Source organism: Chiroxiphia lanceolata, chromosome 6, assembly GCF_009829145.1.
Source record: "Chiroxiphia lanceolata isolate bChiLan1 chromosome 6, bChiLan1.pri, whole genome shotgun sequence".
In the NCBI taxonomy this organism is placed as follows: domain Eukaryota; kingdom Metazoa; phylum Chordata; class Aves; order Passeriformes; family Pipridae; genus Chiroxiphia; species Chiroxiphia lanceolata.
In genome coordinates, this window is record NC_045642.1 from 39,045,696 (window position 1) to 39,162,023 (window position 116,328).

A 116,328-nucleotide genomic window follows, 5' to 3' on the forward strand; every position below is an offset into this window, starting at 1 on the left:
CCGAGAGGCATCTGCCTGCCCCGCGCTGCTCACGGCGTTCGTGTGGGAGATAGGCTTGGCTGCGCCGGCCCTGCCCCGCTCCACACGTTTGTACCAGCGTGTGTGAAACTGTGCAATGGCACAGCGCGAGAAATTAAGTGGTTTATAATATGGCTTTGATTTATGGGTAGTTACGTGACTAAGATTGACAACTGCCTATTTCGGACTTCGGAATGGAGCCCTTAAATGCCCTTGTGTCTAATGATAGTGGAAAAGGTCAGCATCCACAGACTAAACCAAATGGAAGTGTGGAGGATAGGGAGACCACGCCTGAGCCTGCATTTCTGTGTGAATCAGAGCTAGAACGGCCAAGAGACAGCCTCAGGGTGGGGCTTCATGATCAGCATAATCTCGTCTCGGCGTTGCCCAGGGATGCGGGCAGATGCACATCAGCACTTCCAGGGGCCTGCGGTCAAGACAGTGGAGGGCACTAGTCCACCTGCAAATTAATCCTGCAAAAAATTTGCAATTTCCATCCTAGTTTGTTCCACAGCCAAGCCCATAGTTAATTACACAGGCAGTAGTGGGACAGGACTACCACTTGCCACAGTAGCACTGTGGATTTAGATGGAATTAAGCCAATCGGGAAACTACACCTGGAGAAATGGTGCTCATGTAGCCTCAAAATAAGTGAAGATAAAGCATTCTGAGCTCTGTACTGCTTTCTAAGCAGTGTGCTTTGGAATTCAGAAATTGTCTCTTGGAAATTGTTCTTAGTGCTGTAGAAAGAGGTATTTGAATATGCATTTAGTAAATAATTTTAAAAACTGTTCTTAAAACAATGTTCATGTATGTACTCTGTCTTTATACAGACACATGCAACATCATCCAAAATACTGACTTATTACTGGAGTTGAGAAAAATAAAAATATTTGACAAGGTACTGAGAAAGAGTATGTGACCTGTTTAAACACTGGCCTTGACATTCTGAAGGGGTAAAGACATAGTCACAGAAGAAATTGATTTCTGGGAGTTCGCCTGCATGCGTTAGCATATGCATATGCATAATCTGGGCTCAGTATCCTACTATCATTCCACAAAAATAAAATTTGGTGACAGATTGAGTTTGCTTTTTCAATGTGTATTATTTATTGTCGATGCATTTCAGTAGGACCAAAGAACCCAGGTCAAAGAGTTGAGAAAAGGCTTCATAAGGAATAAAAAGACAATTCTTTCTTCCGGGGAGAGCTAAGTAGGTCAGCTGACTGATCTGAATCCAGCAGAATGACCATCTCAGTTGCATCTACAAAAAAATAAGGTTATATGGCTTTCTAGTGTGGCTCTGGGAGCAGTCTGGTCATGTTTTGGATAGCATAGAGGCTCATGATGGTCCTGGTCTAGTGAAAAGTGTCCCTGTACATGGCAGGGGGGTTCGAATTAGATGATCTTTAAGGTACCTTCCAACTCAGGCCATTCTATGATTCTCTGATTCTATGATATTCCAAAGCATCAGCAGTACCGTGGCTCTAAAAGTTGATACCAAAAGTTGATACCAAAACTGCTAAGCAGCAATACTATCCATGATATTAATCTTTCGTCCTGCCCTGATCAACTTATCACAGCTTCATGCCCTGCCCTACTTTTCTCCCCATGCTCCTCCCTGCTGGCAGAGCAATGCTTGCTGCATGCTGTTTCTGCTTCAGCAGCTGAGACACGGATCATATATGCCATGGGGACACCGAGGCTAGTAGGTAGGAGAAAAGCACTACCTCTTCTCAGTGTTCTTTTGTCAAGACTCAGCTGTCAAAGGCAACTGTGATTCTGCAGCTGCTGAGCAGGTTTTTTAAGCTGAGTTCACCCCACCTAAGGAGTTTCCATCTTGGCTGTTTGCATGTTCTCCTCTATGTCTACATAACAATAATAAACCAAGTCAATGAACTAAATATAACCCAGGAAAAATGAAATTACATGTTGTAACTGAGGCAATCCTTTGGTACCACCACATTCTTACTCTCCTCCACACACCTGGCTGTCTACACCAGCTCTGGTTTTCAGCAGGCCCTGACTCCTGTCAACCTGTCTCACCAGCAGAAAAATTACATAGGATGAAGAAGGGGAAAACTGTTTTAACAGTGAGTTCCATTGACTCTGATAAACTGTATGGATAGCCCAAAGGAGGATGCAGGACTTTGAGGCCAAAAGAAAGGATAGTCTTGGTGCTTTCAAATGACATATTGAGAAATTTTTCCCTTTACTAACAACATCTAACTTTTGCTCCTGGACACATTTTGACTCATTCAGCTACTCATTTTTGGGCTCCTTTTTCCTCTCTTTTTTCCTTATTTTTTCTATTCAGATACTATGTTTTCTTCAGCTGCTAAACTCTTGAAGCAAGGATCAGCATTCTCCTGAGTTTACAGAGCTGTAAGTAGAAAGAGGAACCGATTCTGTGCCAGTTAGGGGAACTCCGCTGCACTATTGTAACCCGCAGGTCTTCCGATTTTTTTAAAAACATCCACTTGCAAAGACCCATAATGTCAGTAGGTGGTGCTATGTACATATTTTTAGGAATTCTTTTCGGCCGAGGATTACCCAGCTAGTAACAGTTCCTTTGTGCTTGAGCGTGATATCCCTGAAAAACTAGAAGCCACACAATTTAAGAAATATTTGGCTTTTATCAGAGAATCACTGCAGAGATCTAAAGGTTTTCCACTCCATGCCATTGTGTCATATAGTACTACCTGTACTTTATGACTCATCATGGAGTGATTCGATGGAGGCGGGCGTTGTACACAAGAGCTGTAGTTCTGATATTTCATTAGCTGGTATGTATTTTCTTAAAGGCTTGAGGAGCTGTTCTTCGTGCACTTTTTTCTTTTTGAGAAGTTTCTCGACTTCCCTCTCTACACTTACTCTCATTTCCTTCAAACAACCTCATGTACTGTTCATGTGAAGCTCAAATACAGCATTTTGCAGACAAACTATGGTCAGTAGGACCAGCTTTTCTGTATGTCACTGATAGATTGATTCCTCCTTTTGTTTCATCTTTGAGATGAAAATACTTTATTTCCTTACATACTTCATTTAAATTTTCTCTACTGCTGCTAACTGAAACAATATTAAGATCATTCAAGCTACCTTTTTTTTTTTTAAAGGCGAATCAACATTTACCTTTTATTTCTATGTAAAGCTAGAACTTTAAAGTGTAATGTTTTCAGAAGATTAAGGCTGAATGAGAAAAAGGCTTCAAAACCATGTTATAAAACCTGTCTAAAAAGCTCAGTTAGCAATAGAGGCCTTTTATCTCTTATGGAGAAAGATCACTTTACAGCAAATGATAACTCTCAAACTGATCATATTTCTTTAGGAATATGAAGAGGATGTGACCTGTAGGATTAAAAGAACAAAGAGGGAAAAATGTATAATATTATAGAGAAGAGAGATAAACATAGCTTAGTACAGTGTGTGCCTAGTAACTTCTAGATACTCTGAAGAACAGTAATTTCCATTAGAAAAGGAAAAAAATACCTGCTTCTCAGTGTGGAATAGACTTCTGTGAATTCCAAAGCATAATGGGGCGATATGCAAATATTAAGGATGTGCAGATTTCTCTTCAGACTGCAGGGATCCTGAAAACGTTCACTCTGTAGTTTTAAAAATCCTGGCCTATTTGCACCAGATGCTGACTATATGTATGCATATATATTATAATGCAGTTCATCACACTTCTTCCCCTTGGAAAGAATCAGATTCTTTCTTTTTAAATTTAATTTACATGGCATTATAGACACTGTCTTTGTTTGCCATGAATGACTAAATGTCCATATGCAGCCACACTGATTCAGAGAGTGGAACTATCTAAAGCCTCATTTTTCACCAGTGCCATGAACTACTGCCAAGAAGCTGTAAGGGAAAGAATATATTATACATGTACATATATGAAAAATTCACTTATTCTGAGCCCTGAACCTTTTGAAAGTTTTCTTCTCCTTTGGATTGTGTACTGTTATTAACCTAATCATCATATTTCTATAACAGAATGTAGGCAATCACTGCTCTACACAAAAGGAGACTGCTTCTCCTACAGTTCCTATAGGATTGTCCAGGAAAGGGCCTCTAAAGAAGTTTTCTCTTTCCCTGGTTCACAGGGATGCATAGAAATGTTTATAAATAAGTCACAGACTAATCAGCATTTCAGGTATCTACTCTGGATTTAAATCAATTGAACTCATCTCTTTTCCTAAACTCCAGTCCTTTCTTTATAAACCAGATGAAACGTGGAGTACTTCAGAGAATATTCTGAGAGAATCCTTTTTTATCATTCTTCCCAATTGTTAATATGTCTTTTTTTAAGAGAAAGACAGAATTTCCTGCTTCACCTTTGCCCCAGACTAAGAGTTTTACTTGCACAAAATACTGGCATGAAATTCTTTATTGTAACAGAATTTATTATTATAACCAAAAGAGAAAAACCTTTTTGGTGACATCAAAGCTGAAAATAGGGGAATTCTTTTCTCATGTTGCTTCTCAAGTTTTTAATTTTAATGCTGCCTGGTTTAATTTGTGGGTTGTGGAGGGCAATAGGAATGCTTTGGGATATCAGCCTCACCGTAGTCTTAACTCTGTCAATCAGTAACTGCAGTGGTAAGAGCATTATGGGAGACTTCTCCAAAACAAATTTATTACTCTTTTCACATCAGATGTTGATGAGTTTGAGATAAAAATACCAGAAGGCCATTTACAGCAGTGATTTCATCAAGACTAGCACTGATGATTCTTGTCAGGGCTAGGGAATAGTAAAATAGAAAAAACCCCTCAGTATAAATAAAGACTTGTTGATGAAAGTGTGACCAAGGATAAAAAGCAGATTTGCTAACACTGACCTCATACACATCATTCCTCAAAGGCCAGCTCTGCCCCAGCAGGGCAGCACCAGGCAGGGAAGACAAAGCAGCTCTTGTCATGTCTTGTCACTGGTACAATAATGGGTATCAGGAAGGACTGCACAGTGCTGCTTATTTTATCAGAACAGACTGAATGACACTTTCTGCCTTATTCAGTAGATACCTTTTGTTGGGGACTATTAGTCATTATTCTTTGTCTTTTGTTCCCCTGCTATCTTATTTCCTTTTTTCCTAGTACCTTTTTTTTTCGATTATTTTCCCCTCTTTTTTTTTAATATTTGGCATTTTTCCTTCCTAATACTCATTCTCCTTCCAATCTTTCTCTTCCTTTTTGCCTTGTTAGACCACCCCATTCCACACCCTGGTTTCCTTTGGTCTTGACTGAGGGCAACTGTCTGTTCTCTCCAGCTCATTACAAAATGACTACTCTCCCCTCACTCCCAAACCTTCAGGTCCTTCCTGTAATTAGTCCCAGCTCATTCCATTTTTGTGTCTTGTTACTCTCAGTCAAAGATTCAGTCTTCTGTTCTCCTATTCCACTCCTCACTGGCTTCTTGGTCACTTGAATTTCACTGTTGCTCTCTTTCATGTCTGGTATGTAGCCACAGTGTTCTGAGTTCTCTGAAAATCTCGGATGTCTCCTAGCACGTCCTATGAATGCCAGTAGTAATAGAGCATCACTTGCACCTTGAGAAAATGTGATTACCACTAACATACTCTGCTGGAGGCAACATTCACAAGCCTGGCCAAACACTAACCAGGTGTTCTTTGTCTTCCTACACATATCAGGTGAGCCATACTGACCAGCATCCTAAAGATTTTCTGACAAAAGTAGTCTCATTCAAAATGATCAAAGTCAAGAAAAAAACCCAAACACATTATTTCTGACATATGTTTATCAGAGAAAAAGCTGAGTTTGATAGATGCCCTCAATGAGCATTAAACCACCAATCAGCTGAGGCATTACTTAATGGCCAGGAGTAGCTCTTCTAATATGATGTCTGACTCAAAACCAAAGCTGCTTCCATCTCCAAGTAAATCTGTTGTGACATTCATATTACAGCACAGTTACATGGGAGCAGCCACCTTAAGAAACATCCTATGTTTCATTTACAGTCTCAAATGCCTGCTTGCTCAGAGGTCGAGCAAAAAAACCAATTCTATGCTGCATGCGAATGTGTTCCTTTCTTTGTAGTATCTTCAGAGCCAGAGGTGTTAGGGCTGGTTTGAGGGGTAGTCAGAAAAAAAAAAATCAGACATTGGCTGGCCAAGCAAATCACCTTCTTGGTTCTTTTTTCCTGTCTTAACAGCTATGGAGATGCAGATGTTTGTTAATTTTAAATTGTGTTGGACAGCCTGTTGCAATAAGTGGCATGAGTTAAAATGGAGCCACACAAAGCACTCACTGTTAGGCTTCACTGCAGTTTTACTTCCAGCTGTCTGCTTTTGAGTTACCATCTCCTGAGACAGCTTGACTTGACTGATGGTGTTCTCTGCAAACAGCCAAGATATGCAGGTCGATGGTAATAGCTGCACGGAATAACTGATTCCCACAGTGTGACCACCAGCACTTGAGCTGCAGCCCATGCTTCCAGACAGGCCAGTTTTGTCTGGTTCACCACACCATCTCTCTGGATCTGGAGATGCTGAACGTGAAACAACCACAGAGTGCAGTTTGGATTAAGCTCATTGTCATCACTGAACTCCAGCTGGCAACTAAGTACCACACAGCCAGTGGGGTGGGGAGGAGAATCAGAAAAAGGTAAAACCACTGGGTTTAGATAAGAGCTGTTTAATAATTGAAATAAAGTAAATTATTATTATTATAATAATTGTAATTAAAAGGGATATAACAAAAAGAGAGAGAGACATAGAACTCAAAGAAAAAAAAACAGTGATACACAATATAATTGCTCATCACCCACTGATCAATGCTCAAGCAGTGCTTGGCACCCTTCCAGGTAACTGACCCAGTTTATATACTGGGCATGACATTCTACGGTATGGAACATTCCTTTGGCCAGTTTGGTCAGCTGCCCTGGCCGTGCTGCCTTCCAGCTTTTTGTATACCTCCTCACTGACAGAGTACGAAACAATGAAAAGTCCTTGACTAAGGGTAAGCACCATTTAGCAACAACATCTGTGTGTTAGCAATATTATTCTCATACTGAATCCAAAACACAGCACTGTACCAGCTACTAGGAAGATTAGCTCCATCCCAGCTGAAACCAGGACACCCATCAAAGGCTATGCTGCTGCTGGAGGGGAACTCATGTCTCTCCCTTACATGTCCCTGCTCTCTCTGCTGTCCCAGTGCTCCCTTGGCACAGCCCAGCAGCAGAGAGATGAGAGAACTGACCCAATTTACCTGCTTTTCTTGCAGGATCAGTTTCCAGGAAGCTCACTTGAGCCAGCATGATAGGGACATAAGGGGAGTATTAAGGGTAGCTCAGTGCTTTTCAGCAGCAGTGCAGTTTTAGGCAGGCTCAAACCAATCAGGAAACCTCTTGTGGCATTACTAATGAATTATTTCAGCCTGTGCTTCAGGTACATTACAATAAGGCACCCTGCTGTGAAAATCCAGTGGGCACACCAGGAAAAATTCACGTGGCTCCTGCTGTGGTGTTTTAGAGTAGTGCAGCAGTTTTCACCGATGGACAGGATGTGCCATCAGGCAAACACACTGAGCCCATCTCAGCACAAATTCATCTGGGATAGCTTGCATCACAAGGGAGGTCTGCACAAAGCATGAATGGCTACAGATAACAAAAGCACTTGTCCATCAACCTCTAGCCAGCATAACCTTATGTTGTTGGCCAGGCCAGGCTATAATCTGGAATGAAGTTAATGAAATAACATATGGGTCTCCATTAGCACTTTATTGAGTTGCAATATCCTGCAGTCAAGGCAAAGATAATACGATACCATAAGAGGTTACATATTTGTAGGCAGAAACCAGAACTGTAATTCTGTATTTGAGCACAAACAAGCTTGTGTTGCAATGCAGGGAACTGAAGTGTTTGGTATTTGAGACATTGACCTGTACTGCATGTGGTCAGAAAGATACTTGTAATGTTCATGAGCAGGTCCAGGATCAGCTCTTCAGAGAAGACCTGACCACTGTAACAGGATCAGATCTTCAGAGAAGAACCAAGCAGTATTACAGATGGTTTTTGTCCCGACTGGTTAATGTGTGGTGGAGGGAAGGAAAGAAAACACTGATGCTTTGACTTTATTTTGTTCTTTTTCGACATTCATGCCTTTTGACTTAGGGATTTTTGCATCTGAGTGGGTGGATCTCACGGTGAACAGGTGAACCAGCCTCATGGAGAATTTTACACGTGGCCAAAGGCAATGCTGGGCCACACAGGTGGCTCTGCAAACAGAAGTTGAACCAGCCTAGGAGATGCTTCCAGTCCTCCCACTGGGATGAAGGTCTGTCTTTCCCAAGCTACAAAAATAAATCCAGAACAGTAGTTTGGGTTTGGGAAGGTCACCTGTCTTACCTAACTGCTATGTTCAGATCTGTCCACAATTATCACAGCAACTGTGACATGTAGGGCCAAATTTCGCTGATACATGGAATAACATGGACACCAAAAATTCTTGTATCAGGGCAATGTTTGACTCCATGCAAAAGGCAGGCAGTTCAGAGTCCTGTTCATTGCTGCTGACGTCTCAGATCCTCCTGTTATCCTTCTGCCTTGTGGTAGTCACTGTACAAGTGCACAAAGCAATATATACCAAGAGTGGAGCAGGGAGCTATGCCTTAGGACTGGTGAGGCATCCTCACCCAGGCCAGGGGAAAAAAGGGAATAAATTCAGATGCTCCTCTGGAATGTGTTCCTTGCACTTTTTGCATTAGGACTGTTAAAGATAGCTTTGGCGCTGCAGAATGGAGCTACAACCTTAAATAACCTCTATTTTTGATAATTATTTCAGGGATATTACCTACATATACCAGACAGTCAGTAATGCCCCTCCGTCCACTCAACTCTTCCACTAGTGCAAATTAATGTTTTGCCATTAAAGTCAATGTAGCTTCGCTGATTACATGAAGTAAAAATCATTATGTACAGTTTATTGGCTCTAGTCATTTGATGATACTCTACAATGGGAAATCTTTTACATCTGCTTCTTTTATAAAACTCAAAGGACCCATATGGTTTCAAGTCATTATATTTTGTTCTAGTCCCACCTTCTCAAAAAAAAAAATCCTTTTGTTATCTCTTACTTGAGGGGACAGCTATGACTAAGTGGCTGAATAAAACCTTCAGATTTACCAAACCTGCAATGTAGCTCATTTCCCAGCATTTAAGGCAATGCTATTCTTGGAATTCACACACTGAAATCTCCCCACTGGGAGAATCAGTGCTTAGGAGAAAGGTAGGCACCAGTGTAAAGCCCAATTGCAAATGCACCTAAAAGTTTTATGTTAAATTTTGCCTTTCACTTCTCATAGAAAAAGTTTCTTTGCTGTATTTCTTATTTTACATCTCTATATGATCACCCAGCTGTAGCACTGAAGACTGAGGAGTTCCAGTAATATGTCTTGGCAGTGGATTCCCCCTCCAGTCTGGGCTGATCTTTCTGAACTCTCGACTTCATGCAATCCTGTGTCCCAGGCATACAGTCACAAAATCAGCTCTGAGCCACCAACAGCTATGACTTTTGCTTAATCATAACTACTTTATCTTAGAGTCTACATTAATTTCTGCTCCATAAAACACCCCGGTGTCCTGTAGTTGTACAATACAGTATCAAATCCTGCAAACACAACAGAACCGAGTTACACCATGTTGGTATGTGTTTGGCAAGTTTATGGGAAAGGACAGCAAAAACTGCCATACTGGTGATACACTAGGTGCAACTCTTCCCTCTGCAATGGCTGTGAACCAATGCTCTAAGGTACATGGGCCTCTGATTTCCACATAAATCATAAAATATTTTGGCTGCTTTTGAGATGTGATTGTGTGTTATGTGTAATCTCTGTGATGAGCTAAATCAAATTACAAGAGCAAGTAAGGTTCAACCAGTTTCAGTAAGGCTCTTTGTTAACTACACATTTTCAGCTTAAGTGCCATCCTAACATTCTACCAATTCTTCTAAGCCCTCCTCTTTAGGTCACCTACAGTTCACATTTGGTTCTGAATCTAAAACACATCAATGCTGAAATTTATTTTAAGGATGTGCAACGTCACAGCTGAGTCTGATTGATTCATATTGGGCAACAAGGCAATCATGTGCAGTCCACAGTGAGATAGCATACTTCATAATGGGAAGTTGGTTAAATAACATTTATAGAACTTGAGAATGCTACCCACAATAACATTTATAGCTGTTTCATTGTTTTCATATGTCCCCTTTTTGTACATTTGTACATTTCTGAAACACTGTTCAATAATTATTAATAGAATATTATAAAATAGTTTATTATGTTTTAATTCTTAGCATTTTAATTTAGAATGAAGTACCAAATATTTGGGGTTTAATTTATTAACAGTAAAAGCGAGATACCAGCCTCTTATTAATTTTTAGATATAATCAAGAAAAGGAATAAATGAACTAGGCAGCTGCCAAAGCATGTATCTCTGAGCTGAATAATGATCAGGATTTTATGACACATTTGGAAGGGAAACATAATAAAAGATAAAGTGGGATTGGAAGAAGGATAAAAGTACGCACTTATCATGGATAAGTTGTTCTAGACTTGTTTGATATATTTATTTGATAAAATTATTGCAGGTTCTTTACAGAGATAGACACTAATCTTGCTGGGGTCCTGAATGTATTTTGTATAACAGTAATTAACATGAAAATCAAGACTACCATATGAACTGTAAAGCATATAAGAAACTGACTGAAGAGGAGTCATCTGTCAAGAGAAAGGGTTTTTATTAATGGAGTTTCCTAGATTCACTCTGGGAACAATTTTATTTAATCTTCTCATTAATGACCTTGGCACAAAAAATATGAAGAAAATGAGAGAGTGAAAACTGCAGACAACACAAAACTGGAAGGTACTACTGATACAGACGAGGACTGGAGTATCACACAGGAAGACTTTCATGACCTTGAGGACTGCAGTAACAGAAATATGATGGAATTTTGTAGTGAATAATCCAAAGTGACAATGTTAGGGGCCAAAAGAAATTTCTATAAGAGCAGAGGAGAAGAAAGAATTATATGTACCAGTCACATGATATAATCAGACTTCTGTGGAAAAAGGCATAGGATCCTGCAATGCGGAGAAAGCAATGCATTAATACCTTCATAACCTGTAGTGATGAGGCCTGGTCAAATATGTTCAGAAAAGATAGATTCAAACTGGACCAGGGACCAAGAGGTGCTGCTAGGACAATTAAGGCTATCTTACTGGCAACATCTTGGTGTAAGCATATAAAAGAAGGGAATATAACATCAGGGAATTAAAAAAAAAACGAAAAGGGAAGGTTATTTAAAGTAAAGAACAATACAGTACAAAACAAAATGCCCACCAATAATTAAAATAAGGCTTCAAAACATCAAAGCAGGATTCTGGAACATCTTCTCCATCATAGTAGCAGAAAGAAAAAAAAACAACAACTAGTTTTAAGTTGCACTTTTTAAATTTGGCGACAGAAAGAGGAACAGGGCTATATGGCTTTATAACAGACAGTGGTTGGAATGAAAGCCCCATTGGGTGGCATCATTCCCTGTCAGCCAGATTTGGATAGAAAAATTATGTGGTGCAAACTTTCACATGCACAGCATGGAGTCCTGACCTGTACCACACCTGCTTACTGCAGGTTTGGAGCTCTGAATCAGACTTGCAGTCATTTTGGGTGCTGTAGAACATCATATGGACAGAATATGGGTACCTTTGTGTACCTGTGTACCTTTGGCTATGGCAGCCCTATGCTTCAGCAGTGCACAAGCCCAGACAATTCCCATGTGAGAAGTGAACAAAGTAGCTTTGACCTGTTCAGAGAGTCCACTCTGCAAGCCCTGGCAACATGGTGAGCACTGTATTTGCAGCAGGAATTGATTTTTATAGAAGTAGCCTCTCTTGCTTCCCAATCTGTGAGTATGTGGAAATATTTCTTGGCATCTCATCACTAGGTCTTAGGCTGAGAAAAACACGTTCATTTCTGATCAAAGACAGTGATTGAGGGATGGTTTCTGAAGGAAGTAAATTAATCTCATGGAGATGTTAAGACATCAAAATAAATAAAGGATTATTCTGACAACTGAATCTGATTCTCCATAAAACCTCCACCAGGCTTATTAAAGAGAAGCACTAAACAAACAACAGAAGTAAGGCATGTGCGAGATGTGGAGATGTTCATGTTATGATCTCTAAGAGCTGAATCTACAAAGTGCAGAGTGAGCTGGATATGATGATGTATCATCACCACAATGGTACAGACATTACTGTGTCTGATTTCTAGATGTCTGCTCCCTAATCACTAAGTAGTGAGTGATGAACTGTACAAAACATTTGTACAGTTCTGGAGGCAGAAACCAGGAAAACAAGATCCTGACCAGCAACCAGTGTCCTTCTGCTGCATTCAATATGAGGGTGACTGTGTATTAAAGCACTGATTTGTACCTTGGTAGCATCAAAGGATGAGTCTTGGCCATCAGACCAGGCTGTCACATAGAAACACGAGCGAAACTCCTAACCTATGGTCCAAACAGAGACTGGAGTGAGTCTGGTTAGGGCATTAACAGGTGAATTAGAACCATAACTAGTCACAAGAGAGATGAAGTCAGGCTTCTTCCACAATGAGTGGATTTTCTAATTTTTTTTTCACGGTTTTGTATAGAAAAATGGAGGGAACTCACCCAATTATTAACTACTGTGGCAATAAGACTGGGCTGTGGAATGTTTGTCCTGAATCCAGTGCTGTCAGTGTATGCTAGTCACATTTAAAGTACCCTTACTACACTGGGCCACTAGGGAGACTCAGTCAGGAGAGCCCAGTTTCTGCCTTATAAATGGGCCTTGATGTCAATGCTGTTTTCTGAACTTAAATTCACAAAAATGAGGTGTGCTTCAGTGTGCATACGGAACACAAAGAGACAGTACATAGGTGCTGATCCAAAAAAGGCCATAATAGATATAAATGGACACATGATAAAACAACAGCGTTTATAATTGCATTTGGTGCATTTAAAAAGAAAGCACTATTAGGTTAAAGTAATAATGCATATTTAAAATAACCTTTTGATTAAAAGAACCATGCCTGCATTTCTTGGACTATACTCAGTCTGGACTATATTATCTTTGTTGTCTAAAGCTGCTAATCTGTGTTGCTCTGAAATATGCATAATGCTAGTAAAATATTTGGCTTTATCTACTGTTCACCCAGAGAATTCCCCTGCTGCCATTAACATCACACCCTACTGTTCTAATGATTCCAGACACTAATGAACTTGTACTATGCATTTCTAACTTCTGCTGATTTAATGTATCTACCCTTAATTATGCCTGGATTACATCAATCCTGACAAAAAAAACCCACAACTTCATATATACTTAGCATATACGTGCACTGGTGGAATTTCAGATACACATCAGGTGAGCTATTTTGCCTACTACTTTTGTTTTCTATCTAGCCTACAGTAAACTCATAATTTACTTTTATGCTTAAAACACCACTAGATACAGTTCACTTGGAATGCTAACAGAAAGCTGAAGCTGAGCAAACCAAGTTTTTCTCACTAATTAAATGAACAAAGCAAAATCCAAATTCCCTAGAAGTGCTGGCCCTTAGATATTCAAAGTTCAGTGACTGTGCTATACATGAAGCATGTTTGCCTACACCCTTCAGAATACTATGGCATGGCAGGATTCCCAGTCTCTGAAAGCTTGTAGTCAGGCCTTCAGAATCTGAGGAATTCAGTTAATTCATATTGTGGATCTTCATGGGGGAAGGGTGGTGAGAAAGCTGTTAAAAGGGGTGAAGGGAGGAAGCAAGAGCTGGAGTCAGGCATGCACATGTCTGATGTGTAACTCCAAATTTCACCTTAAGTTAAACACTAAAATGCCTTTACATGTCTCGTGTGATATAATCAGCAGCTGAGATTAGAGGGACCAAATTTCACCACTGCTGTACGGGAGTCAGAGTACTGAAAAATACACAGTTTAAAGTATGTGTGTAACAACAAGCTGAGATGCAAGTGATCATTGGCCTTTCCAGATTTTTGCCTGAGGTGTGCCAGCAAAGACACATATGACTATGTCAGAATCAATCACTACATACCAGAGACTCAAATATCCTATGCTTCTGATCTTTGTTAAATACATCGTGAGTGGAGATATCTGCTGTGTAATATATGGACAGACACCGTCCAATTCTTCTCAGAAGAGCTGGACTTACTGTACCAGATGTATGTAATACAATAGCTCGGAGTGACCTGGAAATGCACTGAGCAACATGCAGGGGCATGTTGGGTGTCATGAATCATAAAATTGTTTAGGTTGGAATAGACCTTTAAAAACCATTAACCCAGCACTACCAAGTCCCTACCTACCTACCACTAAACCATGTCCCTAAGTGCCACATCTACACATCTTTCAAATACCTCCAGGGATGGTGACTCTACCACTTACCTGGGCACTGTGTGCCTTTCGGTGAAGAAATTTTTCCTAATATTCAATCTGAATCTGTCCAGGTGCAGCTTAAGGCCATTTCCTCTTGTTCTGTCAGTTGTTACCTGGGAGAAGAGACCAATCCCCACCTCACTACAACCTTCTTTCAGATAGTTGTAGAGAGCAGTAAGGTCCCCCCTCTCAGCCTTCTTTTCTCCAGGCTAAAGAACCCCAGCTCCCTCAGCCACTCCTCATAAGACTTGTGCTCCTGACCCTTCACCAGCTTCATTGCCCTTCTCTGGACCTGCTCCAGCACCTCAATGAACGCTAAGTTTAGCTTCTCCACAGATATCCCACATACCAGATGCTGACCAACGCAATTCTCAGAAACATCTGAAATATTTCAGGCATTGTGCCTCCCTAAACAAGCAAAAAAATTTTTTTCAAAGTAAGTGAGAAGTGTGGTTTCCTAAATTCACTGTCTGGTCAGGCAGATATAAGCACCAGTGGAGAAGAGGGGGGAGAAGCCCAGCTTCTGCAGGAATCCCCCTCTCATCCCACGTGTCATTAGATTGCCTTCACTATGTTGTCAAACAGCACCCTCAGATGGCCCTATTTCATATATCATCAGACATTGGGTTTTTTTTATTATTAAGATCAGGAAAAAGAAATAAATCCTCACTGCATTCCTGTCAGTTTCTAGTGCTTGTGACTGTAGAGAAAAGCCCAAGGAGATGAAGAAGCATAATGCAAGGTTTCAGAAAAGGAAGCAGATGAAAACTCTTAAAAGTTATTATATTAATATAATTTCTGATTATACAAAAAGTTACTTCAAAATTTATTGAACCTTTTCTTATTTTTGAACATGTGAGGTTGCAATATGGCTTTAATCCTTGTAGCAGTCTTCTATACATTTGATAATGAGTTTTTCTTGATTTTACTATGAAGCGGTGCATTTGATGATGAATGAGCCATACAATTAATTTTCAGGCTTCTATGTTGATACACACTTTATTTCACACTATTCCTACAGCTTTATTTTTCAATATACCATAAATTCATCCATCCGTAGCATCTTCCCATTCTCTAAGTATTTAACCACTTTTGTAGAAGTTAACAGCTGAAATCAGATGCTTCAATGATTGCAAAAAACAGCAGTCCGAGCTTCTGGAACCGAGGAGAGCATAAAAGAACCCATTATGGCAATTTCCCATCTAAATTGTGGAGTCTGTATTTCTGAGTTAAACCCCGTGGACAGAATGGAACTGTTCAAACATCTCAAGAGATTATTTCAAACTGTTTGCCACTTTGGTAAACTGTAGCCAAGTTTAACTCCTTGTATAATTTCTTTATAAGGTTTCATATTTTTAACAAGAGAAACCAATAAATGGATCAAAAGTGGGGTTTGGGTTTTTTTCTTGTTTGCCTTATGTTTACAATAAAGACTAAAGGCAAAGGTAGAGGAAAGGCTTGGGTTTGTCATTTACCTCTTTAAGGAAACAAAGACACAGCAGGACAATTATAGCTGTTCGAAGACAACTAAATGTTACTGTTTATGAAAATGAGAAATTCTGATCTGAGAATATTTTTTATTCCATTTGCACACAGTATGACTTGTAACTTCACTACCATTAAATGCATTTTACGTCAGTGACAACAGATACTATGTCACCACAACACCCTTTTTGAGCACTCTTCCACACTGCACCCAACAGATGGAAAAGCAAGCCTGATAACATTACAGGAATTGCCCCAAAAAGATTATGTGAAATGATTGCTTCCATAACCTTTACTTTAATTTTCAGCCTCATAAAAGATGTATTTCTTCAGAAATGCATTTCCGCTACTTGGGAATCACACACAACGTATGTGAGAACATTGAAACATTGATCACAGGTAGAAATATTTTGTATTTATCTGGAGAGCTCCAAGTTTATAACAATAGAAAATGATCTCAGACTAATATCACAAAGTAGCCAGAATATTTAACTCTGTCAAATGCTGGTGCAATGTTGATGAGATGGTCTATGATTATTTCAGGATTAAGCACTACAATAATAATCTCATTCCCATTGAGTGCTCCTAAATACTCTCAGCAAACCCATTTGTCCCTTTTCCTTGACTGTGATCCCATCTCTGTAGAAAGAAATAGCTCCATAAAACTGGGTCAAGCAAACAGTTTACTCTTTCCTACAGAAACTGTATATGTTATATACCTCCTTCCTTTGATAACAATTTAATCCAGTCCAAATTAGACTGAAACACGATGCAGTGTGGGGAAAGTGAGAATACCAAAAGCAAGTAACTCACAAAAAAGGAAAAACATCTTAATAGGCAACTTTAAGAATAAAAAATAAAGTGTTAGCAGAGAAAAATATAAGCTTTGAAAAGTTATTAATTTTTTCCCCCAAAATATGCCCTTTGGCAATTAGTAGTTTTGATCTCATAGCTCAAAAATATGTGCATGTTCATATTAATACTGTAAAACATGACTTACAAAAATCCTATGCTCTTGTCCGTTAACCACTGAACGTGATCCAACCACTATTTTAAGAAGAAACTGAGAGGATTTGTATTTGCACACAACCTAAGATGCTGATGAAAAGAGAAATAACTCTTCTCATCTTCCCACAGTTTGGTATTGCAACAGAAAGACTGGTTATTAACACCATTGCTAGGAAAAAAAAAAGAAAAAGAGGTAAAATATTACCCTTACTATTTTCCACAGAAAACAGCTGTTAAATTAATGTAAGATTCTGAGTTACTATCAGTGTCAAAGATATTTTTATGTGTCATTATTACTTTTTACACAGGATAACTGCAGATAATAATAGAGCCACATGCTTCTTGAAACTGGTGTGCATAAAGCTATTACTGGAAGTATCTCAACTTTATATTTTGGTATTACAGCAACCATAGTCCTAGTGTTTCCAAAGCTGTCTTGAGCTGTCAGACATTCTGACTTCTGAAGCAGGGTAGAGCAGGAATAAAAGAGAAATTCTAGAGTAGACATAGCCTCATGATGTTATGGAGGTGTTGCAGGGACAGAGCCGGAGTGCCAGATACTCAGACTTTTGGTTTACCACAGCTCTTTTCTGGAGTTTTCCAAGACAAATGCACAACTCATTTGACAAGATTATGTTCTGTACCTGCTAAAACAGGTAGAATAGCTGAAAACAATCATGATACCTGCATGTAATTGGAGCGCTGTATTTTGGCCTTATGCTGCACAGTGGGATGAGAAGCATTCTTTTCTCCCTTCTGGTAATGAGGAAAAAAATAAAATTAGTAGCTGAGATGTTTGACTGTATTACCCTAAGAAAAAGCTGTAATTGCAATCTGTCCATTCTATTCAGAATGAACTAGAAAGTGAAATACTTAAAACATTGATACCACAGTGACCTCAACATCTTCCAGGAGAGAAAATTTATCTAGCTATGCAAGAAAGCAAAACAAACTGCTCTGATGTGAATGCTCCAACACTCCTTCAACCCTATCACAAAGATCTGTGGCAGGTGTTCAGTCAGGAGCTCCCTGGAAGATCACTTGACTTTTAAGAGAGTTGTCATCCTCTTTACAAAACTGAGACCAGGCTATAGAAATAAAATTGATTTATATTATTAATAATTTTGATGATGATGACTTTTAAAGGTTGCCCATGCTGTGTTGTGAGAATTACACTGGCAATGCTGAACTCCAGGCAGTTGAAATTGTAATGGATTTGAAGTGACTGAATTAAAATAATAATGAGATCAAATCAACTGCCAGATTTATCAAAAGGTTATATATCTAAATATAGCTTGTCCTGAAGATACGTCCAACCATTGCACCTGTCAAACTAAACAGATAAAACCAGCTAGAATCAAAGCCAGGTGTTTTGTCAGAACAGGTAAAAAAAAATAACTAAAAAACCATTAAAAAGTGGTTACCACAGTCAGCTTGTAAAGTCTTTATCTGAGCAAAATTAAGACATTTTTTCTGTTTCCACAGATTTTCTGTGTTGGGCTGTTGCACACAAACCTCAATGATCTGACCTTCTCATCAGAATAACCCAACAGTCAGAGATGGCATGCAGGGCCAAACATGCTCAGTGGCCAGGCAGACTAATGCCATGCATTTGTTTCCTATGGGTGTTCTACAAGATGCCTTTCTACTTTAGTCACACAGAATAAATATTGTTTAGGAATTCTGGTTACTTGGAAGGAGAGTTCTGGGAACTGATTCTGAAGTGTAGATGCAGAGAAATAATGCAGCACTACAAAAGGAATTCATCAACACAGACAAATAAAAGCCCTCGGGTGACAGATTCTGCATCAGTATGTTTGGTGAAGAGCTAAAATTATGCTACTGCTTCCTAAAAGAATGTATGCAGGGAATGAATTCTGTGGACCAGGAAGTGTATCATCTTTTAAGTCACACTTCAATAACAGGGCTAAGATTCAAAAATATGACCATGACTTATATTTGTCACTCGCAGTCACCTAATTAAGAACTACACCCATTCATTCTCACCTCCCATGTAATAGCTTAATTACTGTATTTGGTGTAACCAAAACCCACACATTTTTAAAGGATTGTTCAAATGCAGCTGAGGTGTATATCTCCATATGATATTGCTAACCAAGAGCCCTACTGTAGCAGGGCTTTTGTAGGAGTAAACCACATTTCATTGACACAGAGCTGTGTTTTCACATTTCATTGCATGAAAGCATTGAGACAGTTGTGACTGTGGAATCAGTATGTTCAGGCAGAGCAAAAGATAACATAAGCTCAGCCTTTACAGCTGCAAGCTCCTGCTGAAATTAAAAGGAAACAAATCCTCTGCTGTAACCCCTTCCCCCCCACCAGATGTACAGGTCTCTATGGAAAACAGCTGCTTCTAAACCTTCCTCTGCCTTTCTGCACCTTGGTTGCTACATGCACATTCCATTTTCTGTTGAAACAGCCAAAATGGACGAAAAGCTTAGCTCTCACATTAGCCTTAATAGAAGGTCACAGATGAAAGCAGTGCTGCCACTAAGAGGAAGCAGACACAAATAAGGCTCTCTAAACTGGTTCTCAAAATCACATCTCTTTTTTTCAAGCCAATGTATACCCTGCAGCTGTGCTCACCAGAGACTAACTGATGCTTTTAACTTTCTGCATAATAGAAAAGCTTTTGAGGAGCTTTTATTACAGCGGTTAGTTTTTCTATATCAAACCCCTACAATCACAAACAAGAGGGGGGAAAAATAGACACTAAAAGGTACAAGTGGAGACTGTCTGTAAAGCTTTACAGAAGATGGCGGGCAGATGGTAGGGATTTGCAGTGACACAGCTGTTTTTAAAAATAAAGAGGTGGAAGAGGAGAGGCATGATTACAGCTACACATACATTCCTAAGCTTGTTCACACAAGAATAAAAATTAAGCTAGCAGCAGGAAATTGAAGTTCGTGTATTATTTTGAATTGACATTTAGAAACTTTTAAAAATAATCAGCAGCACCTTCAAGTTTCTTTCCCAATCATTAGTTTTCTATGTAACTATGACGCAAAGGTGACAATAGAAACATCAACCTACAATGAGATATTAAAAAGACAATCACAGAATTCTAGGACTGTCAAAATTACTGTGCCTCCAAATTAGCACATATTTTTTTCTGTAAGCTTTACAATATAAAGACAATTCTATTAAATCATCAAACAACATAGATTATGCTACCTGTTTGACTTTCCTATGAAAAGATTTAATTTTTACTGTAGTATTTATTTTTCAGATGTCATTAGTAGAATGCACAGATAAACAATTAAAGGAAGAGTAAGATGTATGGGGGTTATTGCAGATTTAACAGCATGGGAGGTGGGGCAGGGAAATGTCCAAATTCAATAGGGTATCAAGCAGTGGATATTGATTTTGAAAGAATATTTTTTTAACTAAGCAGTAATTTGTATTAAAAACCTTCACTTCAAAATGACACCCTGCATTCTGTTTTAATGCATATTCTCATATATGTCCCCTATAGTCACACAGAAAGTTTATGTTAGGTAAACACTAAAGAGATTGTTAATGTACAGTGTAAAAGTCTGCCTTCTCCAGAGCATCCAATGAAGCTGTTTCTAGACAGCTTTGTTTACAAAATTAATTATCTTCCAGATGATCAATTCCTAGATCTCAGAAATTTTACTTTTAACAAGAGAGATACCACTGATACCAAAAGGATAATCTTTTTATCATTTTTCGAGTCACCTTTTCAGACTGCATCAGTTCACTTTCTTCCCAGTATTAAAAAATGACTTGTCAGCGTAAACATACTTTTTTGCTACTTTTTTTTTAAAAAGCCATCTAATTTTGTGAACATGTGTGCCAGGATCCAACAAAAGAAAAAAGTTATCCAGCACCAACACACCGAAAACTTCTTTATAGCCATCTCCAGAGCCACTGGTGCTGGCTTTTGCTAGAGCTGGGTATTGAACTGAATGTGTGGCAGGTGAAACCTGTTATGAAAATCCAGCTATTCCACCACTTCTCCTTTCAGTGTCTAGGCTGCTCCCAATCCAAAGACAATAGCAAAGAGATTAGTGTAGGTGCTGCCCAGCACACAAACAAACTCAACAACTGAAGACATTTAAATTAACTTTATTTATACCAGGTTTTCAAAATCAGAAATATTTCAAAGAAATTCAATACTCATAGACAGGTGCTACATTGATGATCTTTGATCCACCATTAGTGCCATGTTTTCACTCTACAATCATTAACTCGCCACCACAAACTAAGAGGAACTTACAGAAGTTTATAAAAAATAGGCAGACAATGAAAATTTGGTTTATACTGGAATTGGCATAAAAGAGTAAAGCTTATTATCAAATTGTGGCAACTGCTGTATTCCATCACTCAAGGGAATGCTACAGCAGGAAAACACTATTCTACTTCGAGAAACACTTTGGGTTTTAACTGAACATACTCAAAATCCACGATGTGACTAGGAGCAATTCTTACACTCAAGTCCGTGTAAATTCATGCTTTCCATTTCAAAAATCGCCACAAGCATAAACTTCACCTACACACTCTAGTCTTGGACTGATTTCCCTTTTTGGAGAAATCAAACCCATATGCTTATACCTCTTCCAGGATTTACCAAATCAAACAGAATAACTGCTGGCTTTGAAATACTTTTTTTAGAAGAAAAATGCCATTTCTGCACAAGCTACTCTCATGAAAATTTTATTTAACATTTCTTTATCAATAAAATAACTGAAGCCAAGATACCGAAAGTCACGTCTACATGGAGATACACAGAAGATATTCAACTTGAGAGGATTTTCCTCCACTTCTCGATCACAATGAGGCCCTCACCATTTTGCATAATGACAGAAAACAACAGCTGACAAACCATTTTGGAACAGATGCCAGCTGTCTCTCATTTGCTTTATGTAATTCAAACAGTAACAGTTCTGTAGCACTTTATTGGTTTTTGTTTGGTTTGTGTTCATTTTTGTTTGTTTCTTTTAAAGCCAAGCCATCTGAATTGGACCCCTCATCAGTCAGTCAGTAAGTCATTTCAAGAACAAACTGAAGGCAGGCTGATCCTTTTGGATCCAAAACTTTAATTTGGTAGGAATCTTACAGAAATACAATTTGTGCTTCAATTTCATAGCTACTTGGACTGAGTGAATATACACCTAAACTACTTTAAATAAAAAAAAAAGTAACCTTTAATATTCAACTGAGAAGCCACAGACGTTTTTCCAGACTGTTTGCAGCAGAGACAAACAATAAATTTAAACACAGTACTGCTTAAAAAAAGTTTACTGTCTAAAGTGAAAATTCGAATGGTTTATTAAAATGTAACATCTTCCATTTTGGCTTTTTCTAAAGAAGCAATTTATCCGTTGTGAAAAATCAGTTAAAAGATAATTGCATTTTACTGTACTGAACTCAAGTCAAACATAAAGCACAAAGATCTTTACATTAAACTGGGCTTTGCACACAACATGAATGATCAGAAATAGACTATTTTGAGAAATAAAAAGTTAGGGGTTTTTTATCTAGACAACATGCATACCATCAGTTACTTCTCACCCTTAAAAGGTACCTGAAAGGAGAGTTTTGTAGAACAAAACCAAGACTCATTAATACACTTAGTAAGTCAGTGGTCATCATGCCTTTTTAGTTAAATTCTAGTAAAGTTTCGTCTACATAGAACAGCTAACACAATGAGGTGTGCAAGTCATAGGGATAGCCAGAAGCCTGAAACAAAGTCTTAAAGTTCTACAGGACAAGACAGCCTAAACACAGCACCACTAGGTTATTTAAACTATATTAAAAAAAAAATTTTGGATTATCATCTACTTCCTTGTTGAAAAAGGGTTATGGACTGAACATAAAGGGCCCATATTTAAAAGCTCCACAGTTCTACTCTACCAACTTTTTAAAATAAGGTAATGATAAAGAGCATTCCTTCTAGCAGCATGCACAGTTCAGCTGCCAGTGGCTGCCTAACAGCACTCCTTTACGCATACCAGGAGAATCATGTCCAGTTTTGCCATTTGTGGATAACGATGACAAGATACAAAAGCATGTGTTTGCCATAAATAGCTCTGGCTAACGGAGGATTGCTCACACAGAGCAGATCAAATTCTCTATAAGGAGAGCATTATTTGGCTCCCAGCCAAAACACGTCCCCAGTGCAAGCCTCAGTAGTGGCAAACACTTTCCAGTTCTATTTACATAGAAGCTAACAAGTAGAACGGTTCATTTAGGCTATTTCTTGTACCAAGTCAGTCTTAACTGCAACACTTGAGAAACAAAAATTCCTTCCTGGCCTCATACTCTGCACATAACTGTCATTACACATCATCTTACCGAAAAAGGCGTCGAGCTCGTGCAAGGTTTTACTCTGGCATGTAGAACTTTAAGAGCATTCAGGTATGAAACACACTGCATGGTTAATTACTTCGTATTTTTACATTTCTGACACAAGTGTTTCATGGAAATAATGGTCTCCAGTAGTGGTAGCTTCTTTACTTGAACGGTAAACTAGGAGCAGGTCCTTTATCGAACGGTCAGAACAGAGACACAAAGATTTGTAAAGCAGTGCCTAAATCAGTATTAAAAACTTGCATTATTTAAGATGAGATTAATGATTGTTTACCTTTACAATACTTTCCACAGAAGTTATTTGAAATATGCTTAAACACTTAAAAACTATATTTTCCAATGAAAACAAGGCAACGTTCTGTAATAAGCCACAAGTTTTATTGCAACGTGGCCAATTTTTGATCTCAAAAAACAATGTTCCATTTAAGGCTCTTTTTAATACAGAAATTGCCACCATGACTGATGTTTTACAAAACTTTAGTGTTTCAAGACTCACATGGTAAACAGATAACTTCTACTCCTGTTCAGTAGTGTACATTCAATGGAAAACAAAAGGCATCGTAACAGCTACTTCATTTATAAAGATATGCATGTAACAGGAATGAAACTGAGGTACTACAATAATCTGATGACACAGTTACAGCAACTTAATTGGCATTCCTTTGGGAGGGGGCAGGTCAAACATATTACAAAAAAGTGCTTTAAATGCATAGTGTTGTGTGCTGCCATGTCACAAAAATAGGCTTGTCAAGGCAGGTGAGGTGTATGAATGCACAAGAGCCTCATGGAACTGCAATCAAGTGCAACTGTAAGTAATACTGTATAGAGTCTACCATCCGACCAGTGGACAATACTTTCAAGGCATTCAATTAGCTTACCCTTTGCTGTCTGCTAGACTATTTACATTAACTATCACATTCATTGTACATGTTGCAAGGAATGCCTGCAACGTCAGTTTTGGCTAAGAGTATGACGTGAAAGCATTCCTTGGATCCTACATAAAACTACCAGGATTAAACAGTCTAATGGCAATCACTGGTAGACTGCTTAACAATGACATCTCCTTCAGGGCAGTAGGGAAGGGACTTATTTTTTGAGGAGGGGAGGGGATGGGGAGACTAATACTATTCCAATTGAACGAGCTGCAGAAATGGAAGCTCCTTAGATCCAGATGGCACTTGTCTGTCTTTTTATAAGGGTTTTCCTTCAAGTGAAACTACCACGTTGCCTCCCAATTTCTCTCCAAGTGTTGAACGGTCCTTAATATCATCCAAACCATTTACTTGCCACTCATGTTTAATACCTGAAAGACAGACGGACAACAATGTACTTGTGAGAACCTCTACATGTAAATGCCATTATAATTAATGAGCAAAACATTTTTAGGTCAGTACCTGTAAATTTCTTTTTAATGGCATCTTTAGAGCTTGCGTAGATCATCTTGCTTTTTAAAGGTGCACTTTCAGGAGCCCTTTAAAAAAAGAAGAAAACCACAACAAAACAGTTATTCGGTCATCCGGTGGTAGCTCCATGATATTCAATTTTAACAGCAAGCTTTGCTTTTACACACCAGAATATAAATACCAGGTCTTCTTTCTTAGATTCCTTTGTCTCATATGTGGCATCATACAAAGCATATCGGCAATCATTCAAAGGTAGCAACTTCACAAAGGCTGTATAGGGGTCCTCCACAGTATCTCCAATGTCACCAACCAATATCTGCTTTGATTCCTCTACAATTATTTGTTTTTTGTCATCACTTAAGCAGAAGAGAACAGCTTTCTTTCTTTTTTTAATCTCTTCTGGGGTTGAAGATTTCCTTACTTTCATGTCATTAAAAACCTTTATGACTTCATCATTCACTGTTACTCCAGAAGCCTGTAAAATGAGATCAAAGGAATAATTCAAACAGCAAAATTAACACTTGCTAGAAGAGGTGATAGCCCACAGTGCTGATAAAGTCTGTCTGCCCCCATAAGAATGAAAATACTATACTCAACCTGAACACACTACAAATTTAGGAGTATTTGCAGGATTGGAGCAGAAAATATAAAGGAGGTATATATTTGGTAGTTTCTTGTTGCAGATCTCAGCATGTTCAGCCGCAATTATGGATAGCAATATCATACAACTAGGCACACAACTGTACTACTCAAGCAGTTTTCCTTTACCTTATCATGCATTTGGCTTATCTGGGGGGGAGGGGATGAATAGGGATGGGGGTAAGAACTGAACATATGAGAGGAGTTTATAATTTTGGGTTGGATGAGAGGGGGGATCATTCATTTGCAGGTTTGTTTTCTTGGGTTTTTAGTAGAACAAACGCTACAGCAGCAGCTCACATCCAGCACTATCATGACTCTCATTTTGTTGGGTGAGGTAAGGCCCTGCAAGCAACAGAAATGTTTTCTGCATTGTGTCAGCTTCAATACCACGCCTTAAGAACTCCCGAATTTTACTTCATACTGCTGCGAGATTATTGTTTGACTGCTCTTCCTTCATATAAAAAAAACTGTTCGAATTTTACAATCGTAACAATTGTACAGCTCCCCATAAGGCTCGGAAGCCGTTCAAAACACGAGCCTAGAGCAGGAAGGAAACAAAAAACCGGCAGGGCAAACGAGGAGCTCAAGGCAAAAGGCAAGTAATTTAGCAAACCCCACTGCGAGTGAGCGAGCGAGCGAGCGAGCTCAGCCCATCTGCAGCGCCCTTGCTCTCGGTCCAACAATTACATCTGCCGAGGCGGGCGCTGCCAGCGCAGGCTGCCCAGGGAGGGAAGGCAGGTGCGCGGCTCGCGGGGAGCCGCCGGCTTTGTCCCCGGGGGCGCCGCCTGCCCCTCTTCCCGCTTTGTTCGCGGGGCTGGCCCCCGCCTGCGGGCACGGACGGGCGTCCCGCCACCCCGCGCGCCAACACCCCCCCCCCCCCCCCGGCCCCAGCGCTCCCGCCCGACCGCCCCTCGGGCCTGGGCACCGGGCGGCCGCGGCACCGCGGGAGGGGTGCGGGACCCCCACCGGGGGCCCGCCACCCCGCCCGGCCCGCACCGCGGGGCACTCGCACACCCGGGCGGTGCCGCAGGGAGCGCTGCGCCGCCCGGCCGGCCCGCCAGCCGCTCCCCGGCCCCGCCGCGGCCCGCCCGCTGCCCGCCACTGCCCCGCGGCCGCTCCCGCCGCCCCTTCCCCCCGCACCCGGCTAAAATTAGACTAAAATGGCCGCCGGAGGCCGCGCCGGGCCCAGCCTGCTCCGCTCAGCCCCGCTGGGCCCCCACTCGGCCCCGCCGGGCCGCCCCCGCCGCCCTCCCCGCCCGCTGGGCCAGGCCGCGCCGCGCCGCCCTTACCATGGCGCCGGGTCCCGGGGCGGCGGCGGCTACTGCCTGCGGTGCGGGGCTGCTGCACGCAGAGAGCGCTGCGCTGCGCTGGGGGCGAGGCGGGCGGGGACTCGGCCGGGCGGGGGATGAGCCGCGGCGGCCGGGGAGGGCCGGTCACATGGGCCGCGCCGCCACCACGTGCCGCCGCCGGGCCGCGCTGGGCCGGGCCGGGCTGGGCCAGCCCCCGCGCGGCAGGGCAGGGCCGGGCCAGCCGGGCAGGGCCCGCCGGCGGTGCGGTGTCGCTCGGTCGTCCGCGCGGCGCGGGCGGTGCTGGTGCTGCACCGTGGGTGCTCCGGCCTGTGCCCCCAGCCCTGGGCGTCCCCCTGGCCGGCCGCGGGCCTGCCCCGGCCGTGCGGGCTGGATGCTGGGAGGGCAGTGCGGCCCCTCCGCCGGCTGCGGAGCTCGAGCGGCCGGTGGGCGCGTCAGTCCGGGGCTCGATGGCGGCGCGGCCGCTTTGAGCCGCCGCTGCCCGCCCTGCCCCGCACCGCCCGCCCGGCGCTGCTCCCCGGGCCGAGGCGCTTTCTGCTGCTCTAAAGGCACGGGCTTGGCGCGGCCCCCTGTTCACCGCCGGGGGCTGTCAGGCTGCCCGCACACGCCCCAGAGCCGGCACGGACGGCGTTGTGTCCCCACCCGGAAAGGAGCGGTCCTGCTGCCGCGGTGCCTCCGCGCTCTGCAGGGAAAGGCCAGCCGACTTGGCTCTGGGACTGCCCTTTCTGCGGTCTGGGAAGCGCTGCTCAAGCTGTGGGGCGGGACACGGCACGCAGGGCGGAAGGTGCAGCATTAAAAGATGGGAAGATGACTTACGGGAAAACAAGGACAACACTCCTGACAGTGTTTCTGTTGTCCATATTGAGCCGGACAGGACAACAAACACGGAACATTTTAGCTCATCCAAGTAGACAAGAGGATTGTCAGTCCAATGCAGTTCTCGGCTCCCTGAACTGGTGTGTCTGAAAACTAGGAGATCTAAAGATGCAGGACCTCAAACATATGTACCTGGGAGCCCCCATCTTGCATTGTGGCCAGTCAGCTATCTCTCCCTAAAACACTTGAATTGCTACTAGTACTGTGGTGGAAACCAGCAAGCTAGCGTTTCTCAGCATGCATGTATTGATACATATACACATATATACATTCATACTGCATTGTGTGAGTGATGTGTGATTTTTCCCTCCCTTTCTCCACTATTATACACTGCCATGTTGACCAGATGAGCCTCTATGTTTCCAATATCCTTTTTGAGTTACATCTTGCCTTCTCTGAATGCAGATTTCAAGACTGAATTGCATTCCTCAATTTTCAAAATTTGCTCCATCAGCCTTGAAATCACTAATCTGGAACTATATTTATCCCTCAGCTCCTTCCAGCCACACATTCAGGACTCCTTGCTGCCACTGAGCTGAAAATGTCCAGTCTGTTAGACTCAAGTCTTGACGGCCCCATTCCTGGTCATCTGATGCTCTTGAGCAATGTCATGGGCTGGGGTGGTCTTAGGTGGTTTCAAATCCTCATCATCAGGATGGCTTAATGTCTGCTAAACCAGCCTTCATGGCACTGCAGCGTCATAGCAGGCTGTGTGTGACACATGCCCTTCTAGTGTCCCAGACGGAGGTCCTTGCAGCCATACACAATGTCGGGAGGCAAGCAGCAGCTTGGAGTTCCTTAGCAAGCAGTTAGCTGTAGCTGTGAATGTGTGCCATACATGCCCCAGTGCCAGTGACCACAGTCACTGCCATGGCCTCAGCAAACTTCTAATGTGTGCACAAGGCCATGAAACTGCTGTGTGTGAGTGCCATAATCTCGTGCCCTTGCAGTGCACCCTCAGCCACCCACATGGTGGGGTCTCTGCACTGCACATCCCAGGCTCATAAAACGGAAGGGGAAGTGGGGAGTTACCAGCTCCACAGCTGTACATCTGGGGAGGTGCTCCAAGGACAAAAAATCCAAAACTGTACATGACTCAACCTCTGTCTTTAATACCATGGAAACTGAATAATGAGTCAGAAGTGCTTGCTACTCTCTTTACCTCACCAGGTATATACCTGAGGCACCCAGGCACTAAAGGCTGCTGCTGCTGCACATCACTGACTGTACTTGGCAGTCATCAGAGTATAGAAGCAGCACAGGCTGAAGAAGGACTATTTTATGGCTTTACAGAAATCTCTGAGAAAGAAACAAGTTTATCAGAATTGGAGAGCATTTCTCAGGAGTGAAAAACAGGTCACAGGTAAACAGAAAGCTTTGCTTTTCATTTCCAAGGAGATTAACTTTGAACTCCAGGTGACTGCAGCGATCAGAGAAGGAACTTGTGATAGAGCCCAGTGGTGACTTTGGAGGCTAGAGAAATGGCCAGTATCCAGCCAAAAGCAATAATGACCAAGCAAATCTTATTGCTGGAGCACACTCAGACAAAGCTAGTTCCCCACTTTGGCATCTCACTGCACTCAGGAAGCACCGCATTTCACTACCCTTGTGCCACACAACCTGCATCCTACCAGGCACCACTGAAATAGCCCAATGATTCAGAGAGCCTAGCAGCAGCAGCAGCACTAAAAGCTTTGTGAATGATACCCTCTGCGGAGCGCATGCCTCTAAGGAAGACCTCCAAGCCTCCCCTCACCCTCTGTGGATGGAAGAAATGACTCACCATGAAGCAGAAGGCACTGTTTGTTTAGATTCCACTCCTGGATGCTCATTGGTGAGAAATTATAATGGACTAAGTTGCCACATTGAAGTTCTCTGATATCACAGTCCTTTCCTTCAGTATGCTGTGCATTCTCTTTGCTTCTCTGTCAGCCTTACTGAACTCAACATTACCATTTCAGACTCATTTCCCATGGAAGTAAGGCCTCTGCTTGGCCTCTCTCAGTTGGGATAGTCCTTGTCTCTGTGACTTTTTAACTTGTTAGCTTATTTGAGTTAAATCTGACAGAAGAACAGAAGTCACAAAAGTAATTAAGATCCTTAATTAAGTAATTAAGTTTTATAAAACAATTCATTTGAGATAGAAGAAAGTGGGGCTGTATGTCTTTCAGTTCAACTCAGGAACCTGTTGGTAGGTAGGAGACCTCAGGGCTGTTATGGTGTAGTCAGATTATCTTCAGGAAGGGGACTGCAAAGAGAAAGGAGAGAAACTTGCATAGGTGTACACTGAAATAAAAGAAAATCTTTTAACCATTCAGTTAAAAAATCAACCTGTTGAGAGAGAATTCCATAGGGAAACTGCATTTGATGAGATGTGTTGCTCAGAGCATTTCCTTTTCCCCTTCACTCTCCTGTGTACTCCTGGAAAATGTCTAGTTTCCCTCCAACAATTCTGTATTTTTAGTGGAAGTGCAAAGAATGCAAGATAAAATCTGTTTGCAACTTAAGAGAGTATTAGAGAAAACCTCAGTAAAAGGCAAACACTGAGTTTTTCTGTTTTTCCTTACACTGCAGATACATTCCTTTTAAAAAATTACACAGTAAACATATTTGACTCCTAAGTGGTGGATCCTGGCACGATTTTGCTGCAAGTTAGCAACATTTGCAGTGCTTCCCTGTGAGCAAACTCAGAAGCCTGCAGCAAGGGGCAGGATGCATGTGCTGGTGTGAGGCACGGATCTCCGGCAAGTCCTGCTGTCGGACCAGGAGGCAGATTCCCCCTAAGGGACGCTCCATGTTCCACTGTCCCTCCTCCACGGGTCACTTCTGCTGGCTCAAGCAGCCTCATCCACCTCCGTGGTACCAAAATCCCTCTGGGGCTCCAAGCTATCATTCAACTTCTTAATGGCTTGGGCAGGGCTGAGGACGAGCGAGGTGCTGGCGGCTGCTCCCCGAGGAGTCGAGCCGTGCCCGCTGGCCCGGCGGGGATGCGAGCGGGCCGTGCCCGTTGCGTCACCCTCCGGGGCGCCCCGGCTGCCCGTGCCAGGAATTCCTGCGGCTGAGTCACGGTCCCGCCACGCTCACAGCCCCAGCGCTCCAGCTGTCGCCCCGCTGTGGGCGGGCTGCCTGCCTTCCCCACCGCCTTCCAGCCACCGCTCAGGGCTCCGGGAGGCTTCCCGGGGGAAGCAGCACGGGGATAAGGTGGGAGAGCTGGGCTGCGCTTCCTCAAGCCGCGATGGCGGCTGAGTGCTGGGATAGTTCAGCTGGGTTAAGCAGCACCTTTCCCTGCCAAGTGGAGCTGCTTTTCAGCCTGTGCAGGGATGTGGCTGAAGAAAAGCTTTTTTTTTTTTCTTCTCCCCACTCCCTTGGAAAGCTCGTCAGCCGTTCGCGTTCCCTGGACGAGCTGTCTATGGCTGTACGCCAGAAGACCAAGCGGAAGGAGGCGGTAGGAAGCAGCAGCAGCGTAAGCCCAGTAGGGGCAGCGTGGATGCTCGAGGAGCAGCAGCCATGTGTTTTTCGGGGCAGGGTGGAATTCCCCCTCTCCCGCCGTGACTCTCAGTGCTGGTCACTCACGCGTACCAGTGAATCATAACGCCGGGCAGTCACGGGCTTGTCTTTGGTCAAGGGACAATAAAAGAGAGATTTAACTAAAATGTTATGTCTTGTAATGACATCATTCTAGGGATAGTATTTAAACATAGCAAAAAAAGAAAATAAAGTTCCTCCTGTGAGAGAAACATGGAAACTAACGGCAGAAAAGTGGCCAAACAGAACAAAAAATTCCCCTGAAGTCTAAAATACAGGGAAACTTATTAATAAAAACAGAACATAAAAATTGGCTGTACATAATTAGCACATATTCAACTTTCACAAACATTTGCAGATTTGTAGCACTAGAAAAAGTAACTACTATTTACTCTGCTTGCCTTTGTAATTTTTTTATGCCCTGCAAAACTTGTTTTCCCCATAAGCAGTTTCTTCCCAAGTCTCCTTTCTTGCTGCCTGTTGTTCACAGCTGAGATAAATTTACAGCATAACACCAGGTAAGGAAGGATTTGTAAGATCATCCAGTGACTGTATCAATTCAATTTAATCACCTTTTTTTTCAGACAACTTTCTCTTCCATGGTAAAGACAGTTTTGGGGTTGTTTGGGTTTTTTCTTTCACTTCTACTTGTAGCATTTTTACTCCAAAGTCCCAAAGCTCATTATTACAATTATTAATGAAGTATCCCTGCCTGATGATGAGTATTATTTGTCCTGTTTGATGGGTTGCCTGGGGTCACCCAGAAAGGCTGTGGTGAGTCCAGGCACAGGACATGCAGGTTTGTATCCCCATTCCTTCCTTAAACCCTAGACCGTCCCTCCTCCTAAGGAAGGAAAAGTAGGTCAGGCAGAACAATTATTTTCTAGAAACGTCTATTTCAAGCAAACAGCAAGGTCAGGCTTTCCTTCTCAATAAGCATCCTCTGACAACACTAGGTTCAAGGAGTTTGATGCTGGCTGTTATCTCCAGCTCTCAGGGAGAGATCCATACCTGTACATACGGTTAGGTAGAACCCTGGCTATGTGGCAGACGTGGATGCAATATGGTAGATCCTGTCTAAAGAGAGGAAATGTAAAAAGCAGCATCATTTTCTGGGAGCACAGTAATTGCTGTATGTCCCAGAATAATGCTTATTACAGTGAAATGGCAAGAAGGGAGCCAAAGTGACTTTTGTAAAAAGAAAACCAGGTGTATGTAGCTGACCTCTAAGCTGTGTAATAGGTTTAGGGGAAGAGCTGCCAGAGGGCTTTGTAAGAATAGGCTGTAACAAGAAACAAGATACAGATTTTATTATTTAAATATTCTAATAAGATAAAAGTCCATAAATGTTTTCAAGCAGCTAAAAAGCAAGGGTGTAATTTGCTAGATGTATCAGTCACCTGGAAAAACCTGGATAATCCCTTTATGTTCTTGTTTCATACATGTAACTCTTTCCTATGAAAGGAGCCAATGGCAGAGTCCCCTAGAAGTGAAAATCTCTTTCTTATACTAAGAGCATGCCAGCTGTGAAACCAGTATGAAAAAAACTGAAACGTACTGCCAGCTTGTTTTGGGCTGAAGCACATTGCATTTAATTTGAAATATGTTATTTTATCCTCACTGTCTGTGAGTGCAGCAGAGGAGCTGCTGCCCAGAGGAGGATAACCCATGGGAAGTCATACCTGGGAGCTCCTATTTAAGTGCCTTTCCCCCAGCCCACAGCATCTGTTCACAGCTGCAGACAAATCCAACAGCCTCCAAACTCCTTCCCGGCACTATTCAAGAACATGCATGAGTAACATAGAGGAGGTGCTGCTAATGGTTTTGCTGATTTCTGTCGGGAATTTCTAGCAGAGCTATAAAACTGGGATGCCTAAGGTTAGCGGGGACATTAATTAATGCAATGGTCCCAGGAGGTGCCTCTCCTATAGCAATTTCATCCCTTGCTAACCTTTTCAAGTTTATGGCAAAAATTCACTGCCTTTCTCACCAGAAGAAAGTTGTCTGTTACTACAGTGGGTGTTCAGCACTGTCATACTCCTCACTCAAGCCATGTGTCTCTAACTGCTGTAGTGTTCTTTTGCTATGCACATGTAGCAGCAGCACTCAGCAGTTTTTACACTTTCTCCCATGTCTTCGTGATAGTCCCTATGCAGAGAGTGTACAAGTTTGCCCTTCCCCAAGCTTTGGAATTCAAATTCTGCTGCTTCTTATGCTAGAATTTCAATAGACTTGCCATGGCACAGAAGGAGATATTTTTCTTTCTTTTTAAAATCAGAATGGAGATAAAAATATGGCCTGTTTCCTTACTCTGTGCTGTAGCTCAACAGGTGGATCTTCATTTGCTTGCAATATTATATTTAGTATCTAAATATAACAGATCTTACACAAAGAAGGGGTAAGGACAACAGTAGTCTTACCCAAGTCAAGTCCACACCTACAACTCTCCTAGCAGTATTTTCATCTTACTTAGGTTTCTGAAAACTTGTTGAGCCACAGAACAGTGACTCCTCTCAGCAGAGGAGCAGGACAGCTGGAAAGGGTCATTTCTTGAACTGCTTCATCCTGGTTTGAAGGAGGACAACTGCCAAAAGTTAGGATGCGGTCAGACATCTCAGCAGATGATACAATTTAAATTGGCACACCTCCAGGAAAAGGTGGCAATGATTTCCAAAAGCTCTTTCCTTTCAGGATAGATGCTTACAGACCTTGAAGATGCTGGGGTTGGCTGGCACATGAGGAGTATAATGATTCAACTTTGTTATGTTATTTTTTACAGAAAAGACCCCCAAGAATGGGCCTCCTGAGTCAGCCAAGGTTCCTGGTGGGACAAGTAATCCTTGTTTTTCTGTGCCTGGACAAGTGCAGAGCAGCACTGTACACAGATTTCGGGCACTAATCCCAAATCTTGCAGCCTTGGCCTGATTCTGCTACTAACCTTCATCACTCCGTGCTTCTCTTCCTGCTGGGGTTATGTCATCGCATTGGAATGAACTCCTTGGAAAATGGACTGTTTCTAATCATGATCAACACTTCTATGACATTGCAGGTCTGATTTAAGGAGACATCTTTGCAATACAAAAAATAATCACCAGCAAATGATCAAATCCTCTCCAGGAGAGGGAGGAAGCCATGACAAAAGTGCCAAGACTGGGGAGATTAATTCATATGGCCTGTTTAGATTGGAAGTTGCAAAGGCCAGACAAAAAAGGAGGACACTTTTGGCTCTGGAGTTTTAGTACTCTTAAAATTGCTCTAGACGGACCTCAGAGTCAGTTTGCAGCATTCCATCTGAATTGAAGGAAATTGTGTTTGATGAAGGTTGAATCCAAGGACTGGTTCTAAGAAATCTCTTAGAAGCAACAACTATGGAAACAAAAAACGCACAGACTAAACGTATTCAAGCATGGCAAAGGCCCCTCACAAAGTGTGGTGCTTAAAAAGTTTATAGTGCTTTTTAAAACTGTTAAGTTTTTCTTTTTCAGATAGCAGTCTAAAAATAAAACATTAGCTAAGCCTAACATGCTAAATACACGAGTTGAGATCACTTTCTGGTGCTTGAGGATGGGCTTTAGGATGACTGAGGCACAGGAATATTTATAATCATCGCTGGATTGTGGGACCTGGCGGTCAGTGCAGAAGTGTCTTCTGGTGACAGCAGCTCACAAGTGGTGCCAGGACTGCAGAGCCCAGCATGTGACTGATGGTGGGATCTACACAGGAATGCTCACGAAAGGCAGCTATGAAGCCCTGATCCCACAGGCAAATCCCCACACTGCCTAGTGTCAAATGCAGAACTGCCATCCAAAACCCAAACATTTTAGCATCCTGGCTCCCATTTCTGCCATTTCGAACACAGGATTCACAGCAGCCACAGCACTGCCTGTCTCTTCAAAATCCTTTCCTCTCCGGGTTAATTTAATCTGTAAGGTGCTTGAAGGAGAAAAATTGGAAAGCACATAGATTATAAGACAGGTTTTTATAGGATTGTTATCTAGGAACTACCTATATAAAGCCTAAATAAATTGGTAAGCTAAGACTAGCAAATTGCTAAAGCTCAGGTTGGACTACATGTTATCCTAGCAGAGCAGGGTAATCCTTGTAGACGATTCCTTCTAACTTTGTTACAAGGGAAATTATGGCACAAGCATGCCATTTGCAGTCCCTTCACATGGCATAGTTAAACCAGGCAGTACACAGCACCAGAATAGCTCTAGAACACGATGCTAACGCAGCAGCATCCATTAGTCAAATAAAGACCCTTTCTTTCGTGGTTCTTTGAAACCAATCTAAGAAAAGAAAGGCGAACAACAGCAGAGAAGAAAGAAGGGAAAGCTGATCTTCCGTGGCCACTGGCCAGCACTTTGGAGAGCATGCTGTCATGTAGCATCCTTGTAGGAAACTTGGCCCAATCAAACATTTCTATCATCAAAAGCAAGTGACCTGAACAGCTGGATAAACTCTGTGAGCAAGCAGGGGGGTGCAGGCGGAGTGCTGGAGATTGCTGCCTTCTACCTCCTCTGGCAAAGGCTGTGGGACCTCACATGGGCCGAGCACCTCCAGCCTGGCCAGCTGCTGGCTGTACCCAGAGTCTCTTGCAGGGCAGCAGCTGATACAGCCCTGTCTTTGGGGACCCAGGAAGCACTTTTTTCCCTTCCTTCATACCTAAAAAGAATTTAAAGATGGAGTTGCACCTAAAAAAGTAATTTAAAATAATATCAGCAATATTCCAGAAAAGAAGCACTACAAACCCAGGAAATTATTATTATATGGTAGAGAAACAAACCTAAAGTTGGCCTCAGTGCACTTTTTGGGAAACATATGCAGCCTGTGGCTTTCTGCCCCTGAAAACATTTCAGGTGGAGCTCGTATTGATGCCCATTTTAATGCATTCCAAAATGCCTTCCAGTACTGGAGAGCCTGCAAGAAAGATGGAGAGGGACTTTTTACAAGGGCATGTAGTGACAGGACTAGGGGGCATGGCTTCAAACCGAAAGAGGGTAGGTTTAGATTAGATGAGAGAAAGCAATGCTTTACTGTGAGGTTGGGGAGGCACTGGAACAGGTTGCCCAGAGAAGTGGTGGATGCCACATCCCTGGAAGTGTTCAAGGCCAGGTTGGATGGGACTCTGAGCAATCTGGTCTAGTGGACGGTGTCACTGTCCATGGCAGACAGGTTGGAACAAGATGATCTTTAAGGTCCCTTCCAACCCAAACTTATGGTTCTATGATTCATGAATGATAACCATTGTTTTAATAGTCAGTGGCTTAGAGCATTAAAAATTCAAAACTTTGCATACTTATGTACTCATACATCCACAAATACACACACATTTAGGGATGGTGCTACATCCACATCCCTATTAAGAAACAGATGGGAAACAAGGTGATCATTTGACTTATCTGTCTTTATAATTGTTTTGATTTGCAGCACAAGTCATTTCACCTTTTGCATCAGATTTAATCCAAACATTGTCTTCAAACCTGAGTGCCCCAAAAATGGGAAGCTTTCTTATTGGTGGTAACTGGAGGTTCTCCAAGGGGTTTTTTTATGCAGGCCTGATACTGGACATATACACAATTGAGCACCTCAAGGCAAAGTTTTAATAGAGCACTGTCTGAGGAAGCAACAAATTAGGGGAAGTAGGTTGCTGATGAAGGGCAGGAGGAAGAATACATTACTTTGTAGCAGGCTGAGAAATCTCAGAGTATCTCCTTGCAGCAGGCTGGGTAAAGCACCAGGAGCCCCTCTGCAGAACTAGACCAAGAAGTCACTGTTGTGAAGATCAAGGTGGCATTTTAGCAGTGCAGGGGAAAAGATCTCCTGGAGTTACAGCCAAATGTCATATGGAAAAGTACCTGCAATCATCTGGACACTGCAATTTTTTTAGAGTGAGAAGGCCTTTGCAGGGTAGAAACAGTCCTTGGTAGCCTCAAGAAGTGTTAGCTGGAATTGCTGCGATCAGTTATGACAGTGATCAACAGTAGGTAACATGACCAGTGTTAGATATTACTTATTTGAATACAGATAAAACTTGGAAGAGACAAGATCGCTGCACAGTAAGGGTTAATTCAGTGGTTACATCAATGATTCAAAAATCATAAACGAGAAGTGTAATCTCCTAAATCATAAAGTACTAGATTATCAGTGCAGCAGCATGTTGGGCAGGACTGCAGTGTGGTCTGATGTCCCCAGAGACCTCTTCCCTGCACATATCCATAGAAAAATCTTCACTTCTGGACTGTGAGAGTTGCAGGGATGGCCAGTTGTGGAGCACCTGGTGACTGCAGCAAGCGGAGTGGGGTTGTTTGGGGTCTAACAATCTCTGCCTCCCTATAACTATACATGTAAGTTCAGGCTGGTTTTCAGCTGCTTCTTATGGTTCTTGTCTTTATGGTTTCTAATGCCCGTATTTGCTAAGATTGCTCTAAGGTTGTCTTTCTTTATTGTTAATACTAACATTAAAGTGCTCTCTCCTACAGTACTTTAAATCTCAGCCTCTACAAAAGAGTCATCCAGCACTGGGTGCAGGGGCAGTGGCCCCAGCCCAAATCCCTCACAAAGAAGATTGCTGGCTCACGTCTGTCACGTGGGCTGCCAGACCAAAGCAACACAAGCTTTCCAGCATTGTTAAAGGCTTCCAGAAGTTAAACTTCCAGCAGGTGAACCTGACACTGCATATGCCAGTCAAGGTGATCACCTCCCTCCTAATACAGGTGAAGGGACTTGGCACAACAACATCACTGCACTGGTGTTGCTAGCTGACACCTTAAACCAAACAGCCAGTATCAGCTGGACTGCAACCACCACAGAAGGCTACAGCCAGCATTTGAAGAGGCCTTCTCCTTTTGACCTCATCCTCCTTGGGCAGGAAGGGCTGCTTCCAATAACAGCAGTCACTGTAAGGATTGGTTTTCTGCATTTTTGACAGTCTGGGTGACCAGGAGGTGAGCAAGTTGCCTTGAGGAAATGCTAAGATTTCGTGGAAGAAAGTCCCTTGGGTTGGAGTCCAAAGGAACTGACTCCACGGTTATTAAAGAGTTACGTTCAAAAAGCATCAGAAGAAATTGCCTAGGGTAGTTACTCAGCAATTCCTAGCCCTGACAGAAATGAAAGGGGCAGAATTCGCACAGCAGGAAAATCAGCTGGTAGAGCAGTATCTGGATCCATGCCAGGGCTAATATCTATTGGAGCTACCAAGAAGGAAAAGACTTTCACTGTTGCATCTTGTTAAAATGCTGCTCGGAGGACAGATGCTGACCTTGGAGCTTGAGGAAGCCTACTTCATATTTTCCTGAAGGGCCTGGTACAGCCTGATTAGTTTGAATCCAAGGTGAAGCTGTTGGCCCTATCCATTTCAACACCTTTGTGAAAAACTCCTGCTTGGAGCCCCTGGACAGATACTGTACTGCCCTTACCCTGGTTGTAACAGGGTGATCATGGTAAGACACGGGTTTGTTGGGGGAAAAAGGTGGATGAGGAGCATGAATGTTTCAGCCCCTAAGACAAAGAGGAAGATGGGAAGCAATTCCCCTTTTTCCAAAGGCCAGCAAAAAAACCCATCTTGACATAGCTCAGAAAAAGCATCCCTGAAGTTTTAAAAAGCTTCAGTCAAAGTACCAACTCAAGCAGCCTGCTGCCAAGAACAGAGGGCTTAGTTCATGCCCTGTGAGCACCACTAAAGCCAAGGACAGTCAGATGAGCACTGCACATATAGCAGACATGAGTATTTTAAGCACAGCTGCTCAAAGGAGAAGTGGGTACTTTCCCTCACTGTGTGTAAGTGAGGCCTTCAGCCTGCAAAACTTAATGGCAAATTGATAACTTTGCTCATTGCACAAACACCACTGTCACAAGCAGAGATTTGGGTTAAACTGTTCCCACTTGCTCTACCCAAAATCTCTACTCAAAATTATAGTTGTGTTGCTGAGGGGAAGCCATTTAATGAACTAACCTTGGAGAAAGAGCAATAGGAATGAACAGCTGGGAGTAGGTTTGGGACAGAAATTATTTAAATTGCATCTGCCACAACTGGACTTGTTCAGCTCACCATGCCCCCTCCCCAAAAGGTACTCACATTTAAGTCAATGGGGACTATTCATATGAACAAGAACTAGCACAACTGTTTATGCAACCTGCTAGTCAGGACATTCACAACCCCTCAGGACAGAACAGATGCAGGGATATCAGGTACCACTTACGCCCTGCAAGGAAGTCTTCTGCTGCTCACATTCCTTATGCAAGTTAGCATTCTTTGCTGTGGGAACAAGAGAGGTGTCGGCTCTGAACAGGAAAAGCTTCCACAGAAACTGTGAAGTATTAGCACACGTTTCTGAACAACATCCCCCACCATTCTCATTCTTAATTTTTTTTTTTAATTTTAAAAAACTGCAACCCACAAATGCAACACTTCAAACCGATCAGTCTCCTGTCTATTGCCATCTCTTTCCTAGGCTCAAGGAAACGTCCATTCTTGCCACCTTTATGGCAACATAAGCACTACAGCAGCCAAAGAAAACTCACAGCTACATAACAAGTAATTGTTAGGTCTGGAGCATATTCAGGTGTTAAAGCTCTGACATAACCTAGCACAAACACAGGGAGAAAAATTGCTGCAGCAGGAAGCCTCGTGTTTCAGCTTTTGCTACCCTCACTCCTACCCCTAAACTTCTCCTCCATACTTTTTCTCAGTGTGGCATATCTCCAGGTGGGCAGGACTGGTCTAAAGCTATTGACTCAAACTGAGTTTAATAAATTTAAATAAATAAATATTGAAAGTAAAACAAGTAAGGATAGTTTGAAGAAGCTGCTGGTCAACGAAACAAATATGTGAGGTTTTACACTGTTAAAGATGCAAATTAAAGACCCAAACAACTTATACTACTTACATTACTCCTTACATACTGATGGACATTTGCATCTCTCAGAAACCAGGTATTGCAGTGGCTGCAGCTGCCAAAAATGCTGGCTGGGGTACTCACATCGGAACTAGATTCTGCTGTGTGGTCTCCAGCAACTCATCCTTGTAAGGTAATGGGGAAGGTGGTGTAGCAGTACAACTCAAAACGAAGTGCAAGCTCAAAATACTTTGAAAAAATGTCTCATTTTATTTGTACACTTGCAAAGTTGTATGTAGAAACTTAGAGTACAGTCCTGTAAATTTACTCATTGCTAGAAGAACTGTCAGGGACACAAGAAAGGTATTTATTGATTGATCATCAAGTTAGAGGGGAATAAACAAACAAAAAAGAACCCCGGAAAAAATTTAAAAAGTTATGGAACTCTTTCTTTGTTTTTGTTGTTTTTAATCCCCGAGTACAAATTTTATAAATACAAAACAAATTCACAAATTACTTTGAATACTAAATAAATATCTACTTAATAAACTCAGACTGAATACCTCCAGCCAGCACTGGTACAGTACTTAAAAAGATATGCAGTTGTACTCATTCATGTGTAGTGTTGAGAAGATATGCTCACACAAGTTTTAAAAACACACAGTTTCTTCAACTGTGCTACAGCAGAAGATTTTCTCTGAGTTGATAAAGCCCTCAATACCACAGCTCCTACAAAATCTAGAGGATGAAACAAGGTTATTTTGTGCAGGAAAAAACAAAGTACTTCTGGAAGATATCTGGACACATGAATGTATTAAAAATGTACAAAACCTCTGTAAACCAGTACATCTATCAAAATTATTAGACACTGAATAAAACTGTAGCAAAGGTAATCTTTCCTACGTTCTCCTGAGTGCTTAATATTACAATGAGAATATAGTGCAGGCCACACTTCAAGGTGGTTAAAAACAGTTGTTATTGCTTTAAACAGACATGACGACTGCGTAATTTAACAATTCATTTTAATGAACATTATAAATTCCCTCAAAAAATCCTTTGGAAGGCAGAGGTTAGATTCGTGACTTCTTTGCCGCAGGAGCGGTGTGGTCCACATTACCAGATGTGATTGGAAGTCCAAGCTTTTGAGCCTGAATGTGGAAGAAAGCTTGAAGTCTAGTTCCAGCTTTTGCTTCACTTGTGTTACGAGGGTTATATTCAAAGCAGTTTGAAAACATCAGCTCAATGTCTTCAATGAATTCAGCTAGTAAATAGAAGGAAATAAATTAATTTAGCATGTCTTAAGTCATCAGAGAACAGTATGCTAAAGCAGTATGACACCACTGAATTAATACAGTGATCCTACACAGAATTGCAACACAAAAATGTTACATGTGTGTCCAGTTCCTATCATTGTATCGGTGCAGTGCCATGTAAATGTTCTTAAATTTCACTGATTATCAATACAGGAAATACAAATCAAACAGGAACATTTTCTAACTATTTCATCAGTGACACTCACTGACATCAAAGGCTTGAGAAATTACCAGTTGTTTCACAGCTGCTCATTTCCTATTTATCTTTACATCATGTATTTTGGTAGTAAAAGAACTATGTTCAACGGATCTTATTTAAAAAAATATTGGTAACTGCTCTTTAAAAAAACCCAAAACAAAACACACCACAAACCCCTAAACCAAGTACAATTTCAAGTTTCTAATCATCTGACACACTCTATTTTAGGACAAGAATTTAAAATGAGAGAATATGGTTCAGTATTCCTTTCAATAAATAATTGAATAAACTTACATGCTAACTTATATTCACATTTATTCACTTTTTCACGGATTATATTTAAGGCAATAGGTTTTTTGATGATATCATAGTAGTCTGGTACCTAAAAAAAACAAACAAAAGGATTCATAGACAAAGAAATGGAAGCTTAAAATTCTACCTATGTTAATCAAATCATGTATTAGCAGAAAGCATGTTTTGTTTTTAAATAAACAGAGGAGTCCTAGGCAACCACCTTCATTTCCTGAATTGAATACTAGTTTTCAGGTATTGCTTTTTCATTTTTTTGCTTCATTAAAATAGCAGACCACAACAACCATTAGCCAGCAATTCAATGAATAAATCTAATCCTAAATACCCTGTGAACAACTGTAAGAAAATTGCATGATAAGCATTATGGTGTTCCAGTTATTCCCATCTGTCAAGCACAAAAATTACTTCCAAGATTTTAAAATTTTTCATTTTCTTGTAACATATTACAATATTAAAAGCTCTTTAATCATGAATAATGACAAATTTGACTCCACTGCTATTCATTGTTTTGAAGAAATGGAATTGAGAAATTCTATTCACTTGTGGTAAAGACAAGGTAGTGAACCCTTCTACAGCAAGCAGGACACTGTACACAAGTATCAGAGATAAAGAGCCACTAAGAACAATGTTTATGGAGGAAAAGGACTGTCTAACTTTTAAGTGCACTGGTCACTTGAATCACAAATTTTGAATTCCAGTAAGCATGAAGCTTAGGGTGATTGTCACACTCACAAAGCAGGGCAGGGGAGTAAAAGAAAAAGGTATCTGATCCAAATGTGACTTCCCCCGCCCCCCCAAGGAAAGATATCCACAAGCACCATCATGTATGTTTTAAAACCAAGTTTTTGGTTATGGCCTGTAACTTTACTATCTATCAAGTGCAATCTGCAAATAAACCTAGAGAAAGAACTAGTAGAGAAACAGAATTAAATTGGCACATTTTTCATTCCTTTCCCTTTAGGAGTGCTGTTTATGTGACTACTAAAAAGAAAGGTAATTTCCTCTTTCTGGCATGCACTGTGCCATGCCATGCTGTGCACTAGACCATTCAATGTATTCTTTACAGTCTTCAAAGCAAAATGAAAATTTCTATCATGATGAAGAAAATTTGGTTCACTCAGGTATAGATTTTTCCTTCCAAACTATACAGACTATCCCTTAGTGATTGACTCAGGGAAACTGGAACACACTGAAATCTAGCAGTTTCTTTTCAGGATCAAAATTGAGTTGAATTCTCCATCTTTTCTTGCATTCACTAGATTCCTGCCCTTTCCAGCATAATTCCAGTACTCTGTTAGGCACACACTAATCTCCATTTCACTGAAAATTTCTCTCCTCCTCTGCTGCGCTTACATCTTTCATTCATGTTTTTACATCATTCTCTTTGTCCTGACAGATCAATCCTTCCAACTATTTAGAGACTTGATGATCCTTGTGGGTCCCTTCCAACTCAGAATATTCTGTGATTCTGAATTCAGAATTTCAAGTCTTCACTTAACAGCTATCACTATTAATTTTAATAGAGCATTTAAGCACCAACCACTAGGTCCTGCAAGAATGTCTGTGCAGAGTTGCCCCACAGGGCTTGGAGAGGACAGGCACTTTGGAGGATCAGATAGTCCCAGTTGCCTTTCAACTGACAAGCCAGTGCAGCCTGCAGAAAAGCAGCTTGGGGAACTTCTATTTTATTATAAACCTCTCAAGCAGCACTTACTTTGGGTACCCACTTTACCATTCAGTACTTTAAAATTTAAACAAGAGGGAAATTAAGAACAAAGCTACAAAATCATCTTCTTACTGCATTATAGTTAACATCAGAGTGAAATTGTTTCTACCTTGTTATTTCATTGGAGGTTTCTTCTCAGAATATCTTGCATAAATTGAAGATTAATTCAACTAAATTATTAATTAATAACCACAAGCTTACCTTTAGCAGTTCTGCGCCCTACTTGATTGGTTGGGTTTTTTTTCAAAGCAAAGCATTTCACATTTTTAAACGCCCGATGGAATGCATATTTAAAATTTTGCCAATAGCATGTCAATCATAGAAGTTATTTCTGGCACCAAATATCTGAGCTGAAATGCAAGAGTTCTCCTGAATCCCATTCCTTAGCTTTATCCCCCTGTTTGGGCAATGGCTGTAAAATCACAAGTTTTACTGGCAGCAAACAGGACTCTCAGCCATTACTATTCCCTCTACAGTTCTTTCAGTTACCTGGATTTTGGAAACCAGTTTCATGAAAGGCCAGCTGTCATCATGTCGTACCAGTTCCACTATGAGTTGTTCAAAAGCTGAGAGTTCATGAACTCCCCCTTGACGTCCTGAACTTCTCCTGTTCAATATCTGAGGAGATGATTCTGGAAAAAAAAAAATGACACCCCACCAGATAAAAATAAAAGCCTGACAAGTAAAATTAAAAAAAAAAAAAAAGAAAGAAAAAAAAAGAGTGAAACACCATTATTCTTGGGTATTAAAACTGTTGTTTAAGAGCCCAAGGCATGTAGTTTGGCTTCAAGTATTACCTATACTACAGCCTTGTTATTTACTACTAAAATGTCTCTCTTGCCATACAAAATGCTAAGTACCAGGACTTAGCTGGACTGTATTAATTTTGGAAATTATTTTTTTTTCACTGATTTCCATCTTAAAACAATTTGTTAAACACTTAAAAAAAGCTCTATTAGAAAAAAACAGAATAAGCTGCCTACTCATAACTTTTACTTTCACAAAACCTCTATGCAGAGTGGTTTTATCTGCTTTCAAGAATAGTCAACAGGGTGGTTAAGGATAAGCTCAGAAATTTCCAATGGTGAAGGACAGAAACCATGCAGAATGCAAGGCTACCATACTAGAGTGCAAGTCTTTTACACTCTTCAGTCTCTCACACTGGGTCCTCTTTGTTTTTAAAAGGTTATTGTATCTTTCCAAGTATTTCCCTACTATCCAAGTATTAGCTTAACAATCAAAGACACTGCTAGCCCTGTAACAGAGAAACAACATTTTTCTTCTGGTAGTAGTTTCTTGTGTGTGTATATTCCCAATTTCACTACCTTGCCTCTATCTGTGTTCTTCACTGTTTAACTTTTAATAAAACAAAAGCATAAAAGCTGTAACTAAACACTTGATTTATGTGGGTTAAGGCATAAAATTACTTTCACATTTTCTATCCACTTATTAGCAGTTTCTCCATACTCTGTGCTAATATGGAATTTCAAATATGGACATGATAAATCTCCTTGGCAAATTAAATATTTGTTCTTTAGATGACTGGAAACTTTTTCACTTTCACTGCAAAAGAAAGAAACTGTCTCAGAAGGCAAAACTGCCTTCACCACTTCTCATCTCCTTGCTCTACCACACAAATATTTTAGCAAGGAACAGAAAGTGGTTTTCGTTGTGATAAAAACATTTCTCTAACCTGTGGATTGTCGTTTCCTGCCTCTTCTCTTGGGTTCAGAAACAGGAAGAGAAAGTTTTGAAGCAGAAACTGGATACTTCTTAAGCCGTTCACTGGGGTCTGCAGTATCAACAATTCTAAATCCAAGAGAGTTGGAAGGGCTGTTTTCCAGTGTGTTATCAGCACTCTTTCTTCCTCTTCGTCTTCTTCGAGGACCGAGTAACTCCACAAATACATCTGCTTGTAATGAACTTTGGCTCTGACGAGTGGTCCGGCTATTAAGTCTTAAAGTAGGCCTTGTCACTGCTGAAGAGGCTGATTTTATGTTTCTTAAACCCCTTCTGGTAATTTTTGGTGAAGATTCAGTTTGCTGACTTCGAGAAGCATATCTTGCCTGACGCTGGCTGTTCTGACTTGAGAATGGATTGTTGAGTTTGGCTGCTCTCATTTTTAATGGAAACTTGACCTGGGATCTTCCTTGCTTTGATGGGCTACAAAAAGTGAACAGTTACATTTATTTGTCCCCAAATTACATTCCTCCCTTTTCTGTCATTTTTCTAATTCAGCATTTACAAAACCCAACCCTTACCAGTCCAGGTTGGACTGGTAAGCAGCTGGCTTTCAACGTGATGCAGTCAGTCATTCAATTACCATTATCTTAAATATTGCCCTGGAGTCTCTTAATTAAATACTATGTGGAGCACATACTTCAAGGAAATGCTCAGAATACCGATCCCATTTGCAGCTTGTGCAATAGGAATGCATTAATTAGAGCACCAGCTATCAATTTCTTTAAATCGCTTATTTCTCACTGTAACTACTGTAGCAACTGTAACTACCAGGATTTCTGAACATTATTATCAGCCACATAAATGAACTGCAGTTGTAAAACACTAAGTATAAGAGTTATGCTCTAGTCAGGGTTTATAACTAATACTCAAGACTCTCCTTCCTTTGCAGGAGAGAAAGAAGATCCCAGAGACAAATTTATTTCTCAAGGAGATACACATTCTCTCCAGCTACTGAATCTCAGCTGTCAGAGCCACAATCAACCTTGCTTCAGTCCATTTAAAAGACTGTACCGAAAAGAAGAAAAATACTCTGAGATCAAAAAATTGTCCATCAACTTTTATGTTGCTGGTGTGTGTATCAAATCAAATTTTTATTGAAATTATCACTGGATTATTTAGTTTATTGTGTGGGGTTTTTTGGTTGGTTGGTTTTGAAGGGGGTTTTCTTGACTTGGGTTTGTTGGTCTTTTTGGGGGAGGTTGTTTGTTTGTTTTTGTTGGGTTTGGTTTGGTTTGTTTGTTGGTCTTTTTTAAACAGCTACAGCATTAGTCCTCAAGCCCTCCCAATATCATATGACCTCCGACAGATGGCCTTGTCTTCCCTAATGTTCTAATACTTACTGAATACATCTAGTATATATACATACTGTATGCATCTAGTCCTCTAGAATTCAAAACTGTACAAAAACAACTCCAAGTTTTCTCCAGAAGATCTTTACTGTTTGAAACTCTCCCTACTTCACATTCAAACAGTAGCTATACAGAACTGCAACTCTGATGGCCATCTCTCACCCACACATCCAAAGTTGGCATTTTTATCCTGAAAAGTGAGCCTAAGTCCAATGGACTAACTTTTGTTCATATTAAATCTTTCAGTAAGAGCCAAATTCATAACAAGCTGCCATTAAAAAAAAACAAACCACAAACATCTTTGTCAGACTGGACTTTCAAAATACATGCTTATGTGAACAGTTACTCCACATAATAATCAAGATATTTTCATTTAACAGACATCTATTTACCTTATCTCTTCCTCCTCTTGAGATTCATCCTCCTCATCTTGCTCTTCTTCGTAATGCTCTTCCTCACTTTGTCCCATCTCATCATAGTTTGCTTCTTCTTCCCCTTCTAGATGTTCAGCAGTCTCTTCATCACTCTCCACAGAAGGTCTCTGTCTGGAGGAGAGGCGTCTAGAGCGCTGTTTTGGACGGCACTCTGGGCAAAACCAATCTCCTTCAGGAATGACCTAGAAACAGAAGAGGAAAAAAAATAAATTAGCATTAGCAATATGTAATTAAGTTATAAAAACTACTCAAGTTCTGTGTGAAAAGGAAGCACTTCTTTTTCCTGAGATACCTTCAGCTTGGGCCTGATGCAGTAAGTGTGGTAGCCTCGATCGCAGCCATCGCACAGCACCATGCTTTCCGCATCGCCTTTCTTTCGACACACCTTACAGCGAGCATTGAGGATGGACTTGGACCAGATGACACTTCGATCCAACGTGGACAGATGAAGGAAGACTTGGGACAAGCTGGTAGAAGAAAGAAGCGACTCTCTCCAGCGATCCAGAACTGTTTTATAGGACCGTCCACCATCACTGGCATCTTCCATTAAAGAAGGGGATTTAAAAAAGAAAGAAAAACAACAAAAAACCCCAGAATTATCAAACTGCTTTTTCAAAGATCCAGGTTATTCTAGACAGTCAAAGTAAAACTCTGACTGTCAAACAGACAGCAGTAGTAAACTGGGATAGTATTACAACCTATATCTTATCTCTTCAAGACCTGAATATTTTCTCCTTAGCTTTCAAGCTGCTGAAGCCTTTAAGATTTTACTCTTCCATACCTATTCAACTTAGAACTTGCACATACATAGGTCATGATTAAAACGTTAGAGTCTTACTCAAATGTCAACCTGGAAACCTAACAATTTGATTTATAACATATAAACAAAGCTTACTTAAGATTACAAAAAAATAATCACATGTCCAATTTACTTTTCCTTGTATGTAAATTTTGAAATCCCAAAATATTTACATTTAACGGAAGTACCTGAAACTTCACTGGCAAAAAACAGCTTAAAGAGCACTTCTCATCCACACATGCTCCAGTATAGTCTAGCAGAGAGCCTTTCAGCCCTCTGCCCATGCCTCAGTGCCTTCATTCCTGCCCTGCACTCTGCCTTCAAAGAACCTGTGCATCTGTGTGATTAACCAGGTTGGGTGACTTGGACTGGTTGAAATATAACTGTTTCCTCAATACTTTATAAGCAACGTAGCACACAGGAATCCATGGTACACATTGAGTGTCAAACCAAGTAAGACCTGGGATCCTAATTAAATTAGAAATAAATGGAGGGGACACAGGGGCAAGAAATTAGATTGTATTTTCAAACAGGTTTGGTTAGCAATCCAGGCCATGGAAGCAGCCAGACAAACACACACACAGAATAGCATGGGGGGCAGCACCAAAAAGGAATGAGCAGCTGGGAACCACAGAAACAAATGGGCTGTTCAACGACCTAAGAGAAACAAAAAGGTGTAAATGATACCCTGCACTGCTGCTGCTGAGCAGAAAGTGAATTTCTTTATTAATGCCGAAAGCTATTTTTTGCATTTTAAAGTAAGAAGGTTTAGGACAGGAAGAGACAATACAACAGTGCTTTTGATAATGGAAATGTCTGCAGACTTCCCTTCTGAAAGTGATAGTCCAGTTACCACTGCGTGATCTCCAGTGGATTAATGACGCACTCCAGTATATAATGCCTCCCTGCCTGCTGCACTAGTCACAGTGGGCACAGGAATGGCCTCTGATGCACCTGTCTGCCAAATGATTTATTGTCAAGAATTGGAAGACAAAATATCTAATAACAAATAAAATGAAAGAACAAAAATGAGACTAATTACTCTCCTGGCAAGGCCCTTCTGCCTTCTCATCAACTGGCTGCCAGGATTTGTCTAATCTTGCATACATTTGCATTAGCAGCAGCACAAGAGAAATGATGGGAGAAGGCAGAGGATAAACAGGCAATAAAGCTTCATAAATAAAATACAGCCACTCGTGAACTGCAAATATAAAGCTGTATTTCCTAACATTTCCTATTATTTCGTCCTTAGGTTTCCTGTATCAAGTTCAGTTTTCAGAGGACAGTGCTTTTCACAGCACTGCAGCATACCTCAGTGTATTTCTTTAAAATTCAGTTAAGAAAATTAAACCTGCTTAAAACAGATTTCTACTATAACTCTGGGAAAGACACTATCTTAAGCATACACATAGTTTGATGAGTATTTCTTTTGCTGATAATGGCAGCTTCACCATTATTACTTTTATTTGGAGGTTACTTTTAGCCTGGATTGGTTCACTGATATAATTCATCACACAACACAACAAATATACTGCAACTGCAGATTTGCAGGGCAAGTAGAGATAGAAATTAGTGACCACGACCTGCTTCAGTATGTCCTGCTACTGAAAGAAACACACCAAATAACACCCACTGTTTTCAGAACCCAATTTGTAAAATAAGAATAACACCTCTCTCTTCCATCCATCATCTTTCTCATTTATATTGTTAACATGGAGGGAAAAACGGCCTCTTCCTTTGTGTCTTAGCAGCTCTACACTGCGCAGTGGGATACCCCTCCGTCACCTAAGTCCCCCAAGCCTTGCTACAATGCAAATGAAGTTGTTTGACAGATCTGTGCACTCATCTATCAATAGCTAATTGAGTTGAGGGAAGGGGTTTCCATTTTAGTATTTCTAGAAAGGATATGCAGTTGTACAATGCTGTGAAGTTTCAAAAAAATGAGGACATTAAAAGGAAGGGGGGAAAAAAATGGGATTATATGAACATGCAAATTTCTGTCCCAAAGTGATTAAAAAAATACAGTTCTTTTTTTCTGGTTGCAGAAACCTTTTTTTTTTTTTTTTTTAAATCTTTGAGCTGTATTTGTTTCAGTACCCATGCTTAAACCTTTGGCTTCAATACCACAATTCCTTCAATGTAAGGAACTGGTTACAAAATTAATTAAGAAAAAAAAAAAAAAACAAAAAAGAAGACCTGATAAAATATTCAATGCTTTCTAATTTTTAGCAATACAAGTAACATTTAAAATTTACCATCTCTCTGACTAGTCTTGTCTTTCACTCTCTTCCTCCTTTCATACCCCCAGTGGTTCCTTTCATCATCTTCTGCATTACCTAACATTAAATTCATAGAGTTATTTCAAATACCTTTTTGAAGCATGGCAAATTATTTTTTAATTAATTTTTATATTCCATACTTGCATAGTCTAAAAACATAACTAAAACAGTAGTTACGAACATGTGCACGCAGAAAAGTAAAGGGTAAGAGAGTAATGTGCACAGAGGAATTCCATATTCCAGGATTTATTTTGACTTCCACTACAAACAGAAGGCTTGAACTGAAAGCTCTGAAGCCTACCCTGCCTTACCTTTCTGTCCATCTCCGGTACAAATGGCTACAGAAGCAGACACTGACCACAGGTTTCTTTCTCAGCAAACAGCTTATGTGGTCTGTGCTACCATGAACCTCCTCAATTCTCAAAAAATGTAGCCAGTTTATGGGCACACTTCTCAAGGGCCAAGAGAACAAGCTCATCTGTCCATGTGAAACAACATGCTTTGGATATTGTTCTGCAGGAGTGTTCTTGAGTGCTAAAATGATTAAATTAACCTCCCAGGAAGGAAGAGCCATAGTAAACCTCATCTGTTTCAATTACAAGGTATACCTTCTTTGACTGCCTTCTCTGAAGAGTAAACAAAAATTCTTCATCATAAAAAAGCTCACTTCCACCTTTGCTGCCTCTGCTCATGAAACTCCGCAGGGAAGTAATGAAAGCATGAGAACAAAGTATGCAGATATACTAATCCCATCCCTGTTCAAAGGAAACAACTTTGACAGTAGAGAAAACAAAGATAATCAAAATCTAGAAGGAAAGGAATGGAATAAAGACAAGCAAAAAGAAGCAAAAAAGTTGTTTTGGGGTTTTTTTGTCCTGCAAGAAGTAGGTGGCACAAGTTAAAAAGCAGGTAAATGATTCCCTGTATCAGTCACAAAGGTCCTCCCATGAATTAGAATCCAGCCTTTTGTATGAAAATCTGAAGGATGTTTAATGACTGAAGTCCTGCACTAGTGCAGAAGGCAGGTTTTTTTGGGAGGGCTGCCTCACTGAACTCCAGGGAAACCAAAGCACTTCATCATTTCATACCTCAACTTTAACATCTCTGTAATAGGAATGAGGAGACCCTACTGCTGCACTGCAGAGTATTTTGAAATGTAAGGTAAGGAAAAGTAAACTTGCATCAAAAAAGAAGTAAAATCTGTAGTAAAAACTGTTTGTATTTCTACCTTCTCGAATGTAATTTTTATCTGAGAAGCAGCACTTCAGAGTTTCCTTCAAACAGCTATTTAAAATAAAAAAAAGGCTTTTTTACATCTTAACTCATAAGTTTTTGCAGAAAAACAATGTACTGCAACTGCTCCCCCTCCTTTTCGTGCTTCTCCCCATACATTACCTCAGTTTGTACTGAAGGAAGAAAAACCAAATTTTCATAGGTAATGTTTAATGAAAAGACTTCTAAAAGACAGTTCATAATTAAGATATGCATACAATTCAAATCATGTTACATTTAATCATCAGACAACAGAAGATCAGCGACCATATAGCAGCTCTGTGAGGCCAAGGGGGCCATTTCTGGGGTTTCCAGATCTCCTTTTGCATCACTGTCTTCTGTGTCAGTCTTTTCTTGCTCTTCCACTTGAACATTTGGTATGCACCTCAACTCTAAACTTATCAGAATCTCCAGTGAGGCTCTTTGGCAGCCTGATAGAGCCTCAAACAAAAACGGAGGAGAGAGGAACAGCTGGTCCTTTTATTGCTGTGCCGGGTCCCTTTGTCTGCTCTGCACCCTGGAGGCCACCAAGATAAACCTGCTAGTGACTGCAGGGAATTTCACTGTGCTGGCTTTAGGACTAGAAGCCATAAATGAAAACTAAAAATTGTTAAGTATGGCTCCAGTCCCTAATAGGAACAGAGCAGAATGAAGGGGGGGCAGAGAGGGCAAAGAAACTTCACAGTGAAAGCAACAACTGGAATAATGACAAAGACAAAGCACATTCAGTTTGGTTTAAAGCAGAAAAGCAGGGACATTCTTTTTTACCACAAGTATTCCCCTGTACTCCCTACAGAACTCCTAGCACTTGCTTGACTTCCAGTGTTTTTACTTCAGTGGTAACTAAATCAGCCTAAAAAGTTGAGATTATCGAGTTTAACATTAGAAACAGATATGCAAGGCATTTCGTCTAGGGCAGTTCCCTTAAATAGTTAGAACAAACTATTTAAAAAGAAACTCCTGTTAGAGAAAGAAAAAAAAGAATGTACAGACACCATGATCTATATAAAAACAGTGACACAAAACCAAAATTCCACAAACCAAAACCCAGTGGTTACAAACTTAGACCTAATTTCTATTATCAGAATACTGTTGAACACTTTCTAAAGGGGTCAGAGAAAAAGTGCATCACAGCTCTGAGCACAAGACAGTCCAAAACAAGAAGCAGTGTCCACTTTTCCCTAAGAGGTTTAGTAGTACTACAAACACTTCCTGGTCAAGCTAAGTAGAGAACTTTTCTTTGCCTGTTACACATATGCAATCTTGCTTTCATTCAGACTTGACTCCTGCTAAAAGTGGCCCATTACGCAACTGAAAACATGAGACATTTGGCACCAAAGGTAAAGCAAGAAAAGGGAACCTGACACTGTTGCTTAACGGTTCAGGCAGTCAGTCAGAGCAGAGGACACCTGGGATCCTTCCTGCTCCTCGGTGATGTAGATTATTCTATACATTACAGTAATCTTAGAGCATTAGCATTTTTCAGAGCAGAAGAGATGCATGGGCACGCTATGGAAAACAAACATCAGGGATTTTAAGACATGCAAATCACATACAATTGCTTTCCCTATACAGTTTCTTTGTTGCACCATATAAAGCACCTAAAAGAGAAAAAGATTCCCAAGTTAAAAAAGAAATCCCACCATCATTGAAAAGATCAGGCAAAAAAATGAACCATCATAAGATTACAGCAGTTGGAACCGCTGAAAAAAAAGACACAGGAGGACTGTTAAAAAACTTTCCCTCCAATACTTCAGGGACATTTTTCTTCTTTTAGTTCTTTTCCTCTATTTCAGGCTGTATGATCAATGGCCATAACTTGCTAATAACCATGTTTTTCCCCTTCAGGGAATGGTAAACTTAGAATTGTCAGCAAGATGCTGTTGGCAAGTTTGTAAGACAGTTTAGAAATGGAGGCATATAATTCACAACGTATTTACAACTTGTATATGAAGAGTAAGTAGGACAAATGATAGATGTACTGTCAATTACTGTTGTGCAAGTTGCAAATAGAGTCATATAGTAGGAAATAAGCCACATCATGCCTGGCTTGGAAGAGCAGACATATTTGAGTTGACCAAACACTAAGCCAAGTAAAGCTTTCTAACAGCTGCGATTCAAACTACTCTCATGCTCTTCCCTTTCATCTTAATCATTTGTTGCACTTCCCTCTTCTAGAGGTTATCACACCGATAATAAAAGCGTGTGGAAGGGAACCCATATCTGCACATCAGTCTCTGGCACAAATCTAGCTCAAACTCATCTTCAGTGGCAACTGATACCTAGACAGTTAACTCTATGTAGGAGCAGCCAAGATGCAGAAACAGCTTCAGATCAACTGTGCCATAGGGCATTAACATCTAATGTTAACACACCAAAACCTGCATTTTCATCTTAAACTACTACAGCAACGTCTGCCAGAGCATAAGAGTTTTGCACACTTGGTTATCAGAGGAAAGTATCGTCTAATAGGGTGTGTGGCAGTTGTTGCTCTGGAAGACCCTGGTATGTGCTGTGCTGGTAACCCATAGTGCACTCTCACAGGTGAAAAGCAAAGCAGTCCTGCAAGCACAGAGCATGGCTCATCCCCAGTGTGCCATCCAGACAGGATGGCCTTGGGAAGGATGAAGCACCTTTACACACTTCTCCAAGACAAAACTCCAGCTCTGAATTGCAAAAGGATCCTAAGGAATCCAGACCTGAGGTATCACTGGAAAACAAAATGACTTTATGCACTTTGGATCTTCTCTCTCACCCCTAGAGCACCAGAGGCAGTCAAGGAAGGAATGTGTATCCAGGTCAAGCTAAAATCCTGTTTTGGTTTTAATTTTTCTTGCAACCTTTTATTTCCAAGTTTTACAGCACAAATGCAAAACCTGAGAATCTGGAAGTCTGCAATGTAAATGTTTCCCACATTTTACAGTCAGTATTCTGATCAAGGTGATCCAGACAAACAAGGCTTATATTGCTTTCACAGAAATAGTATAAAAAGCAGCATATATTTTTACAACCTAAATAACACTCAGAAGAAGCTCACTGTAGAGCAACATGATATATTGGCCTCAACAGTAATTCTGATTTAGAGTATTCCCCCAGAAAGATTACTCATTTCTGCCTAAGGGTACAATTTGTCTCCCAGTGCATCAGTATAATTGTAGGGCCACACAAACAAGGTCACTGAAACGATCCATGTTAAATAAGCATGAATTTAAGGGTAAAATTTGCTGTTAATTAATACATATAATTCAGGACAAGTAGAATAGAAAGAAAAATAGTAATATTTCCTCATGATCGATTGCCTTGTAAACTAACAATCTAACTTTTTTTCAGTTTTACAGTGTTACACAGCAATAGGTTAATTATTTGGTTTTTTCCCCCAGCATGCCACTCTAAAGCATCCAGTCTTTCAGAAGAAGCAAGTGGGTTTGGCGTGGGGGTCTTTCTGTGGTGTTGGGGCTGGTGGGGTTTGTTCGTTTGTTACAAAATCTTACACAACATCAGAGACATACAGTTTAAATTCCGAGACCTACCAAGAGGTGCTTTGAGAAACCTGCGCTCAATTCCTTGTTCTATCTGAAGCAGTGCAGATGCCAAACAGTGGACCACATTATTGACTGGCTGAGGAGTACTTGTGCTTGTTGATGCAGCACTTGGAGCTTCAGTTTTTAATCCAATAAGTCTAGAACAGAAACACATAAATTCAAAATATTCAAAGATAATTTAATACCAGAGATATTCGTATATGTCTGTATCCACAGCAGATTCTTTTATTTTAACTTTATTTACATGCATGGACTGTGGACATGAACAGATACTACACAGGTGTGATTAGTTATCCTAGTTCTGATGTTTGCTTAATTAGCTTAGTTAATCTAGATAAATCATCTTTAGGTAAGTTATTTAAATTTCAAGAAATGCAGATGACAAATTTCAATACAATTATTAAGATTTCAAAAACATTTGATGCAACATCTATCAGCTGGTTTATGAGATATTTCTGTGAAGAGTATAGTCCCAATAATTTTTCAGTGAAAACACTTCCAGTGGTGAGGTGTAGCCTTTTAGAGTATTTCCATCTGCACAAGTTCAACTACGCAGATCCTTACAATTCATAAGATTTTTGAAAAGAAAATAAATTAAATAAAAACAGAATGTAACTTTAGAATGTAAATCAAGAATTGTTAACTTGTTCTCATCCTTGGAGGATCTTTCTAAAACACAAGCTCTTCGTATAAGGGTGATAAAAAAAAGAAATAAGAAAAAAGAACAACAATACAAAATCCAACCAAACAAAAAACCAAAACCAAACAAACCACCAAAAAAGTAGTTTTCCAATAAAATGGGACTAAAAGACTAAGCAATCATTTCAAAGTGTAGTTAATCTTTCTGAACCACAAACATTAAATATAGTGCAGGAGAGCAACTCGCACTAATGAAAATAAAATTCAATTTATATTTGGGGTTTACAGAGAAACGACTAATTAAGATTCTCTGGATTCTGCTTTATTCTGATGCATAAGGAATGCTATTGGTTGTCCCTGTTCTTTTTTCACACTTAAAAGCTGTTCATTATATTTTGCAGTCACACACATTTTGAGAGCCTGAAAGCAAACAGAAAGAAAGCTGCATAGTTATTTACATTTCACTAGTCAAACTCCAAGGTCTTAATGAGATGTCACTCGCTCTGAGGTGGATAAAAAGCCCAGCATCAAAAGCAATCTGTCACATGATTTCAGAATCCCATAGTGTGTTTTAATATGCAAGTCTTTATTAGAGTAGACTTTATTCAGAAACTCTGATTGAGTCGGTAGTTGGTATCAAATGGAAAAAAAATGAAGCAACAAGCTTCTGTAGAATTGAGAGCTGGCAGTGGAGCAAGTGCCCAAAGTAAGTGAAGACAGATAAATTTTAGCTGCTTAATTAAAACAGTGTAATATTTCTGTATTGTGGTTTTCAGGAACCAAACATCTGTAAACTGTGTCATTAATATAAAGGATGACTCTATCCATTTTGCATGTAACTAGAGAATTCTGATTTGAAAGGCAGTCTTATATGAAAATACTAATTCAGAAAGCTGAAACAGAAAGGAAAAAAAACTTAGAGAACTTTAAATTCCTAACATCCAACACAACATTCAAGAGTCCACTCAGAAATTCAATTTTTATTGAAGTCCAACAACAGATAACCTCCAGAATACCTAAGCAAACAGTATGTTGGCACAATGATTGTCTCCAATAAATCTTTTTTCCTGAAGTATTTCAACATTTATATCCTGTCAAGACATTTAATTTTATATGTATTAAGTCAATTAAGGTAGATCTTTATTTCCAAGAAGTATGTTACTTCTGATAACTAAAAATTTAGAAATCTTCACCATTTCTGTAGTTTCTGAAATTTGATTTACAACAGAAACTTATATCAGAGTCCCATACGTATTTCAAATCTTTGTTTACAAACCAAACGAAGCCCCTCAAAACACTTCTACAGCTGCAACACTATATGATTTGAGGTTTCCTCTCTCTTACTGTGTTGCAGCTTGCTCTACTGAAGTATTATAATCTTACAACTTCATGAATGATATCTCCTTTTTGCTGCAGTGCTAAAAACTAATCCAGACCATGGCCTGTTGCCTTGATGGGTCTTCCTGGGACTCATGAAGAGGTACACTGGCCAGTTCAACCAGCAATTTGTTACTATTACTGTTTTTCCTTTTTAACACTCTTACTCTTTCCACAAATTTAAGTAATTTTTTGGTTTGTTTTTTTTTTCCTTCTGGAATAGAAAACATCAATTACCAGATTAATTTTTCTCTGCATTTAAAATTATTTTAAAATTAATCCACGTGTTACTTCTTTCATAATTAATGTTTACTTTGAGTAGCGTAATATCTGAATTCCTAAAGTTGTAAAAATTGGTGCCTTAATCTTATATGGTAATAGAACAGCATCATATAGAGACTATAAACCAATGCAAAAATCTCACGTTTTACAACTCAAATCTTACTTGAAGATCCAAGTCCTCTCCCAAAAACCCAAACCAGAACACTGCTATAAAACTCATAGCGAAGAGTCATTATTTAAACTATAGCTCTTACCTGTCTTTCACAATAAACTTATCTTGATCATCAGTTTCCATTACTTCAGATTCTTCATTCACAGTTTTAATAATACCATTTTCTTTGTTTTCATCACTCAGAAACTCATATCGCCCATGTTCTAAGGCTGCTCTCCAAGCCTGTCTGTCTGTAACCTGAAGCAAACATACAACTTTGAGGTTTCTAAAGAATCAAAGGCCACAAACTTTTAGTGCCAATTACTCCCTACATTTAATTTAATGATGCCTTTAGTAAAACCATAGCATTCAAGAGTTCCCATTTAAGTTACAGACTCGATGGCATCACTGTGTTCCTAGGCATTCTACAAGTCACAAATACCTTAATAGCCCCCAATGTTCCTTGGTAGATCCTGTCTTCAATGTCCAAAAGAAAGTCTCTAAGTCTCAGTTCGAGCTGCTTCTCTGCAGATAGGTGAGAGCCATCGTGAGCATTCTGCATCCTTCCCCGTCCTGAAGGAGGTCTGATGTCACTTTGAGGTTTGTCTGCAAGAACAGCAAGTAATTTGGTGTTAGTGGACCTTATTCCTTAAAGCAGCTATTGGTGAAGGGAACAAAAGTAGTACAGGGCAGAACCAAGTAAACATGGGTTCAAAATTCCCTTCCTGTAGCAAGATGTTGCCAACACCAACATCTCCATGCCAGCTAAGGCATCTGAACCAACCAAGTAGAGTATTCTTTAGAGGGATGACCTCTAGATTGGCATCCACCCATTCCAACACATAGAATGGGAAATCCTTGTAATTTAAAAGTAGTTCTTCTGCCTTAAAATGCTTTCTAAAGTAGTAGATAAGCAAACAACAACTCTGCTATAAGTGCAAGGAGAAAAAAGATAATAAAGTTACATTTCTAGTATTTGATGGCTCTTACTTTACAAGAGAACCCTTCAGTTTTCTTTCCTGCAAGGATCTTTATCACAGAAACACTTAAAACAAGCATGTGTTGAGAATCACAAAACCTATCAAAACAAATATAAGCCCTTTTAAAAACTTAACTTTTAAACAAAACAAACAGACCAGACTTATTGTGTCCTCTAATTAAAGGCAGGGAAAAAAAGAACAAGACAGCACGATAATTTATGAAAACTAGGAAAGAGCTGATGATGGGCTGTCAAGTAAAACCTCTTATAAGAGAACTCAAAAGTTCATGCAAAAGCTCTAAAGCCACAGGAAAGTTTGCCCAAATCCTAAAGTAGTGCTCCCAAATCTGCATAAGTGGCGAACACTTCTGTTCACAGGATTTACCTTAAAACCTTCGAGTGCAGTGATGAGAAGTTACATGCAAGAACTTTGAGGTATTTAATAAAAAAAAATACAATAAAGCTGTTGTTAAGAAAGCACAAGGTGAATTTCTAAAGTGCTCTCAACTGCTGAAACAATTCCCTGTAACTGAAAATATTCTGAAAATGCAGACTAGCAACTCTGATGCCTGGATGCGGGAAATGTCCTTTTTCATTTAAAAGCAAAGAAGAAATGAAATGAGCAGAACTGAAAAAGCAGCAACTGCTTTGCAAATAAGTGATGAGGAGAAGTTAATGGATACTGGAATTAAATCAAGTAATAGCACATATCAATTTTATTTCCATGCTCTGTTGAGTGGGAACTGGAAAAGGCAGAAGGGCAGTCTACAGTGCAAGAGAATTACGAAGTTGGTCTCACTTGTCTTGCAAGTCATTTGAGTGAAGGCAATAGGGCAGCAGCTGGAGTGCACAGCAGAAAAGCTCCCAACAAAGCTACACATGGCCACTTATCCCTGCCTATCACACAGTGGCAGCAGCATTGGCATTGGACCACTGCATTTGAATTTTCTTCATCTCTATTAAAGTGAAGTTCAAAGCTGCCTTGGCTGTGAAAATCAGGTTGCTTCAGGGCAGAAAGTAACACACAAAATACAGATAAAGGCGCAGCAATTAGGAAAATATGCATGAACTCAAACGTATCAGAAGACAATAGAGATTTTCTAGCCAAAAACCTACGAATATAGACATAAGCCCTCCAAATAAAGCTTAATTACTACACAGAAACTCTGTCCTGTGCTAGTTTCCACCAAAAGAAATGGTAGATCAGTTATAAATTCAGCAGTACCTGATGTGCTCACAGCACGTCCTAGCATACACACTCCAGGAAAACAGAATTTGTCTCTGCTGTGAATAATTCTCCCTTGTCCCAATATAGATAACTCAAAATCCTCACAGTGATTTTCATAATTGAAAACAAAATGCAATTTATTAAACATTACCCTTGGGAGTTTCATTTGGGAAACATCCTTTACCTGCCAACATGCCATAAGCAATCCAGCTGCAAGCTTTTATATAAAGAATTTTAGTGGTGTTTGGAGCTAGTAGAAAAGGGAAAAAACCCCTAAATACTAGGTCTAGGATGGTTTTTCAGTACACTCCTACATTTAGAAACCCATAAAAATATCTGCTATACTGTTGTTTCCTCCTCTATTGAGCGCCTGCCAAAGGAAGAAAAAAGGAAAAAAAAAAATAGAAGAGTAATATCACAGAATCCCAATGCACCGATGTTAATCCACATACCAACCAACATAGCTACACTATTTTTTAGTGCATATTAATCTTCACTCCTCAGTTAATCTTTTCCCAAAGGTCAAATTACTTCCTAAGGATGTTGGCTTAAAAGCCAATCCCAGTTTTCTAAGCAGTAAGATAACAGAAAAATTATTGCTTTTTTTTTTAGCATGAAACACCAGAAATACCACAAAGGTATATAAAAGGGGAAATAATAAAAAAGGAAGGAAAGAAAAAACCAGTGTGTTTTCCATCAAATGAAACAAAGCTTCAGAATAATTCTTATTTTTCAGAAATTACAATTAAATGAAAATTAGAGGTTTCTAGAATATTATATAGAAATTGTATCTGTGGAAGCAAATTAACACCAAAAATCTTTCATTTACCTGGAATATGGAATTTTTCCACAGGAAAACTGCTTAGTTGTTCATATATTCTAGTTTTCTCTTGTAAAAGAGTTTCTTTTAAGGCACTCTCCCTATGTCCTCGGGAATTGAGAGCCTCTAGGAGTTGGTCCAGTTGTTCCCGAGAACTGTAAAAGCACCAACGGTTTGGTTTATATACTGGCCTTGGCACCTCTACAACAACACTGGTGTGTGAATCTTGGTCATTATTGGAGGTAGATTCAGAGGATTTCAAAGACTCTCCAGTTTTACTGAATACCTGAGGTTCATTTGTGCAAGACTGTCCACTATTCTGAAAGGAAGAGGTTCGAGGCAACAACATGTCTTCTGTGAGACCAGAATAGTCCTCCTCTATAAACAATCCAGGAAGAGAAGGGAAAATCCAGTAGCGTCGGTACAGACGGTCACGACCTAACGGGGTGATATTTGTGCAGGCTGTTGCATTCTGAATCTTTTCTAACAGTTCCTTCTCTTTCTTTTGTTGCTCCTGTTTTAAAGCTTCTTCATCTTCAGCAGCAAGAGGTTCACTCTTTTCACAAGTGGTCTCTTCTCGTCTTGTAAATTCTTTATATCCATTTTGCCCTCTCCTTCCTAAAGTTAAAGGAAAAAGTTTGGTAGAAATTCACTTATAATTTTTTTTTTTTAACCAAAAGCTCTAGTAAAGAGTTTGGTTTAGTTCTATCACTTTCCAATTATCTAAACTTACACTGTCAAAGACCATCAAGCTCAGTCAAGAGACAATACCAGTTTTAGTAAAAAAAAACTCAAGTGATTAACTGTGCTTCCCTTGATGAAGGGGCAGCCATTTTGAATACACTTTCACTCCGCAGAAACTAGACCAAGTCTCACTTACTGACACTTATTTTTAATACCATAAAAAGGAACCAAAATTTTAAGACCTCAAAAGCATGTTACAGAAGAATCTTGTAATGTAAAATTCTAGCAATTTCATTACTGAATACAAACTATAATTTGGACTTAAATTATCATCCTCAAAATGATCAATTTAACTTCCCAAAGGTCTCAAGCAAGACTAGAATCCCTATACATGAGCTTCTTTGGTGAAGTCAGGTACCTTACTTTATAACTTTTCTTTTTAAATATATATATACTACTGTTTTCTCCCCGTCAACTTGTACCAGATGAAAATATTTCAGTTCAGGTCTTAGTTTACCGAAGTACATGGTTCTGGTAGTCATCTAGAAAAGTATGTCTCCTAACTGATGCATGCAACCTTAGAGATGCTGTCAACACTCAATTTCTACTGGTTTCCAGTTAGACCTTCAGTCCCCCAGTTGCAGGAATGAAATAATACTTGTTCATCATCCATTCACTATGTCTCAAACACGGGTATTTGAGAAACCTGAAATTCTGTTTAGGATCTCATTGTTTCGCCATCATAAAGCTGTAGTAAACATGCAAATTTGCATTACTGAATGACTCAATTTCCATCTCAGGTACTGTTAGGAACTGTACAAGTTTGCAATTTAAGTTCACAATGATCCAGGACTTTCACTGGCACAGACACTAGCACAAAGCCTTCCCAGCAGAAAGGCACAGATGAGCTAGATGGCCAAAGCCATCAACAATTCATCCCTCCTGTGGTGACACCTCTGTTTAGTTATGAATAGCAGGCTGCACCATTTACTGCACTGCAGCTCCTACTGGTACACTGCTGAGAAAATGAAATCTGGCAGTAAGACTGGTTGTATTCTCATACAGAAGGCATGCTGCTTCATTAACAAAGGCAAACTAAACCCAAATGCTCAATCTAACTTTTTAAAAAAAAATACTTGTTGTTTTTGTAGCTTACTAAAAAAACAATCAAAACCACACCATCCTCTATTAGATGGGACTCCTACAACTCTCTCTCTAAGAGCACTACTCACAACAGTATGGTTTGTTAGGCAACAGCCTGAGACTTTTCAGACAAAAGAGGAATCCAGACAGTTGACCACAAGAACTACATCAGGCTGGCTCAATGTACTTAGAAGCCCATTATCATCATGTTTGGGTGTGGGTTTTTAACTTTTCCTTTAAAATATTACATGAAAGACTGATACTTTTATATCAAACACAAGAACTTCCCAGGGGCATGCATGCATGTATACAAGTACACAAACAAATACATTATAGCACTACCTCTTCGTCGTTTTTTGTTTGGTCCCAGCTCTTCTTCATCCTCTGTCACTGTGTCCATGTCTTGCTCTTTACGTTCAATCTCTTTGCTCTCTGTACTAGTATCTAGGTCTTCTCGTTCCTCTTCCCTGACACAGTAAAAAAACCCAAAAGGTGACTAACCAACAAACCACACATAAGCTGAATGATAAAAAATATACAATAAAATATGCCATCTTTGACACAAAAAATATTTTTCTCTTGCAAGTACTTAAGCTAGTAAAATATCTATAATGCTTTTAAAAAATAAACTTAATATATTAAAACCTAGAAAAAAACCATTGAACTGTAAATGGAAGTTCCATATTAAAGACTAAAGTATGCTCTTTGGTATCCACACTTTCATTTGAAGAGTATTATTATAATCAGATCCTTTTTGGCGACATCCTAGCATAGTTCTATTGACATGGATTTTCTTCGTGTCTTAAAAATGTTTCCTCCTCAAAATATGCTTATTTCACATTTTTGCCTCATCTAACAATTATAATTAAAAACCTACAGAACCACATGCAATTATTACATTTATTTTATTATTTTCTCTCAATTATAATTTCCAAAACATAGCACAAATCTGTCTTTGGCCCATGCTCACCTTTTACAAGCCGATTTATTTAACTAACTACCTTCCTCAAGCAGGTAAAGACATAGTATTGTATGCACACTTTGGGGTTTTTTCCTCTAATCATATACAGCTGCATGTGCCTGAATCTTACCACCTGAAAACATGCAGTTTTATTAACAGAACAAAAAAATTTTGGTTTTATGGAAATCACCTGGCATAACACAGCATTTAAAAAAAAAATGCTATGAAATTTGATTAATGAATTGTTATGTGAGGTCAGTATTTTCTAGCTCAGATCAATTTCTCAAAAGATAATGAACTACAATGGTCTGTATGAAGATACTCATAGAGATTAAATCAGTGCAAGACAAAGCAATGCAAAAGACAAATTAGAATTTGCAAGTTTCTCTTGACAAGCTTTCAAAATAATTATGAGTATAGTAAAAATCACTTGCATAAACCAATTATAGAACCCTAGGAAGAAAATAAAATCATACTTAAAATATACTTTTGCATACGATCAAGTCAACAAAAACCATATAGGTTAGATCTGGCCATGTAATTGAGAAGTGCTATATCATATATACCACAGTAATACTATGTATCATACCCAACAGATATTTCTACAGCAGGAATTCTTTGCTCCTCCTCCTTCAGCTTTTCTTGTTTTTCTTTCATTTTTAACTCTTGTTCTTTCAACCTTTCTTCTCTTTTCTTACGTATCCTAGTAGTAGGAAGGATATAGAAAACCAGTTGCAATTAATCTACTATCTGATCTGTCCACATCTTTTTCCTTTTATACTAAAACACAATCCAAAAATAGCACTAGTGTGAGAAAGCACAACATTTAGCACAACAAAGTTTCATTCCTGTCTACGGTCTCAAGAAACCAGCATAAAACAGAAACATTACTATTGTTTCTCGTATGCCTTCTGCAACCAAGGAATTAATCTCATTTGTAGCAACAAAATTTAGTTTTCCATATCCTAGTTTTACCTTGCTGCTGCTGCCTCTCGTTCTTTGCGATGCTGTTCTGCCTTTAATTCTCGGAACTCCTGTTTCGCTTGTCGTAGCACATCAACAGAGTCCTCAATGAAATCTCGAGTGGAGACGAGAGTCAGAAGTTTCCCACAGAGGGCATGAAGGATCTTCATCTTTTCTCCTAACAAAATTCAGACCAATGTTTATATTTCATTATATAATTGATAATAAGCCTTACTCTTACACACTCCAGAGTGGATTTGTTCTCACTCAAGAACAAGTGAACAGTCAAACATTTGCAGTCTACCAGCTGTACTTGCAAAGAGACATTTCCTGAAATATCTGTCTTTATTTTTAATTTATTAACTTTTATCACCAAAAGAAGTAGTAAAATGCAATATTATCTTCAAAACAGAGATAAAGGAACAGTAGATGGTATTTGTTTTCTCCATTTCCAAATAATGAATGAAAGACCCAAACCAGAACAGTATAAAAAACAGGGGCTATATCAAACATTTTGATGCTTCTCCCAGAGAGATCCCCTCCTGCATGTAAAACTAACATTTTTAAAATGAGATTAAAAAAAGGCAACTCAGAAGTAATGAGACTGCCTAGCTCTGCAATCTCTGATGTGGTGGGACCTGTTTGTGGGGGCTGAAGCATAGGAGTGGGTTTTGGTCTAGGTGACCTCTACAGGTCCTTTCCAACCTAAATTATTCTATGATACAGTAAATTCTGACCATTACTGGTCTGAAGCCAGTTCTAAAACTGATCACTTAATAAGCAGTCTAATAATTTCTAACATGTATTGTCATTTATTACCTGGCAACAAATCATATACTGAGGTACTTGAAAGTTTCTTCAAGAGACCAGGATTACTTAATCTCAGCTCCATGCAAGCATCATCAGTAGCATCAAACCCTCCTCGTTTCTGGTAACGGTATTTTGCATTGGCTGATGTTACATCAGCACCTGATGCTAGAATGTGAAGTCTGAGAATCTCAGAAAGAGTGCAGCTATCAAGATCCAAGTTTTTCAAATTGCAGCCTACAGTTGAGAAGAATGTATAGTTATTTTGTATAGACATTTAAATGTATATAAATATAAAAAAGTTATTTAAAATACACAGCAAATTAAGAACAGTAACAAAACAAGAAGTGAAACCCACACATACCCTGATGTAACTGGGGCCATGCAGCTGCCAAAGTTGCAACTGCAGACAGTGCAGATTTTGTGGGGTCTGCATCTTCATCCAAAGCCTCTGTTAAATCTTTAAGGAAATAAACACTTTATTCTAGTGCAAATTAAAACTTGTACTGTGGAGGGGAGGAAAGGAAGCTGTGTTTTAAAAGTTGCAGACAAAGCAAAAAGAGGGCCGATATTTACAAAAGCATCAATGTATTCAAAACTCAATTCAACGTCCAAATGAAAATTTACATATCTTTAAATGCAACTAAAAAAATCCAGCTAAAAGCTAAAGACATGCACCACATGCTACATAAAGGGAGAACAGCATATAAGCTGTTAAAGCAACCACAACACAAAACATGCACAATGGCAACACAAAAGGCAGCAAAAACAAATCCATAAACACATTTGAAAGCACAAACAAGTAACAATGCAAGAAACACCTGTATTTCCTTTCCTCAAATGAACTATTATTTCCCATCATAAGTTTGTTTTTAGGAAACAACCCAAACCATTCACATATTTTGATACTGGCTATCACCATTCACCATATACTTTCTATCTAACTTAGATACAGCCTGTTCTGCACAAACACAATGACTAAGTCATTACTAATAAACCCTATTTCACCAAAACAAGTACCTGCACTTAATGAACATCACACATAAGCAAACTGACCAGGAAAGCAGGGAATTGAAAGGGAGAAACAGCAAATTCCTGTTTCTTAAACAGAAGTTTCCTCAGCACTTACAGGTATTTCTCCAGAGGGTTGGCAGAATTCTTTCAGCATTGTATGCTGTTTCAACAATTTCATGTCATTCAAATCCAAATCAATAAGCAGTTAAAGTCATCAAGTCAATATAGAGCCACAAATCCATACTAAGACTACATAAAATGCAAATCCACAACCGTATTGTATGATGACTGATGGTGTTTGAAAACTGTCACCCAGACATTGCAAAATTAACCTCTGCACCTCCTCTCTCACTGTATCTATGTAACACAGTTTGAGAAAGTACTCTACATCCCAAAACCCTACACCCATGGTGTTCTCTGTTGCAGAATCACTGCCTGTACAGAATTTAACTGAGAAAACATGCTGACTACTATGAGTTTGATTAACCAGATACAAAGCCAGGAACATGTAATTCTTTTACGCTAAAGATGTCTAAACAAGAGTGACAAGAAATGGAAGTTCCAAGGCATGTAAAACATAGTAGATGAAGTGCCTTACCCATAGCTCTGCTAAACTAGAAACAAAACAGCAGATTTTTGCAATTGCCAGCCCCATGAAGTCAAATTAAAATATGAAAGTTACATTACATTTTCTCTGATTTGTCCTATGAATAATAAAGAATCAAATCAACTATTCTATGATACCCGATAAAGGAATCTTTCCTTGTATTGCCAAAGCAATGCTCAGTAGTTAAAAAAATACAGGTTAATTGCTAAATTCAACAGTAATTAAAACGCAGTTTGAATTTTTTAACACCATATCAAATCTGTAACTTTATTCAATTACAAAGAGCAGCCTCTATTGCTGAAGATAGTGCTCATGCTTTATATAATTTATAGACTGGACATAAATCTTAAGCATGAAAATACAGAGTCTTCAAGGGAGGAATTAAAAGAACTTTCCTGTACCTCACACATCTGTCTTATGGAGGCACCACAAAATTCACTTGACCTCAAATGGAGAGTGCTCTTATGTTCCTACCTATCTCTAATGAAATAAAGACTAGCAGGAAGGGCCAAAGCTTCTCCTTTAAGCAGCCAGCAAATTTGGCAGTCCATAAACACCAGACCATGTAAATTTGTAACAAAGTCTGCACTTCTGATCAGGGGTTTAGTGATACTGAATACCTCTGAAAATGGGGGCAACTTCAGCCTTAGAGCAAAGACCAAAGGCAGAGTGACTGTGAGGCCCTTTACTGAAAGAGAGAGACATGGTAGTATCTAGGAGCTGTGGATGCATACTTCCCAGTCTTGAAGGACGATGAATATTGAATTCTCCATTATAGTTGTGCTGGGGAGTTTTAGATTTTCAATGTAGTTAGGTCCAGATTTTTTTTAATAGATACACATAAAGACCTTTGAGGAGACTTAGGAAAAGTACTTGTTTCCGGACCCTCAGGAGAAACATCTAACAGTGCTGGAGGAAGAGGAGGAAGGTGAAGACACTTCCTGCACCTCCAAAACATAAGCAGTGCTGTTAAAAGCTTATTATGCTTTGCTGGATACAATTGTAGTAACAGTGAGCTTCCTTTTTCTCTATTCCCCTCAGCCCTTGCACTCCATGCCCAGTTTAAAGCTTTAATTTCAGACAAAAGAGAAAAACCAAGCCCATTTACATACAATATCCATGCATAATAAGATAAGGTTAAACAAAGGAATGCCATAAATCATGCAGCTTGAAGTTAATTCCAGTACCATTTCAGCTTTTCAGCAGTAAAATTAAGGATCTGACCTTTGGTCTCAGCATCAGCTATTTGATCTTTGGCCACTTCCTCTTCCTCTTCGGCCATTGCCTGAAAGATGGCAGTCAGGAAGAAAAACAGCAATTCACATAGTGGGCCTTCAGTGTCATTTCCTACAAGAGCTTCCTCTAAAACCTCTGTGAATAAAGTTTAAGAAGCGTCACTTTTGCCACAAAGTTGGAAAACGATTATGTACTGAAGAATGAAAACATTATTTTTCCTTTAGGTATGATAATCAAGTTACTTTTCCATAATTTACTGTGTATATTCCTGAGGACATGGTGTCAGAAAGAGTGCTGACAAAATAGCATTATTTTAATATATAACTGTCAGAATAAAGTACAAATAGATATTTTAGTAAGTAGAATAACAACTTGTACATTGAAATTAACTTTGATTTTACAAACACTGCAGAGTTGACTGTGAAGAGAAAACTGGATTGATATGCAACTGTAAGCACTAATATATTAAAGCCACACAGAAAATTTTGTAGCAGTGGTACTTGGGTGCACTTAAGATGTTTGGTTGTTCGGTAGAAGATGAGACACCACAAAACTGGGGCTCCTTGCCACATAAACGACAACTTGCCTAAAGTTACTCCTTCGGGAAATTCATCTTGAAGATCAAAAAGTTCCCCAAAAGCATGTAAAAACTCCAAAACCATCAGAGCATCACCAAAGATCTCGGGAGGAAGTCTTGTCTTCACTGGCATTGGAATGGGAAGTTCCTGCAATCCAAATGGGAAAACTTAATATCCTACTTGATTTCTGCAGAGTACACAAGTGATTAAAACCAAACAGTTTATTATTCTAAAGGGTGTATCTGTAGGGTTTCTTTACATTTTACCAAAAAGGGTCCTGCAAGGCAAAGTAACATCTATGGCAGTACTAACTTTAGAAACTGAAAAAGTGTGCAACTCGAATGTAAAACTTTTGAGAAAAAAGTTTATTTGCATTCATGAAGTTTGTATCTTTAACAAAGGAAGTCAAACTCACTACAAGTTACAACCATTTGCTATTAAGATTTTTCCTGTAAACCTGCATTATTTCACAAGAGTTTTGAACTTCAGTATGCTGTCTAGACAAGCAAAAATAAACATACTCTTAAAAGTTACTCATGATTGCTTGTGAAGACAAGCAAACAAAAACCCAACACATTCACATAAAACACGCCCTTCTAATACTAGGATATGCAAGATCATGTCTGATGACTGCACGTTCTGGTATTGGGCTTTTTGCATTGGTAAGGCACTTACAGCAGTTGAAGACATTTTAAAGGGAGCTCATGTAACCATGTAACAAGACCACTTAACAGAGACACCACCTCCGCATCACAGATGACACTAACATTGTTTGACTTTCAAACTACTATCTTGATGTAACTCCTAAAGATTTGTCTTTTCAATGTTTCTTAGCAGACAGAGTTGTACAATTTCCAGAATGACAGCTCCTTTCCACAACTGTGGTAGTTCACAAACATTAACAAGAAGAATGCCAAATGCAATGCTTCATAGAAACATAGTAAGGTATTTCACCAGTTTCCATAGAAGAGAATTTTTTAAAAAGCAGTCTCCACCTAAACTCATCTTTATTTATATTCTTGTCCTGAAAAATGCTCATTAAACAAGTATATTGCTAGAGTTCAAATCAAAAGAATGCCACAGGAAGGAAGAAGCCAATGTCCTTTATACCTTTTGCAGCCAAAAATTTGGTTTCTTCATTACTTAAATCTTTTAAGTAACTCAGGTTTGTTCTAGGTGAGCTCATCTTGTATATTTAACAGAAAAATCAGGCATACTCAATACCCTCCACTCTAATGTCAGCACTTTAAACATACATTTGCTCCATGTGTAGACTGAGTACAGGCTGCAAAACTTTTCTGGAGGTTGAAAATGCAGACACAGACAATCCTATTAGCACTGCCACTGGGAAGGATTTACTACATGACTGCAGGTGATTCACAGCCCCTAGCATCCCAACCAGAACTAGATTTGCCTCTGCATTAGGAAATCTAGCCTGGGGTCCTTGCAAAGTATGAGCTTGAGTTATTCCAAATTCAATCATACCTTAAGATCATCACACTCCATATCTTCTCTAGGCTTACTCCACTGTTTCAGGTATTCCACATATTTTCTCTTTTCCTCACGCAGCTTCTCTCTTTCCTGAAAAAAACGCCACAACTGTGTATAAAATATTGTCAGATGGCCCTACTGCAGTTTCTAAAACTGCACCATTTACTATGCAATCACACTGAAAAGTAAAGCATCACATTTAATTAGAATGAAGTAATGTATTAATTTTTATTTTGTATAAAATTATACTTGCAAAAATGTTTAAATGTCATGATACTTTGTTGCATTAGTTGTTGCCTTTGTTTGGGGGTGTTTTGGTTTTTCTTTTGTTTTTAATAGAAGTGGCTGAAGAAAAAATCTAAAAATTAGAATATTTATGAAAGCTGCCTCAAAAAAGACCATCAAAATATAGTGGATGTGGCTGTGGTGAAATATTGTGGAATATATAATTTCTTCATATTCAAAGTGACAAAAAGTTATTTAGCAAGCAAAGAGAATCCACAAGGAAACCCACAACCATTTGATATGCTGTGAATCTGATGCAGTACAGCATCTTTAACACTCAAACAGAAGATAACCATCAAATCAAATAATTGTATGCATTACTAACGAGAAGAAAACCCAATCCACCACACAGAAATTGAACTTAGTTTTGACGTAAAGTGAACTTTGGTGAAGTAAAATTATAGTCAATGTTAACCAGAAATACAAACCCATAATCAAATCTTATGACTGTCTATTCTTCTGAAGTGCTTTACTAGGAACTGAAAACAGTTAATGGAAAATAACTTGAAACAGATAATGACTAAGAAACAAGAAAACTAGAAACCTGTTATACTGTTTCTATATGAAACACATATACTTCAAATGCATTACTTTTTCCTTTTCTATTTTGAGTCTCTCTTTCTCTTCTTTCTTTTTCATCCTTTCTTCTTCCACAATTTTCTTTAATTCTTCTCTCTTTTTTTCCTTATCTTCTTTCTCCTTTTTCCTAGCTTCTATAGCATTTGCCTTCTCTTGTTTTAATTTAGCTTTTTCAAAAGCTACAAAAGGAAAAAACCAAAGTTATTTTTTCTTTTGTAAAATGTTAGTTTTAACTGCTAAATAGGCTGAACTTTTTATAATTACCATATGAAAAAGATATTGTTATGAAGACTGAATTGTTTCTATGCCAACCACAAATTCAAACACTTGAAAGTTCTTCAGACAATCAGAGTTTTAAGCCTAAGTATTAGACATGTTCTACAGGTTCTCATCACTGTAATAAAGCTAAATTTATCTGGTTTTATGAGTATACAGAAGTTTATTGCTTGTTTATTGGTTTCCCTCAAGTGACATATAAAGATGAGAACTGATTCCAACCATGTATAATTACAGCAAGATATTTAGTAATGACTGATTAATAAAAGCATGTCACAACCACGTGTGGCATATAACCATGAAATATCTGGGACAGTAAAAACCTTGAAATAGGTGATTTTTAAGTATTTAGTTATTACTGAATTACTGAAAAGTCAATACACTTGAAACCTACATAGTATTTCAGTACATTTTGTTCAAGTTTTACTTCAGTTACACAGTCAGTCAATCCAAACTAAAAATCTCTTAAGTGATTTGTGATCTTTTAATCAGAAAAAATCAGAATGTATTGCAGTTCTTTTAAATTTTGAGATAGTTTTTCCATTTATGCATTTTCCTCATACAACATACTGATTGGTGTTACGTGTTCATGTTTTGATACACCTTCAGATGGTAAAATTTTGCATGATTTCATCACTCAGACTTCTGCAAAAATTTTTTAGCTCTTTATTTATCTGAGATAGAAATCAACACAAGTTGGACCACAAGCTTCCTACATTTCCCCAGTTCAGTAAACTAAAACGAAAAAAAGGAAAAAAGATGAGGAAACAACCCTTCTAACCACTGAAAGGAGCACTTTGCAATAGTGCTGTGGCAGTAGCGTCTTTTTAAGTTTTCCATTTGAAAGGTACAACCCCCAAAATACTGTAATTATAGCCTGCTCTCAAACTTGCAAAAACTGGTTCTACTGGTCACAGGACTAAACCTCAACTTACCCATGGCCGGCGTATCCTCTTTTTGCTTCTGGAACCTTGTCCTTTCCCTTGATACTTTACTTTTGCTTCCTGGGGTGTTTCGTTTAGCACTAATATTGTCCTCCTGGTTGAGAATTTGGAGGGGCAGAGGAAAAAAAGAAAATAATAATTACAGTGAAATGACCAGCAAAAGATATTCCCAATTTTTCAACTGTTCTCTAGAACAAGATAAAGTAGATTAGAGCACTAAGATTCTCCATATTTAAATACAGGCAAGTGATATATCTGTATCTGAGGGCAAGTGACATAATTGTATCTCAGAGTTCAAATTAAAGCTTTTTAACAAATTATTTATCAATTCCAGAAGGGACAAGTACTCTATGCATCTTCACAACACACTGAAAAGCTAGTTTCTTGATGAGATCACAGAAATAAAGATAAAAATAAGAAGATAACATAACAAATATTGTCCCTTTTACCAGTTTAACTATAAAGCAATTACTTTAATAGCAATTATGTAATATATCTCAATTCATCCTCAAAGTAAAGAAGCAAGATGTCAACCTTGCATTTCAACTGTTCTAAAAATTCAGGAAATGGAAGAACTTAGAAGACTATGTTGATGTGTCTTCATCTGGGATTAAAAATGTTATTACTTACAAGACTAGTAGATGCCCTCTTTGGAGGTCGCCCTCGCCGTCTGCTTGCAGGACTGAAGATAAATGTGGGTGGGTCATCAGGAAAGAAGTAGGAGAAATTTTGTTTTGCTAGGTTGTATTTTTCAATTGATGTTGCCTTAGTAAGAAAGATGAAAACAGATATTCATTGTGAAATTCCTACCTTTTCATAAATATAAGCTAATTATTGAATCATGAATTAACAGAAAACAGTAAAAGTAACCAGACTGACAACTGGTTAACTTTGGATAAGAAATAAAGTTCTGAAATAGTCTAAGTGTAAAGTTAATCTACAAAGTGGATAATAATATATACAGCACACATCTGAAAACAGAATTTTGCTTCACTTGGTAGGATGCTATTTCTTTAGATGCCTTTTAGCAAATACAGCTGGGCACAGTCATCCTAGCAAGTTATTGAAAAGTGTCAAGAATGCCTTTTGACTGATAAAGTCAGAAAATTAACTTATCGAATAATTCCATAATTCTCTATGATACTCATTTCAGGAGGAGGATCATTCCAAATTGTCAAAGTTTCTTTTCAAGTCTACTTTCTCAACCTGATGCCTTCAGGAAGTCTGCCCTTGTCATGCAATACAAGAGGAGACATTCCAAATACGACATGTTCACATAACTGAAATGCAAGGCAATCAGCAAGGGGCCAAGACACTCCACAGACAGCCCAAACAAAGACAAGATGACAAATGCACACATATACAGAATATAACAAGTTTCCTGAGGCTCCAGAAAGCATCACTAATAGATCACCAGTCCTTAATGCCTTACAGTGAGCTAGGTCAACATGATCATTAAGAAGCCCAAGGAAGGGAGTGGTTTATCTCTTTCAGCTCTATTTTCTCTTATTTCCATTTCTTTAAAAGAGATAGACTCTAAAGTTACAAATTTATTCAGAAATTGATTGCCATTGTTATTTTCTACAACTTTTAGAGGCAAGACTCTCACTGATGCTCTCATCTCTTCAACCCTTCCTGTCCAGAATGAGCAGTTACATGGCTGTACGACAAAGTACCAGACAAATAAAAAAACATGTTACTTTCTAAAAACAAAAAGATAACGTGGATTTCAGGGTCAAGTCTGTAATATATAGTGAAAGAGTCCAGGATCTCCTGTGGCACAACAGGCAAGGCAAGGGGAATTGCTGCCTACTTGGTAAGTGTGGGAAAAGCTGCTCAATTCCTTGAGCACAAGGAAATAAATTCTCAGTCATGCTGCACTAAGATGTGAACTTAAGTCCGAACTTGTACTGAATATCATATCTCATCTCATAAGATGTCTCACTGAAGACTGAATTCAACCTACCATAAAACATTTTCCAGTCAAAAGCATTACAACAGAATAGTATTGGCATACTGTACCAAAACAAAACCAGTTTGTTTTTATTTGCCTTAGAAATATCAGGCATATCTTGAAGAATGAAAACAACTCATGTATTAGACTAAGCAAAAGTATATTATGCTTTAATAAATAAAATTTTTCTAGGTAAATGTTCCCTTTTTTATTTTGGGGACTTTTCTAAACTGGTATCTAAAAAAGAAATTAGAGAATTCTACTTCATGCACAGAAAAATTACCATCTTATTTACAAACAGAAGTTAACAAAAACCTGTTTTTACGCAGAATGTTCAAGTACCATCATCTTTTATTCTGGAAAAGTCAAATACTAACTTGGTATATTATAATTACAAAAAGCTAAATTTGAGGTAGTTTAAAAAAGAAGCTTGAGCAGCTTGTAGAGAAGAGCAAAAAAAATACTAAATAAGGTCAATATTCTATCCCATAAATTATTCCTTCTTACTTACCTTAGTTTTAATTACTCCATCATGTGGTTCACAGTGTTGTTTCAGAAAAAGTTTAAGTCTATCTCGAGAAAAGAGATGTTTCCTCCGGCTGTAGTAGGAAAGAAAGGTAGTATTATCAACTAACATCTTTAATTATTGTTTAAGTACAGCTGAAAATATGTGCAAGATTCATGTAACAGACCATACCATTTACCTTTTTCTTATTTTCTTCATTATAAATAACATCCTTAATATTGTAACTAACAGCCATTCTTTGCAACCCCAGTTGAATTAAAAAGTTCCTTATGAATAAAATAAAACCCAAGTAATACTTAAACAGTTGGTTTATGCATCTGCAATTTTTATTTTGAAGATCCTGACATGTCCTCTTTTATAAACATATACAAACTCCACAGCCTATTCATTCATGGTAGATCCTCCAAATATTTCTTAAAATTCCCAAATAAAACTGAAGTCTGATTCATAGAATCACGGAATTAACTGGGTTGGAAAGGACCTCCAAGATCATTAAGTCCAACCCCTGATCCACTACCACTGCGGTTACTAGACCATGGCACTAAGTGCCACATCCAGTCTCATCTTAAAAACCTCCAGGGACGGTGAATCCACTACATCTCTGGGCAGCCCATTCCAATGTCTGATTACTCTCTCTGTAAAAAAATTTCTTCCTAATATCCAACCTAAACCTCCCCTGGCACACCTTAAGACCGTGCCCTCTTGTCCTACTGCTGGTTGCCTGGGAGAAGAGACCAACCCCCACCTGGCTACAACCTCCTTTCAGGGAGTTGTAGAGAGTGACGAGGTCTCTCCTGAGCCTCCTCCAGGCTAAACAACCCCAGCTCCCTCAGCCTCTCCTCAAAGGGCCTGTGCTTGAGTTCCTTCACCAGCCTTGTTGCTCTTCCCTGGACCTGCTCCAGCATCTCAATATCCTTCCTGAACCGATGGGCCCAGAACTGGACACAGTACTCCAGGTGTGGCCTCACCAGTGCTGAGTACAGGGGAAGAATCACTTCCCTGGTCCTGCTGGCCACACTGTTCCTGATCCAGGCCAGGATGCCATTGGCCTTCTTGGACACCTGGGCACACTGCTGGCTTGTGTTCAGCTTCCTGTCAATCCAAACTCCCAGGTCCCTCTCTGCCTGGCTGCTCTCCAGCCACTCTGTCCCCAGCCTGTAGTGCTGCAGAGGGTTGTTGTGGTCAAAGTGGCACTTGGCCTGGCACTTGGCCTTGTTGAACCTCATCTCATTGGAATCAGACCATCTCTCCAGCCTGTCCAGGTCCCTCTGAAGAGCCCTCCTGCCTTCCAGCAGATCAACATGCCCCCCCCCCCAGCTTGGTGTCATCTGCAGATTTGCTAATGGTACACTCAATCCCCTCATCTAAATCATCCATAAAGATATTAAACAGGACTGGGCCCAACACTGATCCCTGGGGGACACCACTAGTGACCAGCCACCAACTGGATGCAGCACCTTTCACCATCACTCTCTGGGCCCAGCCCTCCAGCCAGTTCCTAACCCAGCACAGAGTGCCCCTGTCCAAGCCGTGGCCTGCCAGCTTTTTCAGGAGTATGCTGTGGGAGATGGTGTCAAAGGCTTTGCTGAAGTCCAGGTAGACCACATCCACAGCCTTCCTCTCATCCACCAGGCGGGTCACCTGATCATAAAAGGAGATCAGGTTGGTCAGACAGGACCTGCCCTTCCTAAACCCGTGCTGGCTGGGTTTGATCCCTTGTCCATCCTATAGCTGTTGTGTGATTGCACTTAGGATGATCTGCTCCATAACCTTGCCAGGCACTGAGGTCAGGCTGATGGGCCTGTAGTTTCCCGGTTCCTCCTTGCAGCCCTTGTTGTGGATGGGCGTGACATTCGCCAACTTCCAATCATCTGGGTCCTCCCCAGTGAGCCAGGACTGTTGGTAAATGATGGACAGTGGCTTGGCGAGCTCTTCTACCAGTTCCCTCATCACCCTAGGATGCATCCCATCTGGTCCCATAGACTTTTGAGTATCCAAGTGGCTCAGCAGGTCGCTAACTGTTCCCTCCTGGGTTACAGGGGGGCTATTCGGCTTCCTCTCTCTACCTACCAATTACGGAAGCCAGTTGTCCTGAGGACAACCTGTCTTACTGTTGAAAACCAAGGCAAAGAAGGTGTTAAGTACCTCAGCCTTTTCCTCATCTTTGGTGACTATGTTTCCCCCCATCTCCAACAAAGAATGGAGGTTTTCCTTGCCCCTCCTTTGCTATTGATGTATTTGCAGAAGCACTTGCTGTTATCCCTAACAGAAGTGGTTAAACTGAGTTCAAATTGCGCCTTTGTCTCTCTAATTTTCTTTCCACATGACCTAACTATATTCCTAAAGTCTTCATGAGTTGCCAGCCCTTTTTTCCATAGCTGGTAAGATCTCTTTTCCCCCTGATTTCCTTCAAAATCTCCCTGTTCAGCCAGGTTGGCCATCTTCCTCGCTGGCTCGCCTTTTGGCACACTGGGACAGCCTGCTCCTGTGCGTTCAAGATTTGCTCCTTGAAGCATGTCCATCCCTCCTGGACCCCTTTGTTTTCAAGGGCTGTTTTCCAAGATACCCTCTGAACCAGTCTTCTGAGTAGGCCAAAATCTACTCTGAAGAAGTCCAGCGTAGAGGTTTTATTGAGGGCCCTCTTTGAGTCCATGAGTGTTGAAAACTCTATTATTTCATGGCCACCAACCACCACATCTCCCACCAGCTCCTCTCTGTTTGAGAACAGGAGGTCTAATGGGGCCCCACCCCTGGTAGGCTCATTCACCAGCTGGAGCAGGAAATTATCCTCCATACTCTCTAGGAATCTCCTAGACTGCCTCTCCTCTGCTGTGTTGAGTTTCCAGCAGACATCCGGCAGGTTAAAGTCATCCACAAGAACAAGGGCTGGTGATTTTGAGACATCTGCCAGCTGCTTGTAGAATAATTCATCACCCTCATCATCCTGATTGGGTGGTCCATAACAGACTTCCACCAGGATGTCAGCCTTGTTGGCCTTCCCTTGATTCTAATCCACAGGCACTCAACCTTATTGCCACTGACCTCAAGTTCTACAGTGTCAAGAGACTCTCTAACATACAGAGCCACTCCTCCACCTCTCCTACCTTGCCCAACCCTTCTGAAGAGCTTGTAGCCATCCATGGCAGCACTCCAGCCATGTGAGTCATCTCACCACATTTCTGTGATGGAGACTACATCACAGCTTTCCTGCTGCATGATGGCTTCCAGCTCCTCTTGTTTGTTACCCATGCTGCATACATTGGTGTATGTGCACTTCAGCTGGGCTGCTGATTTCACTTCTAACTCAGGCTTTCCACCCTTAGGCTCATCTCTGGAGAGCCTGGTTTTAACCCCTTCCCCCTTCAAACCTAGTTTAAAGCCCTCTTGATCAGCCCCAACAACTAATAGGCTAGAGATCTTTTGCCCTTGCTAGATAAATGAAGCCCATCTGACTCTAGCAGGCTAGGTACCATAGAATTTGCCCCATGGTTGAAAAAACCAAAATTCTGCTGGCAGCACCAATGCTTTAGCCACCTATTGATGAGTTTTCCTACTCCTCTCCTCATTTATCCCTGCTACTGCAGGAACTGAGGCGAACACCACCTGTGCTCCTATCCCAAGGACAGGATTGTTTCAGGAGAGAGGGAAAACAAACAAGAAAACAAGGACAGCACAAAAGCAGCATCACATCTCTCAAATGGGGAGACAAGCCAACAAGGGGGAGGTGAATTCATACATTGCTTAGTCACACTGGGGCACTCCTTACAGAGGAGAGTGGGCACTCTAATGGTTCCTGGCATTCCAGGGAACCCACACTACTTCATCAGAATGAAAAAACTAACTATACAGGAGTGTAGTTAATGAAAAAATCAAATCCTGATTCCTGCTGGAACTAAATGACTTGCAATCACCTAAGTTTTTTTACAGGATCCAGTTTATAAAGTTTTGATGCACAATCTATTCTAAACACATATTTTAACTTAATTCAAGACAAAATTGTTATTTAAGAAGCAAAAACTCTGCAGCTTTCTATTTTAATCAGTCTGATTGCCAGCGTCTGCTCCAACATTTCAAACCAGCAACGCTACCATAGAAAGCACTCACAATGCCAATAGTTTATTAATATTACAGAACAGGATTCCCAAACTTTTTTCCACCTACTCCATCAATCACAACAGTAGCCACAGGTATCAGAAGTCATAGCATGTCTCATCTGTGCGTCAATGAAAGCAGAGATTTGCAAGGAGTTGGTAACTGTGTTAATGCTAGTAAAGTTTCAAACCCTTGTTAAAGAAAGCCTGTAGCACAGTATTTTGTTCCAGTGCTTTTAATTAATAGCTCTAACATTGTTTTAAAATGCCATTTTATATCAAAAACAGCTTACACAACTCACAGGTATAAAGTACAATTTTAACTTTAACATACTAATTTTTACCTTAGTTGAGATGCTTTAACGATAACAGGTTCATACAAGTGTTTTTTAATAGGCTGGACTTTGTATTTGAACAAAGAAGGTTCAATTATGGCTTTCTTCTGCCTAAAAAAAATAAATTAAAAAAAAAAGTAAAAAGTTTATATTCACACAATATCAGCCTTTTATTGCACACATTTAATATATTCATATGCCTACACAATGGATCTCTTGAAAATACCAATCTATATTTAATACAGGCTGTAACTTCCAGTGGTACCAAAGAGGACCTATTAACTTGTGCCAACTTTTCTGCTACAATATTTACATATGCATCAAAACCAGTTCCTGGAAGAAATAGGAAAAGCGATCAGGGATGTTAGTTTTCTTAGCAGGGAAATGGGAGATAAGAAGGGAAGGAAGAACAAAGAAATAAAGACAAGTAATGATACATCCTTATCCCTCAGAAAATCGTCTCCTTAATATTCTCAATACTCATGATGGCAACGGGAAGGAAGAAAAAAGAAGAAAAAGATGATGAGGAAGGAGTCCAAAAGACAGAATTAAATAAAATGAATAAAAATACTAGCCCTAGAGCTACCAATCACATTGCAAAACATATAAAGCATCTAAAATATTTTTCAAAAATACCAATTTAGAAAAAACTTCACCAACAACATTCTGAAAATAACAGAGATCATAAGACAAAGCATCAACACTTCAAAATAAATGCTTATCAGGTTATGTATTTTATTGTGCATTTCCTTTTTCCAACTAGCATTACGGAGAACTTGGTTTTTTCCTCTGCATGCAATATATTTCTTCAGTTTTAATGTAAGAGTAAAGTGTTTTTACACCTCTTCCTAGGAGAATAACACCCAGGTCCGGTGTGCTACCAAAATAAGATTCATTCCTTTAAAAGATGAAGAGAGGTGGTTTGCCATAGACAATATACTTTAAAAGTGTGGTACATTTATGGACAGACTTCATGAACAGAGCTAAACTAATGAGACTTTCTTTAAATAATGCTGCATTTTGCTATTAAACAACAGAACTAACTTCTCCTAGGTGGCAATTTGTAATCAAGTTGTACTGTTTTATCAGAAATTCAATCATCTTATTTCATCAGTAAGGAAAGTTGAAGTAGTTGTTACGTGGATGAACTAGGAGATTTGAAACTATGCATTTCATCATAGTCAGTCCCAAATGCTTTAAGGTGGAGTCTGTACCAAAATTAACCAATATACCACTTGCTATTCTTTAGCCCTGTGAACAACATACACAAGATGTAGAGAAAGGTACTTGGCAAGGTTGTTGACTGTGAAACTTGCTCCAATTCTTATTCTTCCCCACTAACTGTGAAACAGAGTACAAAGAAATGTACCATTCCAATGCCTAATAATAAATACATTCATACAAATTAAATGTAAAAGAAAACAGTACTTATTCACCATCAGTGTCGTTTCAGATGAGAAGAATTTGCAAATTTCTCATGAAAAATAGTTTATGATGATTAAATTATCAACATAGTTAAGAATAAATGGCTTGACCAAAAAGGAGATTTATACTTGGACACAGCAACACATGTCCTAGACCTACAGATAGGCGCTGTGATATGCACTGTCTTGCATGATGCTATTCAAGTCAAAATCTCAAGTTGAATCACTCAGACCAACTCAAATTTAAGAAATATAATAGAAAAAACCCACCCAGCTAGTCATATTAGCAAAACAGAGATAAACTGTATATATAAAGTAGTACAGCATATCCACCGGCAAGATTTTAATGTCTCTACATAAGCTTGTTGAAAGAGTCTTCGTATTTTGGTCATACCATGACTTGGTCTTCCATGATTAGCTTTCCTATCTTGAGACTGAAGATGAAGTTATGAAGGCTGTTACTAGGGATTTCTGGATAGTATAAAATAAAAAATTGCTCTTTACCATACATCCCTGTGTTTCCAGCCCTTTCGTCTAATAAGCTGAAGAATGACACAAATAGATAATGTTCAGATAAAAAATAAAAGGCAGAGTACCAATCTTAAACCAAAAGTAAATTAGCTTATTTATACATTTTTAATAGATTCTAAGCTCTGATACTGTCTGCAGTCAAATGCAGGGCCCAAAGTATAATCAAATGTTCCACTCTTATATCATTAATCTTTACTTTTTAGTTTGAGTAAATCCTTCTCTCAACTTCAGTGAATCATACACAATAGCCCAAAACTAATTTCCAAGACACTACATTTCTTCTGCTTAGTTTCTGAGTTTCCAATTATTATCCCAAGAAGTGAACATATTCCTGATATCCTCCTCCATAAATCCAAATTTAAAGTCAAAATTTTACTTAGTGCAGAAGAGGAAGAAAAAGATTATTCAGTACACATAGAAAGTTTTAAAAATTATACAGATTATCTAGCCGCTTTGGCATAAAAGTAATATTATGTTTGGTTATATTTTACTTTATAAAGTATTATAGAAAACACACAAGAGTTACCAAGGGTTAGACCCATTTCACAGCACAGAGCCCTCACGGCAAATCTTCACAGCACAGCTCTGACAGACAACCACATCCAGAGGAAAAAAATAGAGTATTTTGTAATTTAGTAGGTAAAAACTGGAACTGACTCACTCATATTACACTAGTTTCTAATGCACTCAAGTAAATGTGGTTAGCACCTGTGGCAATGTCCTGCATTTTTGGATGGGTTTATACTGAACCACTGACAGGTAAGAATCTCATCAGGCCTTCAATTACTTTGGCATGGTGACCACATGATCTGGACACAGATTTCTTCTTACAATACTGCTATGCTATATTCTGACAGCGTGGTATTACTTTACCAAGAAACTTCTGAGACCTTAGAATCACAGAATTGTTAAGGCTGGAAAAGACCTCTCAGATTGAGCCCAACTATTACCCTGGTACCACCATGTTCACCACTAAACCATATCCCCAACTGCCACATCCACATGCCTTCTGAACATTTCCAGAGATGGCAATTTCACCACTGCCCTGGGCAGTGTGTTCCAAAGTTTGACAACCCTTGGTGAAGAAATTTTTCCTAATATCCAACCTAAACCTCCCCTGGTGTAACTTGAGGCCATTTCCTCTCATCCTGTCACTTATTAATTGGAGGAAGACATTAACACTCGCCTTGGAACAACCTCATTTCAGGTAGCTGTAGAGAGAGGTAAAGTCCCCCTTGAGCCTCCTTTTCTCCAAGCTAAACAACCCCAGCTCCTTCAACCTTGTCCTTCTCAAGTACCTTGCCCAGGGCACAACTGCCTATACTATGTGGTCTGAGTCTTGCTGGAGCTACCTATACCTTATGGTATTAAGAGAAGTAGAAAAATTGCACAGTAGAAAAATAGAAAAATACTTAGAAGATCAGGAAGGCATCTAAAATGAATGCTGTCCCACTTTTCCAAAAAGAGTCAGTGACTTTTTCTCTCTGACTAAGTCTGGGAACAGAAAAAGCTCCTTTGAACAATGCTAGCTAAATAACACAATCATTTTATGGTCTCCTTATGCTCCAGGGCAAGCCTTACACAGAGGTAACCTGTCAGCATATTGATCCCGATAGTAAAGCTGACCTCAGCACACCTTTGAAGGTTGCCACTGATAAGCAACTCCTACTGACCAGTAACAACTGCCCATTTGGAATTGCAAATATTTTCTGTAATCTGACTAAAACTTCGACAACAAAACAGAGCAATCTGAAGACCGTTAACAACACACTAGTTATACTGCTCTAGGTACAAGACTACAGCACTTTGCAACAAAATCTTGACTTTGAACCTCTGATGAAGATTTTAAGTTGCCTTTAATCCAGTACTTTGGTCTTTCCTTCCAATATAAAGTGGACTAAAACCTACCATCATTATTATTTGATTCAAGGGATGGAGGGATGAGAGAGGAAGAATGGAAAGACAAAGAAAGATTTTTTGTACTGAAGATATTGTATAGCTTTAGTGACAAGCTATGCCCACACTTTTTGACATATCCAGTACATAATTTCTTCTCCAAATAAAGTCAGAAAACTAGGCTGAAGATGGTAAGAAGCCTGGATAGTAAGGTTCCACTGACATAATTTTCAAAAACTTTGTTACCTCTTATATCTCAAAATTTGCAGAAACCATTAACCCTTCCCCAAAATTGTTCTTCATTTCAAATTGAACAAACACCCAAATTTACTCCTATGAACCAGCAAACCAGAAGATTTTTTTCCGTAGTATTTCTGATGATTGTTGATGATTCACCTTACTCAGAGGCCCTGGCAGAAGGAATCCCATGAATTATTAAGTTGCAGCTGAATTGTACACCTTTGTCAGTAAAAGCCCCTCTACCTCCAGTCTGCTGCCAAGTGCTAAAAGCAAACACAAGAGTTCAACCTTACCCCTAGAAGTCTAGCAGTTCAAGGTATGAACACTGCTATTCTATGTGACCACTATCCTATGGTACCAGAAGGTCCCAGGGCATGGTATAAGCGGTTTAAGAACTCAGAAGACTGCTACCTTTTGCTTCATAATCCAGGCCTTAGAAGGCAGCCTATTTTTCTGCAGGACTGAAGGAGTGAGCACATCCTGGCCTCTTTTTCCCTGTACCATCCCAACTTTTACTGCAGAATACAATAAAAATGGTCAGCAGGAACACTTGTACAGACTGCATTGCTATTTCTGCTTCACACAGACAGGAGTAGGGTCACAGAAAGGCTGGGATCTCTAATGACATCTATTTTCAGTTAAGATTCTCTAGCCTTACAGATTCTTTGGGAAAAATATTTGCAGATGGCCCATCAATCTGTGCTGTGCTCCCCTCCCCCTTTTTCACAAACACCCCAAGCATCTGCTGTACCATTGTTTGCCTGCACACAAGTCTTTGGGTTTTGAGACTCAGTCTTTGTGCAAAGCTGCAGTGCTGTTAAAGGTAGAACTATCATTCTGCACATATCAACTGTGGTTGATATTTACTGTTGGTTGGATATATACTATTGGTATATATACTATTGGTCTCAACGTGACTAACATCCATACTCTCCCAAAGAAAAGTTTCTCCATAAACAGCAAAATATAGTCCCTGAAAGATTAGGGTTGCAAAATGATGTCATGCAGTTCAGTAGGATTTCTTATTTTTATGAGTAATGGTATAAAGAATCTTAAATGCCATACAAAAATTGACAACGCTTTACTTTCAGATGGGTTTTGCAGGTACAGCAAACAATACTTTTCAAGTCTGCATATACCCAGAATATATCTAGAGAACAACTGATGTGTTATTACACTCTCTCATTTGTTATAAACACTCACTTAAAACTTCAAGTAAGCATTTTAAAGCCATAAGAGGGCTGCAATTTAAACTTGTAGCACAAATGTTAGTTAGGTATGTCACAGAACAGTGCTTCAAAAGTTAGTATATTCTCACAAGATTTCCTTTTCTCTCCCATCTCTGCACTGTCAAAATAACTAATCAGCTGGGGAGAACCACAGACTGCCTGGGAGTGCAAGACTTAGTCTTACTGCCAGCTCTGCATGCATGGAAGTGACAGCACTATAACGGGATCAATCCTACAGTCACCACTGTGCACACTTGCATAATTCAAAGAATAACCTCCTTTCAAATGCCATATGCCTTTTGGAACACTGAAAATGCATTTATTTTCTAAAATATGTAGGACATCTTCATGCACAACTTGGACCCTGCCTTCAAGAGACAGTAGAAAAATTTCAAAATTATTTACCCCATGTTATTTTCTTAGCCAACTGAGGAGCTCCATCCTAGTTATTCAAGGCATGTCAGGACATGACTTCATCATGCAGCAATCAATGAGATTAATTTCTGTATCAATGTGACATCAAAGTCAATAACAGTTCATGCAAAGCCTGTTGTTGCTAGATGCTAGATACTAGATTGGGGCCCAATTCAAACCCTCTTCTTTCATCATCGTGTCTGTGAAGCACAAAAATCTTCTCATAATGCTAAGATAAGATGCACAGAGAGGCTCAACTGCTGGTCAGTAAAGGGATACTCCAAACTAAACACCACAGTTACAGCCAAGAAGCTCTCATATTCAATGTTATTAAGTGATTCCAGCCTATAGAAAATTCCTGAAGACAAGACACACACTGTTTCACTGCACCTAAAATCATAATCAAATCCATTAAATACAATGGTATATATTTATATGGACACATGCACAATGAAGAAAGCTTTGTATGTTTTTGGTTTCTTGGACACAAACACGTGAAGTCTCCGGGAAGACTTTTCAGAGAGTTTTAGTCCTTCTCTTATGAGGCAATCTCAACTCTGAGCCCCATAATGGAAGTGAAATAATACCCAACTGCAGAAATGCAGAACGTGACTCCATTTTCCAAGCTAGAGCAGCACAGGTTCTGCATCACAAAGAACTACTGACAGGCACACACAGCTCTTCCACTATCTCTCAGCAAAAACACTGCCATCGCAAACAGTTCTGTAGGTACTCCATTTCACACAATGCAAAGTTTTCTGGTGGATTAGCATAACTGGCACCTATGAACGTTCAGCTTGTCACCTTCAGCTGTCTGAACACTCGCAACCCATACAGATCAAGTAATTTGTTTCAGTCAGACTCTGCCACATCTGCTTTAGTCTCATTTCCACCCAATCAGAACAATTTATACTGTAAAAGAGTCACGTACCCATTTTGTGCAGAGCTATTGTGCGTTTCTGAGTCATCACTGTCGCTGATGACAATTGTGTCTCCATCAGCACTGCTGGTGTGGCCATTTGCCATTCCATTGTGATGGGCTGGAGGTATGACTTCCAAAATCTTACACTGCAACCTGAAATAGAATACAGATATTTATTAATGTCAAAGTCTTTAACTAGGGCAAGGAGTCTAAAGTTGTAGATGTTATTTTAAGAATACATATATACCTGAACATTGCATTGTCTACTAAATAACTAAGAGCCTTGCACTGAAAAACTAGGTAAAATATTAATTTGATTAGTACCATCTAATAAATGAACAAACTCATCTGCTTACACAGCTATCAGCTTTGCTACTCAGGACAACAAATCAGGTTACTTGTGGTTGTAATTGTTTTTTTTTTCAGTTCTCATTTAAGTAAACTAGAAAGTTAACTCAATGTGTTACTTAAAAACTAGACAACAAAAGTTCTACATCTATTTCGACAGCAGTCTAAGAAAAAGATTTTCAGATCCCAAAGTATTTTTTCTTGTAAGACATCATCTTCTACTGCTGTCGATGACCTAAATAAACAAGGCTGAAATGATCATTATGCATCTAATCTTAATAATGGCCCATTTATCTGCTGACACATATTAAGGCTCCATCTGGCATGCACACAATTGACAAAACAAGTCTATTCCTTTGCCATCCTGAATGCTAGTCATAAAAGGCAGAATTAACTACATATCAAAAAGTATAATTAATCAACACTTCACACTGGGTAACTGTATTATAGCTGGTACTTAAACGCTAACCTTTCTAGAATTCACCCCTTTCTAGAATTCCATGGTTTATATTTTTTAGCTTAAAATCCAAAAGCTTTGTCTGATTCATGAAAATTAACTATTGTTCAAAGCAGGGGAAGAAAGAACACATAATAATTCTCTTCTCTGGGCACCAAACACTCCCACTTGAAATTAATAAAATGTAGAATACATGAAGTACTGGGCTTGAATTAGTGTGGTGTCACACTTAAGTTAAAACCAAACAAACCCCAACAAATCCATTACAGACAAATTCTAAGTGTTCTTCTATATGAACTCAACATTGGCAAAAAGGAAGCAATGTCAAAATATTTCTTGAACATGTCTTTCTGCAAGCAGACAGTACTATCCAAAACCTGTACACAGAGGGAGAAAAGTTGAAAACATTAAAGTATCCTAAGTAGTATTCACTTGTGAATTTATCAAGGATCAGTAATGTAGTTAGAGTCTGTAGCTGCTCTCTCTAACAAGACGAGAGCTCCAGGATGCTCCAGCAGGTTATTTAAAAAAATATGATAATAATTTAAAAAAACCCAAACCAACAAAAATATTAACATCCTTGTCTACTCCTAAAGATAACAATATGACCAATGCTTAAATTATCCATAGGGACACCAGAGTTGCTTGCACAGAGCAGAGAGGCAGCTTGAGCCCACTTGGACTCGCTGGCCACAGGCATGCTGCCATTCCAATGCATCCTGCCTCGTTTCCAAAGCTGGCTGGTCTGGGGCTGGAAGACATGTTTTGCCAGCCAGTGGAGCCCAACCTAATTAACTGTGAAAATCTAAATAGGCTCTGTGTAAGGAACCAAGAGCACCTAAATATAATGGAGACAGAACCTGGAGGCTGTTCATAAAGTAAGTCCAAATCCAGCAAGGCTTATTAAGGTCTGGCCCAGCACCAGACTCAGTCTGAGTCCTACTAGAAAAGTAGTAACTTGGTTTTCCACTATTTGGAACATCACAGCTTCCCCTTCGTACTAAGTAATATGGAGCTGACTGCATAGCAGAATGTATATTATTGGGCTGGTTTTTTAAAATCCGACAAAGATCACCTGCTAAAATAAAGACTTCTTAGTAGAACTACTTCTGTTTCAGATTATAGAATATATTTCCTGGGGAGCCCAATTCAAATTAAAACGCACACTTAATCCCTAACGGGAAAGCAAAGGCACCGCGGCCCGCACGCCGCTCACCCCCCGCACGCCGCTGGAGGGCGCGCGCACTCGCCGCAGCCGCCGCGCGCCCTGCGCTACCCAGGGCCGCCCAGGGACAAAGGGGCTTCAGCGAACACACCCCCAGTCCATCCTCCCGGACAAAAAGACTTGAATATTGGAGTCACCGAGTAGGTCTCCAACACTTAATTTACCTGCTTATCCATCAGGCTGCCCTGTAATTTACAGGGTATCACATCTCCTTCTCTAAGGATGGAAATTATATATTCTATACGCTTGATTCGGTAACCAGCAAAAGCCCCAATACAGCTTACAGATGCCTTTTTTTTCCCCTCTCTTTATTTTTAAACAGGGAGAATGACTAACAGATTAAGCTATCCCAGAAAGGAAGTGATACTCAGTCTTCTATGCCATTCAAATCATTGCCAGAAACCTCTGGGGAACGAATCAAATTAATGACACACATTACCTGGCTCAATAAAAGCACAATCCAATGCAATTTAATGCTTACTGATAGACAGGAGATGAAAGAAACTGATGCAACCGTTCCTTCTGGCATTAAAGAAATAATCTACAAATGATTTTCTAAGACTTGCTACAGTCAAGTCATGGCTAGTAACACCCAATTCTGGAGACTAAGAGAGGTAAAGACACTGCTTCTAGTGCAAATGGTCTGCTCTTTTCAATAATCTAATAATTCCCTGAGTTCACTAATTACAACTCTTATTAAAAAAGATACTTTAAAATCATTACAGAACTTAGGTCAAAGACAAACCATGCTCACTCACTATTTCCCATAAAATAAGAATTGGGGGCAACTCCATCTAAAAAACCAGCAACATTAAAGTACATAAACATGTACCCCAAATATCCCCCTCAGTCAGGAACCACTTTCTTCAAATTACAGTAAAGATTGTGAAAAAGCTTACAGCCACACTAAGTGAATCCCAGAAGTGTTCAGAGAAAGATCCAATATAGAGCCATCACCACCACAGCCCCAGCAACTCTAGCTCAGACACTGACACCTATACTCAAAATATTTTGCTTACCTCTTTCTGCACTACAGGCTGTTATCAACAGCAGGGCACAGGTCCTCTGGTCTGTCCCCAGGATGGCCTTTAAGCTTACAGCTCTATTCTTTGTTAAGCTCAGTAACTAAGCTCTTTGAGGTCTCTTACATTACAGGAAGGGCTCCAATAAGTGCTTGGCCTTATGATTAAATCTGTGGGGTTTTGTTGTTTGTTTGGTTTTGTTTGTTTGTTTGTTTTTTAAAGAAAGAAAAGAACAACATAGGAGCCAAAATTTTTTTCAACACAAAGCCAGAGGTGGTATCACTGATGTAATTTTTTTTTTAATATCAGTTTATCTTCTCTCTCAAATGAAAAAGAAACCTGAGAACTCCCATCAATTTCCATGAATTTTGTGTAGGGCCGGTCAGCTGCACAGATGAAAAAACATAAGTCACTCCAGCAGTCTAAGGGCAAGAGACAAGAGACTGTGGCAGCTTAGCACAATTAGCAGAAAACTTGAAGGTCTGACCAAACCTTATCACTCCCAGTATGGTCAGGAAGAGGCAGGCTGAAGGTGTACAAAAACAAACTGCACCTGTCACCTCAGGCTGCTGCTCTACAAGATGTAGAAATCACTTAACAGTTCCCACCAAAGGGGGAAATCTTCCCTTGACATTCCTTCTTCCAACCACATAGCTGGCATGGTGCTTGCTTTTTGTAGCTCTGGCACTCAGTATAATTTACTGATTGCCATTAAATTGAATTCAACTACCTGACAAAAAAAACCTAAACAAAAGAAGATATAAAAAACCCCAAAACAACCAAACAAAAATCCATAACCCAATGTGAAGAGCTGATAAGCTTGTGTCATATCAGTTACTTCAAGCAGCTCACTACTTGAACGAGGATCTGATGAAACTAGAGCATGTGCAAGAGGCAAATACTGACCATGGAAAAAAGAGGAGGAGGAAGGAGAGCTGTCCATCCACTTGAGAAGTGTGGGAAGAGAGGTTGCCACAGAAGACTGAGGCAGAAAATTTTGAGTACCTCAGCGTTCTCATCCATTTTTACCAGTTTTTCGGGGGGGGGTATGAGGGGTTTACACCTTCTTTGACCTTCCTTTTCTGGTTAACACACCTGTAGAAGCCCTTCTTGTTATTCTTTGCATCCCTTGCCAGGTTCCATTCCAGCTTTGCCTTGCCCTTCCCTCACCCCATCCCTACACAACCAAATTTCATCTTTATACTCTTCCCAGGTCACCTCTCCTAGCTTCAACTGTCTACGCATTTGCTTCTTTCCCTTTAGTTTGACGAGCAGTCCCTACTCAGCCATGCCAGTCTCTTGCCTTCCTTGCCTGATTTCTTCTTCCTGCGGATGGCTAGCTCTTGTGCTCGATGGAAGAATTCCTTCAAGATCTGCCAGCTCTGTTCCACTCTCTTGTCTTGGAGGGTAGTCTCCCAGGGGATACCACTGACTAACCCCCTGAAGAGCTGGTAGTTTGCTTTCCTAAAGTTCAGGGGCCTAATTTTACTCCTTACCTCACTCACATTCCTCAGGTCTACGAACTCCACCAATGCACGCTCACTGCAGCCCAGGCTGCCTCCAATCTTGATGTCCTCAATTAGCTCTCTTATGTTGATGACTGTCAGATCCAGTATTGCATTGCCTCAGTTAGGGCTGTCTACTACCTGAAGTTAAGAAGCTATCCTCCATGCATTCCAGGAGTCTCCTGGATTGCCTACAGCTCGCTGTACTACTTTTCCACCACAAGTTGGGGTGGTTGAAGACCCCCGGTAGGACAAGATCCTGCAAGTGCAATGCCTCCCGTAGCTGGAACAAGAAGGCTTCATCAGTAGGCTCCCCTTCATCAGGGGCCTGTAGTAGACACCAACCACTCACTTCCCTTTGTTGCCCCGGTCTCTGATTCTTACCCACTGGCTTTTGATCTGCTCAGGGCTGTTCTTCAAAGATAGCTTTTCACACTCAATCCACCACTTGATGTAGACGGCAACTCCAGCCTCTCCTTCCTCCCCATCTCTTCTGAACGGCCTGTAGCCACCAAAAGCCGCATTCCAGTCACGGGATTTGTCCCACTAAGTTTCAGTAATGGCAACAAGGTTGTAGCTTTCCCGCAGTACAGTGCCTTCCAACTCCTCCTCTTTGCTGTCCATGCTGCATACTTTGGCATAAAGGCACATCAGCAGGGCTGTCAGCCATGTCACCTTCCTGGAGGATCACCCTTAATTCCTTTGAGATAATTCTCTGGTGTTTCCCTGTTGGCTTCTAATACCTTAGCAGTCCCTGGCTTGTGTTTGGTAAGACTGTGTTCCAGTGTGGCTCACACATTCCAGAGTCAGGAGAGTGTAGATGCACTTCAGCTGGGCTATTGATTTCACTCCCAACACCAGCATGTAGCCCACAAGCTCATCTCTAGACAGCCTGGTCTTATTCCCCCCCCCTTAAAACCTAGTTTAAAGCCTTCTCAATCAGCCCCACCAAGTCATGGGCTAGAATCCTCTTTCCCCTTTTGGACAGGCAAACCCCATCTGTCTCCAGCAGGTCTGATGCTGCATAAACCACCCCACGATCAAAAATGCCAAAATTCCCCCGATGGCACCAGCCTGTAAGCCACAAGTTGATCAGGTGCATTGTTCTGTTCCTTTCAGCATTATTCCCTGTTACCAAAAGGACTGAGGAAAACACCACCTGTCCTCCTGTCTCTTCAACCAGTCAACCCCAGTGCTCTGAAGTCCCTTTTGATTGCCCTAGGACTTCTCATCAACCTCATCACTGCCAACCTGGACAACAAGAAGTGGTAATAATCCAGGGAGTCTCCTGATGACATCTGTTACCCAGGCCCCAGGGAGGTAGCAGACTTCCCTGTGGGATGCGTCTGGTAGGCATATGAGACCCTCAGTTCCCCTCAGAAGAGATTCACCTACACCTTCCTTCTTTCTTAAGACTCAAAGTTGGGATCTGTCTGGTTGACTAACTTTTTCCAGGCAAGCCTCTTCATCTCCGTAATCTGCCTGCTCCTTGAGAGCCTCATACCTACTCTGTAAGGGCACTTGGGAAGGCAAGGGAGGCTGGGAGGGGATTCTCCTATCTCCCCAAACAGGGACTTATTTCCATTCACCCTTATCTTTGATGTCCCCTCCTTCTGTGTAATGGTGAGAGGGCTGGGGTTCCTTGACACTTGCTGAGCTTCCACCCACTGTGTTTCTCTCAGAAATGGACTGGTGTAACCCCACCAGTCTATTTCTGTCTCATACTCCCTGATACTCCTCAGCCTCTCCACTTCCTCTGAAAGAGGAGAGTAATCCAAGAAAAGGGTAAGTACAACTTACTTGCCAAATTCTCTTTCATTCAGCTCAGCAACTCAAAGACACGTACACAAGCTATTACTATGAGCTGCAGGAAAAGCAGGTATCTCCATCTACCACTACTGGAGCAGCAGAAGAACACAATTTAAAGAGGAGGAAGACAAGCTACACTCCTCTACATAACAGACCAAAACCAGCCATCACTTGCTATCGCTGGATATCAAGTGAAAACTTCAGCCCTGCAATTACTGGTGCACTTTCACTTCTCAGAGAAGTTCTTCCCAAATGCCGAGGAGGCCTTTACATCCAACCAACGCTCGCATTAGAAGCTGTGAGAAGTGGTCTCTTCTCACAGCTCATCAAGTGTTCTGCACACCAGCTTTTGATATAGCTAGTGTTAATTACCCTGACAGAAGTAATAGTCTGGCACTCTGTTATGTCCCCATATCAAGTCAAAAAAACAAGATACCCTAAAGGCCCAGATAAGTTATAAATGTGCCTCTGTATGCTTTACAATAAGCAGACAAGAAACATCTCTTGGATGCAGACAGCTGTGGGTAGTGGGGGAATATTGCAATGCTTTGAGGCCAAGTTTTAAAATAAAAAACACAATGATCAGTGAGTCAGAAGCAAAAGAAAATTCACTTATTAAGACACACAAATGAAAGTGAAGTTTTTCAAATGCCAAAATTAAAAAAGTACATCTTTTCTAATAGTATGTAAAGTTAGTTGAATACAGACAAGCCCAATAGAGTAATACAAAGAAGCTATAGTAACAAGTACCAAAAAGTACCAAAAAGCTATAGCCTCATTCTGTTTTGTCAGTTTTTAGTTGGTTTTTAAGAAGTAAATGTCAGATAAGTGCACTAACTCATATCCTTGTCCTAACAGTTCTCATATGCTTGCAAGTAATTAGAGAGATAAAAGTGAGACAAGATCTGAGGGAATAAGTGATATCTTTTTTACTAAGCTAAATGGTACAGTTTAATGCACACATTAAACAAAAGCACAACAAAGAGACAGGTTTTACGTACAGTGGTTTCCTCAGCTGTTGCTTTCGAGTTTTAGTAACTTAATTTGTCTGCCAAGTTATAGGTAAGACTGTATGCTTCAAAGAAACTAATAGGAAGCATGGTTTTGCTTAGGACAAGAGAGTTCTATGTACAGACTAGCTGCATCAGCTGTCTCCTGTGGAATTAGGACAGTACTGCACCAGTATATGCATCATTTTGACTGCCCAGACTTTAGTTCTTATCATTGTACAGATTAAAACCAAATAAATTGTTAAAAGAAACAAACCAAAACCTGTACCTTTAAATCTATAGTTATAAAAGTAGAGAGTGTGCACAGAAATGACAGCTAACAGAGACTGGCAGTGCCAATCGTTGTAACAGTTGTTCAACAATCTATAAGAAAGGAGTTGCAGGTTCTTTTGCACATATTATCATCTCATAGCTTCCACTAGTCAAATACAAATATATTTATTAGTCAACAAAACAAATATATTTCTATCATAAAGGACTTAAGGGCAGTGGAAAGTGAATTCCTTAAGCATGATTTTGCAGGCTAAGAGTTCACTGATCCTTAAACAGCTGTGCTGGGAGAACACAAACTGTACTCACTCTATGAATAGGTAAGCTGCTCTCCAGAACTGTCAGAGATGCTGTTTCACAGGCACCACACTGTTTCTGCTACTGGAATTCAAATTCACCTCTCAAATAAAGTAGGAAACTTTCTTTTTATGCAGGAACTTACGCTTAAGCCTTACCACTAGAAAAACATACTACAATTAATAACTTAAGTTTACTGTAACTCATTAGAGTCTAAACATAGAAGACGCTTTGTCACTTACTACCTAGTGATCTTATATTAACTGATCTTAATGCTCAAAAAACAACTACATATATATGAGAGTAATACCTTGTTGCCAGTTTGAATAAAAAAGTCGGAAAATTATCTATAACCTTATCTCTTACAAGGATTATCTTCTACCATCTTAACTCCCTATCAGCTATATATACATATATATATAAATATATATGTATCAGTCATGACCAGCAATGTGCTTCGTGTGCCCCAGTTAAGACTTACAGAGATTAAAACAGTATGCAAATCTTTTAATTGGTCTAATGCAGTCGTTAATCCACTATGAACAGTCCTAAAGCACTGGGATACCAGCCAAACAATTGATGAGTTAAAAAAAGAGGTTTAACTTGCAGGCAAGGTTCTCTGTGATTATCTGTTTCCTGCAGCTTGGCAATGGTCAACATCAGATCAGTCAAAGCAGAGAAAGGATGTTAACCTATAATAAGTGTACAATCAGATGCAGCAATCTTCCTAACAGGGAGCTTTGTCTACTACTTCTGCAAGTAGGTTCATTTTTAAAAGCATTCTGGTGTTGCTTGCTCACAGACACTAGGCAAGTATTCTTCTGCAGTGGTGTCATCTAGTGGTCAAATTCAATGAAAAAAATATTTCTTTTTGTATCTGACATGTTCTGTATGAAATCTGTATGATTTCTTCCTTCTCATACACTGACCTTTAAGCAACCTATTTCAGTCTCTAAGTGGTTGACTTTTTAGTTAAGTGCCATACTGACTGATGGGCAACAATTGGTTGTACCCCAGCCTCTAGGGGGAAGGGAAGACATCATCACATAAATTATTTTTAAGAGTGGGAAAGGGGGAACTGAAGAGCTAGCAGAGTTGTCCAACATAAAACCTCAGATATCCTCACTGCTCAAGTCAGACCGAAAGTTTGTAGTTTAATTAACTAATTATCACACTGCTCACTTTTATATCCTAATAAAGATGGTCATTATTTCTTGTGATAGCACCCAGACTCAGAACACTGATGTTAAATCACAACTGGTTGTTCATACATGCTTTAAATCTAGTTTTTCCTCCAAGAAATTAAAATAATTATAAAAATCAAAAAGCACGCTGCTGACCTCGAGAAGAAAAGAACAGGTCCTACTGCTGAGTGAGTTAGCCTGTTGAAGATTTTGTTTGGTGTGTCTGAGGCATTAGCTGAGGTTATTACTCCAGGTGGGCCTTCCATACCACCTAGTTCCAGCTTTCAGGTAACTGACTTCAGATGTCAAGATGTTGAAAATCAACTTAACAAGTTTTATGTACCAATAACAAACATAGTACTAAGTCAGCAACAAATGGACAGTTTACTGCAAGAGATGCCATTCCTTGTGGAAAATCAAAAGACCAACACGTACATGGGTCTTAAACTTTCAGTTCTGAAGCACAAATATAGGAAGCAATTCCAATATGATCAACATTTTTCAACTCTGCTTTGATAAAGTATGAACTAAAATGTTAGCTGCTTATTTTAGATATTAATTATTAAATATTGCTCTAAATTATGAAATATTGCTCTAAGTTTCCACTCCAACAAAATCTTAAATAATTTCCATGCCTTTTTCAATAAGTTACTTTCCATAAACCGCAATTTGACATTCTAAATAACAATATTTACAGTGTCAACTGCTTTCAATTATTTAGCAACTCAAACTTAATTTGAGACTAATTTTTCTACATATATTCTATGATGTTTCTGATCGATGTTTCAAATAGTAATTTTGTCTGTTGTGAACTTAGAACTAGGAAAACATTGTTACACAACTCCTGCAGTTCTTTAACTGGAAATCCAAGCACTTCATATTTTAAAGCATAACACAGCTGACACTTTGAAGAAAAGTCAGAGCCAGTTTGGCCAGAAAGGCTGGACACATACAGAGAAAGCAACCCGGCCATTTTAATCAATATATCACCTGAAAAGGTTAAAGAGCAAGCAGAATTATCTCCTTGCTGCTTCTAACAGGTTACCAAATTGCACGCATCATTTCCAGAGACTGCCTGAACAAGCCACATCCTAGGACCGGGGGGCTTTCTCTGCAATTTATTTCTGGTTGATAAGGGCTGTTGAAGATACCACATGTAGCAAAACAACAGGAAGTAAGAGTATCTCCCAAACTCTCCTGAGTTCCTCCTAACCAGACCTCAGTAACAAGGCAGAAGCAGCCAAATTCAAAACTAAGCAGCACAACAAAACACTAGAAACCAGAAGAGCTGAAAGACCGGACAGTGTAATGGGGCATGAGACAGGGCCACAACCAGAACGCAGGGGTTTGATACAACTGAATAAAACAACCTCCACCTACACTTTGAACAAAACACTTGCCCTCTCCTCTTTCTTTTTCCAGATCACCTGTTTTTGCTCACAGTACTCTAGACTACTTCATATACCCAACATAAAAACATTTACATTAAGCCAAAATGCTAACCCTTCTAGTGTTTGGGTTCCCTCCCATTTCTTTCTTCAAAAGCTAGGAAGCTGCATCAAAGCAATCTATCCTACAAGAATATGACGCATGCAAAGTTAAGAGTTAAAAAATATCAATACTTAAATTGCTTGAACAGCCGCTGGTTACACATGCGTTACGTTGTAGGCTTTGCATTAAATGACGCACAGAGCTCAGGAAGCAAATGATCCTGACATGAGGCACGCAGAAAACTTCATACATAAAAGCAGTGGAAGAGTTTACACCACCACAAAACAATTGGGTTTTCATGATCTGCCAAATTCTGTTGGTCTCATAGGATGCTATGACACTATACATGGACTGTGATAATTTTTGCTAGAGGGAAAAAAAAAAAAAATCACAAAAACATAGCTGCACATGACAAAACACATGCAAACAGGTCTGCTGAAAAGCCATGTTATGTACAAGTAACATGAGCTGGTACACTTAATCCCCAACATAGTACCTCAAAGTACAGGTCAAAGTCAACTGTTAATTGAGGAGATGAAAAACTATGCCTCACCTCCTCCCACTTTATAACCTTTAATTATGTATCTCTAAGCATAAAAATACCTCCCCTCCACATTATCATGCTATCTGCAGTGTTTCCTAGATTTAGTATTAAAGGTCTGAAATAGGTCTTTGCTACACATTTATCTAGAATATCAGTGGCATACAATCAGCTAAGGCAAGTTTTTCATTCTTCATTTTATCAGGCACCAATTTATACTTATGTAGTTAAAAATATACAATCTCTAGCAGGCTAATTTTTTATTGAAATAAATTTTATTTGAAACTTGTATCTTTTGCATGTTGTCCAGCGCACTCCAAAGGCTTAAGAAATTTAGCTTATATACTATTAATATATTGATAAATGAAAGTGGAACATAAACACAAAATTGTTAGATATGTATCTCAACACAACTTTGAGTAACCAAGAAGATTGAATTGAACAGTGGTAAAAAAAAATGATAGCACTGTCTTAATGAGAGAATCGTATCACAACTTTATCTGAACAGCTTTAAAAAGCTACAATGCATATATGCAAATATTTCAGCAAATAGTTTAGAATAGAGATAGAAGAGCTATTCTTGGGGGGGGGAAAGTTCTGGAAGAAGAAACAATTTTTTGCTATTAGTTTGGAAACTAACAGTATCTTTAAAGATAGAAAACTAAAGCATTTCATGGAGCAAATGAAAACCAACACCTGAACACCTGATAGTTCATAATATTCATGTTTCTACATTAAAAACAAACAAACAAACAAAAAACCCAAACCTAAACTAAAAAACAACCAACACCTTATTCTCTAAGCAAAATGACTGTAATACTTGTGGTAACCTCAGTCTAGTCATTTGACAGGTATAAAGATGAGAAAGATAGAAAGAAACTTTGGATGTAGGTTTTCCATACAGAAAGCAGCAACTCTACTGAAGTTGTTCTTGTCCTGGCTTTGCAGACTGGGACTTCACTGGTTGAAAGGAATAGAGCAGGGAAGAGATGGGAAGCTTTCCTACTAAGCAATGACCTTACGTACATACCTATACAAATTTCCTTACAACTTGCCTTCTGCAGTGCATCAACACATTTTTCTTCCTGGTGTAGTACAAAATTTGCCATAAATAATATCTGGATCAGCCACTACAAAAACTCACATAGAATAATTGTTCTCCAGTGACCATTTTGAACCAGCTCACTCCTATCAGCCAATAAACACCAGATTATATGCTAAACATCAGGCTATCCACAGAAGTCTCTTCTACTCTGAAATGTAAGCTGTCACCTTCCTCCTGAAAAAATCAAAATGACCCTAACAAACCATTAAACCCACCAGCAACAGCTGAACACATAAAGGCTTTAGCGCCCATTCTGCAGCTATTTCCAGGTTGAACATGTTTAAGTTTTTCCCATTTTAAACCTCAGTTAGGTGAAACTGTAAACTCACTTAGACAAAACATGGACCTTTTCTAGACCTCTCTCAGAAACTGCTTTAAAGAAAAACTCCAGCTTATTTACTACAGAGCACATGCACCAATGATATGAGAAAGAAAGCATCTGAAGGTCAAAATTGTTCTAAGTTTTTAATCAGTCTAAGATAACAGTAAGAACACTTGCAATATATATACACCAGTATAACAGTAAGCATTTTTGCTATTCTCTGAAAAGTAAAAATCCAACTTTTATCCATTATTTTAAGCTTTCAATAGTTTGGCCATTCATTCCAAATGATTCATCAAAACTTTCACGTAATTTTTAATTCCTACCTTCCCTTAGTTTCTCATTAAATGTCATTCTACAAACAGTCCACCTTTCTCGCACCAAAGAACTGACATTCCTTTGCAAATCCACCACACAGACCAAAAAACATGCAGTGTCAAGATCTGCGAGCGCTGCCCTCTCTCCACAACTGCTTCAAAGCTAAGGACAGACATATCAAGCACAGCAACAGAATACTGCTCTTAATCAACCTAGGGAAGAGTAGTAACAGTATCACTCACCTAAGTATCACACCTCACTCTTGGTATATTTAATGGAGTTTATTACCCTTGTTTTTGGTTTAAAAAAGCACACACAAAACCCACCCACACTGAGCAGAAAGAAATAAGTACTTATTTTTCAATATACTTACCTTGCGCCATTATTTCTAACAACTTCCACTGTTTCATCAACAAAATAGCGATCCTTGACGTAAGCAAAGATTTCATCACAGATCTCATGAAGTCGGGTGCGATGGGTAAGGGTGGCCAAATACAGAACTGGAATGACAAGTGCCTCTGGAAAACTTTGAAGGTTATGTCTGGCTTTCCTCTCTGATTCCAGTGCTTCCTGATATGTGAGTCCTGGTTTACCTGTGACAGCACAGCTCCACACAAGGCTGTTGCAGAGAATAGTGCGTTCAAAAAAATCACTGAAAAGAAAGAAAGGCAGGAGGGGGAAGAAAGAAAGAAAACAGTTGAGTTCTGAGTAACATTTTCAACTTGCTAACTGTTAATACAGCAACAAATTGCAAGCATCTTTTAAAAGTCTGAAATGCAAAACCATTTGGACAAGTTGTAGATAATTAAGGGTTATCTGCCACTTTTCAGCCATGGCAAATTGCTATTATAAAACCAAAGTCTCCTCTCACTACAGACTGTAGTAACAGCATCAAGATGTAGAAATGCTGCAAACAAATATTCATGTATAAGAAGCCTTATGCATAATTATAATAATAATCACACTGAGTTTAATAGGTGTCATATCATACTCACATCCCCCTCCATTTCCATAAATATTTGCAAGAGGAGCGTCTAAAACTGTACAAACATGAAATAACTTTAAGATCACAGAAACATGTTGCAACTTGAGTAAGTTTCAGATCTGAGTGCCTTAACTCACAAATGGAAAGATGGGAAAGGTAAAAAATTAATGTCAAGTAGTTCTCTAAATAGTTTTTATTCCTTCAGTGTTTGTATAGCTCTTAGAAAAAGTACTGAACTATTTTTTTCCTACAGATTCTTCTCCTCCCTTGTTCCATTAGTAAACATTGATTCTCATCCTTCCATATATTTCCAACTGATGCTAAAATTACATTGTTATTATGGCTTGCTTGCTAGCTGTTATATTGGAATCAAGAAAGAAGAGCTTTCACTAGTTAATATTTGTCCTTTTTTGATAGGTATCAGAAAAACAGCAGTTTGTTAAAACACTTTCTAGATGAAGACGATGAGGTAGCTATTCACAAAACCACGTTAAAACATATGATATACTACTGATCAGTGACTGGACAGCAGAGCAGTCTTTCAATATGCCCCACTTCAGACAATGCTTCTATTTGCCTTACTTTACAAATCTTAATGGACTAGTACTGATAAGTACGCAACACACAAGACAACAAACTCAGGTTTTCAAATAATTTTTAATAATGGATTTAGAGAGTTGGACAGTTCACACTGAGTTTTTTTCCTGCAAACTCAAGCTGGCAAATGTTCAGCAGTGAAACTGATGCAGATGACAGTGTTCACTGCAGATGGACAGATGAACCATAACATTTTGTAAATGAAAATGGAAATTCCAAATTGAGGACAATGAAGGGTCTTGGCTCACATAATCCTTTCTGTATGAGCACAGGATTCCTCCGAGTGAGATATGCTTTAGGAATAACATCAGCTGCGAGGAGGGGAAAAGGACAGAAGAGGAAGAGATATATTATCTGAATAATACTTAATAGCTACAAAAATTCAGATTTTTATATCACCTGCATCTACTTAATATATCTGACAGTAATGGATAATCTGGGATTGCTTACTCTAAACAAGAAAAGGAGAAGAACAAAGCAGGGAGAAAAAGATAAATTATTCTTCAGTATATGAAGAACAGATGGCTGTCAGTCATTCATTGTGCATCTTTATTGTGTATTATCTTATAGTTACTGAAACATTTTAAAGAACGGGTTAGACAAAAATCTGTTTTGTGGGTTTGCTTTGGGGTTCTTTGTGAGGTGATCTAATGCATAAAACATGATCTCTTCAGGTCTCTTCCTGCCCTACATTTCAATACTTCTGTATTAACCTGAAAATAATTTTTACGGATGGATATTCAATGGATAAAGTATCAGTCACACAAATCATCACGCAGTTGTATGTATCTACATATATTTTTGTGTCTCACTTACCAAAGAGGTTCTTGATTATTATCTTTAGCCAGGAAAGAGAAAAACGCCCTAAAGAGAAACTATAAAATGTGCCAGAATATAATTTTCAAAAATTATGAAAGTAAAGGTTAAAAAAAAAGGCAGAAAGAGAGATCAAAGAAGGACGGAGAGACAGAGGTTGACACTGACAGTGCCCCTTTAAGAGCTGCTGTTATTCTTTGTGAGGGGACATCAGGCAGTCATGCTATTTAAAGCAACAGCACTGAACTTATGGGAGAGAAAAACCTAAAAAAACCCCAAACAAACTAAACAAAACAACTCCCCAACACCAAACCCCTCTCTAAAAATTTTTAATTCATGATTAGTACAAGCAAAATGCTAAGATTACTTTAACTGAAACATATTTGAAGAAAACACGTTCCATTTGCATACAAGAGTAATTTGTGCATCTAGTTTCATTCTCCTTCATTTCCTCTTTTGTTCTGTGTGGATATTTCCCCTGTGAATTTACAGGGAAGAAAAGAAATAGTGTGAGAAGAAATTATATTTGATTTTGAAAGTATTATTTATCTTTAGCTATCATTACCTATAGCACATCAAAATTAACTTGGTTTGAGAGAGAGAAGAAAACAAAATCCCAATAGTATAGATGTTACTGGTAGTACCCTTTCTGTCCCTGTCTCTCTCTAGTGCATGTCAGTTATCACAAAATGATTGACAAAGAGCAGACACAACAGCTACCAAACCAAGAGAATGCCAGCAGCAGCAGTGATACCTTTTCTCTTTACTTCAAGAGTAGTAATGCTGTTGATCATATTCTACATTCAACTTAAATTCACAACAGCAAGAGAATCTGCTGCTACATCACATCTGAAGCCTTACTTACATCTTCGTCTAGGGTATTATGGTCTTTGGGGCTTCCTTGCTGGTTCAAGATCTCTGTGACTCTTGACAACATGGAGCAAGAAGTTCATAAAAAACAAATCCACAAAGTTCACTTGCATCTGCCTGCAAGGAGTCAAATGTGACTGTGACCACCTTGGTGATATCCACATGAGCTCAACTACTCAAGGAGCACGGACTAAAAGCTAAGTTGTCTTTCTAGTAGTAATTAATGCTGACTTCTCAGACGGATGTCTCTTTTCACTTACATTAGTTAGTCTGTCCTGCAAGGTAAGGCAAACTGTAAAATTATCAGCAAATCATTGAGTAGTAGTTTAACACTGCTACTCAGTAGGTATTTGATTGGAGGCAGTTAATTAACAGAAGCTAGAAATAAATTACTTGCAATGTCTGTGCTGACTGTACTTGCAATGGATACAAGAATCCAGCCTAGAAATTACAGATATCTTTTGCTTGAACTAACCAAGTATTCCCATTAGGTCCAAGATTTACTGTACTTTTAGTGTGCTTCAAGAACGCTTGTTTCAAACCACTTACTTTCATTCATTTTCTTAGCATATATTAAGAACAACTCATTTAGGGTATCATAGGAGGGTAATAACAGAAGACCAACTTTGCCATTCTGGACCACGGTGTTTTCTTATACTCTTCATCTCCAGAAGTAGTCAAGAATATATATTACAAACAACGCACAAAACAAGCAAAAAACTATGATAAATACATTTATTCCTTAATATTTACAGGTTAATTATGCATTAAGGAATATATTTAAAGTTATGAGTTTCTCCTCAAGAAAACAAAAAATCCACCTAATTTAACTAATGACTTTAGCCTTTTAAACAGATCTCTTTTGACTGTAACCAAGAACTCCACAGGCCAATCTGTAAAGAAGTTTCAGTAAGTTTTGAAGATGCAAAACTGCTCTTCCTCTCCCTCCCGTGTTCTAGAATGAGGAACATTCCTACCACTGTATCTATACTACTCATCATTTTCTTTTTCAAACTGTCTTACAAGCAAGACTTCCTACGCATCTATATCCACACATCTATATCAGCTATTAACTTTCACAGACAACGTGTCAAAGGCTGGTGGTAACATCCCACTGGTTTAATGTGTTTCTCATGCATCCCATATATCTCATGCAGCGCCGTACTTGCTTTTCCTATTATGGCTCCAGACACTCATTGCTGGTCTGTCCCTCTGACCAGGAATACAACATCAGTTGCCTCAGTTCCCGTTACTCATTGTGGTGGTTTCACTCTAGGCCTTCCTGGAGACCAACTTGTAGCCAGGAAGGAACTAGAAAAGTGATCACGGAAGTATTCCATGCTATTCCTTTACGTAACTTGAGGTATAAATAAAGCCAGCGGGAGGGATCTCGCTCTCTTCCTCTCCGGCGAGGTTCGAGAACGGTGGGTCCCTGTTTCGGTCGGGTTTATCTGGAGCCGAGGCCTACAGTGACTGCCGTTATCTGCCCGTGTGAGGGGAGAGCCGAGGACCGTGTCTGGTCATCCTGCCTGTTCGAAGGGAAGTGGTGAGATTTTGCTAGTTTGCCTTCGGCTGGCCGTTTGACTTGTTCGGTCCTTGCCCTTTTTGTCCTTCTCCCTTTCCCCCCCCCCCCCCCCCCTTCCCCCCCCGGTGTGTGGTATTCTCCTTTTGTGTATCTGTCTCATATGTAAAGTATATACATATATATATATATATATATTTTGCTATAGCTTTGGCTGCTTGGTTTTTTTTTTTCCCCTTTTTCCCTCTCTGGGAGGCGGGTCCTTGTTGTCGAGTTTCGGGGGACTTGGCGGGAAGCCAGCTCGAAACTTGTACAACATTTTTGGTAGCAGAGGATGGTTGTTTTGGTTAAGTTTGGCTTGTTTTGATAAACATTTTCCGGGAAGACAGCCAAGTTCGGTGTTGTTTTGCAAACCAATCTATTGTTTTGGGAACAGGTCTGGGAACACTGCCAGAGTCTGGGAAAGCAGCCAAGGAAACTTTGTTTATATAAACAAAAGTTTGTTTTGGGATCAGGAAGAAATAATAACAAAAAACAATGGCTATTTCATTAATTTGTCTTATAATTCTAGCCATCTTTACACCTGTGTTAGGCTACTCCATAGGGAGACGTCCAGACCTTGAGGATGGATGGAACGAATTGCTTCCATCCTTTAATTTTGACATCGAAGGTTTGGTAAAGGAGATCCCCATGGTTAAAATTGGCTCTAATTACTATATAAATCTTATTGCAACAGTACTGTCATTGATAAAGGTACTGGAAGTGCTCCTTAAACTTGGAAGAATGGGGTTCCGTTGCTTTCCCTCTTGTAGGAAAGATCACACCTCAAAGGGACTCGCTGGAACTTTGGAAAGGGCTGCAGACAGGCCAGTCTCCGGGTGGCATGGAGCTTGGGAAGATTTCGGTAGATTAGTAGGACATGTGTCACCCCCCATTAATTGGGAGTTTACACCAGAACAAATGTTTGATTCTGGTGAAATGGCCCACTGTTTGGCAGAAGGGTGTTTTTCCTACAAAGATCCGAATATGCAATTCTCCGCTTTGTGCTGGGGCCTGGCTAATGCTTATCGAGCTGCCATAGACCACCTTCAGAGGGTTAAGGTTGACACAGAGACCCAAACCACGCCACTTGAAACCAGTGATGTCCCTATTAGGTCCACAGAAGTTGGAGTCCAAGCACAACTTGAAGTCAATACCATCTCTACTAAGTCCACTAGGACCGGGACTCAAGCTAAGAACCGGAAGGTCATCATTGCCCCTGTGAAGAAGAAGAAGACGTGGGTAAGGGAGATCAAGGAACTTACGGACCCATCTCCGCAACCAGAATGCACAGAAGAAAGAGAAGAAGAAGAAGAAGAAGAAGGAACAGAGGATGTAGTGAACGAAGGAGCGGCAGCAATTGGAGAAGGAGCAACAGCAAGTGATGAAGGCGCGACTGCGAGAGAGGAAGAAGTGGTTGTGACTGAGGAAGGAGCGATTAGAAGAGAAGAAGCAGTTACCAGAGAGGAAGAAATGGCTACACGGGAAGGAGCACGTCCAAAAGAACTAGGGGCACGCCCAAAGGAATACAGAATAGCATCAAGAGAAAAGAAAGCAACAGTACAAACGGTCGGTGGTATATTGTCGCTTGATGATTTATATCCTGACTACACATTCAGTATTACAAAAGACGCAAAGAAGGAGCCAAAGCATCCCCCTCAATTGGAGGGGGAATTATCCCTACCCCTCCAGACCCAACCTTCTCTTGGAGGTATGAATGATTGGAGGAGAAGGCCCTTATCTCAGCACGCGGAAGATTACTCACTACCTCCACCCGCGGGGTATCGCGAACGACACAGGAGTCCATCCCCATGGCGTGAATGGCATAGAAGTCCATCTCCACGGCGTGAACGACGCAGAAGTCCATCTCCGCGGCGCGAGCGGCATAGGAGTCCATCCCCACGGTATGAACGACATAGAAGTCCATCTCCGCGGCGTGAACGGCGTAGGAGTCCATCCCCACAGTATGAACGGCGTAGAAATCCATCTCCGCGGCGTGAACAATATAGAAGCTTATCCCCACAGTACGCCCAGTCTCCACCTCCACATGAGAGATATAGGGAGGAAGTGGGAGCAGTCCCACGTAGGAGTGGAAGAGTAAAGAGAGAGGTGGAAAAGATTCTACGTGGGAGAGATGGACAAGAAATAATGCGAGAAAGCGAAATTACACAATCACTGACCACAAGAGAGCTTCGAGATTTACGGAGAGATTATATGCGCTTGCCTGGTGAAGAAGTCCTCACCTGGCTGGTGCGATGCTGGGACAAAGGAGCTGATAGTCATGTAATTGAAGGTGATGAAGCACGACAATTGGGATCCATTGCTCGAGACCCTGTGATAGAGCAAGAAATGGGGAGGGAGAAAATGGCGTCCAGCCTTTGGCTCCGAATCCTCCACGCGGTGAGAGTGAAATACCCATTTAAGGAGTCCCTGAAGAGTTCTTCAAGAAGGTGGAGGACTGCAGAAGAAGGCATCCAATACCTACGGGAATTGGCCATGCTGGAGATCATCTATTCTGATCCAGATTATTATGACATCCAAGTTCCTGAGAATGTTCCATGCACGCAACCAATGTGGAAAAAGGTAATTCAAGGTGCCCCCAAACCATATATTTCCTGCTTGATATCCGTATATAATCCAAAGATGGAGGAACCAAGCGTGGACGCTATGTGTGCTTGGATAAGAACCATAGAGGAAAATATGGAAGACTCCTTCAATCCCCTCTACCGACGCACCTACGATAGGGAAAGAATGGAGAGAGATTATGAATGTTCCAGATATGAGGACGACCTTAGAGACAGAGAGGACAGAAGGTATAGAGATTACCAAGAAAGGCCAATGGGAAGATCACGGTGGAACCGACAAAGACGACCTCGGCCTAGACCTCGATCCTGGTCTCGATCTCGCTCACGGTCCCTGTCATTCACACGTCGAAGGAAAGAGAACTCTAAGCGTTGGTCACGTAACCAACTATGGGCATACCTTCGTAGTAAAGGAGAAAACATGAAGAAGTGGGATGGTGAACCCACTTCTAAGCTTGAAGCTAGAGTGAGGGAGTTGAAGCGAAAGAAGACTGACAAGAAAGTTGTCTATGTAGTAGACGGAGATTTCTTAAAAGAGAAACTGCGATCACCGAAACACGAGAAGATGGAGGTCCACTTCGACAACGGCAAAAAGTCTAAGAAGTCAAAGTCAAGCTCTGACGACGAATGCTCTGATCAAGACCAGTAGAGGGGCCCTGCCTTCTGCCAGGAGAAGGAGAGGGACCAAGAAGATAACCGAGTTTACTGGGCTGTGTGGGTTCGATGGCCTGGCACATCGGATCCTCAGAGATACCAGGCCTTGATAGATACTGGAGCCCAGTGTACTGTAATGCCTTCAGAGTGTAAGAGTACCGAGACTGTTACTATTTCTGGAGTGACCGGAGGGTCTCAAGAATTGTCAGTAGTAGAGGCAGACATGAGCTTGACGGGAGACCAATGGGAAAAGCGTCCCATTGTGACGGGGCCAGAAGCCCCTTGCATCCTTGGTATGGACTACCTTAGAAGAGGATACTTCAAGGACCCGAAAGGGTACCGGTGGGCTTTTGGTATAGCCTCGGTGATTGAAGAGGAGTCCAAGCAGTTGTCTGCCCTTCCTGGCCTCTCAGAAGACCCTTCCATTGTAGGATTACTGCGAGTTAAAGATCAAGAAGTGCCAATAGCCACAACAACTGTACACAGACGACAGTATCGGACAAACCGAGATGCTGTGATCCCTATCCACAAAATGATCCGAAAGTTGGAGAGCCAAGGGGTGGTCAGCAGAACCCATTCACCCTTCAACAGCCCCATCTGGCCTGTGCGTAAATCCGATGGAGAGTGGAGACTGACTGTGGACTATCGTGGCTTAAATGAAGTTACGCCACCGTTGAGTGCTGCCGTGCCAGATATGTTGGAGCTCCAATACGAGTTGGAGTCCAAGACAGCAAAGTGGTACGCCACCATCGACATAGCCAACGCGTTTTTCTCCATTCCTTTAGCGGCAGAGTGCAGGCCACAGTTTGCTTTCACCTGGAGGGGCGTTCAATACACCTGGAATCGACTGCCCCAGGGGTGGAAACACAGTCCAACCATCTGTCATGGACTGATCCAGGTCACGCTAGAGAAGGGTAAGGCTCCCGAACACATCCAGTACATCGATGACATCATTGTATGGGGGGATACAGCAGAAGAAGTTTTCAAAAAAGGACAGACGATCATCCAGATTCTCCTCAAGGCCGGTTTCGCTATAAAGAAGAGCAAAGTCAAGGGACCTGCCCGAGAGATCCAATTCCTAGGGGTGAAATGGCAAGATGGACGACGTCAGATACCAACAGACATAATCAACAAGATTGTAGCAATGGCTCCCCCCACAAACAAGAAAGAAACCCAAGCTTTTCTGGGAGCAATAGGTTTCTGGAGGATGCATATCCCAGAATACAGTCAGATTGTGAGCCCTCTTTACTTTGTGACCCGTAAAAAGAACAATTTCCAGTGGGGTCCTGAGCAACAACAAGCTTTCAGGCAGATCAAGCAAGAAATTGCACATGCCGTGGCTCTTGGACCAGTTAGAACGGGACCAGATGTAAAGAACGTACTCTATTCTGCAGCTGGAGATAAAGGTCCCTCCTGGAGCCTCTGGCAAAAGGTGCCTGGCGAGACGCGAGGGCGACCACTGGGTTTCTGGAGCCGAAGCTACAGAGGTTCTGAGGCCAATTACACCCCTGTGGAAAAAGAAATCTTAGCGGCATATGAAGGTATACGAGCAGCTTCAGAAGTAATTGGTACTGAAGCACAGCTCTTCCTGGCACCTCGATTACCAGTCTTGAGCTGGATGTTCAAAGGGAAGGTGCCCCCTACGCATCATGCCACCGATGCTACGTGGAGCAAGTGGATAGCCTTGATTACGCAGCGTGTACGATTGGGAAGCTCAAATCGCCCTGGAATTCTGGAGGTTATCACAAATTGGCCTGAAGGTGGGAACTTCAGTCTGGCAGAAGAAGAAGAAGAGCCAGTGAGCCGAGCTGAAGAAGCTCCGCCATTTAATCAGCTGCCAGATGAAGAAAGGTGTTATGCCCTTTTCACTGATGGTTCTTGCCGTATTGTAGGAAGGAACCGGAAGTGGAAAGCAGCCGTTTGGAGTCCCACCCGACGAGTGGCAGAAGCTGCCGAGGGTCAAGGCGAGTCGAGTCAATTTGCAGAGCTCAAAGCCGTCCAATTGGCCCTGGACATCGCCGAACGAGAAGGATGGCCGAGACTCTACCTCTACACAGACTCGTGGATGATAGCCAATGCTCTGTGGGGATGGTTAGACCGATGGAAAAAGATGAACTGGAGGCGTGGAGGAAAACCCATCTGGGCTGCTGACTTGTGGCAGGACATCGCTGCCAGAGCGAAGAGTCTGAATGTGAGAGTCCACCATGTAGATGCCCATGTGTCCAAGAAGCGAGCTAATGAAGAACATAATAACAACAGAGAAGCTGACCGAGCTGCACAGATAGGGGTGTCACAAGTAGACCTAGACTGGCAGCAGAAGGGAGAGCTGTTTCTGGCTCGATGGGCCCATGATGCTTCCGGTCATCAGGGCCGAGATGCCACCCACAGATGGGCACGAGACCGAGGGGTGGATTTAACCATGGATATCATTTCTGAAGTTATCCATGATTGTGAGACCTGTGCCGCTATTAAGCAGGCAAAAAGACTGAAGCCCCTATGGTATGGTGGACGATGGGATAAGTATAAGTATGGAGAGGCATGGCAAGTTGATTATATCAAACTGCCACAGACTCGCCAAGGTAAGTGCTATGTACTTACCATGGTGGAAGCAACAACGGGATGGTTAGAGACTTTTTCGGTGCCCCACGCAACGGCCCGGAATACCATTCTGGGCCTTGAAAAGCAGGTCCTGTGGAGACACGGGACCCCAGAACGTATTGAGTCAGACAACGGGACTCATTTCAAAAATCAATTAGTCACCACTTGGGCGAGGGAACATGGTATCGAATGGGTGTACCACATTCCTTATCATGCACCAGCTGCTGGGAAGGTTGAGAGATATAATGGACTATTGAAGACCACTCTAAAGTCATTAGGAGAAGGAACTTATAAAAACTGGGACAAAAACTTAGCCAAGGCTACCTGGCTAGTTAACACCAGGGGTTCTGTCAATCGAGCTGGCCCTGCACAGGCAGAATCCCTTCACATTGTTGATGGAGATAAAGTTCCAGCGATCCATTTGAGGGGAATGCTAGGGAAAGCTGTTTGGGTTACCCCTGCCTCAGGCCAAGACAAACCCATTCGTGGGATTGTCTTTGCTCAAGGGCCAGGACATACGTGGTGGTTAATGAGGAAGGATGGAGTCATCCAGTGTGTGCCTCAAGGAAATTTAGCCTTGGGGAAAAACTAATTGTAGGTCCTAAGTTGTGTTTTTACAGGAAACCAGTCACCAGATGAGAGAGAGACCTGAACTAAGCTGATGCTGGTATCCGGCGATGAAACAGCCCAGTGATGAAACAGCCATAAATCGAACCTGTAATTGTGACTGAGGAGACCAAAGATCTGGACTGAACTGACATCGGCATTGATTTTCCAACGACGAGACAACTATGCTATATATGCGCGGGATGTAGGCGAACATGAAACATAGGTGTTACGTAAAGAAATAGTATGGAATAAGGGGTGGAGAATGTGGTGGTTTCACTCTAGGCCTTCCTGGAGACCAACTTGTAGCCAGGAAGGAACTAGAAAAGTGATCACGGAAGTATTCCATGCTATTCCTTTACGTAACTTGAGGTATAAATAAAGCCAGCGGGAGGGATCTCGCTCTCTTCCTCTCCGGCGAGGTTCGAGAACGGTGGGTCCCTGTTTCGGTCGGGTTTATCTGGAGCCGAGGCCTACAGTGACTGCCGTTATCTGCCCGTGTGAGGGGAGAGCCGAGGACCGTGTCTGGTCATCCTGCCTGTTCGAAGGGAAGTGGTGAGATTTTGCTAGTTTGCCTTCGGCTGGCCGTTTGACTTGTTCGGTCCTTGCCCTTTTTGTCCTTCTCCCTTTCCCCCCCCCCCCCCCCCCTTCCCCCCCCGGTGTGTGGTATTCTCCTTTTGTGTATCTGTCTCATATGTAAAGTATATACATATATATATATATATATATATTTTGCTATAGCTTTGGCTGCTTGGTTTTTTTTTTTCCCCTTTTTCCCTCTCTGGGAGGCGGGTCCTTGTTGTCGAGTTTCGGGGGACTTGGCGGGAAGCCAGCTCGAAACTTGTACATCATGATGAATACAACTGAACACTGCCCCTTCACTGCCCTCCTGCTTAGAAAGGGTTACAAAAATACGCAATTGTCTTTCAGATTAAAAAGGAAATACATTCTTAACGGGAAAGTCACTTTACAAAATACTAGTCTTGCCAAATTCTTCTTACGTTAGCATAATCATTTCTTATATAGAGAAGAGTAATACTAATGTATGATTTCTATTCATCTCTACTGAAGCTGACACGGGCATGAAAGCAGCTTTTCAACAGTAAGTTTGTATTCTGTTGAAAACCCCCAAACAACCCAACAAAAAAACAAACAAGAAAACAATTTGAGTCTTAACTGTTTGTACTAATTAAAAGCATTCATACAGTTGATCAAAGGGGTGAATTCAGGTTACCACATGTATCTATACCACCCACCTGATCTAGTCAGACTGTAATTTTTAAATTTTCCTCTCAAAAAGTAGATTCAGAGAAGCCCAATTTAGACAATGGTTTTCTTTCATGAAACAGCTAATACAATTTTTAAGAAGTGAATTCTCCCTATCCTTATTAATCTAATTGCCCTTGCTTAGGTGAAGAAATAGGAAATGTAATTTTCAGAAGACATTAGCTATGAGCTATCTGCAACCAGTAGAGATGAGGATTAGCATCTTTAAAACAACTAACATGAACCTAAACTTTCTGCCCATCTGCACTGAAACACTTTGCTAAGTAAAAAATACCACACTTTTCAATCCAAAGCACCAATTTTACCCAACCTAACAAAAAAGCCATAAAAGAATTAAAAAGAAAAAAAATCAAGAAACACACCACCAAAAAAAACCCCCACCACCCCACTCCACATACACAAAACACAAGCATAGCAGTTTTCTGCAGTTTTCCCAAATACTATATTCAAAGGCTTGACCTCTGAGCTAACCACCTACTGATATTTCTAGAGATCGCCTGTGTGACCATGTCTAAATTTACCCCTTAACTCATGAACTTTGGTTAAATAACGAATTTGGTCTTTCATACTTCTTAGTGACAACACCTCTGCAGTATAAATAAGCCTGTCAGAGTACTTAAAATACCAAACCCTTTAAGAACAGAAAAACATTTTAAAAGGATACTTTTAATGTTGAAATTTTAGGACAACTACATATACGTGAAACATATTTCAGCACAGTGTCAAACAACACAGGAGAGTCACCTAATTATGTGATAATAGTAATTGTAACCAGAAAAACAGCTTTCAAAATATCAGAAGCTGGGGGAGGGAACTTAATTCCTATAGAAACAGGAGCCTGTCAGCTCTTCCTTCTTAGGTTCTTATATGCCCTATAATGACAATACTCCTTACAAAACTCCCAACAGCATATTCAACATCACTCTTCTCCCTTAGAGTATACAGGCCAGGAAACAGTAAGGCATCACCCTTCAAAGTTACCTAATTCAGCTTTGTTAAAATTTTATTAAGCAGAGTGTATTTGAGTAAGAAAAACAAGTCTAAACATGAAAAAGATTTAGGTGTGCTTTAATTTCATAAGCTGCAAATGAAAAGCATTTCAGATTTAATCTCGTTAGTCTGCACATCTTTAAAAAAAACAGTTTGGATGCGGGGGCCTTTTTATAGGTGGGGATAGTGCTGCATGATACCGGAGGTGAAAACATGTAATTTATCGGCTTTGAAAAACGTCTCTCTAAATACTTTCGGTCCATTGTTCTTACAAGCGGTGAAGTGAGCGGCAGCAAGTTCGGGACTACCCGTGCCATCCGCCTTCAACCGTTAACGGGAATTTCACCATTTCCACTGGGCTTTTTTCACACGGAGGAAAAAAAAAAAAAAGGAGGGGCGAAAAAAAAGAAAAAGAAGGGACGAGAAGAGCGATAAAAAAAAAAAAAAAAAAAAAAAGAAGAAAGAGAGCTCCTAAAGGGACAGGTGTGCCCGCTTTAGGCCGGGTTTAACTCCCGGCGGTGCCACTCGTCCGCCCGACCAGGGCGGAGGGCTCCGGCTGCGGGACCCCCGGACAGGTGCAGCGACCCCGCGCCCGGGCCGCGCTCCCCGCCGGCCGGGCCCGCCGGCCATTTCCAACCGCGTCAGCCGGCGGCTACCCGCGGAGGCGGGGCGAGCGCGGCCCTAAGCTGCGCGGCGGGGCCGACAGCAAGGGGTTAAGCGCAGCGGGAGGCGGCCGGGAAGCCCAGCGGGCCGGGCAGCCGGCGCCCCCCGCCCGGCCGTCACCACAACAATAGGGCGACCGGCACATGCCAGGTGGGCGGGCGGCCCCGTTGCGCCGCCTGGACGCGGGCCCGGCGCGGCCCCTTCCGCGGGGCGGCCTAGAGCCGTCCGCCGCCGACACGCGGCTGCTGGCGGGGGCGGACGGGAGGGAGAGCCCAGGCCCGGCAGACGCTCGGTACCGCCCGCCGCCTCCCACAGGCGCAACTTTCACTTCCCCGGCGGGGGCTAGGGCGACACCGAGGAAGGAGCGGCAGGAGGGGAGGGAAGGAGCCGGTTGCCTTCCTTCCCCGTGGGCGAAGGGGGCTGCGCGGTACCCCCGCCGAGAGGGGACAGGGATTCCCCCTACCCCGGGCGAGAGATCCGCCCTCTCTCCCCCACCCGCCTCGGGAGGGCACAGGCTCGGCGCCAGCCGCGGTCCCCCTCACACCCCCCGGCAGGGCTCCCCGCGGCGTTCCGGGGAATCCCCTTCCCTCTCTCCCCGCCTGCCCAGGTGTCAGAGTCGATGGGGGCTCGAATTGCTCCCTGCCCGCCGCCACAGCGCGGGGGGTGCGCAGGACGGACGCAGCGACGCGGACACCGACACGGGGCTGTCGCTTACTCGTAGTTCCTGAAGATCTCGTTAGTGACCCTGCAGTAGAAAACGCGCTCGTCCGGCCGGAGGTCCGCGGGGGGCTTCACCCTCACGAAGGGCTTTCGGTGCAGCAGCGGCATCGCCCCGCTCCCGGCTCTCTTCCTGCCCCAGGATCAGCTTCCGTGGATCGGGGGGGAAATAAAGAAAAGAAAAAACAAAACACAGAGCGGGAGAGTAAGCGAGGCAACGGCGCCCACCGGCCCGGGGAGGAGGGAGGGGGCCCGGCGTGTCCCTCCTCCCGGGGGAGCCGGGTCAGGAGGGAACCGGAGCGGCGGCGGCGGAGCCTTTTGTGTGCCCGACACGCCGTTGCCTGCCTGGGACTGCGCGCGGACCAACGGCGGCACCTTCCTCCGCCTCCGCCCGCCTCACAATGGGGCCATGACGCCGAGCGGCGGGCGGAGGCGGCAACCCCCGCCCCAGCCGCGCAACGTGCTCGGCTCGGGGATACCCCGGCCGCGCTTTGTCTGCCGCGGCTCCCCTGCCCCCGGGTCACCTCCTTCCCCCCGCCTCTGACCCACACACGCCGGGCCGGACACCAACTTCCACTCCCCCGCCGCCTCCGCCTCCTCCTCCTCGCAAAGCAAACACCCAGGAGGGGCAGCGCCGACCACTTATCTCCCTTCTTCCTTTCCTGCCGGGTCGCTGCCTGACGGGGGTCCTCGCCCTTCCCGCCCCGCGCCTCGCCTCGCCCCGGCCCGGCCCGGCCCAGCGGCCGCCGAGCTCCGCCGCCGCAGGACAGCGCGGCCGCGGCGCGGGGGCAGCCCGGCCTCCGGCCTGTCCAGCGGGGGCTGCGCGGCTCCCTCGCCTCCTGCCCACCTGGTGCGGCCGCAGACTGCGCTCGCTGCTCGGCCGGTGCGGAACGCGGTCCCCTTCGTCGCGTTTCTCCCCTTTCCTCAGCCCCCCCTTCGGGTCCCGGGAAGTTTTTGATCTACTTCTTCAAGCCCTCAATCAGGAAGAGCTGCGGGGAGGAGCCTTCCCCTGCTCTCCCCTACATCTTTATTGGCCGCTCGGTGCCTTCCAGCGTGTGTCACACAGGAAGACAGTGAGCTACATTATTAATTAATGGCTGAGAGGGCGCATCCTCCATTTTTGAATTATCAGCCGGAGACCTCCGGTGCGGGGGGTGGGCCCAGCCCGGCTGCCCGCGGGGGGGAAGGCGGCTCTTTGCGCGCGGCGCTGCCAGGCCGGGCCGGGCTGCGGGCGGCACAAGTACAGCGATCCCGGCTCGGCGATCCCGGCTCGGCGGTCACGGCTCGGCGGTCACGGCTCGGCGGGGCGGCTGAGCCTGCGGCGCTGCCACCGGCGTTCCCAGCCAGCGCCGAGGAGCCGCCGAGCAGCTGTGAGACCACCAGCCCCGGGGAGACCGCCCGCCTGTCGGCCCCGGGGCGATCCCTCCCTGCCCTCGGTACCTGCCCTGCGAGCAGTGGTCCCGGCGCGTCTCCTGCAGGGAGTGTCGGCGTTTGACAGGGCAGTGCCGGGGACATGCCTCTCGCGGTTACAGCCCCCGAACCACAGTGCTGTCAGCGCGTACGGGGGTATTTTGCAGAAAGTGAGATTGTACGTAATTAAGATGAGCGCAAGGGTTGTATGTGGGCCCTTTAGCATTGCTTCATTTTTTTCCAGTTCACCGAAAATGTCACTAAATGGTTTTACTAGTGTATTCATTTTTCACCTCTTTCATTTTTTTAAACACTAATGCATTTACAGTTCCACTGGTAATTAAAACTGGAGTATTAATTTAATTGTGTTCTTAAGAGTGCTAGCCAGCTTGAAGACATAATAACCACAGAGAGTCCACATCTATTCTAGTTCATCATCACAAAATCCAGTGCTTATATGAAAAATCTACAGAATAACTGTAGAAAGTCTATAGAACTATTGAGGTGAATAATATCTGAAGATTGATATTTAAATAATTTAACAACTTAAAATGCCATTCCTGCAGATAAAGATCCCGTGTTGTTTCCTCCACCTATACATGGTTTCTTTTCTTCTACAAGTAAAGGTGGCGATAGGCATTGCTGTAGTATGTATGACTAAAACCTAAAAAAAGTTTACATACAATCCATTAATTACTTTGTTTAAAAAGTGATCAGGTTTTAATCAAAAGCACTGAGAAATGTTAATGTTCGCTTCCTCTAGTTAAGTTTACAAAGCCTGAACTACAAAACAGGTTAACTCCTGAGTTCTACCAGTTTGTTTTCATTTACCAGCTGGCTTCACTTTCAGTTTTTAATTTCTTTCTAGCAAAGGGCAAAACACTACTTGAATTAATGCACTTGTATCTAACATCTGGTAATTTTTAGTCCAGTTTGCATCAAAACAGTACAGTATGCCATGGTTATGTCATTTAGTGTTGCCAGCTCTTATGATTACAGTGAGATTTTGCAACACTTAGCTTTGGGTTAAGCTCTAGCTCTTCAGCAGATGTGATTAAATTGGAACCTCAGGTCTCATTAAAAATAATTACATTCCTAAATCTTAAGTTTGAGAAAAATGCTGGAATACACAAAGCTAAAAGGCTTAAAAATTAGAGGAGAAAGAAAAGCTTTGAGTTTCAAATTTTTGTAAATCTCATTGTTTTTAAGCCAGTATCATGATGTTTGGGAACTTGGCTGCTTTTTTTCATGCTCGTATTGTCAGCACAGCATTATTTTAGCACTAGTTGGTATCCATGAAAAATGCATGAGTTGATAGAACTGTGACATCAAAAGCAAATTCCCTTTTCCTCTTTTGCTCTCTCTTGCCCTCTTTCTCTTCTCACCTTTTCCTCCTCCTCTTGTTCTTCCCCCCTCATTATTCCCTCAGTGATTTTCCAGTGAACAGACCCTCACTGAGTAATAGGGTCGCACTGTGTTTTCATGTTCTTAGGACACAGAGGAGCAGTTCATTTAGTTTTCACCTTTGTTCTTTAAAATCCACAAGTCCAGGCTCTGATTCTGCTCCCAATAATGTCAGCAGGACCTAGAACAAGTTTTTATGAC

At 40.8% G+C, this 116,328-nt stretch overlaps 2 protein-coding genes and 1 long non-coding RNA gene across 6 annotated transcripts; all 3 read right to left on the minus strand.

Annotated features, from left to right (window-relative positions):
- Nucleotides 1-21,059: 21,059 nt before the first annotated feature.
- CFL2 (cofilin 2) lies at nt 21,060-26,770 on the minus strand. Its single transcript, XM_032691182.1, has 4 exons — nt 26,654-26,770; nt 24,890-25,197; nt 24,714-24,790; nt 21,060-24,622 (listed from the first exon to the last, which is right to left on the minus strand). The coding sequence occupies exons 1-4, from the start codon at nt 26,654-26,656 to the stop codon at nt 24,510-24,512; spliced, it is 501 nt and encodes a 166-aa protein (XP_032547073.1). The 5' UTR covers nt 26,657-26,770; the 3' UTR covers nt 21,060-24,509.
- A 13,386-nt stretch (nt 26,771-40,156) lies between these two features.
- On the minus strand, nt 40,157-114,468 carry BAZ1A (bromodomain adjacent to zinc finger domain 1A). Of its 4 annotated transcripts, XM_032690450.1 has the most exons (28): nt 114,161-114,468; nt 113,312-113,461; nt 98,761-99,039; nt 85,493-85,636; nt 78,837-78,938; nt 74,387-74,474; nt 72,552-72,686; nt 71,913-72,015; nt 70,714-70,880; nt 69,832-69,927; nt 68,355-68,493; nt 67,757-67,903; nt 65,276-65,371; nt 64,924-65,148; nt 64,117-64,282; nt 63,731-63,844; nt 62,523-62,647; nt 60,363-60,971; nt 57,769-57,932; nt 57,430-57,584; nt 54,866-55,014; nt 50,040-50,120; nt 47,278-47,525; nt 46,944-47,167; nt 45,153-45,622; nt 43,949-44,091; nt 41,716-41,803; nt 40,157-41,170 (listed from the first exon to the last, which is right to left on the minus strand). In XM_032690450.1, the coding sequence occupies exons 2-28, from the start codon at nt 113,422-113,424 to the stop codon at nt 40,980-40,982; spliced, it is 4,761 nt and encodes a 1,586-aa protein (XP_032546341.1). In that variant the 5' UTR covers nt 113,425-113,461; nt 114,161-114,468; the 3' UTR covers nt 40,157-40,979. The 4 variants fall into 4 exon arrangements, with proteins under 4 accessions (XP_032546341.1, XP_032546344.1, XP_032546342.1 ...); XM_032690453.1 differs by lacking the exons at nt 65,276-65,371; nt 114,161-114,468 and having other exon boundaries at nt 113,312-113,678; XM_032690451.1 differs by lacking the exons at nt 50,040-50,120; nt 114,161-114,468 and having other exon boundaries at nt 113,312-113,678.
- LOC116788095 lies at nt 100,011-101,262 on the minus strand. Its single transcript, XR_004357541.1, has 2 exons — nt 100,786-101,262; nt 100,011-100,280 (listed from the first exon to the last, which is right to left on the minus strand). It is a non-coding gene; the product is annotated as an uncharacterized LOC116788095 (long non-coding RNA).
- Nucleotides 114,469-116,328: the final 1,860 nt, after the last annotated feature.

Bases quoted from the DNA above. Each gene is read 5' to 3' on its own strand.
- CFL2 (XM_032691182.1), bottom strand. The intron at 24,791-24,889 runs GTGTGTAAAAGC...CTTTTTTTAAAG, and splicing joins GACCTGGTATTTATATTCTG to GGCTCCTGAAAGTGCACCTT. The intron at 24,623-24,713 runs GTACTGACCTAA...TCTGTCTTTCAG, and splicing joins CATTAAAAAGAAATTTACAG to GTATTAAACATGAGTGGCAA.
- BAZ1A (XM_032690450.1), bottom strand. From the start codon at position 113,424: ATGCCGCTGCTGCACCGAAAGCCCTTCGTGAGGGTGAAGCCCCCCGCG. The intron at 55,015-57,429 runs GTAAGAGCTATA...TTTCTGTTCTAG, and splicing joins AAGTTTATTGTGAAAGACAG to ACTTATTGGATTAAAAACTG. The intron at 44,092-45,152 runs GTTAGAGAAATG...TTTTTTTTCCAG, and splicing joins CAGGAAACGACAATCCACAG to AATCATCTCCTCAGATATTG.